At 39.8% G+C, this 144,179-nt stretch overlaps 1 protein-coding gene across 4 annotated transcripts; it reads right to left on the reverse strand.

The window, feature by feature from the left end:
- Positions 1 to 11,342: 11,342 nt before the first annotated feature.
- On the reverse strand, positions 11,343 to 93,918 carry ZFR (zinc finger RNA binding protein). Of its 4 annotated transcripts, XM_055325094.1 has the most exons (21): positions 93,793 to 93,918; positions 93,386 to 93,485; positions 75,474 to 75,497; positions 73,716 to 73,998; positions 71,139 to 71,283; positions 68,713 to 68,931; positions 60,596 to 60,843; positions 57,675 to 57,866; positions 56,692 to 56,983; positions 53,796 to 53,989; positions 51,885 to 52,004; positions 50,313 to 50,458; positions 44,119 to 44,281; positions 42,898 to 43,103; positions 41,823 to 41,973; positions 38,791 to 38,932; positions 33,894 to 33,991; positions 32,933 to 33,028; positions 18,006 to 18,117; positions 17,797 to 17,894; positions 11,343 to 12,872 (listed from the first exon to the last, which is right to left on the reverse strand). In XM_055325094.1, the coding sequence occupies exons 1-21, from the start codon at positions 93,827 to 93,829 to the stop codon at positions 12,693 to 12,695; spliced, it is 3,246 nt and encodes a 1,081-aa protein (XP_055181069.1). In that variant the 5' UTR covers positions 93,830 to 93,918; the 3' UTR covers positions 11,343 to 12,692. The 4 variants fall into 4 exon arrangements, 3 of the variants coding, with proteins under 3 accessions (XP_055181069.1, XP_055181070.1, XP_055181071.1); XM_055325095.1 differs by lacking the exon at positions 75,474 to 75,497; XM_055325096.1 differs by lacking the exons at positions 75,474 to 75,497; positions 93,386 to 93,485 and having other exon boundaries at positions 93,793 to 93,911.
- Between the last annotated feature and the right edge of the window lie 50,261 nt (positions 93,919 to 144,179).

A 144,179-nucleotide genomic window follows, 5' to 3' on the forward strand; every position in this document is an offset into this window, starting at 1 on the left:
AGGGCCAGAGGGAGAAGCAAACTCCTTGCTGAGCAGGGAGCCTGATGTGGGCTTGATCCCAGGACCCGGATATCATGACCTGAGCCAAAGGCAGATGCTTAACTGCCTGAGCCACCCAGGCTCCTCATTAGCTGTTTCCTAATTACTTTCTGGGTCTCATTTGGGGGCCACCGAATACTCTGGATCATTTCCAAAACCACTGGGAGACACAGAAGAGTCAAGAGGGGCTCTTGCAAGGTCTCTAGCATCTGGAAAGTCCAAGCCACAATTTCAACTACTCTATGCCTAGAGGCAGTGGAGGGAGCTTGTCATCAGGGCCACCACACTCTGAAAGTCCCCTATGGGATGCCAGAGTCAGGCTAGCTCTTCCCTTCTCTCGGTTTCCCTGAGTGATGGGGTAACTGTGGGGCATCCTTGCAGGGATGCTATCTGCTTCTCACTCTGCTCTTTCTCTCCCAGGCTAGCTCTCTCCCCAGCTCAGAGCCCAGCACATGGTGTGTGTGTGTGTGTGTGTGTGTGTGTGTGTGTGTGTGTAGAGGAGGCAGGAGGAAGCAGCAGGCAGAAAAACCTGTTATTTTGTTTGGCTCCTCCATTTCGGATTTCTCTTGACTCATTCCAGGATGATAGAAGTCAAGAGCTGGCATCTGACTCAAAGATGATCTCCAGGAAAGAGGAATGAAAAAAGCTTGTTGATATGTCAAAGCGTCCGGATGGACACGACTCCATGCTTTCCGTGCTGTCCGATCATGCGGAGGCTGCATATATCATATATCACAACATAAAAATAATGTATTATTCCTCTTTCAATTTTAACTGAGACCAGGGCATTATATTTAGATCTTAAAATTTCTGGTACTCTAGCGCTGGTTGGGAAAAATCAAGGGACCTGACAATCCAGGCCGTTATGGTCTAATTTGAAGGAAGACAGCATTGAGAGAACCTTCTCCTCCTTCCCAGTTTTGTTCAGGGCTGCTTCTGGTCTGAAACTGCAAGAAGGGTGGGAGAGCACCTCCTTTCCCACAGAGGAGGGTTACTGGTGCACGGAGCCTAATCATCTTAGAGGGAAGAAGGAAGCTGGTGCTGTCAGAGGGGCCAGGAGAACCTTCTTAAATGCAAACAGGCTGCGGGTGCCTCCCTGCTGGGATATTTGATCTCTGCTGAAAGTGCAGTCAAGCCAGTTTTGAGCTTGGCTGACCCATTCCCACTCACTGGGAACCTGAAAGGCTCATTGTTCAGGTGGTTGTAAAAGAACACAGAGGTCGTGAAAGGCCTCACTGTTTTATGTCTGAACTGGTTATCTGTCCCAAGGTGAAAATGTAATCAAAATTGTTTTTTAAAAATCCTTTTTGCAAAAAAAAAAAAAAAAAAAAAATCCTTTTTGCCCCCCCCCAATCCCCCTTTTTTTAAAAAATCCTTTTTGTCCAAAGGCAAAAAGAAAATGCAAGGAATAGAAACGGTTGAGCTGAAAAGAAACATCTCAGTATGTTTTACAGAGTAACTTTCCCGCTGGAGCCCTGTTAATGGTTGGCCATTTCCCTGTTTCCCTCCGGAACACTGGGGTCTATTCACCATTCATTCACCTGGTCCCTGGAACAGATTCCAGGGGCAGCCAAGTAAAGCAGCAAGCAAGGCAATCTCAGATGTTGCAAATATCTTACGTAGGTTTAAGAAATCTGAAAAGAAGTTTTGTGGCTCAGCTGAAACGGGGGTGGGGGGTCCGAAGGAGGGAGGGGAATCCATTCCTTCTCCCACCTCCTGTGAGACAACATGGACTGAAGAGAAAATACTAAGAGAAACTTTTTTTTTAATTTTTATTTATTTATGATATTCACACAGGGAGAGAGAGAGAGAGGCAGAGGGAGAAGCAGGCTCCATGCACTGGGAGCCCGACGTGGGATTCGATCCTGGGTCTCCAGGATCACGCCCTGAGCCAAAGGCAGGTGCCAAACCGCTGCGCCACCCAGGGATCCCTACTAAGAGAAACTTAATCTGAAACTACACAAGGTTAGAGAAGCAACTGATTCATTTTCCCCCCTTTTATTTCTTTTTTTTTTTTTTAAAGCAATCTCTACACCCAACATGGGGCTCGAGCTCATGATCAAGATCAAGAGCTGCATGCTCCACCAGCTGAGCCAGTCAGGCACCCCCCTTCACCCCCCTGATTTTTAAAAAGAAGTTTCTTTGCTCTACTTTCTCCGCAGTCTCCTCATGTGCCAGGGCAACACCTTCCCCATCCCCAAAGGAAAGGCTCTGTCCCCCTTGATCAGAAGAGGAGCACCCCACATAGGCCTGTGAGGATGACCTCAGAGGGAGCAGGACGTGCACCATGGGGAGAAGCAAGAGCCAGGGCTTTGCCCTGGGGTGACACTGCTGGTTCTAGCACAAGCAAGGGTGGGAGATGAGGCTGGCAGGACAGACGAGCTAGTTTATGGGCTCCTGGGTGCCAGGCTGAGGACTTTGAAATTTACCCTTAGGTATGTGGAGCTATTGAAGACTTTTTTTTTTAATTTTTATTTATTTATGATAGTCACACAGAGAGAGAGATAGAGGCAGAGACACAGACAGAGGGAGAAGCAGGCTCCATGCACCGGGAGCCCGACGTGGGATTCGATCCCAGGTCTCCAGGATCGCGCCCTGGGCCAAAGGCAGGCGCCAAACCGCTGCGCCACCCAGGGATCCCTACTGAAGACTTTTTACATCATTTTTTCTTTTTCTTTCTTTTTCTTTTTTTAAGGATTTTATTTATTCATTCACAAGAGACACACACAGAGAGGGAGGCAGAGACACAGGCAGAGGGAGAAGCAGGCTCCACGCAGGGAGCCTGATGTGGGACTCGATCCCGGGACTCCAGGATTACATACACCCTGGGCTGAAGGCGGCGCTAAACCGCTGAGCCACCCGGGCTGCCCTCCACTTTCCTAAATCTATTACCTTTTTAAAAATTTGTACTTACTTTATTACTAGTAAGGTTGAAATTTTGTTTTCAGGGACTCCTGGGTGGCTCAGCAGTTGAGCGTCTGCCTTCCGCTCAGGGCGTGATCCCGGGATCCTGAATCGAGTCCCACATCGGGAGCCTGCTTCTCCCACTGCCTATGTCTCTGCCTCTCTCTGTGTGTGTCTCTCATGAATAAATAAATAAATCTTTAAGAAAAAAAATTTTTTTTGTTTTCATATGGCTATCAGCCATTTATATTTTTTTGAGACGTGTCCACTCATGTACATTGCTCATTTACACTTTCAAACAAAGAAATTTATCTTATTATTTATTACCAAAGTATTCCATGTTCTTTTTTTTTCTTTTCTTTTTTTTTTTTTAGTTTTCCATGTTCATTGTCAAATCATCTGCATCTGTTGAAAAAGTCACTAAGGATCTTAGAACAGAGATAACCAATGCTAATAGTTATGAGTTAGAACATCGTCTGTATGTGTGGACATATGTAGATGCATGTTTTGCAAAAGCGGACCCTTAACACAGATACTGGTTTTACACAGATTATTTGTGAACATCTCAGCATGCCAGTAAACACCTAACTACGTCATTATATGTAATGATCCACAACATTTGTTCGATTCTTGATCATTTAGGTAATAAATCTTTATGCCTGTGTCCAATTCTTTCCTTAGTGGGATCAGCCCACTTATTTGTCTTTAAATTTTATTCTGGGATATAGTAGTTTTATATTTTTAGTAGTAAAATTTATATGCTGATTTTCATATATTGAACCAGTCTTGCATTCCCAAGATAAACTCCACTTAGTTGTGGAATATTATTCTTACTTTCTTTTCTTTTTTTTTTTTAAGTAGGCTCCATACCCAGCATGGACCCCAACATGGGGCTTGAACTCACAACTCTGAGATCAAGACCTGAGCTGAAAAAAAAAAAAAAAAAGACCTGAGCTGAGATCAAAGGTCAGGTGCTTAACCGATTGAGCCACCCAGGTGTCCTTATACTATATATATATATATACATATATATATATATATGTATATATATATTGCTGGGTATGATTTGATAAATGTCTTGTTAAGGGTTCTTCACTCTAACTTCATCAGGTATATTGGCTTGAACTTTCTTTTTCTTTCTTTCTTCCTTCCTTCCTTCCTTCCTTCCTTCCTTCCTTCCTTCCTTCCTTCTTTCTTTCTTTCTTTCTTTCTTTCTTTCTTTCTTTCTTTCTTTCTTTCTTTCTTTCTTCTTTCTTTTTTTTTAAATAAATTCTACATCCAATGTGGAGCTTGAATTCATGACCCTGAGATCAGGAGTCATAGCTCTACTAACTGAGCCAGCCAAAGAGCCCTGTGTTTTCTTTGAACTATTTTTATTTGATTTTGATATCTTAATGTTGGCCTCCCTCATAAGGTAAGTTGAGGTTGAGACCCAGAAAAAAATTATTATAAAGTTATTCATAAATAACTTTATGGGGTTACTACACTAGCTCCTCTGACTCCCCAATCTGCCCAGTATGTTCCAGTTACCCGGGACTCCTCTTTTCAGTCCTTGAGCCAGAAATGTGGGGTTTAGTTACCATTACCTGCTACACACTTCTATGGCTGTACTCGCATCTGTGGGCATCTGTGGCTAAGCAGGGAGTTTACCTCTCGGAGGCAGAAATACGGCAAATTGTGAAGGGAGAAGCAGACTCCCTGCTGAGCAGAGAGCCCAACATGGGACTCCATCCCAGGGCCCTAGGATCATGACCTGAGCCCAAGGCAGATACTTAACTGACTGAGCCATTCAGGTGTCCCAAATTCCCTCTTTTTCTACTTTTCTTTAACCACTGACCTTTTTTTTTTAATTTTTTATTTATTTATGATAGTCACAGAGAGAGAGAGAGAGGCAGAGACACAGGCAGAGGGAGAAGCAGGCTCCATGCACCGGGAGCCCGATGTGGGATTCGATCCCGGGTCTCCAGGATCCCGCCCCGGGCCAAAGGCAGGCGCCAAACCGCTGCGCCACCCAGGGATCCCAACCACTGACCTTTGAAAAAGATGTAGCTTTGGAAGTTCCTTAGACTGAAGAGGGGACGAGGGGCTGATGGGTAGGCCTTTGGAATACAGCAAAATTGAGATACTTAAAATCTATTTGTACACCATGTCTTAAGCATTAAAATTCAACAGAAAGAGTCTTAGCTGCAGGACACATCTATGGGATGTACATGGCATAAAGGTTGAATGCTTGGCTTTGAAGTCAACAGAACTCTCCAAGTATGTAGCTTTTTTGATGATCTGACCCAATTCAAGAGATTTTATCATTCAAATGATCTTTTATTACAGAAAGAACAAATTACTTAACCTCAAACCCTAGTTTATTCACGTGTAATACTGAACACATAGCAATGTTGTGAGGATGAAATAATGTATGTTCAGCACAGTTATGTGGAGTTGCTTGAAGGCGTTTTGAGTAGCAGTGACATAAATAGATGCGTTAGGAGATATAATCAGGGGGCTGTCAGCTGAATAGTGCAGAGACTGGAGGCAAAAAGAGAAAAAGCAAGACTGGAGTTTGGATAAAGGCAGGATTTGGAAATAATTTTGACAAAGGGAGTATCTAAAACTTGGAAGATGGACGAGATCATCAACAGCATGTATATATACAGAAGATGCTGATGACAGAACCACGGATGCTGCTTAGCAGCAGCAGTACAAAAGGAGTATTTGGAGAGGTAGGAGGAAAAAAAACCCCAAACCACCTAAAAGCAACCAAAATTTCAGTGCCATGGAAAACAAGGGAAACGTTAACACGTTATATAGCAAAACCAGCATCCCTTTTGCCAAAAATCTTATTTGTGCCTGCATTTTGGCTGCCATGAAGTAATTATCAACTTTGAGGCAATTGGCTATGTGAATTCTATTCAAACCATCTTTACTACTAGGTCCATGGGCTAACAACATAAAGGCATAACTCTAATTTTTATTGTACTTTGCTTTATTGCCCTACAGATACTGCATTTAAAAATTGATGGTTTGTGGCAACTCTGCATCAAGCAAATCTATCGGTACCATTTTTCTGACAGCACTTGCTCACTTAGTGTCTCTATATCACATTTTGGTAATTCTCAAAATATTTAAGATTTCATTTATTTTTTATTTATTCATGAGAGACACAGAGAGAGGCAGAGACACAGGCAGAGGGAGAAACAGGCTCCATGCAGGGAGCCCGATGTGGGACTCGATCCTGGGACTCCAGGATCACACCCTGGGCTGAAGGCAGATGCTCAACCGCTGAGCCACCCAGGTGTCCCTAATTCTCAAAATTTTTTATTATTAGCTATGGCAATCTGTCATCAGTGATTGTGGCTCTCTGAAAGCTCAGATGATGGTTAGCATTTTTTAGCTTTAAAAAATTTTACATTTTAGGCATCCCTGGGTGGCGCAGCGGTTTGGCACCTGCCTTTGGCCCAGGGCGCGATCCTGGAGACCCGGGATCGAATCCCACGTCGGGCTCCTGGTGCATGGAGCCTGCTTCTCCCTCTGTCTCTGTCTCTGTCTCTGTCTCTGTCTCTCTCTCTCTCTGTGACTACCATAAAAAAAAAATTACATTTTAAAATTTATTTTAAAAATCCTTTTTTTTTAGAGGTATGTACATTGTTTTTAAAAGACATAATGGTATTGCACACTTAATAGATGAACGCAACTTTTGTATACGTGGGGAAACCACTTTCTTGTGACACTGTACTATGGTGCTCTGGAACTGCAACTCCAAGTACCTCTGAGGTATGACACCTTAAACTTGGGAAAGATCTGATTATCTTATATGCTTTCATATGGAATGCCAGGACCCCCCCGCCTTTTTTTTTAAGATTCCATTTATTTATTCATGAGAGACACACAGAGAGAGGCAGAGACACAGGCAGAGGGAGAAGCAGGCTCCATGCACCGGGAGCCCAACGTGGGATTCGATCCCGGGTCTCCAGGATCACGCCCTGGGCCAAAAGCAGGTGCTAAACCGCTGCGCCACCCAGGGATCCCGGAATGCCAGGACCTTTAACCAAAATCTTAAACAGGTGTTATAATTTTGAACATGGCCAACAACTTCTTTACAAAGGGCTTTTAGTTTACTGTTGCAATTAACATTTTCAAAAAGCTATTTCGATTGCTTTTTTTTTCTATAGCTATTAATATTTGAAGATACTTATAATCCTTTCTCTCTCCCACATCATCTCTAGTCCCTCCTGCTCTATGGTTGCAATTACACAGCTTAGTTTCAAATTCACTACCTTGGTCACTCCAAGGATCACCTGAAAAATGCCCAAAGGGGCACCTAGCTGTCTTGATGGATACAGCATGTGACTCTTGATCTCAGGATTGAGTTCAAGCCCTACAATGGGCATAAAGCTTACTTAAAAAAAAAAAAAAAAGCCTAGAACTGAACACCATAGCTCTAGAGATGGTGTTACCAATGCCAAGGATATGTATCTTTCATTTTGGGTATCAGATAAAGGAGAGAGGGAACTCCCTCTGGGTTACCTTTCAATGTCGTACTGTATTATCCTCTATTTCTTTAATATAACATTGATCCAAGCCCTAGGTATGTGCTCTTTTCTCTATTTCTGAACTCGTTGTAACAGTGATTAAGATAATGGAGATAAACTTTTCATACTTTTTTTTAAAGATTTTATTTATTCATGAGAAAGAGAGAGAGAGAGAGAGAGAGAGAGAGAGAGAGAGAGAGAGAGAGAGAGGCAGAGACACAGGCAGAGGGAGAAGCAGGCTCCATGCAGGGAGCCTGACGTGGGACTCGATCCCGGGACTCCAGGATCACGGCCTGGGCCGAAGATGGTGCTAAACCTCTGAGCCACCCGGGCTGCCCGACTTTTCATACTTTGATACAACAGATTGCTTTTTAAGGAAGCATTCACATTGTTACTCAACTAATTAAATAGTCCTTTCCAAACTGAAGACCCTATTTCTCTAGTACCAGGTATTACTTGGGACTATATTAAGAGGTGAATATAGTAGTTTGTATTTAATATACCAGGTTCAGTATTTCTCAAAAATATTATTCAAGTTTTAAGTTGGTGACTGTTTTCTACTTCTACATTTTATTTTACATGTATTATTACACTAAAGATAAAGGAAGACTAAAATTAACAAGACTACAGTTAAGTAAAATTGCTTAGGGAGGGAGGGCGCCTGGGTCGCTCAGGTGACTAAACATCCAGCATCAGGGTGCCTGCTCAGTGGGGAGCCTGCTTCTCCTCCTCCCTGCTCCTTCTGTCTCTCAAAATCTTTAAAAAATAAAATTGATTAGGGAATGAGGATATTATAATTTGCTAAATACCCCATATAACTTACTGGTATGTATACTGTGTGACTGATAATACAGTTATGCAGGGTGCCTGGCTGGCTCAGCCAGTAGAGAATGAGACTCTTGATCTCAGGGTCATGAGTTCAAAGCTGCATGCTGGGTACAGAGCTTACTTTAAAAAAGAAATATATGTAAAAATAATAGTTTTTGGATTCTAGAGGACGTGATGGTCACTGCTATAAAGCATGTTTATTCAACATACCACTCACATCAGAACCACCTATATTTAAAGAAAAAAAAATCTAATTGGAATGACCTGTAGTGCTTGTTAAGATTGCAACTTCCCAAGGCACCTGGTTGGCTCAGTCAGTTGGTGTCCAACTCTTGGTTTTGGCTCAGGTTGAAATCTCAGGGTCATGGTTTCGAGTCCCATGTTGGGCTCTGCGCTTGGTGGAGTCTACTAGAGATTCTCTCTCTCCCTCCCTTCTACCTGCACACTATTAATAAATAAATAAAATCTAAAAAAACCCAGCCACACCCCCCAAAAAATTTTTCCTATGTGCACTGATATGGAACAATCTCCCAAACTTCATGATATTAAATGAAAGAAAAGCAGGTACAAAATATACACAGTACACAGCCTTTTGCAAAAGAGCAACAGGGTGTGCACTTTCATGCTATGTGGAAGGACATACAATGGATTAACACTGACTCCTGGGAAGGGGCAGTGTAAGAGGCAGAAGACATTTTATGCCATATACTTTTTTTTTTTTTAAAGATTTTATTTATTTATTCATGAGAGATACAGAGAAAGGTAGACATAGGTAGAAGTCTCCCTCCTGGGAGCCCAATGTGGGGACTCAACCCCAGAACCCTGGGATCACCCCGAGCTGAAGGCAGATACTCATCCACTGAGTCACCCAGACATCCCTACTATATACTTCTTTACACCTTTAAAATTTTAAACGTGTACGAACCACCTATTCAGATATTCTTAGGCTTATTCTGGCCCTTCTCAATCTTTGGAATTAGGTTTTAAAAATCTTAACTTTTATAATGTTGTCCAGACAACTCTCATGGAACTAATTTGAGACCGATGCTATGAACATTATCTATGGTACTATAAAACTTGCCCTTTATTTTTTTTAAAAAAGATTTTTATTTATTTATTAATGAGAGACAGAGAGAGAGAGAGAGAGAGAGAGGCAGAGACACAGGCAGAGGAAGAAGCAGGCTCTATGCAAGGCGCCCGACATGGGACTCAATCCGGGGCCTCCAGGACCACACCCTGGGCTGAAGGCGGCGCTAAACCGCTGAGCCACCCGGGCTGCCATATTTGAAAAATCTTAAAAATTAAATAGCTCTGTCAGATTCAGTATAAAAAGTAGTGGAGCCATTAACACAACTGTTTATAACTACAATTCGTAACATATATTGACAACATAACCACACAAGACAAATTGAGCTTTTTTTTAAAGCAGGAAAAAATTTAAAATTCTCTTGACTTTAAAAAACCATAATTCCTTTGCCGTACTGTTCATGCAATTCTGCATTTTTAATTTTAACTGAAGAAAATAGTGGTGAAGAAAAAGAAAATACTAATTTGGAGTGTATTATACAATTGGGAGTGGATGAGAGGAATCAATTTGCTTTATTTGGGCATTATCATTAAATTACTATACCTTAAGAACAGGGAAAGCCAGCCTGAGATGCAGATAATAACTGATAATTAGTTGCCAAAATAACTGGTTCAAGAATATATTGGTAGGACGATGCTGAATACTTAACTAGAGTTTATAGTTTTCTTTAAAAAAAAAAAAAAAAAAGATCAAATAAGGGCTCCCTAGTGGCGCAGTTGGTTAAGCATCTACTGGTTTTGGCTCAGGTTGTGATCTCCGGATTGCGGGATCAAGCCCCCCACACTCAGTGCAGAGTCCGCTAGTGATTCTCTCAGCCCTTCACCCTCTCATGAGCTCATTCTTTCTCAAATAAATCTTAAAAAAAAAAGTCAAAGCAGAAGATACTAATGAATACAAGTTATTTCACATAAAATGGTTAATGTGGGTCTAGCCACAACTATGAAAATAATTAAATCATGCAAAAAACTAGTATGGGAACAATTATTTTCATAAAAAATATAAATAGCATCAACTGTGTATCTATATGAAGACACCCAAAACAAATGTAAAATTTTTAAACCAGGCTGAAAACATGTTTAGAACATAACTGTAAGATGAAGGGAGCAGCCTGGAAAGTGAACATGAATTTTGAAACTTGACTCAATTTCAATCCTGTCACATAAGTTGATTTGTGATCTTGTTAGTTAGCCACTCTGGGCTTTAATTATTTATTCATTTATTCATTTATTTATTTATTCATTCATTCATTCATTTATTATTTATGATAGTTACAGAGAGAGAGAGAGAGAGAGATTGAGAGAGAGAGGCGCAGAGACATAGGCAGTGGGAGAAGCAGGCTCCACGCACCGGGAGCCCGACGTGGGACTCGATCCTGGGTCTCCAGGATCGCGCCCTGGGCCAAAGGCAGGCGCCAAACCGCTGCGCCACCCAGGGATCCCTCACTTATTGTTTAAATGGGAAAACATGAAATAACCTAGCATGGTATGCCATTGGTGCATGTTAGTTCTTGCCTTCTCTAAGACAACAGTGAGAGAGAAAATCAGAAAATTTTACTGGGCAAAACTAATTTTTCAAGAGAGTAAAATGAGACCTAGAAACATTAAACAAAAACCAGGGGGTGTGCGTGCGAGTGAAGAAGGCTTGGCCGTGTTACATAGCTAGTATAGGACAAGATTGGGAGAAAAGCCCGTCTCCTGTTCTAGTTCTCCAGTGGTACAGTTACCCGGTCTAGCTGTAAGGGTATAGGGAGAGATTCTAACTTCAGAAAGACACTGAGCCAACATACTACTAAATTATAAATTCTTCTGGAAATTATGTGCTCAGGCAATAACTATTTGTCAGGAATAACAAGATGTAAGTACCCAATAAATTTGAATATGGTTTTACCAAAGCATAAGTCATTTCAAAGCAAAAGTAGTTTATGAATTAATTCTAACATATAATACATTTAAGTCATGTGAATTTAAGTTTTTATTTGTGTATTTCACTGTAGTGCTGTGACAACAAAATGACATCTGTGTACCAGAGCATACATACATCAACAGTAAGATGTAACTTTTCATTACACCACTGCTAGAATATTTAGCTTTTCGTAGGACACATAAGCATGTAAGATGGCCACACCAAATAATTTTCTGTTTTTTTTTTCCTTAGATAACCTTAATTTTTTTTTATCAGTAATACTTTATCAACCTCACTGTTAAGAGAACTGTAAATTATCTGGGTGATGGGGTGTGAGGGAAGGGGGGAGGAATCATTCAACTGTGTTATACTGTAATAGTTTGCTACAGTAATCTCACACACACCAATAAGGAACTGTCATCATAATTAAGGGCTAGTTACTGTTGTTAGTTGCACAATGATAAAGTTCTTTTGAAAATATTGGTTAGCCCACTTATATATGAAAAATGCCCTTTCCACTTATGCAGAAGAAAAAAATATTCAGAAAGTTATTTTTGGCCTTGCTATGTCAAAAAGTCAACTGTACAAAGATCTACGTGTCAAACCTAAAATTATAATTTTAAAAGTCTATTAAAAACAAAAATGTCATGCATTTTTATTATCAATTATGCAGAGGCTTTAAAACTGTTGCAAGACCATATAGTATATATTAGCTTTTATACTGCTAATGCACAACTAACAGCAAACTTGATTAGATTAACAGAAATCTGTCTTAATTACACCTTTATATATCACACTAGAGACAAATGCCACAAGATCTGCAGAAACATTCAGTTCTGAGCACTTAAATGGCAGGATAACTTTTTGTGTTGTAATCCATCACATACAGAATAACAAAACAAAAGGAAAAAATTCTGCAGTTTCACGTTACAAAAAAACGTACTGCTGTAAAATATTAAGAAGGGGAGTAAAGGATATCATCTATAACACAAAGTAACAACTAGTGTCAAAGAGCAAACAAAACTCCTAAATAAAAATATCAAAATACACATAGCAACTGAAGCACAAATACTGCATTAAATACAGTAAAGATTTAATAAGACTAGTTAATAAAAGACACAAAAATAGGAGGAGCTAGGGCAACCAGTAAATAAAACCAAAATAATGGGGAAAACATGTGAAGCATTGTTTTTCCCCTAGTTGGAGCACAATTTTTTTGGGTGTCTTTCCATTCATATAATACCTAACACTGTACATTAAGATATTAATGTCACAGAAAAACTTGGTTCTTCCATGAAATTCTTTAAATTCTTGATAAATTTTTCAAAGTAGACATTATTATGAATGAAAAACAACCAACAAATGGGCACCTGTTGTTTTTAACACTGCAGATTTACAGGAACTTTTTAAAAGTTATCATAATCTTTTTTGTCTTTTTTCCCCTCAGCTTCAAATCCATCAACTCCATCGCTATCCCTTCTTCGTTTCCTGTTGTTGTGGATGTTAAAACGTTGGCTCATTTGGGGTAATGGATCCATGCCTAGAACTTTGTGTATCTGGCGGAATGCAAGGAGTCTCAATGCAAACTGCAACAAAAAGAACCAGAATTCAGAGTTAATTTTAAAAACCAAAATATTATTAACTAGGTTTATATTTCCTTATAACAATATAAAAAAGCATGGTTAGTGAAATAAACACCTCGAATAATATTAAGTTTCACAACTGAAATACTCTGTATGTTCTAATATTTATACTTTCGGGCTTTTCTGTATGTATGCTGCTTTGCTTTTTAAACAGAAGTTAAGGGGTTCCTGGGTGGCTCAGTCAGTTAAGTGTCTGACCCTACCTAGGTTTTGGCTCAGGTCACGATCTCAGGGTCATGAGACTGAATCAAAAGTTGGGCTTGGTGCTGGGAGTGGAGCCTGAAGATTCTCTCCCACTCCTTCTGCCCCTCCCTAACCCGCTCATATGCACTTGCATTCTCTCTCTCTCAAAAAAAATTAATGAAGAAGAAAAAGATGTAAGTTAAAAAATAAATCTTTAAAAAATGTAATTTTTACTACATGGTCATGTATGCGCAGGAATGTATTAGGCATCAATATTAGAAAATTTCAAGACATAATCTATCCTCAAATTTCTGGGAATATATACCCCTTAAATTAATTCAAAATATAGTCATTTAATTATATGGCAAATTTCACAATATGGTTATAATTTCCAATGTAAATGTTTAGATTATTTTTTGAGATAATATAATTAACATATCCTAGGAGTTGCCTCTTAAAGTGTACAATTCAGTGTTTTTTAGTATACTTACAAAGTTGTTCAACCATAACCATCTCTAATTTCAGAACATTTTCATATCCTCCCGACCCCAAAACCCCATGACCCAATGTTAGTTATTCCTCAACCCCTCCACCCGACAACACTAATCTACTTTTCTATTTCTTTTTATTTTATTTTATTTTAATTTTTTTTACTTTTCTATTTCTATGGGATTTGCACACTGTGGACATTTCATATAATATATGGCTTTCTGTGCTGGCTTCTTTTACTTAATGTAAGATTTTTTTTTAAAGTTTTTTTATTAATACTTTATTTTTTTATTTATTCATGAGAGACACACACAGAGAGAGAGAGAGGCAGAGACACAAGCAGGCTCCATGCAGGGAGCCCGACGCGGGACTCGATCCCGGGACTCCAGGATCACACCCTAGGCCGAAGGCAGGTGCTAAACCGCTGAGCCACCCAGGGATCCCTAATGTAAGATTTTTAAGGTTGATCCATGTTGTAGCATGTATCAGTACTTCATTCCTTCCAATGACCAAATAATATTCCACTGTGCAGATTATTCCCTATTTGTTCATTCATTCATTCATTCACCAATTGATGGGCACTTGGGATGTCTCCACTTTTTAGGAGTTATGCATAATGCTGCTACAAACATTCCTGTACAAGCTTTTTATGGACACATTTCCAGTTCTTTTGGGCATTTAGCTAAGAATCAAACTGTTATCCAAAGTGGGTGCTACTGAGACAATTTTTTAAATTTTTATCTATTTATTTGAGAGAGAGAGAGAGAGAGTGAGCACAGGTGGGGAAGAGAGGGAGAAGCAGGCTCCCCACTGAGCAGGGAGCCAGATATGGGGCTTGATCCCAGGACCCTGAGATCATGACCTGAGCCCAAGGCAGAGAGGCTTCATAGACTGAGCCACCCAGGCACCTCAATTATTGTTTTTTGAAAGCGAGCAAGCAAGAGCACATGTGGGGCATGGGGAGGTAAGGTGGGGAAGCAGGAGGGACAGAGGGCGAGGGAGAGAGCGAATCTTAAACAGCTCCATGCTCAGTGCAGAGTGCAAATGCAGGGCTCAATCTCATACCATGAGTCCATGACCTGAGCAGAAATCAAGAGTGAGATGCTTAACTGACTGAGCCACCTGGGTGCCCCAAGACTATTTTTAATACCTATTTATTTTCTTCAGTTGAGATTCAGTTGTTGGTTATAATTATCTGTGAGAATTTATTATTCTAGAACTTTCCCTGATTATATGATTCCAATTCCTTAGGACTTTGCCTCATATATTGCCTTTTGAAATCCTGAAAGTCCCCCAATCATCTATGTTAAGGACTGATATAATATACTATTTTAGTCTGTAATTCTGGATTTTTGCCAGTACTGGGTGCTTTTCTACCTCATTTAAGCTATAAGGCTGTTAACTTTCTGAAGAACTAGGAATATTTATCATAATAGAATACTAATTCTTTATTGAGAGACTTATAAAAGATAAACAGAATGTTTTCTTCTGTATTCACAGAAAATACCCAAAGATATCTGGCATACAATAATGAATATTAGTAGGTTTCTATGGCAGGGATATTACTGCTAATAATCAGCCTATTCAAATACTAGGAGCTTCTAAATACAGGAATACTCCAGTAAGTAAAATTAAGCATCTGAGATTAGAGTGAGCATCCTATAGCCTCTTGTTATGCATGTGGCTTGTATGTATTTCTGACATTAACGAGAGAATTCTGCCACATAGTTGGCAATTATTAGCAGCAAACAAAATTTGAGGATACTGGAATTATTCCCAAAGACATCTTGGAATTTTAAAATAACACTGAGGAAGATTTAAGGTTCACTTTACAATTTCTTTTGAGGGGTGAGGGTTAATACCTCTGGGAAGGGATCTGAATAAATGACCAAGGCTGTATCTCGCAGAAGCAACTTGAAAAGATCACTGAAGAGTAAGACTACAGAAACATTCAAAAATAAAGATAAGCATGGGAGAGGGGGATAGACTTAGAAACAAAAGAAGGAAGAAAATTATTAACATGGGTGCTACAGGTCACCAAGAAATAAACTGAAACCAAAATGGGTACAATTCGTAGAGCTTACTCAGATTTTACTAGTTACATATGCACTCCGTGTGTTTAGCTCTAATGCAATCTTACCATATGTGTAGCCTTGCACAGCCACATCACAATTAAGATATTAAACTGTACCATCACCACAGGATTCCCTTTATAGCCACTATCAACTATCCTTACTCCCATCCCTAACTCCTAGGAACTACTGCTGTTCTCCATCTCCGTAATTATGTTATTTCGTGAATATTACATAAATGGAATAATGCAATTAACTCCTTCACTTTCTTTTTTTAACTTCTTCACTTGTATTTCTTATTTTTTTAGAAAGACTTTATTCATGGAAGACACAGAGAGAGGCAGAGACATAGGCAGAGGGAGAAGCAGGCTCCCCGAGGGGAACCTGATTCCTTCACTTTTAATCACTTTTTTTTTTTAAAGATTTTATCTATTTATTCAGGAGAGACACAGAGAGAGGCAGAGACACAGGCAGAGGGAGAAGTAGGCTCCTTGCAGGGACACTGATGTGGGACCCATCACAGGACCCCGGGATCTCACCCTGAGCCAAAGGCAGACGCTCAAAAATCACTTTTAACAAAGACATCTGTTACTACCTCCTAAACCCAGACCACTTTCTTCACAGTCACATTAAAAAATAAAAAAGTGGGCAGCCCGGGTGGGTAAGCGGTTTAGCGCAGCCTTCAGCACAGGGTGTGATCCTGGAGACCCTGGATAGAGTCCCACGTCAGGCTTCCTGTATGGAGTCTGCTTCTCCCTCTGCCTGTGTCTCTGCCCCTCTCTCTATGAATAAATAAAATCTTTAAAAAAATATTTTTTTTTCACTTTAAACTTGACATCTCCCAAATTCCAAATTATTGCTGCCAGATGAGGTAACAAATCAAGAACTTAAATCAAAAAATTAACGTCTTAGAATGAAATTACTGTTCAGAACTAGCTGCCTTTTCTCCCCTTAGTACATTTTTGGAATAAAAAAGGAAAGCTATAGTAATTTTAGACTTTTTTTCCTTCCTTCATTAGATTCACATATTTTTTCTTTTCTATAAATCTTTTCCCAATAAAATTATTAACTGATAGTGATAATAGCTAACATTTATTAGTAAGATCCTTCCCATATATCAGATACTGTTAATACACTTATATACATTAACTCATTTAATCCTCCCAATAATCCTGCCTGACAGGATATACTACTTTTATCCCTGTTTTATGTATCAGATGGCACAGTTAGTATTCAAACCCAGGGAGTCTTCACTCTAGAGCTCACACTCCCTCACACACAAAGATTTATTTACTTGAGAGAGAAAACTTACATGTAAGCAGGCATGGGGTGGAGGGGGCGGGGGGACACACAGGATGCAGAGGGAGAGAAATCAAACACACTCCACGATGAGTGCAAGAGCCCAACATGGGGCTGGATCCCACAAACCATGAGATCATGATCTGAGCCAAAACCATTAGTTGGACACTTAACTCACTGAGCCACTTAACTCACTGAGCACTCCAAGCCCACACTTTTTTTTTTTAATTTATTTATTTATGATAGTCAGAGAGAGAGAGAGAGAGAGAGAGAGAGAGAGAGAGAGAGGCAGAGACACAGGCAGAGGGAGAAGCAGGCTCCATGCACCGGGAGCCCGATGTGGGATTCGATCCTGGGCCTCCAGGATCGCGCCCTGGGCCAAAGGCAGGCACCAAACTGCTGCGCCACCCAGGGATCCTCAAGCCCACACTTTTAATTAAATACACTAGACAGCCTTTACAGTGGCAAGAGAGGCTAAATTAACAATAATTACCATAAACCACCCAGCATTTCATTTACAACCAGAGTCTATGTAAACAGTTCCTATACTGATCATGATATACCCAGATTTAAGACACTGAAAATTCAACTGTATTTTTATACAATACACTTAAACATAAGCATTACAGTTAGAGTAATACAATTTAACTTTATATTAGTGATTTAATTTAACTTTAAATTATATCACCTCCAAGGGCTAACTTACTAAAGAAGAACAAATAAATATTACACAGCAACTTCTTCTAAAGGACAATTATAAAAAACCAAAACCTTAAGGGCAATGACCCAACAACAAAGCTTTGGGATTAGGAACACACTGCTACCTGTGCACTGGATGTGATGTCTTCACGCTGTTGGTCAGTCATTGTTGCCAAGGTATCAAATGGATCCTTCTCACAGGGATCCAGAAGTCCAGGACTACCTATAAGCAATCAACATAGGGAGAAAAACACATTAGCAATATCCATTTGAAAAGAAAGAGTTCTTATTCAACTATTAAACACACAAACATTACAAATGAAGCAAAACTTACCTTTAAGAATAATCCCTGAAGAAATGCACTCAAAAACTCTTCTTAGTGCATCTCCAGGGCTCTGAGGACTAGAAGCACTACTGATTGCTTTCTCTACTAGTAACTCCATAGCCTACAAACAAAAATATAAAAAAATGTGTTTAACAGCTTATAGACTAAAAAAAAAAAAAAAAAAAAAATCATTTTCAAATACCAGAATGACAAATTATTTAAAAGTTGTCATTAAAATTTTTATTTTACTTCTTAAAGATTATTTATTTGACAGAGAGAGAGAACACATGTGCGAGCGCACACAAGCAGGAGTGGCAAAGGGAGAGGGAGAAGAAGGTTTCCCACTGGGCAGGGAATCTGATGTGGGGCTCAATCAGGACCCTGGGATCATGACCCAAATTAAAGACAGACAGATGCTTAACTGACTGGGCCACCCAGGTGCTCTGCCATTAAACCAGAAAATAAATCACATACAATCAAAATGAAAAAATAAAACAAGTAATGAAAACAAAACTCATGAGGCTATATATGTATATATATATATATATTTTTTTTTTTTTAAATTTTTATTTATTTATGATAGTCACACACAGAGAGAGAGAGGCAGAGACATAGGCAGAGGGAGAAGCAGGCTCCATGCACCGGGAGCCTGATGTGGGACTCGATCCCGGGTCTCCAGGATCGTGCCCTGGGCCAAAGGCAGGCGCCAAACCACTGCGCCACCCAGGGATCCCTATGTATATATATTTAAAGATTTAATTTATTTATTCATCAGAGACAGAGAGAGAAGCAGAGACACAGGCAGGAGAAGGAGGCTCCATGCAGGGAGCCCCATGTGGGACTCGATCCTGGGACTCCAGGATCACGCCCTGGGCCGAAGGCAGATGCTCATGCTCACTGCTGAGCCACCCAGGCGTCCTACTTTCATTTAGATAGATAAATAGATTGATTTATAAGATAAGATTTTATTTATTTATTCATGAGAGAGACAGAGAGAGAGAGGCAGAGAGGAAGAGAGGCAGCGAGGCAGAGGCAGAGGGAGAAGCAGGTTCCATGCAGGGAGCCCGATGTGGGACTCAATCCCGGGTCTCCAGGATCACGCCCTGGGCCGAAGGCAGGCGCTAAACTGCTGAGCCACCCGGGCAGCCCTCATTTAGATTTTAAAACTTGAGTTATAATCCACATAATTACCATCACATGAGATCCATTCTTTTAGTGGTTTTTAGTATACTTACAAAGTTGTTCAACCATAATCACTATCTAATTACATAATATTCTCATCACCCCCAAAGAAATTCCATATCCACTAGCAATAATAATTCATCCTCCTTTTCCTCCAACCCCTGGCAACCACTAAACCACTTTCTATTTCTACAGATTTGCCTATTCGGGACATTTCATACAAATAAAACCATATAAAAAGTGGCTTTTGCATTTGGTTTCCTACACTTAGCATAATGTTTAGGATCACCCACGTCGTAGCTTTTACTGAAATTTTAAATATGACCATCAATATAACACTCAAAGAAACTGAATAGATTGGAACTGTAATAAAACCCTTAAAAAGATAATGAAGCTGAAAATACCTTAGTAAGAATCCATTTTTAGTTGTGTACCTATGAAGCTTATGGATATAATCTGAGGTAAAAACCATTTCCACCGATTTGCTCCAAGGCCATCACACAAATCTATTAAATAGGAATGACTCTAAAAGGTTTAGACATGTAGAGACTGCAGTTCCAAACAAATTAGGAATATATTATAAATGACATAATTTTTTTTTTAATTTTTATTTATTTATGATAGTCACAGAGAGAGAGAGAAAGGCAGAGACACAGGCAGAGGGAGAAGCAGGCTCCATGCACCGGGAGCCCGACGTGGGATTCGATCCCAGGTCTCCAGGATCGTGCCCTGGGCCAAAGGCAGGCGCCAAACCGCTGTGCCACCCAGGGATCCTAAATGACATAAATTTAAAGAGACAGTACACATTAACAACTACAAAACATGACAGCTAGGGGCAAGTGGGTGGCTCAATGGTTGATCCGCTGCCTTTGGCTCAGGCTGTGATCCTGGAGTCCTGGGATCAAGCCCTGAATCAGGTTCCCCGCAGGGGGCCTGCTTCTCTCTCAGCCTATGTCTCTGCCTCTCTCTCTCTCTCTCTCTCACGAATAAATAAATCTTAAAAAAACAAAACAACAAAAAAGCAGACAGCTAGCAGCATGATTGAAAACAAAAAATGAAAGTGAATGTATAATGATAAATGCAAATCACAATGAAAAAAATTAAGATAGTTCAGTTTACTCAGTAGAAGGATACAGGGAAATGTTCAAGACTTTTTTTTAAAAAGGGTTTTCCTTAAGAAACTTTTAGTATTTTAAGGAATCAGCTCCAGTTACTCAGACAACTCTATGAATGTATAATGAAAATTTCTCCCTTTACAGACAAACCAAGTATTATTTTAAGATGTCCAACAGACTGTGAAATCCTTAAGAATAAGATCAGGGTCATTTATTTTGAACTCTTGTGCCTAGCATAAGGGGCCAATATATAGGAAAGACTAATATGTCTAGGAAACAAAATACTTTCGAAAATAATACTGCTCACAAGGGAAATTAAGGATAATAATTACCAAATTAATGCTGTGCTTAAAATACAAAATACAGGGCAGCCCGGATGGCTTAGCGGTTTAGTGCTGCCTTCAGCCCAGGGTGTGATCCTGGAGACCTGGGATCAAGTCCCACATCAGGCTCCCTGCATGGACCCTGCTTCTCCCTCTGCCTGTGTCTCTGCCTGTGTCTCTCATGAATAAATAAAATCTTAAAAAAAAAACAAAAATTTTTTTTCAAATACAAATTTTTTAAAAAAATTTATTTATGATAGTCAGAGAGAGAGAGAGAGAGAGAGAGAGAGAGAGAGAATCCTGGGGTCCTGGAACTGAGCCCTGTGTCAGGCTCTCTGCTCCGAAGGGTCTGCTTCTCCCTCTCCCTCAGCTTGTGATAATAGATAAAAACTTAAAAAAAATAAAAAAAAATAAAAAGCACAAAAAATATTTAACACTAGGAAGTTTTTATAAAGATTTTTTAAAGATTTATTTATTTATTTATTTATTTATTTATTTATTTATTTATTCATTCATTCATTCATTCATTGAGAGCGAAAGAGTGGCAGAGACACAGGCAGAGAGAGCAGAGACACAGGCAGAGAGAGAAGCAGGCTCTATGGAGGGAGCCTGACGTGGGACTCGATCCGGGGTCTGCAGGATCACACCCCGGGCTGCAGGCGATGCTAAACCGCTGCGCCATCGGGGCTGCCCCAACACTAGGAAGTTTGATTAAATAATAGAAATAATAGTACTTATTCTCTTCATTATAGCTAATACTAAGTACTTATTATATAACACTTAGCACTGGTTTAAGTTCTCACATTAACCAATCACCTTTTGGGGTTAAACAGGACTATTCTTTTTTTTTTATTTTTTTAAAGATTTTATTTATTTATTCATGAGAGATAGAGAGAGGCAGAGACATAGGCAGAGAGAAAAGCAGGCTCCCTGTGGGGAGCCCCATACGGGACTCGATCCCGGGTACCTGGGATCACAACCTGAGCCAAAGGCAGAGACACTCAACCACTGAGCCACCCAGGTGCACATTATTCTCATTTTACAGATGAAGATGTTTATATTTATAATATTTTATGAATACCATTACAACAAGCAACTGTATACACAAAAACCATTTCTATATTCCAGTTGACATAGGTTAATATTGATACATGCATGACACACTTCCATTCCTAAATCCATGTGTAGGATGTTCTATTTTTACATTATACTTATATATAAATATTTATACATAGCACCTTATTTCATACTCAACAATTCTTGGTAAAAAGTGTCACATCTTGTGGGAAAAAGATTCAGAGGTACATGTACTTTTAAGTAGACGTTTTCTGTTGGGGGTAGCTCAGTGTTACACTATTGTTTTTAAGCTAAAGTGAGTGAAATGATATACTTCAGGTATAATTTGTGGATTCTTTTCAAGGTAAGACAATAGTTGTTAGTTCTGAATGCCAGTGTCCAATTATTTAAAAACTCTTCACTGGTACTAAAAGCAACAGACAGGGCGCCCCTGGCTGGCTCAGTCAGTAGAGCACACAACCCTTCATCTCAGCATCTTGAGTTTGAGCCCCATGTTGGGGTACAGAGATTATTACCACCAACAAAAAAAAGTGACAGATGAGAACTCCTTTACTACGAGCCACCATTAAAATCCAAAATACTTATATTCTTGAAAACAAAAAACCCCAACAAAATACACAGGAATACTGAATCACATATTTCAACAGCTATTTGAGCACGGAGTAGAATTATGGCAGTTCTCTCAGATACTTCTTTAAAAACTGTCCTTTTACATTTGACAGATCATTCTTTTTTTAAAAAGTGAGGTAAAATTCACATAACATAAAATTAAGTACTTTAAGGTGAATAATTCAGTGGCATTCACTATATTCATTATGTTGTGCAACGACCACCTCTATCTAATTCAAAATACTGCCCTAATTCCAGAGTAAAACCCCTTAACTCATTAGGTAATTTCTCCCATTCCCTCTTTCCCCAAAGCCTCTGGCAATCCACCAATTTGCATTCTGTATGTACGAATTTGTTTATTCTGGATATTTCACACAAGTGTAATCCTATAATGACCTTTTGTGCCCAGCTTTCTTTACTTAATTAAGGTTTTGGAGGTTCATCCATGTTGTGACAGATCATTCTTCTTTGTAAAATATTCCTCACCCTCATCTATACTGTTCAGAAATAAAACATAATAGGGCAGCCCCGGTGGCGCAGCGGTTTAGCGCCGCCTGCAGCCCGGGGCGTGATCCTGGAGACCCGGGATCGAGTCCCGCGTTGGGCTCCCTGCATGGTGCCTGCTTCTCCTTCTGCCTGTGTCTCTGCCTCTCTCTCTAGCTGTGTCTCTATGAATAAATAAAAAATCTTTAAAAGGAAAAAAAAGAAAACAATAAACATTAAAGAAATTAAGTATATGCCCTTTGTAAATTATAGCAGGCATACCATTCCAAAGGAGGTTTAGATACTACCTAGCAATTCTGGTGTCAGACCAATCTGACAAGAAATCTACCTGCATTTTTTTACTCAAAGGAAATAATCTGAATGCTAAATAAAACTGAAGATAATAAAGTTCATAAGAGGGGATCCCTGGGTGGCGCAGCGGTTTGGCGCCTGCCTTTGGCCCAGGGCGCGATCCTGGAGACCCAGGATCGAATCCCACATCGGGCTCCCGGTGCATGGAGTCTGCTTCTCCCTCTGCCTGTGTCTCTGCCTCTCTCTCTCTCTGTGACTATCATAAATAAATAAAAATTTAAAAATATATATAATAAAGTTCATAAGACTTTCATATTTCTTTTATGAAAATCAAGAAACATTACTTTCTGCTTAATGTGACAGTATAAAGCCAAATTTCATGGTCTCTTGTCCCAACACAGGATCAAGAAATATGTTACAACATACCTAAAGCAAAAATGTAACCGTTTCAACCAACTGGAGGAAATGGTCAGTGAAAGAACTTTTTTTTTTTTAAATTTTTATTTATTTATGATAGTCACACACAGAGAGAGAGGAGAGAGAGAGAGAGAGAGAGGAGAGAGAGAGAGAGAGAGGCAGAGACATAGGCAGAGGGAGAAGCAGGCTCCATGCACCGGGAGCCCTACGTGGGATTCGATCCTGGGTCTACAGGATCGCGCCCTGGGCCAAAGGCAGGCGCCAAACCGCTGCGCCACCCAGGGATCCCCTGAAAGAACCTTTCCAAGGAATTGAGTGACTTGAGCAACTCTCCATGCACCTCCTAACCTGGTTCTTCAGAGAGAGATGGGGGTAGAGTTGGCAGCTGAGTGAAACAAATCCAAAAATTTTTAGCAATAACCTTCCAACTAAGAGAGGTAGATAGATTAACTTATATTGAAGGCAGTCCCAGAAATTTTCCTAAATGTAAAAACCCCTTCTACACTCCCTTCCATTTTACCAGAAAAACGAAAAGAACAGAATTCACCATCCTAATAAAGACTTGTAGAAGGGAGGAAGAACGAACAAAAGAATCCTAATTATTCACATCTAATTATCTCTACACAGACATCTGGCTAACATGTAGGTAAAAGAAAAATAAGTAAGGTAAAATATGCCAAAGGAGGAAGTGGTAGGGAAAATATATTATCATGGAGGACTGTGAACTCTCAACACAACTGTCCCAAAGTGGCTTCACAAATTCAAACACTTTGTTGGCTCAGGAAAACAGAAGTTGTTCCTAAAAGTGGATGGTGAATAGGAAAAAAGGTAGCAGATTCTGCATAGGCAAAGGCTCTAGGTGGCCACTCTGGGTTTGAAAACCAAAGCCTGAAGGTATGCCAATGGAATCTACCGCACCGAGTAGCATACTACATTCAATCAAGATGTAGGGAGCACAGCCTATAGCTGCAACAAGGCTAGATACAGCAAATCCATACGTTTTTCTAATAAATAATACTCAAAGCAGAGCTCACAAAGGAAGAAAAAGGAGAGGAATTTAAAAAGGCATGGATTGGGCAGCCCGGGTGGCTCAGCGGTTTAGCGCCACCTTCAGCCCAGGGCCTGATCCTGGAGACCCAGGATTGAGTCCTGTATGGAGCCTGCTTCTCCCTCTACCTTTGTCTCTGCATCACTCCCCCCCCCCCCCCGGGTCTCTCATGAATAAATAAACTCTTAAAAAAAAAAGAGAGATGAAAAATCTAGAATTCTCTATGGACTTTGAGTGATAATGATATGTGATCTAGGTTCTGCTTGTAACAAATGTACCTCTCTAGTGAGGAATGTTGATGGGAGGGTGTGCATGTGAGAGAGCAGAAGATCCAAAAATTTCTCTAAAAAATAATGTCTATTAAAAAAATAAATTAAAAAATCTGTTCTGGGGATGCCTGGGTGGCTCAGGAGTTGAGCATCTGCCTTCAGCTCAGGGAGTGATCCTGAAGTCCCAGGCTCAAGTCCCACTTTGAGCTCTTTGCATGGAGCCTGATTCTCCCTCTGCTTGTGTCTCTCATGAATAAATAAATAAAATCTTTAAAAATAAATAAAAAATAAAATGAAAAAAACTGTTCTGGAAGGATTTTTTTTTTTTTTTAGATTTTTATTTATTTATTCATGAGAGAGACAAAGAGAGAGAAGCAGAGACACAGGCAGAGGGAGAAGCAGGCTCCATGGAGGGAGCTCGATGTGGGACTCGATCAATCTCGGGTCTCCAGGATCACACCCCGGGGCCCAAGGTGGTGTTAAACTGCTGAGCCACCCGGGCTGCCCTGGAAGGATCTTAATTTAAGCTAATAAAGATACAATCAAACTGCTAATATTCTGAGATATAAGAGAACTTGAAAAAAAAACAAAACAAACAAAAATTAAAAACTCAGAGCGGAGATGAAAAGGAAGATTACAGAGCTAATAAAGCCCAACGAAATGTAAAATAACACACGAAATGTAAAATAACATTAGTAGAGAATAAATGAATTATAAATAGCAAAGACAACTAGGACATAACTGAAAACCAAATTACTGCCAAAGAGACACACAGGGGACATGAGAGAAAGGGAACAGGATTTAAAACAATTGCAGGGGTGCCAGGGTGGTACAGTCAGTTAAGTGGCCAACTCTTGGTTTTGATCTTTAGGGTCTGAGATAAAGCCCGGTGTTGGGCTCCACACTCGGTGGGGTGGGGAGACTGCTTAAAAGTCTCTCTCCCTCTCCCCTTTCTCCTACCCTGTACCTTCTTTCTCTCTAAAATCAATGAATAAATCTTAAAAATATATCAATAAATCAATAAAATTACAAAGATAAAAAAATTTGCAGGACAAAGGGAATCCAACATAAGGATAACTGGTGTCCCTAAAATAGAGAATCCTATTAATCAGACATAATGGAAGACTGTTTTTTCCCCTAACTGAAAGAAAAATCAGATCTGCAGGACAAAAGGACACAGATTTCAATAAAATGCTGCTAATGAACGACAGATTCCAAGACATATTTTGGTTAAAGTTAATGATATGCAAAAATAAAGACTTCTTTCAATGGCTTGTTAAAAAAAAAAGGCAGGGACATAAAACTAGGCTGAACTTATACTTACCAGCACAAAATACTGGAAGATAGTGGAGTGAAACTAAACATGGAGAGGGGAAAAAACTGTGATCTAACAATGTATTTCTTATGAAAGCAATGACAGTTGGCAGAGCTTCTCAAACATGACAGAAATTCAAAAAATTTAAGCACTGATAAAAACTATTCAACGATAAAAAACAATCAGGAAATGAAAAGGAAAAGCCCCAGTGGTTGGCTCTGAACCATTTAAATATAGAACATTAAACAATCTTAGAGAATATGAATATAGAAGGTAAATATAGTTATTTTTACACTTTTAAGGTTTAAAAAGCATAAATGGCCATGTTTTCTAAGAGGAATCAGCATATATTAAGATAAGCTAGTCAAGAAGCAGGTTTAAATATATTAAAAGAGGGACGCCTGGGTGGCTCAGTGGTTGAGCATCTGCCTTGGCCCAGGGCGTGATCCTGAGTCATGGGATGGAGTCCCACATCAGGTTCCCTGCATGGAGCCTGCTTCTCCCTCTGCCTATGTCTCTGCCTCTCTCTCTCTCTCTCTGTCTCTTTAAAAAATCTTTAAAAAAAATCTTAAAAAAATTTTAAAAATATATATTAAAAGAAATAAATGGCACAAAGGAAAGAGTTAAACAACAAGAAATCCAAAGGATGGGGAAAAGGAAGAAGTAATTGTTTTCTCAGCTTTTATGGGTGAGACGTTGATAGATATTATCTAAAACTAAAACTGTTAATTGATGAATGAGATATGAAACTATAAAGGCAACAATTAATTGTCACAAGGAAAAAATATTCACACATAAAATGAACAAGAAAAGGAAAGAATAAGAATTAAGGTTAAGCACAGAAGAAAACAAAGGAAACACGAATATACTCATATAAGACAACTGCTCATGAAAAGCTAGAGTTTCAATATTAATCAATGGACAAAGCTTATTAACTCATGACAGAAAAATGAGGGACCCTTTATAATAGTAAAGCATTCAAATTCACAATGATGACCTGACTGTATTAAGTGTTTTATGTCCAAAATTATCACTGCAACAAAACAAGAACAAATTATAGGAAACAGAACAGAAATGGAAACAACAGAATTAGCAGATTTTAATGCATTTTCTTTAATCCATGGGTCAATGAAGTAAACAAAAAATATGCGAGGAAAAAATATCGAAGATATGAACAAAATGATTAAGCTGAACTAAGAGGTGTATGTTGTGTGTTATACCTTGAGAACACCTCTTTAAGGTGCCCACAGGAAAAAATAAAATGCCCAAAGATTATAAAAACTATACAGATCAGACTACAAAGAGAAACTTTAATTGTATTATAAACAGAATACATTTATCAGATTACAGTGTGTTAAAAACTAGAAATTATTTACAAAAACAAGAGCAACTCTGCTTTGATTCACAAAGAATTTAAAAATTCCCTCAAGGGGGCCTGGGTGGCTCAGTCAGTTAAGCTTCTGACTCTGGATCTTGGCTCAGGTCATGTTCTCAAGGTCATGGGATCTAGCCCTGCCTTGAGCTCTGTGCTCAGCAGGGAGGTCTGTTTGAGATTCTCTCTCCCTCCACATCCAGCTCTGAGCACGTGTGCTCTCTTTCTTTCTCTCTCTAAAATTAATTAATTAATTTAACCCCCTCCCTGCCCCAAACCAAAAAACAAGACTGTACTTGTCTTGATGAGCACTAAGTGAGGTATGGAATTGTTATATCACTACATTGGAATTAAAATAAAGAACGAAAAAAAAAAAAAAGAACGAATGAAACAAGTATCCAACTCAAAAATTTTGTGAAAGAATAAACTTCAAGGAAAACAGAAAATTAGAGAAGAAATTAGAATTAAATAGGAAAATGGTAGATCTGGCAGATAAATCCAAGGAGTTGATTCTTTGGGGAAAGGAAAAAATAATATGAAAAGGAAACCAAACCCACTGCCTAAGATAATACTAGGAGCATTTTAAAATGTCAAAATACTGACATTCTGGTGTGTTTTAAACAATAAATAAAAAAAAAAAAAAACCAAAACAAAAAACCCAAAACCAAAACCAAAAAACCAGTGTTAAACTATGTACATGATTTCAAAGATCAGCCACCAGCTTCATTTTCCCTCCTCAACTTACTTATCATTACCCCACCACAGTTCTATGCTCCTCTAATTCCTTCATCTTTCCCTCTCTTTTCCACTCAATTAATAAAGCTTTGCACCCTCAAAGGGGTGTCTGAAGTTCATGGTCTCCCTCTGATAAAGAAGAAAAATGAAGTTGTAGGGCAAGGGCTCTGTAGCAATGAACCTCCAGATTCGAAGAATGGCTTAGAAAGAATGGCATGAGAATTCATTCTCTTAAGTATTGTCTTGGACTTAGTACAATAGAAACAGCCTCAAGGGCATGTAGGTGTAGAGAACTAAAGCTGAAGGAAGCAGAAAGTAGAATGATGATATACAATGCATATATTTTTATACATTAAAAAAATCTGAAGTTATATAATGCTTAATACATTTTTATATTAAAATATATTAAAATTTTAGTGAATTCTGACCACATATAAATAATGAAACACCTATTTGTCATTTTTCTCCTATATGGCAACTCCTGTTGGCTAGTATAATCCATCAAAATAAGAATTAAAAACAAACAAAAATAATAATAAAGATGCTGCAAGTAGTAAAAAAAAACCCTGAGAGGACACCTCGATGGCTCAGCTGGTTAAGCGTTGGTTCAGGTCATCTCAGGGTCATGGGATCAAGCCTCGTCCTGGGAATAGGGGAAAGTCTGCTTCAGATTCTCCCTATTCCTCTACCCCCCCCCCCCTAGCTCATGTGCTCTCTATAAATAAATCTTAACCACCTACCCAAAATAAAACAAGCAAAATTCAAAACAACCTAAAACTCTGAGAGCAAAATTCTATCATATAAAATTCTGAAAATTGGTCAATTTTCTTAGGATAATAGAAGCTGCCGAAATTAAAGAGAAATAAAAATTAGACTACTTAATCACAACAGAAAAATATGAGAAAATGCTACTCCTTTTATTAATAAAGATTGGGAAATAATGTCATCAAATGACAGTAGTACTCTGATCCTACTAAAAGTATTTCAGAATTTAGATAAAGAACAAAAGTTTTCACACTGTTTTTAGAGAGCTAGTGAATTATTGATCTAAATATCTGAAATAGAGGACAAAAATAAACTACAATATTTTATGCCACCAAGAAAATTCCTAAATAGACCATCAGTAAACAGAACTTAGTGTTCATTAGTATTATTCTCATATGTATGAGAATCACCTTTGGAATGCAAAGGTAGCTTAAGATGAGGAAATCTATTTGTATAAATAAACAATATCAAACAGATTGAAAGAAAAAACTATATATTCAGGTCAATAAATCTTGAAAGATTACCTGATAAAGTTCAATTTCCATTCCTGATTCATATTTTTTTAGCCTTAAAAAAATTTTTTTTTAAAGATTTTCTTTGAAAGAGAGCATAAACAAGTGCAAGCCGGAGGAGTGGCAGAGTGAGAGGGAGAAGCAGGCTCCCTCCTGAGCTGGGAGTCTGATGTGGAACTTGATTCCAGGACCCTGGGATCATGACCTGAGAAGGCAGCAAATGCCTAACCAACTGAGCCACCGAAGCATCATCCCCCCAATTTCTTTTTTAATGTAAGCTCTACACCCATTTGAGGCTTGAACTCAATACCCTGAGATCAAGAGTTGCATGCTCTACTGACTGAGCCAGCCAGGTACCTCTCTATTCCTTTTTTATTTTTATTTTTTAAGATTTTACTTATTCATGAGAGACAGAGAGAGATGAAGACAAAGGCAGAGGGAGAAATAGTCTCCCCGCAGGGAGCCTGATGTGGGACTCGATCCCTGGACTTCAGGATCACAACCTGAGCCAAAGGCAGATGCTTAACCACTGAGCCACCCAGGCCTATTAAAAATACTTCTAGGAAAAAAAAAATACTTCTAGGAAAGGACGCCTGGGTAGCTTAGTGGTTATGCGTTGGTCTTTGGCTCAGGGCGTGATCCCAGAGTTCCGGAACCGAATCCCACATTGGGCTTCCTGTGAGGCACCTGCTTCTCCCTCTCCCTATGTCTCTCATGAATAATAAATAAAATCTAAAAAAAAAAAAAAAAAAAAAAAAAGAATATAGCATGCATGTAAAGTATTATTTCTTTTATCTCCTATTTATTCTAGAAGCATCAGTTAAATTAGAAAAAAGAAAGAAGGCAAGTATAATTTATAGGTATGATTCTAAGTTTAGAAAGCCCAAGAGAATCATATGAAAAACATTATTACAAATAAAGGAATGCAGTCAGGTAGTAGACTGCAAAATTAATACCCAAAATTAATAGTTTTTATATATGCAAACAATAACCAGAAAATAGATGTGAAGGGGGAAAAAGGCTCTAGAAGATAAAATATCTAGGTACAAACAACCAAAACCAAAACTTAACATGCACAGAATATATTCATACCTAGGCAGGTACATTATATTAACTTCAGTTAGCAGGACATCCTGCTCTCTGCTAAGAAGAGTCAATATTACAAAAGTGATAATAATTCCCCAAATGAATCTATTAATTCAGTGTAGTACTATTTAAGATTTTTTTTTTTAATTTTTATTTATTTACGATAGTCACAGAGAGAGAAAGAGAGAGAGGCAGAGACACAGGCAGAGGGAGAAGCAGGCTCCATGCACCGGGAGCCCGACGTGGGATTCGATCCCGGGTCTCCAGGATCGCGCCCTAGGCCAAAGGCAGGCGCCAAACCGCTGCGCCACCCAGGGATCCCTTCAGTGTAGTACTATTTAAAAGCCAAAATGACCAACCAAAAAAAAAAAAAAAAAAAAAAAAACCCAAAATATTCTTTGTGCAAGATGGTGCTTAAAGAGAGGCAAAGAATAGAGCGGGATGAATGTGATGACTAGGACAATCAGAAATTTAAAACTGAAGCTTTGTGGGCAGCCCCGGTGGCGCAGCGGTTTAGTGCCACCTGTAGCCCAGGACATGATCCTGAAGACCCGGGATCGAGTCCCACGTCAGGCTCCCTGCATGGTGCCTGCTTCTCCCTTAGCCTATGTCTCTGCCTCTCTTTTTGTGTCTCTCATGAATAAATAAAATCTTTTAAAAAAGATTATACAAGTAATGTATAGATATTTTGTCCTTGTAAAAACTAAACATTACAGATCTCTAATCATAATCCTTTCTCCTACTCCTCAGAGACAAATGCTATTATAAGTTGGAATATAGCCTTCTCAAAGCTTTTGTGATGCAGAGAAAAATTTATATATATGCACTTGTGGAAAATATAATTTGATGGGGGGGAAAAAGCTTTAGAAGAAACCTGAAATACAAGGGAATTTTTTTTAATTTTTTAAAGATTTCATTTATTTATTCATGAAAGACACAGAGAGAAAGAGGCAGAGATACAGGCAGAGAGAGAAGCAGGCTCCATGAAGGGAGGCTGATGCGGCACTTGATCCTGGGACTCTAGGATCACACCCTGAGCCAAAGGCAGATGCTTAACCACTGAGCCACCCAGGCATCCCTCATTTATATTTTTATTTTTTTTTAAAGATTTTATTTACTTACTTATTCATGAGAGACAGAGAGAGAGAGAAAGGGGGGAGGCGGGGCAGAGACACAGGCAGAAGGAGAAGCGGGTTCCATGCAGGAGGCCTGATGCAGGACTCAATCCCCAGACTCCAGGATTACGCCCTGGGCCGAAGGCAGGCACTGAACTGCTGAGCCACCCAGGGATTCCGTATTTTTTCTTTTTTTAGATTGTATTTATTTATTCATAAGAGAGAGAGAGAGAGAGAGAGGCAGAGACATAGGCAGAGGGAGAAGCAGGCTCCATGCAGGGAGCCCGATGTGGGACTTGATCCCAGGACTCCAGGATCATGCTCAGAGCCTGAGGCAGATGCTCAACCACTGAGCCACCCAGGTGTCCCCTCCCCTATATTTTTAAATAAACTCCTGCTCTATCTGAATTCTTGCTATTCAGGAAACAAAAGTGCTCAAACATGAAAGAGATACTAGCACATATATGCAAATAAGAACATATATGGTGTATATGAATGCACTTTTATTCTGGAAGTAATCACAACAAACTCTTAAAGATAATTTGCAATTAAATAATGAGAAGGCTTTCACTTTTTGGTGCCTTTCTGCATTATTTGAAATTCCTAACTTTGCACATTTTTTCTTCTTCATATTTTATTTCACAATCTATCTTTCTGAATTCTTGAAATTTTAAACTTTTACACATTATTTTTCTAAAATAAATATTTATTTATTTGAGAGGGACAAAGCGCGTGCATGGGGAAAGAGAGAGAAGGACAAGCAGACTCCCTACTCAGTGGGAAGCCCAATGAGGGACTCCTTACCAGGATCCTGAGATCATGACCTGAGCCCAAGTTAGATGCTTAACTGACTGAGCCACCCAGGCACCCCTACACATTATTTTAAAAAATTGTCAAAAGAACCCTGGATAGGGAGATTAATAGCTTATTTTTAGTCTTTGTACTTTTACATAAGTAAAAGCCAACTAATGACTGCTGTTATTTTAGAAAATAAAGACAAAAAGAAACATCAGGTGCAATTCTTTAAATAGTACAATCTCAGAAAATTAGACACACTATGACCCCCACTAAATGAGGAAAGAAACCGTATTTAGAAAATGAAAATAAAACTGATAATTCAATGTAAGAGGAGATTATAAAAACTGTGCAAGTATTTCCTAAATGTTTATTTTTCACACCATAAAAATTACATACTACTTACCCAGCTTGGAAAATCAGACCATGTTGGAACTCGCTGACAGAGGTCCCGGAGAATACGTATGATAATCACACAGGACTGCAGACCATTAGCTCTAGCCTTGAGAGCAACACAAAAACCCAGGTGAATTAACCTTAGAAATACTGAAAATATCCCTTGATGAAGAAAAGTTAAAATACCACTGTTCAATGGAAGCTCAGATAAAAATAAAACAAAAATAACCACACTTAAAATTAGATTCAATGAGCTGCCATTTACAGCAGTATTTTATGCCAGGGTTAGTATTTAAAAGCTGGTATTTTAGGTCAAAGTAAACAGATTATACAAGAATAATATTTCTTGATCCCCTGTGAACCTTGACCTATGTTCATTTAAAACAGTAAACTTAAAAAAAAATCTGCCTACATTAGAAATAAAAGAAAAAGTAAAGAGCTAAAAAGTTTGTCTAGGGACTGAAAGGTTAAGGAAATCTGTTTGGTTTCCCTTCTGTGCCTTTGCATAACTGCAAAGTCACTAAACCAAACAGCTGCTTCCTCACCTTTCACTCCCTACACTTATTAACTTAGAGAAAGAGGGGAAAAAATCTTAAAACTATACACAAAGCTTTAAACACATATTCCATTATTTAAAGCAAAAGTTAATCTGCAGCCTTATGGAATATAATATATATACACAAACATGTGATGTTCCTGAACAAGTAAACTTTAAAATAGCCACTAAAAATAAAAATAAAAAAACCCAAACTACAAAACAGCCCCCCAAACCTAAGGTTATTGTCAAATTAATAGTAACTGCAATATGCAGATCTTCATAGCCAGCTTTCTATATTAACATATTTTCTGAGATTTAATTTAAAATAGTATTGCTTGGGCAATCTTTTGAAATGTTTAAACACAGTTAAACATGTTGTACTGAACTACTCTCTCATAAGGCTACAAGAAAAAAGTAAAATGATGTTCCGAACCTGGAACCACTTAGCGTGGCGTAGAGCAGCCAGAGCGTCAAGGCATTTTTGCCTGTCCAAGACGTCCGGTGGGTCTTTCACCATACCCGAGGTTACATCTAAAATGGATTGAATTGGCAAAATGCAGTGAGGAATGGGTGTTTGACCAGGTGAGCAAGACACTTCCTTAAAGTAGCATCAGTGTCACATGAGCCATTTGCAAGCTTACCAGCACTTTAATGTACCCAGTATTTTCAGCAAATTTATATACTCCAATGTGAAAATCAAAAGGAGAATTTAGACTCTTAAAATATAATAAATAATTTCTGCAAATAAACCCTACCCACCAAAATAAAATCAAAAGGAAGGATTACTGGACACAGCGCACCAGCACAACAGCACAAAGACAAGACAAGAGGGAACACAAAAATCCACCTTATTAAATAAGAGTTCATGATAAACTACTGAGTTTGTTCAGTATTCTAAATGGTCATAGGTTATTCTGGGGCTCACATAGCAAAGAACTAATAATAAGTATGGAATGATTGATACAGTAAGAAATCATGGAAAAAAAAAGAAAAAGAAGAGCCCCAAATAGGCATTTCTAAGGGTCAATGCTTTCTCTTCTACAAGGAAATTTTAGCTCTAAGGAAGTATGAAATACTCTTTTAAAACGTTCCCAGATAATACTCCAAAGGATAATTGGAGAGAAACTGGGTATAGTGGAAAAGGGAAATAAGAACCAACATGGTTAAACTGGGTAAGTATAGAAAAAAGAGATGCAGTAAGCAGAATGCTCTGATGATAAAATTATAATAATACATATGCCCTAAAGTTATATGACTGATTTAAAATCAGATTACTGTATTAAAACATAAAGGAACTATCTTTTTTTTTAAATATTTTATTTATTTATGAGATAGAGAGAGAGGCAGAAACACAGGCAGAGGGAGAAGCAGGCTCCATGCAGGGAGCCTGACACGGGACTCCAGGATTACGCCCTGGGCCAAAGGCAGATGCTCAACCGCTGAGCCACCCAGGCGTCCCTAAAGGAGCTATCTTTAAACGAGAAAATCTGAACCTAAACTAGGACAAGAAGTTAACTTTACATTCATGACAGATAGACGGCCAGCTATATATTCATGTAAATGTATCTATAAAGCATGTATAAAAGTAACAGCATACTTGCTAATCAAACTATTTGAAACAGCAACTAAGCCAATCTAATTCATAGCTCCTAAAGACTGAATAGTACAAACAATTTTTAAATACAGCATAATTACATACCAGGTGAGTAATCTACTGAATTTACCAGTCTTCTGGCTAAAGTGCACCAAAATTATGGGGTATTTAGGATATAATTTAATAAATCATTGAGGGTACCAAATGAATAATGCAGACAAAATAAAAAGGGAGTTAAAGACAATTTTATTTTAGAGTTATTGCCACTTTCGGCAAGATATTTAATTGAATATATTTTGCATGAGCATTCAGTTATCTTAAAAGACACCTGACCTTATTTTAAGTAGATAAAACATAAGCATATTCTAAAAATGATAAATCTATCCACTGGGCTTTCTATTCTTAGTTCTTGCTCCTCAAATAATCAGATGATGCAGACTTTTCAGAAGACATGTTAGAAGGGTAATTTACAGATAATCAAAGAACATTATAAATTAACACGGAAACAAGAATCTGGGTACTAAAAAAACTATCAAGGCAAAATATTAGTGATTTTTAAAAAATAGTGAACAATCTCAAAACCTGCAAGACCTACTATTAAAAGTCAGAACCATACTGAACATAAGAGATGGGGCTATTCTGATCATGATAAGAAAAAGGAATATAGGAAAGCACAGCTACTAAGGAAGTACAAAAGAAGGAAATAAAATGAAATAAAAAAAACACTCCTCAAAGTGGGATTACAGAACTGCTGAAGGACCCTTTTTCTATGTCCCTTATTTACATTATTTGCTAAAGCTACGATGCAAATAGGTGACAATGTGCAATCTCTTTCTAAAAGTTTCTGAATTTCTAATGTTATTTTCACAATGTTATAATTTCCTTCAATACATAAGAAAAAAAATTTTTGCACATAAGCATTTATAACTTTGACAATTTTAATTAATGATATAATTTCAAAGATGCCAAGACACCTATTGCAATTTAAAAACAAATTAAGAGCTAGAAGTATAGTTTATGTTGAATTTAGAGTGTGGATTTTTGCACCCATTTTATACTTCAAGTGGATTAACCCCTTAGGTATATTGTACTAAAAACAAAACAAAACAAAAATCACACTCGTTGCCTAATACCCAGTTAACAAAACAAAAATCAGTTAATTTATTTAAAAAAAAAAGCATATTCTTACCCTACATAAATCTAATTCATAAATTTTAAGGGGTTAATCACCAGTTAGAAGACATGCTGTGTCCACACTATTTTATGATTAAAAGTTAATGGGGATATATTAATTTAAATTAACATGGTTATGTAAAATATATAATCCACCCACAACCATTTAAAAACTAGTGTGAACACTGCTCAATTCTAGAATAGACAAAGACAAAACAAACAAAACAGCCACACAAAGGACAATAAATGCCAGACTCTGCATCCAAAATCCCTCCTTAATCAAATGGCAGGTGTGACACTGAGCTTTTGAAAACCTTGGTCAAAAATCCTTCCGATGTCTTGGCAGCAACCCCTGACAGGAATCAATCCCCTCTGCTAGAAGGCTTTGGACCGGGCCTGATAAGCTACAGGTGGAAAAAAACACACACATACCTTACTTGCTGCAGAAAAGACTCTGTAGCAAGGGTTAGAGCATTTCGAACATTTCAAGCTTCAAGTCAATTAACTGTTAACTTAGCATTTAACTGTCAAACACAGTACCATAAAGTAAATCTGTCATGCGTTTAACAGTTATTTGGGGAATTTCATAATTTCTTTTAAATAATTGAAAAATAAATTTTGGTATTAAACAGGACCATTAAAAAGGCTACCACAGCGCAAGTCGCAAGTCTAAAGATTTATAATTGCTCTTCCGGCAAAGCCTTCCTTACCCCCTGTACTAACTCCCCAAAGCAAGCTATAGGCTTTAAGTGGTTTTAAGACACAGAGCATTGGGAGCTGCAGTGAGAGAGAATACATACCGTTATTCTGCAGCAAGAAAGAAGCAATCTTCATAATGAAGCTAAAGACATAGTTTACTGCAGTTATCTGCAGCAAGGAACACTCTATCAATGTTTTACACTTTTTGCACATCCAACTTTTCAGCTCAGTGTCTTGAAGTAAAATCTTCCAATTTTGGACTGATCATTTCACTCACCAGAGTATTTTATGAAATCCAGAACAGTAATTCTAACTCAAGTCTGGGTCAGACAAAAATATAATTTTGTTTCCTTTAGAGGGGATAGGTTATCAAAGACTCTACTACAAATGCAAAATGAACTTTAGACTTTTGCAATGTAATAACTCAATATTGCACAAATTTAACTAAGGTTATAAATGTGCCCTGAAATAGTTAAAATGGTTATATGAGTATAATTTCATCCTAAGTATAACAACTTTTATTTATATCATATTAGAAGATTTATTTTTCAAATCATAAGAGTCATATGTTGCATATGAATTGACCAGATTGACTCAGGAACTGTTTTTTCCTCAGTATCCACAGCCAGACCTTGAGTGGAAATTCATGTTCATATCCTTTATACAAAACCCATTTATTTTTAAGATGCAAAGCTTATACAACATACAAGTCCTGGTATGGTATATATATGATGTATGCAAGATTAGACACGTCTCCCAAGGACCACATTTTAAATAAAGTGTTATCTTGCTGGGTTGTGGAAGGCCCAGTGCCTTAAAAAAATTGCTTTGCTGTAAGAAAACAAATTTAAAGGGAAAGTAACTAAGAGCCTACTGATACTATTTTAGACAAAATAATTTTAATATTCAATATACAGTATTTTGTTCTCTATCTGTATCACAAAGAAATATTAGTGTAGACTAAATAAGTCCAAACTCAACAAGTTAAAGATGTACAAAAACAACATGAAAGGAAACAAAGTAAATTTTATCTGACCCATAAAACAACAGAACCAACGTAAGGCAGACACTGACCATGCTTTTTGGCTTAAAAGCTTTTGAAGCTTTGAAAATGTTACAGAACAGTCCCTAAAGCAACATTGCTGGCACCAGCAGGATTTCATATTCTACAATTGTAAAGTAAGTTTAAAAGTCCTGAACTGTACTATAACTTACTAACTACATCTACACCATTTATTTTTCAATATCTCTAGCATAATAATATTGGGATCAAATGCCCAAATCTACACGCATTAGGATGCTCTGCATTCATGAAAACTCTCCAAACCAAAGAGCAACCTCAGAGAACTAGAAATATTTACCACAGGACAAGCCAAATCCATGATTACACATATAACAATGTCTCTTAAAATATAAGTATTACGAGTATTTAACCAATTTTATTTCTGAAACTCTCTTGTCTTTTTTTTAAGACAAGGCAAGAACAAGAACTTCTTAATAGAAGTTAAATTTGTGGCCCCTTACTACCAACATTTCTTTAATTTTTTTCATGTGTCCACTATGTCAGCAAGAATAATTTTGAACTTTTTTTCCAGAAATCTGAGGTTAGCAAGAAAAGAAAAAAATCAAGAAAGTCAATAATACTGTGCGTATTTTATATAAAAGTACATTATTAAAAAAGAGCATTTACTTTCTGGGAAATGATCTTAAGCAAAACTGGTTGCTGCGTAAGTCAAATCTATCAAATTCATATGTAATGCCAGCATGTTGCCTTCTAGGGCTTAATGCCATCTTAAAGAGTAGGTAAATGAAAAAAAAAAAAAAAAGGTAATAGAAAAAATAGAATGTTTAATGGCTTTCCAACCTCCTTCCCTCATGTTCTCTTCTCGAATAATTGGAGATGTCAGGGTGATAGTGACTTGCATTTTGGGTTCCACACATGAATTTAAAATTATTGCCGCTTCAGACACAGCACATTTTATGTCATACTTCTCAGGACTTATGACCTGTATAATGGAAGAGTACAAAAAAATTAGTTGGACCTTTCACAGTACCAGATAAAGCAGTTTTATTATGGCTCTTTCATTTTCTCACTACCTCAAGCACTGTATTTATTTTTAAAAGTTTTTTTTTTTTTTGGAAGTAATCTTTATATTCAGCATGGGGCTCAAACTTAAAATCCCAAGATCAAGATTTGCATGCTCTACCAACTGAACCAGCCAGGTGCCCCTACCTCAACCATTTTATGTGGAGTAAATATACTACTCCTCTAAGAAGTCTTGCAATAATGCAAAAATCATTAATCTCTTACTTTCCTTTTAGAATTCTTTGCTGAGCTAACTATTTACCATTATTTGTATCAGAGGAGTTATTTCTATATATCCCTCTTAGATTAAAAATTCTTGGATAGAAGAAAACACTGCTGTATTTGTTACTATACCTACCAAACAGCATCTAGGTAGTAAAGTATCCATACATTTGCAGAATTTGAATGAAACCAATAAATACTTGAATTCAATCATTCCCACTGTACATTGTGAAATCAACAGATCTACACTTTATAATCAGAGAGCAGAAAGCCTTGATTAACATCCAGAAAAACCAGGATTCACTACAATTTGTTGGTATTATAAACCCTAATTTCCATGAACGAGTGAAGACTACAGAAATTACATTGAGTGTTTACAGTATAGCATCTAAGTTCAAATTTCAGCTGTTATTTACTAGTGCCATGAAGACAAATTATTTAACTCCTCTTATCCTGTTTTTGTAAAATGGGACAGAAATTATTGCCTAAAAAAGAACTGTTGGAAGACTCAATGAATTAATTATATAAGCCCCTTAAAACAGTGCCTGATTAGGGTGCGTGGGTGGCTCAGTCAGTCCTTGGCTCAGGGTCCTAAGGATTGAGCCCCACATTGGTGGTGGTGGTGGTGGTGGTGGTGGTGGTGGTGGGGTCTGAGGTCAGCAGGGAGTCTTCTTGAGGTTCTCTCTTTCCTTCTCCCTCTGCTCCTCCCCCAGCTCATGGCTCTCTAATAAGTAAATACAATCTTAAGAAACAAACAAAAAAACCAGTCCTGGTACATACTATTAAATAAATGAATTAATTCTTCTTCTTTTTTTAACCCACTTATAGAGTTATAAGTATATTTGGAAAGAGTATTTTACTTTTAGCCTGTTTGATTATTTCCTTAGGATGTATTTCCTGCCTTGTAGTTTTACTAAGCATCACAATTAAGATCGAGGTATTTCTAGCAAACTATATAATTCTCTCAAGGTCCTCAAACATTTTCCTCTCCCCCTATCTCACACCCCATTGCCCTAGCTGCCTCAAAAGAGGGATAAGAAACAGATACAACAATGCCAATTCTGCTGGCTCTTAGAACTTAAAAGACTTATCCACAATAAGAAACTTCGTATCTGGAACAATGGTAATATAAGGTAAACAACAGTATTAGAGGTGTCAGAGCTTAAGTTCAATACTGTGCTTCACCACCCTTTGTTACCAGTTGCTCTGCTGTGGTCAAGTACTATTTATTCTGACTCATTGCTGTAAAATACATATCACATTACCAATGAAATGTCAATCTTTGGATTTAGAATACCTAATTAAACTGCAAGGTTTTATTTTATTTTTAAGATTTTTAATTTATTTATTCATGAGAGACACAGAGACAGAGACAGAGAGGCAGAGACACAGGCAGATGGAGAAGCAGGCTCCATGCAGGTAGCCTGATATGGTACTTGATCCCGGGACTCCAGGACCATGCCCTGGGCCGAAGGCAGGCACTAAACCGCTGAGCCACCCGGGGATCCCAAACTGTAAGGTTTTAAAAAAATTATTCAAGGAATATTTACTTTTTGAAGATTTATATTTTTTTTGGGAGGGGGAGAGAGAGAGCGCACATACAAGTAAGTGCAGGGGGGCAGGTGCAAAAGAGAGGGAGAGACACTTTTTAAAAAAAATAAATTTATTTTTTATTGGTGTTCAATTTGCCAACATATAGAATAACACCCAGTGCCATCCCATCAAGTGCCCCCCTCAGTGCCCGTCACCCAGTCACCCCCACCCCCCGCCCACCTCCCCTTCTACCACCCCTAGTTCATTGAGGGAGAGAGACTTAAGCAGACTCTGTGCTAAGGGCCAAGCCCAAAGTGGGGCTCAATCTCATGATGCGAACCAAAACCAAGAGCCAGACACTTAACTGACTGTGCCACCCGGGCACTCCACAGAATATGCACTCTAAAGCCAAATCTGAGATTCTGACAAACTCACATATAAAATTTTTTAGAATTCAAACTTAAGACAAAAAAAAGTTTGCTTTTGTATGACCAAAATGGGATATTCTACTAATTGTTCATTGCTATGATTTGCTAGATGGAAATAGGAGAATTCCTATCATAAACATAGAACAAAAACAAAACATCACAATAAAACTAGGGTAATTCAAAATGGAAAGACTATTTCTTACTGTATTTTATTAAAAACATGTATTCTAATGGGCAAGAGGTTCACAGATTTTAAAATTTTAAGTTTGCTATACAGGGCCTTTATTTTTAAGAACAAAAAAAAGAAAGACCATTTTCTGTCCTCAGTACCTTCTTTCTTATGCGTCAAATCTTGGGGGAAAAAAACAGGATGAGACATGTGCTACAATTTTACATTTTAAAATAAATTAGCAAGATGGCTTCATGTCAAATACAAGCACTATAAAACCTAAAAAGACAAAGTAGAAAATAGTTCTACCAATTTGCACAACGAAACAAAAAACTCAATATGGAAAGTCAAGCCAAAAATTTAAAGGCTGGCTTAGGTTTAGGCTGAAGCACAGTTAGTCCTGCCAAAAACTTCTGAACCAGACAAGGGGTAAAAATGAACATTTCCATAATACTTACAGCAAGCTGTTTGGGTAGGTTTTCTGCAATACGGCTTAATAATGTCTTTGAAGGTTTCTCAGAGCACAGCAAAACAAGGTTGACATTTCTATCTCCTCGGAGAAGTAATCCTTTTGCCAATACTCCCACTCGCAAAACTCCTTTTAAAGCTCTGCAGTAAAATCAAATTATATTATGACATTTCTCTCCTCAACCAGAGCTATGATAATCCCTAAATATACAATAATAAATTAAATAATTTTTATACTATTAAAAGTTTCACTAACTACAGTTTAAAAATACTTAATATTTTTAAGAAGTATCCTTCATTTAGATAAGAAATACGGATAAATAAATCAAGAGCTAAGTTCTCACAGGGACAGTTTCAAAGAACATTAACATTTCTGTGTTTCATTTTACAAATCAGAGTAAGAGTCATGGCGGTGGTTCTTTTTTTTCTTTTTCCTAACTCATGACCCTGAGATTGAGACCTGAGGTGAGATCAAAAGTTGGATGCTTAACTGAGCTACCCACATGCCCCAAAAGTTATTTTTAATATAAAAATATTTCCAAATGATAAAAGGAAAATGAGAATTTATAGATCACAATGCACAACTTGTTATGAAAGATGTTTTTAGGGGTGCCTGCCTGAGTGGCTCAATTGGTTAAGTGTCCAACTCTTGATCTCAGGGTCATGAGTTCAAGCCCCATGTTGGGGTCCCCCCCCAAAAAAAAGGTGCTTCAAAGCTTAAGTTTCTTCATGCCTATGGTTAATGCATTAAGGAAACAAGTTGCTAAACCAAAAACTGAACAAAGGACAGATGCAACAAAAACTGAAGAGCAGCTGAATGCAATTATAAAAGCTGCTTTGAAAAAATCAAAATAAAAGGAGTAAAATCAAGATTGGCGATTGTAAGGAACAGTGTATTTCTCATTTTAGCAAAAAACACCTAAATACATTAAATATCTACTCAAACAAGATAAGACAAGACGTACACTCACACCAGTTTTTAGTCCTTGTACCTTTTTATTTCAAGTGTAAGAAGTCCATGGAAGGAAAAAAAAATATGCAAAGTAAGTAACTCTGAAAACACACCTGTCTTTACCTCCCTCTTTCTTATCATCTCCTTCTTTGCTCTTGCTCTTCTCATGTTCAGACAAACTGTCTGAAACAAGTTTTAAAGCGCGTTCAGTGATAGAAACAATTTTCTGAACTGCCTGTAATTCCTCTTCAGTTGGATAAATGGTTGCATGTTTTGTCATTACATAACGGTCATCAGAAGAGTCAGGACGACGTAAGGGCTAGAGAAAAAAAGTTACTTCATTTAAAAACAATGTTTCCTGAGCAAAAGTAAACTATTATTTTTCAGCTATACATATGCTTGTCATAGCTTTTTGATAAGAAAGTCAACTATGCAAAATGTCCATTTAAAACTATGTTCCTCTTTTCTATTTCAGTAAAAATAAAACTGCAAACTTTGAAGTTATATACTATCAAGAGTCAGATGATTATACATGCATGCATATCTCTGTATATACACATGCTTTGCCCAACACCATTATCTAAGGTTATGATATACTTTTTTACTCAACTTTAAAGACCAGTGATTGTGAAACTTTTTTTGGCTTTGATAAAAATAAAACAGGGCTTACAAATGCTTGTTCTGTGTAAAGACAAATGAGAAAGAGTAAGTTAAAGAGAAGGAATTTGCTGATTTCTGCTAAATGTTCTCTGGAAAACAGAAAAAAAAAATCCTCTTATTGTTTTATAGTCTGAACTTCTATGAAATGTTCCTCATCACCCGGTGTCTCTTCTTTTACCTAGCTTCTATGGAACACATACTCTCAAGATACATCTTTTCTATAGTTTTCCTAGTATATATTCTGCACTCAATTCAGAAGCAGTAGCAGGTTTTAGATGGTCAGGATTTGAAGCAAAAAGATTCTCATCAACTGTAATGGGGAGATAATTCTGAAGGCAAAGCAGTTGACTTCAAAATTGGTGGTTCTTGCTAATCTCAAGAAGAAAAAAGGAAAGAAAATCTCTAATGTTAAAGAACACTCGACAAAACAAGCTCTGTTCCTGTTTTGGCTTATACTGAAAGTAAGAAAGGTTCAAGAAACTCTGTGAAGTCCTTACATATAAAGATAGGAGTTGGGAAATTAAAATAAAAGGAGGGAAAATTCTGAATCAGATAAAAAAATTACACTGAGAATGAGATTAAATCTAAGAATTAGCTCCCCCCAAACTATTATCTTCTAATGCTGAACCAATTTTACACTTTCACCCCCTTATATAAACTACATGGACACTCACTGCAGGCCCCTGTGGCTGAGGAGGCATGCCTGGTCGGACTCCTAGAAGGCCTAATGGGCCTGGAGGACCATGAGGATATCCTCCATCAGGCATTCGGCGGCGATCATCCCAATGGTGTTGTTCTTCCTCCATTCTTCTCCAGTACATGTCCTCTTCATAACGCCTGAAAATGGAGAATGATATTACAAGCCTTTAAGAAAAATACAACCCAAGAACTTATGTCAATAATGATAAAAATGTAATTAAAAAAAAAACTGCCCCAGGGATCCCTGGGTGGCTCAGCGGTTTAGCGCCTGCCTTTGGCCCTGGGATCAGATCCCACGTCGGGTTCCCTGCATGGAGCCTGCTTCTCCCTCTGCCCGTGTCTCTGCCTCTCTCTCTCTTTCTCTGTGTGATTATCATGAATAAATAAAATCTTTAAAAAAAAAAAAAACTGCCCCAAATCAGCTTAGCTAACATGTTTCTTTTCCCCTGCTGTATTTAAAATCCTTTATTTGCTTTCATCTGTAAGTAAATGGAAGCAAACACGAGTGAAAAGAGGTGAGAAAACTAAGAGAAAAGCAACATAAAACTTCAGAGCCTAATGCCAAAGTCAAAGGAACGACAATCAGAAACCTCAGAGTTCCTTCCTTCTAATCTTGCCCTCTTTAAGAGAAAGACTGTAAACTTAAATGCCTAGAGTGGCCAGACCAGTAATGTGTGTTGAATGAAAGGCCTGAAACACACATTCAGGAATTTTCTGTCTCCGAAGAAATGGGCTCTCTCCTATTTTCTCCTTAGAGAGAATCTCTTAAGCCTTCATTCATTCATTTTGATTTTATTTATTTATTCTGAGAGATATACAGGGAGAGGCAGAGACAGGCAGAGGGAGAAACAGGTTCCTCGCTGGGAGCCCAATGCAGGACTCGATTCCTGGACCTTGGGATTACACCCTGAGGCAAAGGCAGATGCTCCAACTGCTGAGCCACCCAAGCATCCCTAAAGCCTACTTTTAAAGACCTCATTTATGATACAAGCATACATAAAGACATTTGTCTACTATGAAGAAAAACAACAGTGTAAGACAATGATAAATGGCAACTCATATTCTGTCTCATTTTGGGGGACACATTAAAGGTGGAAAGGACTATGGTCAAGGAGGAAGTACATGTTCATTAAATAACTAATTACTGCCATAAGGGAATACAGGTTTGCAATCCCAAGATCATCAGGATTAGAAATACCACATAGGGGTGCATGGGTGGCTTAGTTAGTTAAGCGTCTGCCTTTGGCTCAGGGCATGATCCCAGGAACTGGGATTTAGCCTGCATCAGGTTCCCTGTTTGGTGGGGAATCTGCTCCACACCCCCCCGCCCGCTCCTCTTGTGCTGTCTCAAATAAATAAAATCTTTAAAAACACAAAAATAAAAATAAGCGCCATGTATATCAAATGAAACACCCACAGGCTGAACATGGACTGTGCGTAGCTATTGTATGACCTCTGCTTAAAAGTCATTTTCAGAATCTAATTTTGAACTAGCTCACTCACTCTCACTTCTGTCTTCACTTTTAGCTTCAAACTAGGATACTGATAACTTGTCCCAAGGGAAATCCTGTCTCTAAAGCAAATTGATAGCATTAAGGTTTTATAGACAAATTTGTTTAATATACAACAGAAGGATGCTCCCCCTTCCCACCCCACTCCCCCCCCCAAAAAAAAAGAGAGAGAGAAGTATGCTTCTCAAGTAGCTTTTTGCAGAAACTACCAATTTCCTCAGGTTGGGAATAAGCAGTGTTTTTTAGGTCATTCTATACTACTCAGAAGTAGTATAAAAACATACTTCTCTGTTATTTAGGCCTTGAGAGAAAAAATGAATAAAAACAGGTTGAAGGTTCTGAAAAACCACATTCATTCCAGTTTTGAATGGTTTACTGTTATTACTGAACACAAACATTTAAGTTACATAAAGGCACAGATTTTTATCCATTGCTTACCAATTCATACTCAGTGCCTAACACAGTATGTACAATTTTCTAGCATACCATTAGATGCTTTTTTTTAAAAAAATTATTTATTTATGATAGAGAGAGAGAGAGAGAGAGAGAGAGAGAGGGAGAGAGAGAGAGGGGCAGAGACACAGGCAGAGGGAGAAGCAGGCTCCATGCACTGGGAGCCCGATGTGGGATTTGATCCCGGGTCTCCAGGATCGCGCCCTGGGCCAAAGGCAGGCGCCAAACAGCTGTGCCACCCAGGGATCCCCCATTAGATGCTTAATATTTGATATATCAGCAAAAGAGGAAAAGCTCCATAATTTAAGTACAGAGAATTTAAAATGGATTACAAAGGCAGATTATCATAAAAATGAGACTGATATATATAAACATATTAAAAAATAAAATATCTGAAGATAACACATTAATAATAGGTTTATAACCACAATACAGTGTCTGTACAAATCAACTGGTAAGTAAAAAAATAAAAAATGAATAGGCAATTTACCAAGAAATGTAAGTGGTCAAACATGAAATAAAGTTCAACTTGTGAAATAAACAAGAGGTTGACAAGGAGGTGGGGGGAAAAGGAACCCTCGTACACTGCTGATGGAAATGTAAATTGGTGCAACCACTATAGAAAACAAAAATACCTTATGATCCAATAATCCCACTACTATGTACCTACACAAAGAAAATAAAAACTAATTTGAAAAGATATGTGCACTCCTATGTTTACTGCAGCATTTACAATAGCCAAGATATGGAAGCAACCAAAGTGTTCACTGATACACAAATAGATAAGGAATATGTGAACAGGAAAACACAGACATATATAGGTATATTATGCAGCCATAAAAAAGGATAAGATAGTGCCCATTTGGAACAACATGGATGGACATAGAAGGTATTATGCTAAGTGAAATAAGTCAGACTAAGGAAGACAAACATATGATTTCATTCACATGTGGAATCTAAAAAAAAACCCAAGTGAATAAACAAAAAGGCAACATTAGATCTATAAATAGAATTGATGTTTGCCACAGGGGAAGGTTGTGAAGGGATGGGCAAAATGGGTGAAGAGGAAGAGGAAATACAGGCTTCTAATTATGAAATGAGTAAATCACAGGAATAAAAGGCACAGAATAACAAATACAGAATAACTCAGTGATATTGTTAACAATGTCGTCTGAGAACAGATGGTAGCTACACTTGTGGTAAGCATAGCATGAAGTATAAACTTACTGAATCACTATGTTGTACACCTAAAACTAATGTAGTATTGTATGTCAACTATGCTCAAAATTTTTTTTGAAAATTTGCCAGTAATATAATTACAATTCAAACTGAACAGAAACAAGTATGAAAAGATTTCCCCCTCTTCCCCCAAATTTCTATTTGAAAACAAAAAAACTAAAAAAGGATTTCATATTTCACTCTCTCGTTGGCAGAAGCTTTAATGTTATAACAGTAATTTTCAAAGTGTGGTCTAAGAACTTCAGATGGTCCCTGATGGCAGGTCAGAGGATCCGTGTCTTGGTAACATAAGACAAAATTTACCTTTTCCATTCTCATTCTCTTTTGAATTTTACAATGAAGTTATCCAGAGGCAAAATGTGCTATCACAACAAACTGAACACAGAAGCACATGAGAATCATGCTTTCTCTTAAGCAAGACATTAAATTGCAAAAATGTAAAAGCTGTCATTTTCATTATTCTGGTGAAGAATTAGTTATTTTATGGTTTTCACCATTTTATATTTATAAAATACATTTAATGTAATGTAATTAGTTGATATGTTTATATTTTAACAAATATAGTTAAAATGTCATTTTAAACTTCAGTTTTAATTTTTAATATGGTGAAATCATGACAGCTAAAACCTACATAAGCAAAAGCTCTTTGGAGTCTTCAATAATTACTGAGTAAAAAGACATTTCAAAAAGTCTGAAAACCACTGAAATTACAGTATTCAGTACAGTTCTCTTTCAAACAAGTACTTCCATTTCTGGAAATATTATTATTAGCAACTAATTATGATGTATGTAATAATACAGCCTCAAGGATGGTTAGTGTAATAATGTTAGAGAAACTCTGGAAAGAACCTAAATATCTAACAAGATGGGACAAGTTAAAAAGAAAATTACATGGCTACATAAGAGAACACTATACTGTCATGAAAAATAATCTTACCTTTATTTTTAAGTTGACATAAATGAAAAGAGTTATAAAATGTGTACATTACGCTTGTTCTTATTTTTTGAAATTGTATTTTAAAACTTGTACACAAATACTCTTAGCAGTATTCATGATAGCCCAAAAGTGGAAACACCACCAATGTCTATCCACTGATAAATGGACAATGTTACACATTCATACAATGGAATATTATCCAGCCATGAAATGAAAAAAGTACTGATACATGCTGTAACACGCATGAAGCTTGAAAACACTGTAAGTGAAAGTAGGCAGACAAAAACCCCCACACAGTATGATTCCATTTATTTTTATTTTTTTTGTATGACTCCATTTAAATGAAATCTCCAGAATAAGTCTACAGACAGAAAGTATATTGTGGTTGCCTATGGGTAGAGGTAGGGGTTGCAAGGAAAATAGAGAGGGACTGCTAATGGTTCAAAAATTGATTGTGGTGATGGCTGTACAACTCCATGAACAATACTTAAAACCACTAAACTGTGCCATTTAATTTTTTCAAGTAAGCTCTATAACCCAAATATGGGGTTTGATCTCATAACCCTGAAATCAAGCGTCACATGCTCTACTGTCTGAGCAGGCTGGGTTCCCCCGAACTGTATCATTTAAGGATATGTTGGGGTACCTGGGTGGCTCAGCCAGTTAAGTGCCTGACTCTTGATTTCAGCTCAGGTCATGATCTCGGGGTTGTGAGACTAAGCCTTGAGTGAGGCTCTACACTGGGCATGGAGCCTACTTAAGATTCTCTCTCCTTTCCCTCTGTACCCCCTTACTGGCTTGCTCTCTCTCAAAAAAAATGTCAGTTGTATCAATAAAACTGAACATTTATGTATCTTTAGAAGATGTTTTTTCCTGTCCTATAGCTTCTTTTTTTTTTTTTTTTTTAAAGATTTTATTTATTTATTCATGAGAGAGACAGAGAGAGGAAGAGGCATAGACACAGGCAGAGGGAGAAGCAGACTCCATGCAGGGAGCCTGATGTGGGACTCGATCCCGGGTCTCCAGGATCACACCCTGGGCTGAAAGTGGCATTAAACCACTGAGCCACCCGGGCTGCCCCCTGCCCTATAGCTTCTAAAGCTTCCATAAGCTTCTTTTAAAAATAAGATACTTTGGCATGCCTGTGTAGCTCTAAGTTGGTTAAGCAACTGTCTTCCCAGGGTTCTGGGATCAAGCTGCATGTTGGGCTCCTTGCTCAGCGGGGAGCCTGCTTCTTCCTCTCTTCTCTGCTTGTGCTATTTCGGTCGCTATCTTTGTCTCTCTTTCAAATAAAATCTTAAAAAAATAAAATTAAATTAAAAAAACCACATATTAGTATCTGTCTACGAAATCTTACACTCAGGATATATTTTTTAAAGATTTTATTTATTTATTCCTTAGAGACACACACAGAGAGAGGCAGAAACATAGGCAGAGGGAGAAGCAGGCTCCCTGCAGGGAGCCGATTGTGGGACTCGATCCCAGGGCTAAAATCACACCCTGAGCCAAAGGAAGCAGCTCAACCGCTGAGCCATTCAGGCATCCCAGGATATTTTTATCATATAACCAAATGTTCTATTTTCTTTTAAACTGGGGCATTTAATTTATAATATTATTCTGGGGCACCTGGCTAGCTCAGTCAGTAAAGCATGTGACTCCTGATCTTGGGATCGTTGAGTTCAAGCCCCACACTAAGTGTAGTCGAGTTTGCTTTAAAAAAACAAAAATCTATATATAAATAAACTATTTCTTGATATATCTAATATATATATATATGTGTATATATATATATGATACCACTTACCACATAATTCCTAATACCAAGGCCGCGGTCAAATACTAGAATAGCCAATAACTTAATTTTAATGCATGTCTTTCCTAGACCTAGGATCTTCCTGAAAAGCGAAAATTAAAAGTAGATTAAATAAATCTGGATTGCTCTGAATGGAAGTCACATACTCAGAATAGCTAAGCTTTTTAGAAAGGCTGAACCACTTTCTATCATGCTACTAAAAGTTAAAGATACTACCTCATTTCCATTCTCCAGCGTTCTTCTTCTTCTCGTCTTCGCCAATACTCTTCTTTCTGCATCTGCTTCCTCATTTTCTCTTCTTGAATCTTTCTGGCTCGAATACTGGGCTTTACTTCTACTTGCAAATCTGGATTTACTTTTTTCTGTTAATACAGACACTTAAAAAGTCAGCAGGCCCTCCAACAATTCTACATATATTATTAAATCACACAATCCTCCAGTCTTTCATCTTCCAGTTGCAAATTTATTGTAAGAGTAAAATCAGTAAAATGAAATTTGTACAAGAGGGAAGATTCAGAATACATTAATAACCTTATTTATTTTCCCTTCCCACTCCCCAAATTGTCCAAGTTTATGATAACATATTTCATATAAAAAAGTACATAACTTAGTGTTAACCAACAGAAGAATTCCTTAGGGGACTAATGGATATTTAACCTTCCTTTACTTCTTTGTAAGTAATGATTCTAAATGTCTGAGTGTAGGGTTAAAAAAAAAAACCAAAACCACACATTATTTTAATTTTCACCACCTCTGTATTTAGAAGGGAAAACATGAATCCAGTACATTAGCCTAATAAAAAACTTTATTTGAGATTTTATTTATTATTTCATTTATTAATTTATTATTTATTTAATTTATTTTTAAGATTTTATTTATTTATTCACGATAGTCACACACACAGAGAGAGAGAGAGAGAGAGAGAGAGAAAAAGAGAGAGGCAGAGACACAGGCAGAGGGAGAAGCAGGCTCCATGCAGGGAGCCCGACATGGGATTTGATCCCGGGTCTCCAGGATCACGCCCTGGGCCAAAGGCAGGTGCTAAACCACTGCGCCACCCAGGGATCCCAGATTTTATTTATTTATTCATGAGAGGCACGGGGGCGGGGGCAGGCACAGGCAGAGGGAGAAGCTGGCCCCATGCAGGGAGCCCAACATGGGACTTGATCCGAGGACCCCAGGACCATGCCTTGGGCCGAAGGCAGGCACTAAACCACTGAGCCACCCAGGGATCCCCTAAAAAACTTTAAATAAATGTTCTGCTTTTAATTTAACATTTGAAGTGTTTTCAATGAAGAATTCCTCATCTTAAAATTTATTTTAGCTGGAATTCTACCAAGACAGAGCAGGTAAATAAATGGAGACCTAATACTTCTTTCAAAATAGCTTATGTGAAGCAATTATCTATAATTACATGATTACCTGCAAGCAACGTTATAGTAACTAAAAATGATAAAATATGGTTATACTGTTAACTAATCAATAAAAACCAAACATCTGAATCCAAGGGAGACAGGACATGCTAATGTTAGAATGGAGTTCATGAACTGAGTTATGTTTAGATGTTTTGTTTTCTATGGACAATGTTCCAAGCTCTGTTAAAAGAAAAAGACAGCTGACATTTTTTTAAGAGGGGGAGGGGTAGAAGGAAAGAGATTCTTAGGCAGGCTCCACGCCTGATGTGATGTGGGGCTTGATCTCACAACCCTGAGATCATGACCTAAGCCAAAATCAAGAGTTCATCACTTAACTGACTAGCCCCCCCCCCACAGTTAAAATTTTACTCACTTTATATTGAAGTCTGTGTCTTCGCCCTTTCAAGTGCATCTCCTTAGCATTGGGATCATTAAAACTGCATTCGCATAATTTACAATGGAATCGAATTACCTTCCCCTCATCATTTCGTACCTTGACATAGGAAAAAAAAATGTAAGAATCATAACAGGAATAGTATAGTTGAAGACTTCATTCACAAACCCTCACAAATTCTGTGATGAATAAATGTACACAGGAGTTTCAAGTTGGGGGGAAAATAGACAATATCTATTTTCTATTTTTTTAAAAATTTTTTCGATGTCTATTTTTTTTTTAATTTATTTATTCATAGAGATGCAGAGAGAGAGAGAGAGAGAGAGAGAGAGAGAGAGGCAGAGACACAGGCAGAGGGAGAAGCAGGCTCCATGCAGAGAGCCTGACGTGGGACTCGATCCAGGGTCTCCAGATCACGCCCTGGGTTGCAGGCGGCGCTAAACCGCTGCGCCACCGGGGCTGCCCTCGATGTCTATTTTTTAAAAGGATAATCTTCAAAAACAGGCTAAATGTTAAAATTCTTAATTGCAGCATGCAATATGTGTATTTGCATGTATTTGCTTTTGATATTAATTTTAATTTCAAAACTTTTAACTATGTAGACATATAGGCTTAAATGCAATTAGATAATAGTTCCCTAATAAATTCTCTAATAAAGAGTGAATGCCTGCTAGTAGCTAGGTAACTGCTCTTAGAGACAGAAATAAAGACGATTAAAGACATTATTTTGGTATACAAGTTTCTACAAAGTTCAAGATTTTAAACATGTAACTTTATGGAAAATCAATGTCAAGTTTTTCTAAATGTACAGTCAGGAAAAGTACAGGTTAATAAAATGTCTATAATAGATACTAGGTTCAAATTATTTGTGACAGCTTTAAAGACTGGCTCCGAATGCAATTCTCTGAAGTTTATGATTACTTAATTAACCAATATCATTAAAGATTAAAGTGTCCTGGCCATGTACATTTCTACAGATAATCAAACTTTACTCTCTTAAGATCTATAATTTTTAAATTGCAAATTACTTATAAACTACACAATCTAGTTAGTTTTCTATCTGATAAAGACAACGTAATATGTAATTTTTCTTGATGGGAGAAAATGAAATATTTACCAAAAATCTACTATATGCTAGGCACTGTCCTAGGTACTTTATAATCTAATCTTCGCAACTTCAGAAATATCCAAGTTTTACAGATGTGGACACTTTTTTTAAAAATTATTTATCTGAGGTGGGGAGGAGCAGAGGGAGTGAATCTTCAGGTGGATTCCCTGATGAATGTGGAACCCACTGTAAGATCACGATCTGAGCCAAAACCAACTGATTGAGCCATACAAGTGCCCCAAGGACATGCTTTGTAAAAGCCTTTAACAAAGATACCTATGATATTCCTTTATAAGTAATCTTTTTTTTTAACATTTATTTATTTATTCATGAGACACACACACAGAGAGAGAGAGAGAGAGAGAGAGGCAGTGACACAGGCAGAGGGAGAAGCAGGCTCCATGCAGGGAGCCCGACGTGGGACTTGATCCAGGGTCCCCAGGATCACGCCCTGGGCCAAAGGTGGCGCTAAACCACTAAACCACCGGGGCTGCCCCCTTTATAAGTAATCTAAATCTAATTTCATGCACAAAGCATTGCTACAACAAAATGACAGAGTTGGGGGGGGGGGTGGCAAGTGAGGGAGGTGGTGGTACAGAAGAGAGAGAGTTTTAAGCAGCCTCCACACCCAGCACAGGGCTCAATCTCACAACCGTGAGTTCATGACCTGAGATGAAATCAAGAGTGGAACATTTAACCGACTGAGCATGAGCACCCAGGCGCCCCCAAAGTGACATATTTCCTTCCTATATCTCATAGTGACGGTATTCTCAAATCAATACCTCCTCCACATAATCATGGCCTACTGGCTGCACGTCACTCTGCAAAGCAGCAAGAGATGCAGGTGTGACTGGTTCTGACACGGTGTCTGGCTTTACTTCTGGAATCTGTACAGAGGTGACAGGAGTGCTTTTAACACATTCAGTTCCTTTTAAGTCTTCTGTTTTATTTCCTGTTGACTGCAGCTTATTCCCACCTAGAAGAGCATAAAAGAATTACAGTAATTTTAATTTTCTTTTTGTAAATATATTATCTCATGCAAAAGATATTTCCGATAAAGTTCTTATTTTTTCACCATTAATTAGTCCAACTCCTGCTTGACATCCATCTGAATTTTGAAGAACACATCAACCATTTGGCCTTTTTATCCGTTAATGAAATACATATCTAGATTTTTCCATTTTCCAATACCTAATGATCCTTTCCATCCCCACCATGACTCTTGTAACAGCAAATACCTAAAAATGAACATCAAATACCTAAAAAGGTAGGGTCTAAGCCTAATTCATGTTTGTATGCCTCCCTCCCTCCCAAGGTACTGGGTAGTGTCCTAAGTCCTGGTACTGTAAGAATAAGACAATGTAGCTGCCTTTGAGATGCTAACAATTTAAGAGAAGATACAAATAATTATAATACAGTGTGGTAAGTGCTATATATAGTAAGAAGGAACACAGTGTGGTGGGAATGTTAAAAAAAAAAGGAGCCACCACTTTCTAACATGATCCAGTTAGCAAAGGCTTCACTAAGGTTGTGTCACTTGAACTGGGCTTCCAAAAAAACAGTAACAAGTATGAACCTGGCCCAGCAGAAAGATGAGCATCATGTCTAAATAGAGTATTATACACAACAACATGAAGTTTAAAAGACTATAGTAAATTCAAGGAAGACATCAGCATCAAGTACTACATAGGCAGACGTCATTGCACATGGGGCAGGGGTCAGACTATGAAGGCCTTGGATAGCATAATGAAGGAATATAGTTTTTTTTACAAGCAAGGAGAAGACCACTGTAATTTTTAAGCAGGAGACTAACAATTTGGCATGTATTTTAACAAAATGACTTTGATAAGCATTGGAGAAACTGGACGTGGTCAGAGACGAAACTCTAAGGAAGATACTTTGAAGGCCTAAAATCAAGACAGTAGCTATTTAGAAAAATAATTTTTTTGGGGGTAGAAATAGTGTAGTGACAGAAACAAGAGAACGATGTATACAACTGAAGGAGGAAATTAACAAGCAGAAAGAATAACAGTGAAGTTTTCCATGTGAAAAAAGCTGCAATTTGACAAGATTACTGCATGACACTCTTGTGATAGAATGAGACAAGGGTCGACCATAGAGAACCATAGAGAAAATGACCAGGTAATTCCTACAACATAGCTCTAAAAGGTGGGAGTTTTAAGACTGTACAAAAGATTTTATTTTTTTTTTAATTTTTTTTTTTAATTTATGATAGTCACAGAGAGAGAGAGAGAGAGAGAGAGAGAGAGAGAGAGAGAGGCAGAGACACAGGTAGAGGGAGAAGCAGGCTCCATGCACCGGGAGCCCGACGTGGGACTCGATCCCGGGTCTCCAGGATCGCGCCCTGGGCCAAAGGCAGGCGCCAAACCGCTGCACCACCCAGGGATCCCTGTACAAAAGATTTTAAAGTGGGGCAGCCCAGGTGGCTCAGCGGTTGGCCCCGCCTTCGGCCCAGGGCCTGATCCTAGAGACCCGGGATTGAGTCCCATGTCTGGCTCCCTGCATGGAGCCTGCACCCCCCCCCCATGAATAAATAAATAAAATCTTAAAAAAAAAATTTTTAAAGTTACTGCACACTGGAATGAATGAGACTACTTGTGAACACTGGGTGAGAAAAGTGAGAGGAGAACCAGAATCAGAATCTCATGAGCACCACTATTTAACGAACATGAAGCAAAAAGAATCAATATGACACCTGCGAAAGGGATTGGTAGACATATAAAAGAGACTTTAAGCTTTAAGCAGTCAACTATGTCAGATGTTAGAGAGGTCAACAGGGTCAACAGGGTGAGACTGAAAACTGGTCACTGGATTTGGCAATTAAGTCTTTGGCTACTCCTGAAAGCAGTTTCAGAACCGTAGAGTGGAAACACTGTAACAGGCAGAGGACTGGATAAGAAATATAAAAGTAGAGAAAGCAGGAATTAAACTGCAGCTTGAGAGGATTATAGTAATAAGAAAATGACTGGTTTTTAACTTTTTGTTCTTTTAATTATTTTTAAAGATTTTGTTTAAGAGAGAGTGAGCAAGAGAGGGAAGGCATAGGGGGAAAGGCATACTGAGAGGGAGAAGCAGATTCCCTGCTGAGCAGGGAGCCCAATATGAGGCTCAATCCCAGGATCTCAGGATCATGACCCCAGCTGAAGGCAGACACTTAACCAACTGAGCCACCCAGGTGCCCCTGTTTTTTTTAAGATTTTATTTATTTATTCATGAAAGACACACACACAGAGAGAGAGGCAGAGAGATACAGGCAGAGGGCTCCCCACAGGGAGCCTGATGCAGGACTTGATCCTTGATCCCAGGATCATGACCTGAGCCAAAGGCAGGCACTCAACCACGGAGCCACCCAGGCGTCCCTCTATCTATCTATCTATCTATCTATCTATCTATCTATCTATCTATTCCTATTTATTTTTTTTAGACTATAGAAGACACATGTAAACCTGTAGGACCAAAAGGAAGAAGGAAGAAACCATCAGAAGACAAAGGACTGATTAAAAATTCAAGAGAAAAAAAAAAAAAGGTATGTGACCAAATAAGGTACCAGAGAAGAGAGACGGGTACAAGAGCATAAAACAGAGGGGTAAGTCCTGGAATGGAGGAGAAACATCACTTTGACAGAGTTAGGAGGAACACAGAATCTTAAGTACTTGCCAACAAAGTTTATTTTGGGTGTAGATGTTTTCTTGGCAGCCATATTTGTAGGCACTGCTGATACTTTAGTGTTGGATGTGCTATTAAGAGACGAGTTTCCTGTAGTTGTAAGACCTTTCACTGAAGAAGTTGCAATTGATGAAGTATTCACAGTACAATTGCTTGCTGCAATGCTTGAGGGAGAGGCAGTCGGTTTTGAAGCAGACACAGCTGTTGAAGAAGTAGCTTGGCTAACAACATTTGGTTCTGTTGAAGGAATGGGTTTACCAAGTTTTGTGTGTAATTTAACCACCTACAAAATAAAAGCACATTTGTTAAGAAACTCAAAAAGTATAGATTTTTTACTTTGTCTGAAAGAGTATATTTTTAGAAAACAAGGAAATGGATATTTATTTTTTCATCATTTTAAATAAAAACCTTGAAGTATATATACATTCTCTGCTTTAAACAACATACACTAAACAAAATCAGCCCTTTTTTGATAACTCTGGGAATACTCTTAGTTGTTCCAAGCTGGCAATAAAAGACTTTATAAAATAAAAATCTGAATTATGTGTTTCTTTGTTGTGTTTTCATTTGCATACATAAAACTCATTGCTTTCAAAACTATCTCTGTGAAGTAGATTTTGACACATATTCCATTTACCACAGGGTGAGGAAACCAAGGCAGAAAAAGATGAAATCAACTTGGCTACATAAAGACCTAACCAGGACTTAAGCATGACAAGAAGAAAATTAATAATCATACAACAAATTTCTAATTGGCAGAATAAATGATCTCATTTAAAGAAAAAAGTTCTCCAGTCTTTCCTTCTTTAAACAATGACTATTTGATGCTACCTTTATGTATATTAGCAATATAAACAAGGCTTATAATCCACTCAAAGTTTTTAAGTTTTAAAGTCACCTATATTTAAACCCTCCATTGAAAAAGTAAAAGAAAACAGAGTAAGACATAAGGGTATGTGGGAAAGAACACCTACTTTCTGATGCTTAGCACCACGAATGTGGGCAGCATATGCATCTGCTCCTGTACAAGACACATCGCAGAGCTCACAACGTAGCTGATTTTGAGTCCCACGAGTAGAATTGTTGCTGCTGCTGGTATTTTGTGAAGCTTTCAATGCGGCTTCTTTTTTTTTATGTTTTTGTCCTTCTAAATGTTCTTTATAAGTCTGTTTCAAACAAAAAGGATAAATTTTGCTTTGCTTATTTTCAATCTGTATCATTTGAAATTATTCAATTCTCAAATCTCTAATACTCACTTAAAAATGAGCACTGAACGACTGAAAAAGCAACTGAACAAGAGGATGTAGGATTCCCTATAAATGTGATATACCTGTTGTTCTCTGTACTTTATCAAGAATACATTTACCTAACACGCTGATTTACAAAGAACCTTCATATATAGCCATATTATCAATATAAGCTAACCACTTCCAGTTTTAAGAATTTGAATCTTTTATTACTTATGTATGATGGTTATGTATAATGATGGACAGAGTGATCACTGCACAAATTATTTAATTGTAGAATTAAGATGAGGGAGGCAATGTATCTATATCATGAAAAAAAAGTGGCAACAAGATATTTTATAGGAGCAGGTATATTTATTTATATAACTTTTCTAACTCAGAATGCATTTTCATATAGAACCCATACCATCCTGAATAAAGCTTATTTAAAATATGCAATAGCCAAAATTATATATATTTTCCAGGAAAAACAGTATTATTGTAATATGAGCCAACAAAATAATGAAATTATATATTAAAAATTGTCTGGAATCAGATAATTAAAGAAGGCAGATTTATTAAAATGAGGAGGTTAATAAGGATTGCTATTTCTTTTTTCTTGAGTGGGGCCAAATAGTTCCGCTTTCATGTTTTATTTTTATGATTGTTTTTAAGACAGACGTATCATTAGCATAAAATTGTACATTCATCACAGAATTTCAGAGCTTGATGGAACTTTACAGAGATTACCTAAAACAATGATTTTCTAATTTTTAAAAATGAGAATGCTCTCTCCAAGTGAAATCTTATGCAGAAGCAGGGAAAGTTGCTCTGTTTTTGAAACAAAAGAGGGAGACCTAAGACCCAGTCATCTGATTCTCATGATCTGCAGTGGCCTAAAGTGGCTCCATGGAGCGGTGTGAGCCTCAATTATTTAGGGCAAGTCCTTAATAAGTGAGGAAACAAAAACCCAAAGAAGTGAGTATCTTCAACTTGTCCAAAGCCATACAGTAATACGACTGGAACCATGGCCCCTAAGTCTGAACCTTACTGTCCCTCCTCATGTCCACAACTACCTAGATTCTAACGCACAATGTCAATGATGCTTTTCTCTAAGCTCATTAGCCCCTTAAGACACTGCCCTTTCACTTGCAGAAGTATCGCTGGCCTGTTCTTTTGTAAAAATCTAGACACTCCAAATCAACAGTGAGCCTCATTCTAAATGCTACTTTTCACCTATGCTCCTAGAGCCATGTTCTAGCTATATGGGTACCAGATATTCAACACATCTCTTAGGTCTTCATTTGCCACTAATAGCATCATCCGCTCTCAATAGCTATCACAGAGTAGGATGTACTCCCTTCCATGTTTAATTCTGTGTCCCTGCCACCATTCCCTACCTGCTCCCTCTACCCTGGCCACATAATCACAATGAAACTGTTTCCTATCACACTCAAAATAGGGGAGAAAGAAGGTTTTATTTAACTAGTTCCCATATTAAATAGTCCACAGTTATTCTCTAATTTGTATAACTCAGGGAATGCTGTTAACTGAAAATAATCTAAAACAAGCAGTATTAAAAAGTAGATAAAAGTAATCTGGTAAATTAAAAAGAATGTACATAGGTGGGGCAAAGACAATATAACTGAAAGAAACTACTTCAAAGACTGTTCCTTTCCAATAACATGCCTTTGCCAAACTGGTCAATTCTTCTATAAGACATTTTTAAGGAAATTAACAAATAACATTGGGATAAGGGTTAAATACATTAGACTTTATACAACACTCATGCCTAAATTACGTATTTTACGTGTAGCAACCAGGAAAAAAACCGGGGGGGGGGGGGGATAGAGATTTTACATGTTTCATTAGTTGATATTTTTGAAAAAGACACTTCCCACATCTTTCTTGTCCCAAAGTTTCTATTATCTCATAGAGGAGATTATACAGAAATAAGTAATATTCTATAAAGTATGTACAAAAAAATCAGTCTTATTAGAAATGCTATCCTGCAAACTTGATTGTTAAAAGGGCTTATTTTAAGGATTTTTAATATTCCAGAAAGATAATTTTCTTCTGCTATTTATATGCTCTAAAAAATAATACATTTGACAAACTTCTCTCATCTTTAATTCAAGTATGTAAAACTAAATTCTCTATGGTCATCCTTTTTCAGCTGTAAAATTCTATTCATATACTCAAAATGGACCTCGCAGAAGAGCCTTGAAGGAAATCAAGAGTCAACTATGTTAAGTTGAAGAATTTTGTATAAAGGCTTTATAAAGCAAGCTGTAGATGCTAAAAGAGAAATAAAAATTCAATCTTATCCCCAACTCCAATTAATTTGAATATTAAACTTTTAAGTTAAATTTAAGTTTTATTTAAAGAGCAAAGTTATCTTTCATGAAAAAAGGGTATAATTTGCCCATTTTTCATTTTCATTCATAATCATTTTCAAAGTTTTTTCTTAATAGAATTCCTGTATCTCAACACAAATACTTCTTAAAAAAGAAAAGACTGTTTACTGAAATATGTGTTAGCTAAAAGCTAACAGGAAAGAAAATGTAAACCTTCTCCATGAGTGTAAGAATTAGAATATCAACCATACTTAACTACCAAAAATAACCACTGAAGACTCGTGGTAAAACTAAAACATACAACATAAGTACCTGTGGTCCAGCACAGCTGATCTTACAAACATCACAATAGTGAATCTGGGGCGGTTTGGGAGGCTGTTTTGGTTTCAGTTGTTTATTTTGGAATGGTGCTTTTTTAGTAAAGGTGGTCCCTGTCCAGGCAGCTGTTGCAGCAGCAGCTGCTGCTGCCGCTGCCGCCTGCTTCTGTTGCTGCTGCTGCTGTTGGTAGTAGGAGGATGCAGCTGAATACACTGCTGCTTCATAACCTGAATAAGATGTACCTTACAAATAAAATCAAACAAAGATTATGTTACATAATTACAAAAGGCCAAGTTAAATGCTATAAATTTAAATTCAGTAAATTCTGTGAATAAATGCAGATTTACACGTGCATATTTACAAATAACGAATATCTTACAAAACCTGGAAAAATCTTATTTACTTTCCTTAAAAAAAAAAAAAGGTTTTATTTATTCATGAGAGACAGAGAGGCACAGACATAGACAGAGGGAGAAGCAGGCTCCTCACAGGGAGCCCGATGTGGGACTCAATCCCGGGACTTGCGAGCACACCCTGAGCCAAAGGCAGAAGGCAGACACTCAACCACTGAGCCACCCAGGAGTCCTCACTTTCTTTTTATGTAAGTCAATCAACAAGTTTTTAACTCAGCACCTGCCAGATGTTATAAAGGCATAAAACAGTATAAGATTTGCTCCCTAACTTTGTGAAACTTATAGTTCAGTTGGTAGGATACCACAGAGATATAAATTTACGTAGTTACAGAATCTGTTAATATTTTCCCCAAAAGAATTCTTCTGCATACAATTTGGGAAGGGCTGAATTTGAGAAAGAGTCTGAACTAGGATACAAGACAAGAAGAAAAGAAATTCATGAAAGTAAAATTTTTATCTGCTTGGTGGCTAAGAGGATAGAATATACAAAAGAAAAGAAAAACACGCCAGGATTTTGAATCCCAGTGACTGACTGATGGGTTGTGCAACTGATTAAAAGCAAGTGGCTGACAGAAGCTGGTTTGGAGAAGCAAGGTGAAGAAACCTTAGCAGAAATCTGTGATACGGAGCTTGAGTTCAGATGAATATATAGGACAACAGATAAAACATATAGGAATTAAGGACCAAATACATTAGTTTTCATCCTCCAAAAGAAAAAGAGCACTGTGTTTTCTGGTTTAATGTATGGATTCTATCCATTTCCACTGCTCAAAGTCTTTAATGAATAAGCAAACCTAGTTAGTTACTGACAGACGTAACATATACATGTTGTGTACATTCATTCAGTGACTTATAGACTAAAATCTATATAAGTTTTAAAAGTGACAAAGCTGCTGATCTTACTTATAAGCCTATCTCAAAATTGGAAAGCTACCCCTTTTCTAAACTAAGATCTCTAGAAATTTGGTGGACTCCCTATTTATCACATTCTAGTAAGACTTCTTTTTATTCTCAAGTGGAATTGAGTGGGCAAAGAGTCACGTAAGGCTTAAGAGAAATATTCCTAGTTGCCGCATGGCACAGAAAAATTACTTAAGGAAAAATGAGCTTTTTGGTCTCTCAAACGCAGACTGCTATGTTGAAAAGACTTTATGACCCACTAGCTCGGAGGCATCTACACAGACAGATAAGAAAACATGAATTGGAAAGGTGAGGATTTAAGATGCGTGGTTAAGTCAGAATCACAGGTATCTGAAACTAGAAATATCTAGAATGGTAGAGAGTATGGTAAGAGAAGAAAACATCTAAAAGTAAAAGTAGGGGGATCCCTGGGTGGCTCAGCGGTTTGGCACCTGCCTTAGGCCCAGGACGTGATCCTGCAAACCCGGGATTGAGTGCCATGTCGGACTCCCTGCATGGAGCCTGCTTCTCCCTCTGCCTGTGTCTCTGCCCCTATCTCTCCCTCTCTCTGTGTATCTCAAGAATAAATAAATAAAATCTTTAAAAAAATAAAAATAAAAAAAGTAGGAAGAAGTAGGTAAGCTGCTTCTTATGCTTACTAAGAAGCAGATAATCAGATTAAAAAAATTAGAAAACAACTGATTGGTCTAAGGAAAAACTCTATAGATCAATATACCCCTCTGGTCAGTCTTACCAATGTCCTATGTTACTTAAAAATGTTACAGAAGAATAATTAAATTCACACTCAGTTATAGGCAGAAATATGTACAGTTTAAACTCCACTCTTAAAACAGCATAAATTGTCTAGTTAAAACTAACAAAGCTATTCTTGAATTATAACTGGCTAGGACCATGATTTTTATGACATTTTAAAAATTTTATTATTTTTTTTTAAAAGATTTTCTTTATTCATGAGAGACAGGGAGAGAGAGGGGGAGGGGGCAGAGACACAGGCAGAGGGAGAAGCAGGCTCCATGCAGGGAGCCTGACATGAGACTCGATCCCAGGTCTCGAGGATCACGCCCTGGACTGAAGGCAGCGCTAAACCGATAAGCCACCAGGGCTGCCCTTATGACATTTTTTAAACAGACATTTTCCAAATGACTAGCTGTTGTGTACAGAAACTGCAAAAATGCCACTTGAATGTAACCTCATGAATTAATATAAGAAAACAAAAAGTAGCATTAAGGGCAATAACATCCTACAATGCTGGATGACCAGGACTTTCAGGATCTTTGTTTTTGTTTTAATTTATTTATTTTTAAAGACTTTATTCATTTATTCATGAGAGACACAGAGAGAGGCAGAGACATAGGCAGAGGGAGAAGGAGACTTCCCCGTGGGGAGCCCAATGCAGGACTTGATCCCAGGACCTGAGCTGGAGGCAGATGCTCATCCGCTGAGCCACCTAGGCATCCCTGTTTGTTTTTTTTTTTTTTTTAAATTGAGGATTGACAGTATGACAGTGAAGTCTCACATCAATAAGGCTTTATTATTCCTATTTGACAGATGAGAAAATAGGCTAAGAGACTGTGAGGTGCTTTAAACACTGAGTTATTTAAAATCACAAAAATCACCAGGCTAAGTGTAATATTTACAAAATAATCTCCATTTGCACACATGTATTTAAAACTAATAAAAGCTTAAGTATAGTTTACTACCTAATCTCCTATAAGTACTAGCAACAAATGTATATTTCTTGTAAAAGCATTATGGGAAAACAAATATAAGGCTGCATCTCTAAGTAAAAGCTCAATTTTTGAGGGCTAAAACAGTTTCACTTAAAAAGTACTTTTATTAGGGGTGCCTGGGTAACTTGATCGGTTAAGTATCCAATTCCTGATTTATGCTCAGGTCACAATCTTGAGTTTTGAGATAAAGCCCTGTGTTGGGCTACAAGCTGGGTGTGGAGCCTGCTGGGATTCTCTCTCACCCTCTCCCTCCTCCTCTAGGAAAAAAAAAATACTTTGGGACACCTCGGTGGCTCAGTGGTTGAGCATCTACCTTTGGCTCAGGGCCTGATCCTAGATTCCCAGGAACAAGTCCCACATCAGGCTCCTTCCATGGAGCCTGTTTCTCCTTCCTCTGTCTGTGTCTCTCATGAATAAATAAAATCTTTATTAAAAAAAATATGAAAGAAAAAAACACTTTTATTAAAAATGCTGATCAGTTAATAAGTTACACATTAACTTGAAATATAATTTTTAAATGGACAATATCAGAAACAAAACATACCATTTCTTTTTTTTTTTAATTTTTATTTTTATTTATGATAGTCACAGAGAGAGAGAGAGAGGCAGAGACATAGGCAGAGGGAGAAGCAGGCTCCATGCACCGGGAGCCCGACGTGGGATTTGATCCCGGGTCTCCAGGATCACGCCCTGGGCCAAAGGCAGGCGCTAAACCGCTGTGCCACCCAGGAATCCCAAAACATACCATTTCAATAGTAAATTTAGCATGTTACAAGCCACCATTTAGCAGGTACCAATACTCTAGAACTCATTTTAATAAGATGAAAAAAAGAGCAGACATAGAACTGCACATATAGAACTCCTAAACCCTAACAATGATCTTTCTGGGATGGCAATCTCACACTGTGTATAGCACTTTTTTTTTTTTTAAAGTGCATACCCTTTGATGTAACAGGAATTGCTAGAAATTTATCATACAGCAACAACTGGCAAATACAGGACTCTTTCCATAGAAAGATTATTTTATCCAATGTTATTTCTAGTTTTTCCATAATATGAAACCTAGCATCCCAAGACAAACTTTAAAATCTACATCCAGGAAGAGTACATCCATATAACAAAATATTATGGAGCCATTAAAAACTATTTCTAAGAATAAATTCTGATTTCTAAATACCTTATTAGAAACCACAGCTCCTTTGTGAAATGGTTGATTGTGAGACTTGGGCATGAAACGCTTGAAGTGTATCAGTAATAGATCTTACTGTGCCAAAAAGAAAAAAGTGCTCAGAGAATAATGATGCCAAGTCCAGAAGACTCGGGAGCTAGTCTGAAAAGGAGGATCTCATTGGCCAAATCTGGGAAAATATGCACCTCAAAAAGAAAAATGAGTAATGGTTTTTATACTACGCTGAATGACAACAACAAAAATGAGTCCATAGTAATACTAGAAAAGAAGGGAGGAGGGGAGCTCTTCCTTAGAGAAGAGTGCTAAGAATCAATGTAGAAAGATTTTTACATACATCACTGTACAACTTGATTCAGTTCAGAGATTTTCAAAGATCTAACACCACAGAGTGAAAAGTTGTTGGGTAATAGGCCCATAGATTACTTGGTTAATTACAAAGGGGGAAAAAAGGTATCCTTAAAATGAAGAGATCTGGTAGTTACCACTTTAAGCAGTGAGTATACTTGGCATCATCAATTAGGAATTTATAGCATTACTTTTGTGCTCTTGAGGTTATGAAATGCAGAAGTTCACTCAGGTAGTTTTATTGACTAAAAAGCTGCCAAAATCTAAGCATAAAGAAAGCAGATAAATCCACTTGTGGGATAGTCTACAGGACAAACTGGTCTGATCTCTTAAAAAATGTCAAGGTCATGAGAGTCAAGATAAAAATAGAGTATTCTACATTAAAGGAAAGTGAAACTAACAAAGATATGACAACCAAGTACAATACATGATCCTTGATTAGACCCTGAATTTAAAACATAGCACAAAGACACCAAACACACAGAAAGCTCAGCCATCAAAAACACTTGTGGACAACTAAACAAATTTGATAATAACCATGTTCAATTTCTTTTTATGATTTGCATGTGGTAATGTAAAAGAATGTCCTTATTAGGAAATACTGGCTGAAGAATTCCAGGAAAAGCATCAGGTCATCTGTAACTTATAATGCTGACCCATTTGAAAATAGGTTTTAAGAGATAAAGCAAATATGGTAAAATACTAATTAACTGGTAAATCTAGGTAAATGGTATACAGACATTTATACTTTTTTTTCAAATTTTTTGCAGAATTAAAATTTTCTAAAATAAAAGGCTGGGAAAATTATAAATCAAAAGAATCGTGTATCATGCACTCAGTGACATAAGAACATTGACAATGAGAAAAAAGCAATTAATAGTATGCATTAGACAAATTCATTTTTATAAAAAACATATATATACTGCATATGTATATTCCCATGAAGAAAACTAAAGACATGCACCAAAATGTTAACGGTAATTAGTATCTAGGGGTACATATCTAGGGATTTAATTTTTTTAATCTATAGTTTTATAATTTTTATTTAAAAAAAATTTTATAGTTTATAATTTTATTTTATTTATTTTTATTTATTTATGATAGTCATGGAGAGAGATAGAGAGAGAGAGAGAGAGAGAGAGAGAGAGAGAGGCAGAGACACAGGCAGAGGGAGAGGGAGAGGGAGAAGCAGGCTCCATGCCGGGAGCCCGATGCGGGAGTCGATCCCGGGACTCCAGGATCGCACCCTGGGCCAAAGGCAGACGCGAAACCGCTGAGCCACCCAGGGATCTCCCTAGCTTATAATTTTACATTTATTTATTTATTTATTGATTTGATCCCGGGTCTCCAGGATCGCGCCCTGGGCCAAAGGCAGGCGCCAAACCGCTGCGCCACCCAGGGATCCCCTATAATTTTAAATGATGTATTGCTCATGTAATATAGCAGTAAATAAAAATAATTAACTTCATTCTATGTAAGATATATTCAAGTAATTGAGACAATGGAAGAGAGCTAGAAAAGAGAAAGAGGAGAACTTGTATAACAGAAGCAACAATAGGAAAGGAAAATTTGGGATCCCTGGGTGGTGCAGCGGTTTGGCGCCTGCCTTTGGTCCAGGGCGCGATCCTGGAGACCCGGGATCAAATCCCACATCAGGCTCCCGGTGCATGGAGCCTGCTTCTCCCTCTGCCTGTGTCTCTGCCTCTCTCTCTCTCTCTCTCCACTGTGTGCCTATCATAAATAAATAAAATTAAAAAAAAAAAAAAGGAAAGGAAAATTCGTACTCCTTACTTTGTTGAATGTACATTGAAAAAAAAGTGTGTCCAGTCAGATTTCACTGAAATAATTCCATTTACAGTTATAACTGATTAATCAGAGATAAAGAGGGGCAGAAAAAGTTGTATGGGTGCAAATCTGAATGACAGATCTAAGGATAACAACTTCTCCTCACTCCCAATTCATTTCTGCATGGTTGTCACAGTTAACTTAAAATCTGTTCCCACTGCTCCTTTTCTGAAGATTTCCTTTTTGGCACCCTTTTGGCCCACAAGATAAAGACAGACACCATAACAGAGCATTACGTGGCTTTTCACACTGACATTTCCAGCTGTATCTCCTGATATTTACCCCATATATCCTGTATTCTAGCCACAACAAACTGTTCCTAAATATTCCATGTCTGCCTAATTCACCACTGTATCCCCAGCATCCGGCATAAGCCTTTAGCAAAGGATAAGAAATAAAAAAAATCTCTGAAAAAACAGGGCGCTTGGGTGGCTCAGTCCATTAAACATCTGACCCTTGATGTTGGCTCAGGTTGCAATCTTGGGATCACGGGAACGAGCCCTACATTGGGCAGGGTGTGAGGCCTGCTTGAGATTCTCTCTTCCCCTCTGTCCCTCCTCCCATACTTATGCAGTGCCCACTCTCTCTTTCTAAACAAATTTTGAAAAACAACAACTAATCAATTTTAATTCAGTAGTTTGGCTCTTAACACCAAGCTACAACGAAGAATCAAGAAGAACTAAAATTGCCCATATTGCCTTAAATCCTTCATAGAAAGAGAGGAGGACAAGGTATTGAGAAATAAGACGGAGACCAAGGAAACCAACTACAAGGTTACTGTCTATAAAAAAAGCAAGATGTGATTTTAATCACTGAAATAATGCAAAGTACCTCAGCTAGAAATTAGCAAAAGCAGTAGACATAGTAAGAAGGTTTTAGCGATTATACCGTTCTTAATATAATGATTATTTAAGGAAATAGATAATTTCCTTAAGATAATAAACATGTCATTTTTTTTAAAAGATTTTATTTGTTTATTCATGAGAGACAGAGACACAGGCAGAGGGAGAAGCAGGCTCCATGCAGGGAGCCTGACGTGGGACTTGATCCCGGGTGTCCAGGATCACTCCTGGGGCTGAAGGCAGCGCTAAACCGCTGAGCCACTGGGGCTGCCCAACATGTGATTTTTTTTTAAAGGAAAATAAAGCTACTCTGTCCTTCCAAAAGACATGTGTTATATAACAATCTTATAGATATTTACAAAGGCTGCCCAATATTTTCATCATTACTTATTCCTGATAATAAATATAAAAGAAGTAGTTCCCTGTCGGCTGAAATAAACAATACAAAACAATTTGTCAATGGTAGTCCCTGAACATTAACCTTAAGTTTTCAAATTCATTTGGAAAAGTCAGGAAAAAAATGACCCTGTAAATACTAGGTGTTATTTTTCTCTAATTGCAATGCTAGGCCCAGAACTGATACTGCTTTCAAACTCTCAAAGAGCATTTTACATTGTTACTATCTCCTGGTTTAAACAAAACAACATACAACACGCCAAGCCAAAACACAACTTGAGTATGGTCCATTTGTCACATTTTATACATGTATCAACATCTATCAATGAATTCAATTCTTGCTATTAGAGTGACACCATTCCACAGAACATCAAGATAGTTTCTAAGAAGTTTCTAACTTATTTACTCATTTAAACACAGTTTGTCTTACCAGAATAAGTAACTGCCGTGGTACTGTAAGTAGCACTCTGGGTATAGGATGGCACCACAGTAGCTGCAGCTGCTACTGGCTGTACGGTGGAAGATACGGGATAAATGGAGAAAGTAGTGGTAGCTGGACTTGGTGTGGCTGGTTTTATGGCTGTCACTTGTCGAGTTTGCTGGGCTTGTGTATACTGAGTTGCACCTTGGCTATAACCCGCTTTGGGGGCTAAAATAGGAAAGAGTTATCAGAAAATTAGAAAGGTGAACTTCAATAGTTGTACCAATATCCTTGAGAATTAGAAAAAGTAAGTGTAAACATCAACTGTAAATTTAATGCTAGCAATTTCTTGGTAAAAGGGTTGAAGTTCTTATTACCAACTGAATAAAATCTACAACATCTACATAACATCTAAAATATAACATCTACATAAATTCTTTTACTGTCCCTTCCCAGATGCTTTATGTATTTCCCAAATAGGATTTTGTCCAAATTTACAACTAACTGAAATAGCAGTAGTACCTACAACAGGTGTAATAAAGTCTTTAGAACAGTGTGTGTGTGTGTGGTGTGTGTGTGTGTGTGTTTGGGCTAGTCAGTCTAACTTGAGGGTTATACTTAACATTGTGAACAGAATAAAGAGCCTCAAATATGATTTTAAATCACAGTAAAATTTCACTGTTTATACTGAACTTGTTCACATGCCATTCATCACATTTTTTATAATATATCTATAATGAACTTTAGTCTTAATACCAACTCATAAGGTGCCGCAGACTTAATCCTTCAGTTTAAATGACTACATGTTTCTGCTAAACTTTCTGCTGCCCTTGACTATATTCAAAATAAATGAATGCTTTAAGAATCTTATGAACCTTATTATCAAGCCCTAAATTAACTAATCACTTATTAATGATCACTAAAGCATAAAAATATAATTCCTGATAAAGGCCCAAATATCAGGGGGTTTAGTTTACTTTAGTTAAGGCATCTTAAATAAATAGCACTTAAGAATTGATAAAACTGTTACCTACATGTAGTATAAAACTTGATCCACATAACACACAGATGAGGACATTTTACAAAAGGAAACTAATGTCCAAGACCTAAATGACTTGCAAGTCAGATAGTCCATGTCAGAGCTAAGACTAAAAGTTCTTCTGACTCTGAAACACAATCTACCTTTGATAATTAATCAGGAAGTTCACTACAGCTCAGTGTACCGACAAATCATTAGAGAAGAAACTATAAGAAAAGTCGGTCATTATAATTCAAAATATTTTTATATCACTTTTAAGGGACTCACAGAAATCTTAGAATTAAAAGTACCCTAGAGAGATCTGGGTCAACTACCTCATTAACAAATAAGAGAATATTGATGAAAAGAGGTAAAAATCACTCACCAACATTAGTGGTAAAGCCAGTACCAGAAGTCAGTCCTACTCCTTCCTAATCCAAGACTCACCCACACTCTCATGATCCTTCAAAAATAACTAAAAAAGGAACTGTCTACTTTTCTGAACTCAACTTTAAATTTTCAACTGAATCTCTATCAAGAATTTCATCTCTTGGGCAGCCCTGGTGGCACAGCGGTTTAGCGCCGCCTGCAGCCCAGGGCGTGATCGTGGAGACCCTGGATCGGGTCCCACGTCAGGCTCTCTGTATGATGCCTGCTTCTCCCTCTGCCTGTGTCTCTGCCTCTCTCTCTCTCTCTCTGTCTCTATGAATAAATAAATAAAATATTAAAAAAAAAAAAAAAGAATTTCATCTCTTAAAGACTACTTGGGGTGCCTGCGTGGCTCAACATCTGACTCCTGACTGAGATTCTCTCCCTCTGCCCCTCCCCTTGCTCCCACATTCTCTCTCTCTCCAAAATAAATACATCTTTAAAAAAGAAAAAGAGAAAAGGAAGACTACAAATATGTAGGCTTCTTTGAAAACAAAGTATTTCCTGTATTTAAGCCATTATATTTACTGTAATATCAGAGGCTAGAAACAGGACCAACTGTCATTACAGATCAGAGAAAGAGGAATTAAAAATATGGGCCCACAAAAGGTCTCCACTGGTTACACAAAGGCAGTCAGCAGTATGTTCTGGGCACTTCTGGGGAAGATAAGGATGTGGCCAGAAGTTATCACAACTCTTTTTGTACAACTTATTTCATAGCAGCAAGAGAACTATAAGTCAGAGACCAGAAATAAAATACATTTCTGGGAGAAAAGGACATGATTATGATTTGTCCCTATAGCCCTCTCCCTCTTTGGCACTCAAAAGCATGTAGCAGAAGAAGAGAAGCACACAGCTAGAACCTGCTTCTTTACATAACATAATACAATGAGCTTAGGTGGACTCAAAAGGGTACACCTTCATTAAACACACCAAACAATATATTTCAATAGTTTTCAATGAAACCGTGTATGCTAATAAAACCCACCTGTCTGATAGTAGGTTTCAGCAACAGAAGGCTGAGGCTGGGCAGCAGCTGCTACAGCAGCAGCAGTTGCTGTGGGTTGTTGGTAGTACTGCTTACTATCATATGCTACAGCAGGAGCAGTGGATCTTACATAGGAGTATGAGTCCTAAAGAAAGGGAATAAAAGAAAATCTTACTATATAAGTGAAGTGGCAGGAAAAAACTCTAACTCTACTATATAAAAGTGTAATAAAGGAAAATGAAAAACTAACTTATAGACCTAGGTATAAAAGTCAGACTCAAAACAAAGGGCACTCAACTCTGAACTTTGAAAATAAGGTCAAAACCATTTCAAGCAGCATGTTTAACTTTCACATCAGAAAAAAAATGTATCACTAAAACACTTTAAAATAATGTGTATCTTTAAAATTCTATTAAGAAAGGGACACCTGGGTGGCTCTGTCAGTTAAGCAGCAGAATCTTGATTTAGGCTCAGGTCATGATCTCAGGGTCCTGGGATCAAGCCCTGTGGGGCCCTCTGTGCTCAGTGGGGAGTCGGCTTGAGGATTCATTCTCCTCTCCCCCCCTCTCTCTCTCACTCAGATCTTTTTTTTTTTAAGATTTATTTATTTATTCATGAGAAACACACACACACACACACAGAGAGAGAGAGAGAGAGAGAGAGAGAGAGAGAGAGAGAGAGAGGGCAGAGACACAGGCAGAGAGAGAAGCAGGCTCCATGTAAGGAGCCCGATGTGGGACTCGATCCCTGGTCTCCAGGATCACACCCTGGGCTGCAGGGGGCACTTAAAACCGCTGCGCACCGGGGCTGCCCTCTCTCACTCAAATCTTAAAAAAAAAAAATTTCTATTAAGAAATTCATAGCAGTTTTGCTTTAAAAATGGATTTCATAGTAAAGACTACCTGTAAGTCTGAAGCTTTTTAACTACTCCAGCTTTCTTTTCATTCTTCTTTATTTACCACTATTATTTTTATTAACTTACTTTTTAAAAGTTGGCTCCATCCCCAGCACAGAGCCCAAAGAAGACCTGAGCTGAGATCAAAAGTTGGATGCTTAACTGACTGAGCCACCCAGGCACCCCTATTTACTACTATCATTAACATAATGAATAGGAGCTTCTGGGTGGAAGAGAGGAAAGGAGAATACAGGTTCCAGGGAGAAGGAACACTGTATATAAATCTCCAAGGCAGTGAAGCTCAAGATGAGCTGGGTGAATTCTGACACTGTACAAAGTAAGGAGGGATGAGGAGGTATGCCGGTGGAAAGGCTGAAGAAGTAGGCAGAGCCCAGAAAATGATGGGCTTCATTCACCCTATTAAAAACAATGTAATTTATTGCATTCTGTTTCTGGACATAATGAAAACAATCCTAAAAGGAATTCTGAGTTTAGTAACTTGCCTAATATATAAAGATTTACTTATTTTAGAGAGACAGCTCAAGGGGAAGAGAAGAAGGAGAAAAGAATCTCAAGCAAGACTCCCCACTGAGCATGGAGCATGGAGCCTAATGTGGGGCTCAATCCCACAACCCCAAGGATCACAACCTGAGCTGAAATCAAGAGTCAGACACTTAACCAACTGAGCCACCCAGGCACCCCATAACTTGCCAGTTATTAATAGAAAATACTAATATTATAATTCACATGTCGATTCATTACTTAACAAAATCAATTAATATATTTTAGAAGGAATATAGAAAAACTAGGCAAAGTTCGGAAGATCCTAAAGCAAACAAACAGAAAGTGGGTTATTAAAGGATTAGAACCAGGGGTGCCTGGGTAGCTCAGTTAGTTAAGTGTCTGACTCTTGATTTCGGCTCAGATCATGATCTCAGGGTCATGAGATTGAGCCCTGCATCAGGTTCCTCCCTCAGTGGGGAGTATGCTTGACATTCTCTCCCTCTCCTCCAGCTCCTGCACATTCTCTCAGATAAATAAATAAATCTTAAAAAAAAAAAAAAAAGGATTAGAACCAAATTTAAGTAGTAATTCAGTACCACAATAATCATAGTACTATAAAAGGGAATTGAATTAGATCTTCATATCCCCAGTAAGACTGAACCAAAAGCAACTACAGGAATAAGAGCAGCAGCAATTTGTAAAACAAATTTACATACTAAAAAAGAATACTTTAAGGGGAAGAATGTACAGGCAACAGAACTTCTGCCCTTGTTAAGTTCCAAGAAAACACTATGAATTTGGCCCATATAGTTTAAGCTCTTGGTTCTCAAAACAGGAGACAGAATAATGCCATAGTACAAACAAGAAGCATCTTCCCTATGTCTTCATTTTTATGAAAACCTTGGCTAAAGATTCAACCAGTAACATAAAATATTTTTAATTAAAGTAAACATAGATATAAAAAGGACCCAGGAGAATTATTAATAAAAAACTCACTACAAGGGTACTTAATGCTTGGACTGTGCCCCTAAATTACCTTAGAATACACATTCATTTCTATCATCAGAGGTATATTTTTGAAGATCCAAGTCTGATAAGCACTGGCTTGGATATTACATCATACACTAGGGCTGCTGAGGCCTATGTGTTAAGACTACTGAAACTAGGAGTTTTCTTACCTGGTAGTTCTGTGTAGTAGCTGGGGGTGGTGGTGGTGGTGCTTCTTGTTGTCTCTGGGTATAACCATAGTCAGTTGCTGTATGTGCAGTGGGGTAGCCTCCATAAGCAGCAGCTGTTGCAGCAGCTGCAACAGCTACTGGAGCAGGCCTGGCAACTGCAACTGTGGCGGCTGCTGGTGCATAGGCAGCAGTAACTGTGTGAGCAGCTACTGGAGCCTGATGGACAGTGTAGCTAGCAACTGTAGTTGGATGAGAGTAGGCTACACCGGAAGCTGGCTGCTGGCTATATTGTGAAGTAGAAGAATAAACATAATACAATTTAATTTTAAAATCTAAGAATTTAATAAAATAAAAAGCACATTTTCAAGAAATTTAATCACAGACTACAAAACACCAAGTATCTGAACTCAGTAAGCCTAGTCAATACCATATTTATTACTGTTGTATGATTTTTAATCTTTAATCTTAATACATTAAACAGTCACACATACTATGCTTAATTAAGATTATGGACCACATCACAAAGCAGGGATGACAAACTGGGATAAAAAGCAGTATTAGGAAGAAAACTTGATGAAACTAGGAACTTAAAAAACTATTTGCTCGTAAGGTTCTTTATATCTCCTACAGTTTAAAAAAATCTCTACAAAGAAATAATTCTAAAAATACTGAGCTCTAACTCCAATTATAGAAAACATTTAAAGTAAAAACTATTACCCAGTTGACTTAAATACTTCTGATACTCTAGGGCAGTAGTTCTCAACTGGGGAAGATTTTGCCCTCCAGGAACATTTGGCCATGTCTAGAGATATTTTTAATGGTCAAACTGCAGAGGAGGTGTTAGTGATATGTGCTACTGGCATCTAGTGGGTAGAAGCCAGTGATGCTGTTACATATCCTACAGTGCACAGGACAGCTACCCACAACAAAGAATTATCCAAAGAATGTCAATGGTGCTGAGGTTGAGAAATCTTGCTCTAGGGCACAAAACCTACAATGAACTATCTATTATTTTAGGTAATTACCCAAGCAAGTTACAGGCAGCATTTCATTATACACATTTTTTTCTTAAAAATGTAGTACATGTTGCAAAAGGAGACCTAAGTGAGATGCTTTGCAATCATTAACCATTTACAACTCAAAGAGCCAAAAACATTTTCCAAAACTGTAAATCAAACTTCCAGCTAAAGTTCTCAGAGTAATGTTTAACTTTTTAAATTTTAACTGTAAAATTGAGAGTCTATGTCACGTAAAACCAAGGCTTACAGATGTTAAGCACATTCAAGTGTATTTGTTCTAGGTTCCCTAAAACATTCACAATTACACTTGCTAAAGCTTTATTACTAAGGCAGAAATGCCTTCTAAAAAAAGGAGAGCCCCAACTGTTACTTAGCTGACAGGTTTTAGATGACCTTAAGTCTTAATATGAGCCAACAGTTAAGAATAGCTAAGAAAAAAATACCTGACATAAGCTGAAGCTGCTCTAGTAGTGTCTGATTCATGGGTTATAGTACAGGATATTCTTCATTGCTGTGCACAACACCATACAAATATGGCATAAAATTAAAATTTGGGGCCATCACATTTTAACTCTATTAGGGAAAACACTGATAATTATAATGTATTCAAAGGGAATCAATATGAAGCTTATAAGTATGAGTAGTATCTCACATAAGAAGTGGAGGACCTGGGAACATTCAGTCTAGAAGAGGTGATTGGGGAAGATATGAGAGCTGCCTTCTAATAGAAGAGACTTACTCCATGCTGCTCCAGAGAACAGAACTAGAACCAATGGATGGAAGGGTGGCAGATTTCAGCCCAATATGAAAAAGAAAAAAAAACAAAAACTTAGAACAAAGTCCAAAGAAACTCTTATAATTTATATTTGGATGAGGTTTTCCACATTTTGATATTAAAAGTAGCTAATATTTTCTATAAATATGACAATTAAAAGATAGGGAAAGGGAAATTTAAATCGTAATAGTGGAAAAATTGGTTTGGGATTGACATATTCTATGGATAATTCCATATCCTTAAGAAAAAAATGCTAATAACATATTGTATTTCTTCAAAACTCCTAGGACTGAAAGAATTATATTTAAAATATAAATACACCAGTTCTGTGAAACTTGTATTTAACATTTACTGATAAAATTTCACACATTCAGACTACACTGCATAAAAGGAGTTTGGTTATATAAAAATTTAGATAATCTTGGATTCCTATACAGTTTCCATTCATCCCATTGTTCTTTATTATTTGTTCACACATCTTGGTCTCCAAAACTTGTCCTACAGGACAAAAAGCAGAGTAGAAACAAGATAGGGAACAGAATAGGAAATGTCAAGTCAACTAGGCAAGCAATTTGACTTATACTGCCTCTGATCCTTAAAAGCCCATGTGACTAAAAAGGGATGACAATATGCTCTGGTTTAATTATTAACAGTACACTCTCACACCTATGTGTCTCAGTTTGAACGATGAATCTTATTATTATCTCCCTTTCCAGGAACCATATTAACACGATGCCAGTACCCTTAGCCATTACCATATGCCTAGGGCTGCCTAACCTAACTCTGCTCCGTATAGCCAGATTACAGCTGGAACCATATCCTCTACCAAAAGCATCATGAAGAATAATGATCTAGGGGCGCCTGGGTGGCTCAGCTGGTCTATGCATCTGCCTTTGGCTTAGGTTCTGATTTGGGGTCCTGGGATCCAGTATGCTTCTCTCTCTCCCTCTGCACCCCCCACCCCCAATCCTGCTCTCTCCCCCAAATAATGGATGGAATCTTAAACAAAAGAATAATTATTTAGTTCCAATTCCATGGGGTTAAGGGGTAGGGCAGTGGTCTGCTGTTCAGAATATAGATTCTCTGGCCTGTTATCTTAAACGCATCTGGGAAATTCTCTTTCAATTTGAAATATCCTTAGAAAAATTACTGCCTTTTATGTGATGTATATGACCAGCCTGGACTACACCAATTCAATAAATATCTAGTGGCTAAATCTAAAAAGTTAAGTAAACTTTAAAAAATACAGGTCACATCAAGTTCAAATTAATTTAAGCAAAAGGAGCCTTGGGTTGAAATTTTTTAAACCATGGTTTTTGCCTAGTTTGTAGTGTTAGAATGAAAGGTATTAAATTATATCCCTACATAAAATTTAAAACTTAAAGGTCATTAATGATTTTTAAAATAAGACAGGGTAAGTAAATAAAAGCCCAAATCTTGTGCCATAAAAACATATTTGTGAAATATTAAAGTCTTTCATTTTCATCCAGTAGAAAACAAGCTTCTATTTAGATAATATCTTTTGTGAATAAGTTAAATCTAATAAACTTCAGTTTTAAGCCAGGAAAAATGAAATAATAAATCACAAAACATAAAAATATGAATGAGCAAGGTTAAGAAATACTTCAAGAATCATACATAAAATGGAAGGGCATTTCTCTTGGAAGGAGAAAAAGGAAAAGAAAGTATTTATGGAGTTATTAATATTAAAAAGTAGTAACACTTTTATATTTTTGGACTTAATCTGGAGGCTAATGGCCAGCTCTTTCCTTGCTTACCAGAAAGTGAAATAAGCCAGAATCCTTACCAAAATAGACACCTGACCCAAATCACCAGACAGTCGAAGAAAGCCTACTATAAACTGCAAAAGAAACAGGAATGATCCTGTAGGAAATGGATTATCAAAGCAACAAATAAGAATTTTCACAAACTCTAATTTGTATCCATAAAATAAGAACTTAACACTAGTTAGAAAATAAAGCTAAGGGATATAGACAAGATCAGGATATGGAGACTATAAGAGAAAATAAATCTAGGAAGTCCAATATCCAACTAGAAAGAATTCTGGAAAAAAAAAAAAAAGAAAGAAAAGAAAAGAAAAGAAAGAAAAGAAAGAAAAGAAAAGAAAGAAAGAAAGAAAGAAAGAAAGAAAGAAAGAAAGAAAGAAAGACAAATAAAAGAAATAAAAAATATTTCCCACTCTGGAAGGGAGGCACATATTTTCAAATTTATAGGGCCTATAGAGCACAAACAGATGAGAACACAGGACACAGCATTTCATTAACATCTCAAGGTTAAAAAAAAATATATCCTTCAAGTCTCCTGAGAAGAAAAATAAGTCACCTGCATACAAACTAAACAAAACTCAGACTTTTACTAATAACACGAATGGCTAGGAAACAGTAGACTAATATCTTAAAAATTCAAGAGAAAATGAATATTAATAGAGTTCTGTATCTAGCTAAACCATTAAGACAGAATAAAGGTTTTTTTTTTCTTTTGACATTCAAGAACCGAAGAGTTTACCTTCTATATCCCTTTTCTTTGGAAGTGATATGAAGATGTACTTTAACAAAAAAATAAACCAAGAACAAAATCATGGGATCCTATAAATAGTGGATCCAAACCCAGGAGGGAGATGAGCCCAGGTCAGCAGCTGTGCAGCAGGCCAAAAGAGGCAATGAGCTTGGATTAGAAGTAGTAAAAAAAGGACAGAAGCCTCCAGGAGAGCCATGTCCAGGAAAATAAAGGATTGGACAATAGACAGTAGACCAGGAACCTGGAAATATATTAAGATACAATCAAGGCACCAAAAAGATTTTGGGGCAAAAAGAGAACGAAAGACTTTAGCAAATATGACATTGCTGAAGAAAGGCATGATCCTGGTAAAAGACACCACAGTCGAGCAATTAGTAGGGCGTAAAAAAAAAGCAAACATCTACTTGAACTTGAACCAAGGAAGATTCTTTTATTGAGTGGCACAAGGTTATAAAAATGACATACATTAGGAATGATAATCACAAACCACCACCACCACTTGGCTCCACAGTACTATTACAGTCACAATAATAAAAGTTTCTGCTTTAAAGTTTTAGTATCAACCTAAATTACAGAAGATAAACTATGATTACAGAATATAATGTAAATGTTAATCACAAGTACAACTATAGCTAATTTGGGTGATGAAGTGGGGAAAGAGGGAAGGTAAAGCACCAGAGTTTGAAGATTCTTTTCCTAAAATATACTGAGAAACTGACTACCTATACTGGAAATGGAGTGTGTAAAAGTAAGAGAAATAGCCATATCACTGAATTTGAAGGAGAAATGAGAAGCATGAGAGGGTATGTACTAAATATTAACTATGATTGTAGGAAATCAAAATATAATGCATAAAAAGTCAATAAATTAAGACACAGAAAAGCATTATTTAACGATACAGAGTTAGAAATAAAACCAGAATGTATTAAAGGTGGGGGTCTCTACAATGTGGAATTGGGGAGAAGGGATTAGGAAAACAAGGGAATGCTGTTTTCATTAAAAGACCTTCTATGAGTGCCTGAATGGTTAAGTGTCTGACTCTTCTTGGTTTTGGCTCAGTTCATGATCTCATAAGGGTGGTGAGACTGAGACCCACATCAGGCTTCACACTCAGTGCAGAGTTGGCTTGAGATACTCTTCCTTTCCTCCCCAACTTTGCTTGCACACGCACACTTGCTTGCTAAAATAAATAAAATCTAAAAAAAAAAAAAGGCTATTCTATACTATTTTTAATTACATTATGTAATTAGTATCTCCCTTACCCTGGGGGGGAGGAGCATAAAAGTATTGGAACAAAATTTTCAAACTGGCAAGCTGAATGACCAATCACAAATTTAAAATAGTCCTTTCTAATTAATACAAGTCAATTCTAATTTCTACATTATTGGTCTCTAGCCTAACTTCTACTCAACTCTAAGCCCATTTTTAATGCTTTCAAATTCCCTTAATACGACCTGGGCTTTACATTACACCAACGTTATAGTCACTACTGGGCATTAAAACAATTACATGGGGATGCCTGGGTGGCTCAGCAGTTAAGCATCTACCTTCAGCCCAAGGCATGATCCTGGAGTCCCGGGATTGAGTTCCACATCGGGCTCCCTGCATGGAGCCTGCTTCTCTCTCTCTGTCTCTTCCTTTCTCTCATGAATAAATAAATAACATCTTAAAAAAGAAAACAAAAAAACCCCAACAACTATGTGTACCAATGGCTTGTCCACATAAGTGGCATCTGATAACAAGGGAAAAAACATTTGTGTTTTTCAAAATGTTTTTTTTTGTGTATGTGTGTGATTTTCAAAATGTGATCCAACTGCTAGGCTCCAGGAGGCTATCCCTTTTTCAATTACAGATTGCCTTCATATAATTTAATCCCAACAATTTATTGCAACAGACTGAATGCAGAAGCAGATCAAGAACCACTTTGAGGTATTATATTAAAAAGATTTACAAAAATCTTTGTAAAGATGTAAAACAATGCTTCTTGTCTCATTACTTTTGGAAGATAGGAATATAGTTATTTTTTAGAGTTACAAAAAGAAATTTAGGCTTAACATATAGTAATCTTATTTTTAAATGATTTAATACATATTTTTAAAAATTTGAAGACAGTAAATATTAATATAACCCACATAAACAAAAGCTCTGGGGGGGGGGTCTTCAGTGGTCCCCAAACCATAAGCTTCAAGAACTACCATTTTATGATATAGAGCATTACTTCTGAGTCTATAATATTCATCATTCATTTTCCTGCTCTTTAAATTGTACCTTTAAACAAAAAATTTCCTTCTATTCTGTAACAGGGTAACAGTTCTCAGGAAAAATGAGTAGTGCACATGGCTAGAGCCCCAGATCTGCTGCCTACAACTGTAATACACTTATCCAGGGCTCCAAATCTCCCCCTTTATCTAGTGTGCTGGTCAACACATATTTTTCTGTGTTAGCAGACATGAAAGACATTGGGAAGCAATGGCCTAGAACTCTGAAACTCCCACAAGAAACACAGAAGGTGAATTAGAAAAAAGTCCATTTCCCTCTTTAAGGAAAAACTGTAAAAGAAACTTTCCTAGCTTAGCCTTAGCTAGGAGTAAAGGGGAAAGATGTTTCCCCTAATAATTCTTTTTCTTTTCTTTTTTTTTTTTTTTTGAGCAAGAGAGCACATGTGCAGGCATGGGTGGGGGAGATGGAGAGAAAATCCTAAGTGGGCTCTACACCTAGCGTGGAGCCCAACAGGGGGTTCCATCTCATGACCCTGAGAGAGGACTTGATCCAAAATCAAGAATCGGATGCTTAACCTACTGAGCCACCCAGGTGCCCCGCACAATTCTTTATAACAAAAGTCAGCCTACCCTTAGGTTTGGGCTCTAGAATTCACCTTATCTGACTAGGAAAATTCCAAGTTAAGAAGTTAGTTTAATATATCTCTGAGCTGATAATGCTTTCAGATGCCGCAAACCACATTTTCCTTAAAATGCTACAATGTTCTAAGAAACAAGATGATCCCAATAAAAACATCACAACAAATCCCATAAGGAAACAAGTAACTAGAAGCCAGAGTTTGCAGGAAAAAAAAATTTGAAAAGAATGTATTAGAATTATTGGACCAAAAATATAAAATAAGTACACTTAAAAAAGTAAATAGGGGCAGGGCGCCTGGATGGCTCAGAACATTAAACGTCTGACTCTTGATCTCAGCTCAGGTCTTTTTTTTTTTTTTTAAAGGATTGATTGGGGGGGAGGGGAGAAAAGTAGGAAGGAAAGGAGGGATGAAGGGCAGAGGAAAAGGATCTCAAGCAGGACTCCTCAGCACGGAACCCATGTCGGGCTCAATCTCAGAACCCTGAGATAATGACCTGAGCTGAAACTAGGGAGTCAGATGCTTAACTGAGTCACTCAGGTAGGTGCTCCTTAGCTCAGGTCTTGATCTCAGGGTTTTGAGTTTAACCTCGCATCGGGCTCTAAGCTGGGCGTGGAACCTACTTAAAAACAAAACAAAACAAAACAACAGGTAAAGGACTATCAAAACTGAGACAGACGACTAAGAGGTTGATCAAAAACAACCAGATGAAGTCTTAAAAGATCACAACTTCCAGAAATGAAATACCATATATAAAAATAATCAGAAACTTATAAAGGCCATTACATAACTGATTAGACATGGCTGACAAAAAATTAGTGAACTAGAAGGATCTCCACAATTAGAATGTACACAGAGATGAAAAATATTAGAGGTTAAAAGATTAGGAAGGGAGAATAAAAAGTGGTAAGTTACATCTAAGTAGAATTACAAATGGAGAAATACAAACATCTAAAACAATGTCTGAGATTTCCCCAAATTAATGAAAGACAGCAACTCTGAGAGCCCCAAAGACAAAGAGATGCACTGAAGGAAAAAAAAAAGTCTCTATACTAAGTGTGACTTCTCAAGAATCAGGACGGTAAGATTAAAAACAAAAACCAGAACTGTTACCAGTAGACCCATATTAAAAGACATTTTTAAAGATTTCCTTTAGAAGGATGGAAATGACTCAGGATGAATAAATGTTATATTTAAAAAGTGGTGAATAGGGCAGCCGGGTGGCTCACTGGTTTAGCACCGCCTTCAGCGCAGGGTGTGATCCTGGAGACCCGGGATTGAGTCCCACATCGGGCTCCCTGCATGGAGCCTGCTTCTCCCTCTGCCTGTGTCTCTGCCTGCCTTTCTCTCTGCGTCTCTCACGAATAAATAAAAATCTTTAGTAAAAAAAAGTAGATAAAATGAAAAGTGGTAAATATGAAGGTAAATTTAAGTAATTGCTGACGGGATACCTGGGTGGCTCTATGACTGAATGTCTGTCTTTGGCTCAGCGTGTGATCCCAGAGTTCTAGGATTGAGTCCCGCATCAGACTCCCCATGGAGAGCCTGCTTCTCCCTCTGCCTATGTCTCTGGCTCTCTCTCTCGGTCTCTCATGAATAAATAAATAAATCTTTAAAAAGAAAATAAGTAGGGGATCCCTGGGTGGCGCAGCGGTTTGGCGCCTGCCTTTGGCCCAGGGCGCGATCCTGGAGACCCCGGATCGAATCCCACGTCGGGCTCCCAGCACATGGAGCCTGCTTCTCCCTCTGCCTGTGTCTCTGCCTCTCTCTCTCTCTCTCTGTGTGACTATCATAAATAAATAAAAATTAAAATAAATAAATAAATAAATAAATAAATAAATAAATAAAAAGAAAATAAGTAATCGCTGACTATATATAAAATAACGGTGTTATTTAACCAACAATGACTGGTTGTGGGGTTAAGAAAATTCTAAATATTGTAATAATAGCACAAAAATCAGAATTAAGATTGATCAAGGTTAAAGTATTTTAAGTGTTTGTATTATTTAGGAAGGAAAAAATAATGGATTAACTTTAGACTGATATACTCATGCTAAGTTTCTAGAGGAACTACTATAAAACAAACAGAATGTTTAACTTCGGACCTATAGAAGGAATGAGAAAAAGTCACCATCAAGAAAATGTAGATGACTTCTGTCACCCACATTACTGAATGTTTCTTCTCTCCTACTGAATATTCTGTGTGTGTGCATCATTTCCAATTTTGGATAAAATGGCAAAGTAATTTATAGACAAGAGACTTTCCTTTTTCACGGCATACAAAATACAATGTGATCTTTTCATTAGTCCAACTGAATGTTCAACATTGTTAGACTTTTCTGTTTTCCAGGTCAAATTATGGAATTTTATGTATCTACCAAATTACTGACAGATTTTTATCTTTTTTAAAAAATATTTTGTTTATTTATTTGAGAGCAGGAGAGCAAGAGTGGGGTGAGGGGTAGAGGGAGTAGCAGACTCCCCAAGGAGCAGGGAGCCCAACTCAGGGCTCAATCTTGGGACCCTGGGATCATGACCTGACCCCAAGGCAGATGCTTAAACGACTGAGCCACCCAGGCGATCTCTGAAATATTTTTCTTTAAATTACATTTAATATTTTATTATGCTGAAAACAATGCAAAATTAAACTTCCTAATAGAATCACCCCCAAAGACAAACCATCTTTATTCTGTACGCTTGCTATTATATGCCATGCTCCCATTACCTTTACAATGCTATCAAAACAGTAACTATCATAGAATTTTAGAAGAAACTTAACTTTCTTCTAAAAACTGAACAGGGATCCCTGGGTGCCCAGTGGTTGAGCATCTGCCTTTGGCTCAGGGCATGGTCCTGGAGTTCTGGGATAGAGTCCCATATCAGGCTCCCTGCATGGAGCCTGCTTCTCCCTCTGCCTGGGTCTTCTCTCTCTCTCTCTCTCTAGCTCTCTCCGTCTATCATGAATGAATAAATAAATCTTTAAAAAAATAAAAATAAAAATAAATAAATTTGGAATGATCAATCTTTTCCTTTCTATACCATCGATTTCTTCCCAAATTATCTTTGAATACATACATGCCATCAGCATCTGTTCACTAACGAATTGTATGAAGTAAATTTTGGTGCACAAACATCGCAAAAGATGAAAGAATGCTGCTACGTACACTTTTAGCAAATTGAGATGTTTGAGATCTTGTCACAGAATATTACATAATAAAGTCATTCCTATTGGCTGGATAAAAATACCATATTTACTTTATCATTAGAAAAACTTTATCTTTCACTCACTGATTCCTGAGTTAAAAAAAAAATTCACACAGGATACTGTATCTGAAGATTTTTAGTCTGAGATTTTGCTTTTATAATCAATTTCACAGGCAGGCTAGTGGTTCAGTGGTTTATCGCCGCCTTCAGCCCAGGGCGTGATCCTGGAGACCTGGGATTAAGTCTCAAATCAGGCTCCCTGCATGGAGCCTGCTTCTCCCTCTGCCTGTGTCTCTGCCTCTCTCTCTGTGTCTCTCATGAATAAATAAATAAAATCTTAAAAAACAATATAATCAGTTTCACTACATTAGTCTAGAGTGATGCTGTTTTTTGCGTTCATGTTACTTACTAATTGTCAAACATCTTCCTGTGTTTTCTTTTTTGCCAACACGGACAGAGTATGAACAACTTGGGATCAAGTGTGTTGCAGGAAAAAGCTAAAAGCTAACTATAAAGGCAGTGTGTGCCTCTTCTTTCTTTCATACTATCTTTGCAAAGATGCAAAAATTTGGGCAATGCAATGTCTTCCAATTATTTCACTATTGTATCATCCTGATTCCAACATTCCTCCATTTTTCTATCATATTAGTCTTTTTCAGGGTAGTTGGCAATAAGTTACAAGAGGACGTAATTCCTAAGATAATGAAATAGCAAAATGTTTCAAGACTGGGAAAAATAAAACCCATTTTCCAATTATCATATGGTAAATCTTAGACTTATAAAAAGGATCCAATGGATCCATACAGTAACTGGAGAAAAAATGAATTTTATTAACACTTTTGAAAATAAGGTTTTCTTTGGAAGACCTCTAAGAAAGAGGTTATGAAATGTCAATCCTTTTAACTATTTTGTAAATAAAACTGCTCAAAAAAGAAATTCACAAACTACAGGGTACAATAAAAGCTAATAGATACCATAAGGTAATTAAACCAAAGTGCCCCATAACTTTCTAAACTCAAGAAAAATTTTTCCAGCTAAAGATATGATACCCACACTAAAGATGAAAAACAAAACAAAACTAAAAATAGCCTCCAGGCACTTAAGGTCAGTTTTTATTGTCAAATGTTTTACAAACTTTCCGGGAATATTTTCAGAAGTTTTTTGATTTTATAAATGTGAATAAGGAATTATAAATGTGTAAAATAAGGTTCTGAATTTCTTAAAGTTAGGATAACCAGATATTCTGAAAGTAATGGATAGCCAATGAAGATTTTAAGCACAAGAGTGCTGAGCTGAATTCACATTTTATGAAGAGCAGTCTGTTTATAGTAAAAAATGGTTTGGGATGGGTAGGACTTGGGAGAGTGAGAGAAGCTATAAAGTCATCTTCATAAATCATAGCATTCTTTGCGCTCATCTATATGGTTATTGTTTAAAAGGCTATTGTATTGTTTTTCCTATCAAAAGTATTAGAGTTCTTCAAATTTCTTTTCGAAAACATTCCCATTTAAAGCTACCATATCAATGTAATGTATTTTATAGTATTTTCCCAGAAATAAAAAAAGAATATATATATATATTTTAAAAGATTTTATTTATTCATGAGACACACACACACAGAGGCAGAGACACAGGCAGAGGGAGAAGCAGGGAGCCTGACGTGGGACTCGATCCCAGGACTCCAGGATCACACTCTAGGCTGAAGGCAGGCGCCAAAGCACTGAGCCACCCATGGATCCCCAAGAATTAATATTTTATTTTCATTTAATTGATCTTCAAAAACAGTACTTCCCAATATGTTAAACCCCTTTGATCTCTAGGGCCCTCAAGAATTTATTTGAATACTAAATTAGATCACAAAAAATTTTTTTTGAGCCCCCAGTACCAAGGTATGTGGGCAGAAAAGCAGGTTTCTAGCAAGGATCTATCTATGACACAGGGAGTGAAGTTAACCCTATCTACCCCACAGTGAGGCTGGAGAAGTGAGGAGAAGGCCTTTCCCTATAGGGATGCTGTGCATGCCCTACTGGAGACCACAAAACTTATTTTAAGCAAAATTTCATGCTAGTCTTTCTGTAGTTCCTAATAATTAGATTTTTCGTTTTCCTAGAATGGCCACCCATTAAAATTACGTCAATAATTTGGTTAACTATCGAGTCCTTAATCTAGCCTCTCCAAAGCCCTAACATTGATTACTACCTTGCTGTGGTTTTTATGACATTACATCTCACAGCTCTCCACCTACCCTGTATTTCTTACCTGACCCTACCTGAAACACAGATGTTCCCCAAGTTTGCAACCATGGCTCTATTTTTTTTTCTTTCATTCATTCAAAGATGTTTACTAAATGACGTATGCCAGACACTATACTTTTTTCTGGTTTCGTCCATACTCAACAGCTATAATTGGTGGGGGGGGATCACTACCATATGAATTGATACCTAGATTTATACTACCAATGCTGATTCCCCCCTCCTTTTTTAAAGATTGTATTTATTTATTCATGAGAGACACAAGGAGAGAGAGGCAGGGAGAAAGCAGGCTCCACACAAGGAGCCCTATGAGGGACTCAATCCCGGGACTCCAGGACCACGTCCTGGGCCGAAGGGAGGTGCCAAACCACTAAGCCACCTAGGGATCCCTATGCAGTTCTTTTTATATATATTACATTTCAACATAAGAAAATTAAAAACCTTAATCCTTTGAAGGTACAGTATTATCTTCAGATTAAAGATGAAGAAACTTAAGTATCCAGAGACTGTTTGCCTACTGACACATAGCAAGTAGTATAGGGAACCAGGATTTGGCTCAGATAGTCTGATTTCAAAGCCCATCCACTCTCAATCATGTCAAGGATCATAAATTTCTGTCCTGGCTCAGCACATTCATTTCCTTTGCCTAAAATGATCTTCTCTCAGGGTGCCTGGGTGGTTCAGTTAAGTGTCTGCCTTTGGCTCAGGTCATGATCCCAGGGTTCTGGGATCAAGCCCCATCAATGGGCTCCCTACTCAGTGGGAAGCCTGCTTCTCTCCCGCTCTCCCCTGCTTGTGCTCTCTCATCCTCTCTCTCAAATAAAATCTTAAAAAAAAAGGCTTAAAAAAAAAAAACACTCAATTTTCAGAAAGAAAGACCATGAAGTATACCTCAAACTCCATAGTCAGAATCCTCCAATTCCCCATTTCATTATTTCATTAAAACTCAGGTATGATCATTATCATGGCATGGTTGGTTATTTTTGGGTCTCTCCTCACGCTTATCCCACAGAAATGCAAACTCCTAAGTGCAGGGACTGCACATATCGTAGATGTTCATTAAATATTTTGTGTTACTCCCTAAAAAGGTATTTTAACATACATATATACGAGAAGACTACAGATTATTTAATAGAAGACTATTAAAACAAAAAAGCCCAATGTAATCTTTCACAAATTTGTCCTCTACAAGCATGAATTAAAGAGCTGCACTGCACACAGCTTTCATACAACACTAAGAAATGCTATACTTTGAACAGTTACCCTAATTCTGATATAGGAGTGCCAAGGACAATTTATGACAGAGCACAGGTGTATTCCACACCTTTAATCATTTTTTTAAAGATTTTATTTATTTATTCATGAGAGACAGAGAGAGAGAGAGAGAGAGAGAGAGAGAGAGAGAGAGAGAGGCAGGCAGAGACACAGGCAGAGGGAGAAGCAGGCTCCATGCAGGGAGCCCAACGTGGGACTCGACCCGGGAACTCCAGGATCATGCCCTGGGAGGAAGGCAGGCGGTAAACCGCTGAGCCACCCAGGCGTCCCTTTAATCATGTATCTAATTCTAGCATACTTTGTCAATTATTACACTTACAAGATGAAGGTATGTCTTTTGTTTAACCTGACGGAGTTCCTCTAAAAAATAATTTGGCTGGTTTTACAAATAGGTCTATTTAAACGGCTATTATAATCCAACTGTTCATAAGCATAATTCTATCTCTGGGAATCTCTATTTTAATCCAGTGATCTATTTGTCTATCCCTGTACCAATTACCACCACATTCTCCTATTGAATAAAGTTTGGGTATGTGATAACACAAGACCTTCCCTGTCATATGTTATGACTACTTTTGGACAAAAACTACCTTCATTACCAACATTAGAATCTCTTTGTTACCCCCCAAAATCTTGTGATTTTTACTGGAATTACATTAAATATATAGATTACTTCAGAGAAAACTGGTAACTTGACGGTATTTTTTTCATTCCACGAACCCAGCTCATCTTCTTACTTATGTCGTCTTTCATGGCCTTTGTATCCTAATGTATTTTTTCCTTAAGTGTTCTGCATATCTCATTAGTTTATTCTACTATTAAGTGGAAGGCTTTGTAGCTGTATAAAAAAAGATTTAATTTGAAATTTTTATTAACCCAATATTGCTGAAACAGTAATGTTACCAATTTCTGCCTGATCTTAGATCCAGAAAATTTGCTGAATGCTTATTATTTCTTGTATTTTTGTCTGTAGCTTGCAAATAAAATACTCCTGTTGCTTGCAAATAAATTTCCTTCCTTCCCCATTAAACTGACATGGAAATTGAGAGCCATCAATTGATATTCAAGTACCTACTTTTAAAACATTTTACTTTAAAAAAAATAAATAAAACATTCTACTTTGAGGTTACGAAGCTCGCTATAAAAGTGTATGGAAGACATCAACTAAGAAGTTCCTTTAGAATCCTTAGAGTATTACTCAAATACCTATACTTTATAGAAAACTGACATTGGTAAAATGCCTACTGAAAATGAGGCACTAGGGCAAAAAGTTTATATAATCTTCACCTGAAGGAAAGTTAACTGAAGGGACAGTCTCAGAAACATGAAGTGATCTGGCCCAGTGACTGATGGGATAGAGCCAGAATTAAAATCCGAAGCCCCACAAGCTCCAAATTCATGTTCTTCTCATTAGAGTATACTGTAAAGCCATTTATGAAGCACAAACATACACCGTAAATACTCTATACAGGAGTATTTTGGCTCATACTACTTTTAAGGCTATTAATAACATAGACAGGAAATATCAATATAACAGCTGCAATTCTTTTAGAAAATTTTCATTATCTTAAACTCATTCATGCAATATGAATTCTAAGATCTCTGATTCAACAATGAAAGAGCTGATATAATTAGCAGTTGCAGAATTTTTTTCCACAGAGCCAGTAAATTTCCATCACCATGATTGTTTTCAAAAACCTGTTCACCTGGTTTTTCACCTTCTCAGTTAGTGATTACTCCTTTTCTACCTTACTAGTATTACTCTTCTTTCAAGACATTCTTAACACTACACTCAAAATAAAGTAAAAAAGGAAGAGAAGGGAAAAAAAGAAAAACTCACCAGCTAATCAGCCTACCCAAGTTACCTTAGTGATGTGAAGAAATAATTATCCTTTAGGAATGGAGGTACTAAAGATACCTTAAGAATCATGGGATGAGATGCCTTCTTTTCAACTAGCCTTAAAGTACTAGATGCTTAAAGTACTGTCCAGAAAATAGTCAAGATCCACTTAAACATGTAGCATTTAACAATACTTTAAGGCTAAGACTCTAACAATACGGGGTAATTATTTTGCATCTTTATACAATCTCTACCCTAAAGCCTTCGAATTCAATAAATACTAGATATAAAAAAAGATTTTTAAAAAGTTGCCAAATGGTTTTTTTTCAAGTGGCTAACTTTATTGAAGTTATTCAATGACACACTAAGAGTTATATAGAGGACAAAGAAAATTAGTTTAATTAAGCATAAACTAAAGATTTAGGTTACCTAGGTAACATACAAGTAGCTTGATTAGATAGAAAGATGACAAGGAATTGCTATGTCCAAGGCTTTTCTAAGGAACACTTAAAGGGAAACTGCTTAAAACTCTCAAATGTTATTAATAGTGGAATATGTTGGGGTTACTTTACATTTGTATATGTATATATATACATACATATATATATATATTTATTTATTTGTGTATGCCACAAATCCCTCTCTAAAAGTTAAGATAAATGCCTAGGAGAACTTCTGTATCACCGCCAATGAAAGAGTTAAAAAAAAAAATGATTTTGAGCTTCTGAAACTATCAGAAAGCTTTTTTTCTGGATTATCTTTGAGGATTACCTTTCCCCACATTCTTTGCTACCCTAAGTCCTCCTAACTGTTGAAATACTTTTCCCCAAGATTACAAAATTAGATTTATCTGAAAGTCTATCTTCTCAAACAAAAAAGGTAACTCTACAAAAGTAGGTTACCTACCCAACCAAGTCCCCTTTCTGCCACGAAGCCATCCTATTTTTTCATCATACTTGAGATCTGCTTTGTCCTGTGCCCTACAATTTAATTCTACCAGAAACACATACAAATTAATACTTTAAATATTTTGATTTATTTCTAAGGAGAAAATGCACATGAAAAGTCAGAAAATGAAAAGATTGCATTTGCAAGAATGGCAAATGGGCATAATAGATTTATTTACTTAAAAAGTACAAAAAGAAAAATATTCAGTAGCTGATGAAACATGCAGCACAAAGACTAAATAAATGCTAATCACAAAAATATTTAATGTGCATTATACAAATGGAAAAACTTGGGTTTTCTAGAAGTTAGCAGTTAGAAGTAGAATTTATAGCCTTACATATAGCTATGACCAAGAAAACTAAGAACCAGAAAGCAATGTGGACTTAGGTTACTTTCAGTAATCTGTATTCAATGACACATGTAGCAACCACTCACATCATCCACGTGTAAATGCTTAAAATTTCTCCAAGTTTGCATCCTTTAAAACAAACAACAACAATAAAACTTGCAAACTGAGCCTTGGCTTCTGTCTAAAAGTTACATTATAGCGATTTCTAGACAGCAAGAAAAATAAGCATTATCACTGCATTTTTTGCATACTCTTTTAATTAATGCTACTTATCTTCCTTGAGCCAAACTATTAGCATTATTGGGCCTGATTTTTTTCCATTGAAACCAAACAACTTTCCATGTACTATACCCACGGACAGAGCATATTAACAATTAGTTTTGCTGACATACGTATACATAAATTAGTCAAAAGATTAGTCCCTCCCTCAGAGGTATACAAAGCAAGCAATTTAGTAATTTGGATGGTTGTTACAGTTTACAGAAACTTGATGAGATTCAAAGCCAAAGAAAAAATTAAACACAGAAATTCTGTACTAGTTTTCTATGCTAGGATAAAATACATGCAACTGTTTTATCAAAATAATGATTAAGTATCTTTAAAAGTTGGCATTTCCTGCCCCATATCTATCTTTAGGTTTGGACTAGAAAAAATACTTCAAGACTGCAGAACCCACTAGATTTTCAGTAAATACTCCCAAAATCTATCACTCTGCCCATAGTAACAACAAAAAATACTGTGTGAGACAAGTCACATTTTTTAATGGTTAAATACAGCTTTGTCTAGAACACACAGTACTTGGTAGCACAGGATTTATGGCACAGATGCTGATTAGCTATCTTGTTTCCCAGAAAAAGAAAATGGCTTGATTTTTTTTTCTCTCCCCACAAACATTAGCTCTAAAAGGTTTTATTAAAGTAACTGACACTATTTGTTTATCACCACTTATAAGCAAAGAATTTGTTAATGTCTGAAAAGCCCCAAGATTTTGCCCCAATTATTTGTCATCTCAGTCCTTTTCCTGGAGTAGGTCTCAAGATAAAACAGATTTGTAAAAAATGCCACATGCGTTCAAAATAATTATAAAAATTTAATACCAATTTTGTAAACATAACACATTTATACAGTTTAACAGCTCTTAAAATCAATATGGTCTTAAGCATTGTATCATACTGGCAGCAATTTTTTTTTTTTAATGATACATAAAGTGACAAATGGCATCTTAGAAGTCCACGAAATATGGCAACTTTCTTAGAATTACAAGCTTTTACCCAAGAAGGTAGCCCAATATCTCATTCTACCGATGAGGGTGATGAAAGCCCAAATAAGTATGCCACAACATCATACAATCAAGAGCAAAAAAGACACGGAAGCCGGGTCTTCTGATGCCCAGTGATGCCCTCCCTCCCTTTCCATTACACAACCTAACACTTGAAGCTAATGAAATGAAAAAATTACCTGGGTTTAACCAAATAGCTAACACACAGATATCTAATATGATCTCTCTGTAAAAAGCTTGGTACTCAGGGACCCTGTAGATTTATGGCCTGAATCTGAAGGTCTCAGACTGACTCAAAAAGGACAACGATCACAAAAAACAAAACAAAAACAAAACACTTAGCATCTTTTTTCTCTTTTGATAAGATGCATAATGAGCTTCAGAAATTAGAGCTCCCCTGAAGGTAGAGATTTCATAGGATGCATCACGGTTAAGTCAGTATAATCTCACTTGCACACACCTCCGCACCCCCCACCCCCGGAAAACCACACGAGAAAGACCCGCCAAGGGGAATTATTACCGCACTCCCCCCTCCATCCCCCCCCCGCCCCCAGCCTAAACTCAATAGTCAGAACAAGGCCTGGATTCATTTATCTGCACTAGAAACTTCGCACATCTTTTCCGGTCCACCAACTACAAATTCACAGGTGGTTGGTATGTTTACACCTCTCCCTGGAGGAAAAACTAAAGGAAGCCCATGGACGTAGCGACCCCCGCGGTTTGTCTGCAGGCTCCGAGTGGAGGGACGGGAGGCGGCGGCGGCGAAGGCACCCGAGAAAAACGACACGTTCTCTGGGCTCTGGGGGCCGCAGCAGCGGGCGAGGACCGGCGGTAGGGGCCGGCGGGCAGCGCGCCTCGGCGCTCCCCTTCGCCCACCCGCTCCGCTCCGCCAGCGGGAGGGGATCGGGGGTGGGGGCCGGCCCGGCGGGGCGGAGACCGGGGGGCTGGGGGGGGGGGATCCGAGCCGCGGCCTCCGTCCCTCCCTCGCCGGCCGGGCGGGGGTGGCGGCCGGGTGCGAGGCCGCGCGGGAGGCCATTTTAGCTGCGGGGCCGCCGAAAGCCGCGGCGGCCTCCACGTCCCACACCTCGGGCCTCGCCGGCTCCCGCGCCCAGCGGGGGCCGCTCCCCGCCGCGGGGCCGGGCGGGCCGGGCCAGGCCGGGCCGGGCCGCGCCGCGCGGGGCGGGCGAGGCCGCGCGGGGCCGGGCCTGCGTGGGGCCGGGGGCTCGGGGCCGCCGGGCGGGGGCGGGGGCGGGGGCCGGCGCGGGGGCGTCGTGCGGCCGGGATCCGGGCGGAAGGGCGAGCAGGGGGAGAGGGAGAGGGCGGGGAGCCGTTACCTATACTGGGCCGCAGCCGCCGCCGCCGCCGCCCCGCTGTGGGTGAATCCAAAGTAGTTGCCGGTCGCCATTTTGGCATCTTCCCCCAGCCGGCTGGGCACTGCGGCGGGCACGGAGAGTCGGGTCCCATGGCGGGAGGAGAGGCGCGGTGGGGCACAGACGCCGAGCGAGGGAAAGGGAGAGAGAGAGGCGCCGTGAGAAGCCGCCCTCGCCGGGCCGGGCCGGGCCGGGCCGGGCCCGCGGCCGCGCCGCCTCCCCCTCCCGCCGCGCACTCCCTCACTCACTCGCACGCCCCGGTGGCGGCCGCCGCCTCCTCCCCGGAGCCAGCCCCAACCCCCGCGCCTCCCCGCGGCCCCGGGGCGGGGAAGGGGCCGGGCGGGGACCTCGGCGGGACACATTATACTCACCATAGGTGAAAGAAACTACAGGGCATATGGGAATCATGGGCTCGGGCTGCTGCTGCTGAACTCTGAACTCTCACCCACTGCCTCCCTCCTCTGCCCCGCTCCTCCTCAGCGGAGAACAGACCGCCGCCTCCCGCCTCCCGCCGCACTGCGCACGCGCCCCCCCGCGCTCGGCACCCTGGGAGATGTAGTCCCGGCCGCCTTCGCGGCTCGGGCGGGCGCGTGCCGGGCCTTGGCCGGGGCGGGGCGGGGCGGGTCCCGGGGACCGGCGGGCGAAGGCCGGCTTGCGCTCCTCCAAGGTGGGGGCGTCAGGGACGCCGCAGGCGGGGCGACAGAGGAGCGCGCGAGGAGCGCCTCGCCCTGCGGTGTGGGGCGGGGGAATCCGGGAGAACGACCAGGAGTGACGCGTGTCAGCCTCCCCTTCTTACTTGTCACTCTTTCACTTTTGCGTGTGCAAATGAATGTCCTCTACCTCGCAGTCCTCGCTTGGTCGCTTCTCGTTAGAGTTTGAGCTGGACTAATGTGGATGCTTCCTCCTTGGCCTCCTCCCTTCTCGTTCCTAGCCTCAAGGTTGGGGAGGGAAAGACGGGGGAGGAGAGAAAAACAATGCTAGGGGATCCCTGGGTGGCTCAGCGGTTTGGTGCCTGCCTTTGGCCCAGGGCCTGATCCTGGAGTCCCGGGATCGAGTCCCGCGTCGGGCGCCCGGCATGGAGCCTGCTTCTCCCTCTGCCCGTGTCTCTGCCTCTCTCTGTGTATCTCATAGATAAATAAATAAATAATCTTAAAAAAAAAATGCTAGCTAGTCTGTTGGGCGGGAGGCTCACCCCCCAAACACCGTCTCCCCCACCTGCACCCACTCCTTTGAGCCCCCAACAGAGTATCAGGCTAGGTCCTGGAGATGTATCAGTGAAGAAAATGAAGTCCCCTTCAGGGAATTTACCTTCTGGGGAGGAAGGAAGAGGATGTCAGACAGGTATTGACCAAATGGTAGAGCTGATGGTGATTGCAGCTTTAAGAATGAAGCCCGGCAAAGACAGAGAGGGGAGGGAGGTGTTAATTTTATATAGGGTGGGTGTAGAGCAATCACCTGAGCAGAGCCTTGAAGGGAGAGAGGAAGGGAGAGAGGAAGAGCCCGGTAGATACCTGGAGGAAGGACAGCAAATGGAAGGTCCCAAAGCCGGAGTGCTCAGGCGCTGCAAGGAAGTTAGGGTGGCTGGAGTTGAGTGATAAGGAGACGGAGATCTGCAGAAAGGTCCCTGGTAAGAAAGCCAGATCTTTCATAGTAAGGACAGGAGAATACTTTCCCCCGTGAAAGCATTTCTTTCTTCCCTTTTTAAAAATTGTTTTAAAAGATTTTATTTATTTACTTATGAGAGACCCAGAGAGAGAGAGAGAGAGAGGCAGAGACACAGGCAGAGGGAGAAGCAGGCTCCATGCAGGGAGCCCGATGGGTAATTCCATCTGGGGACCCTGGGATCACAACAGAGCCACCCAGGTGCCACTCTTCCCTCTTTCTTTCTCATTGTTTTCTCTTTACTATCCCAGTTCATTTCCAACCATTCTCTTTTCTCTTACAGTCCTTCTTCTGATTGACTGTTTCCTTCCACCTTCCCTCCTCCCATCAATGCTTAAGTGCTCCATTTCATCTCTTCCTCATCTTCCTCATGCCCATGCCCCAGACCCTCTGCTACTGGCCTCTCCTCAATGTTTATTTATTTATTAAAAAAAAAAAAAACAGATCATTTTTTTAAGGTTTATTTAAGTAATCCCTACATCCAATGTGGGGCTTGAACTCAACACCAAGATCAAGAGTCACATGCTCCTCCAACCAAGCCAGCCACGTGCCCCTCCTCAATGTTTAATATGAGCATTAAAAAGAAACTCAAGGGGTGAATCAGAGCTCACTCATGAAGTTTAGGGCTTTATCCCACCTTCTTATGCCACAGTAGAAACAATACCTCAATTCTCATTTGCGCCAACCTGGCTCCCCCACACCTCCTACAAAGGTAAGAGTTCTAAGAACCTGTCTGATTTATCTTCTTACTCATTTGAAAAAGAGAAAATGTAGAACATTGGGAGGAAAAATCAATGTCATTGTTTTTGACAATACTGACGTTTCTCTAGGCAAAAGTTATTTGCAGTCCAAGTGTGTTGCTAGGAAAAAATATCTCCTAAGTAGGGTATTAGAACTGCATTTTAAAGGTAATTTGTCTTGAACTTCATGGAGCACTAAAGCTTTTAAGGCATCGACTGTAACTGTTTTGATAAACTTGTACTATTAGTTACTAGGCTACTTGAATAAAACTGGAGGACAAAAAACAGGTGTTAATCACCTGCCTAGAAAGATTATTTTTAGGCCAATTTTACGGTTGGCTGCTTGGCAGGCCTTTAGAGGATGGAAGAGGCCTGCTGGCACACCCCAGTGAGCAAGCAGGTAACTAGAAAGAGGAAGGTGTGCCTCTTCTCTTTGGTAACTCTTCCTAGAGTTCAGGGTAGGTGTGGTAGTAGTGAAAATTACTTACAACAGTGTACTCTTTAAGGAGGGAATCTGTAGGTAGGGCTCAACTTGCCATTGGCATGGGTTTATTTAAGGAAGGAGTTTGGGGATGGACTTGGAAACCAGAAGCCTTGGGTCCTTTTCCTGGGCATTTGGTAGTGGAATTACCTGAACACGTTATTTAATGTTTCTCAACCTGTATGACAGGAATAATAATAACATTTCCCTCCCAGGACTGTGGTGAGGGTTAAATGAGGCAGCATTTTTATAAAACAATGCCAAGCATAGTATATTTATGTAAAAAGAATTAGGCAGGATGATTGTGAATCTTTTCAAAATCTACCTTCTAGTAAGTGACTGTGCAACTCACTCACCCAAAACCAAAAAGTAGGTGGCTCTGGCCTAGAAAGCTTTCTGTCCCAGATGTATCCAGTCCAGCCAACATGGCAATATGCAATCCTCTAGACCAAAAACAGAAGGTGGGAGACCAATTACAACATCTGTCATCCTTCATGTCCAGAAATGGTTGGCATTGAAACAGAAAAAAATTACTCTTAGCAGTTCTTCTCCACACTTCAGCTAGAGTGAGGGGTTTATTTATTTATTTATTTATTTATTTATTTGTTTGTTTGTTTATTTATTTATTTATTAATTTATTTATTATTTATTCATTCATGAGACACACGCGCGCGCGCGCGCGCGCACACACAGGCCCTGATTGACTGTTTCCTTCATAAGCAGGAGACATAAGCAGAGGGAGAGCAGGCTCCATGCAGGGAACCTGACGTGGGACTCCCCAGGACTCCAGGATCACTCCCTGGGCCGAATGCAGGGGCTAAACCACTGAGCCACCCAGGGATCCCCTAGAGTGAGGGGTTTAAAATGTAAATCTGATCAAACCCTTCTGTGCTTCCCCTCAGTCTTAAGATAAAGCAAAACTTTTACAGGGCTTCCAGAGTCCTGTGTAGTCAGGCCTACCAGCCTTTTCTAGTGTCTTCCTTCTCCTCTTTATTCCGGTTACCCTGGCCTCCTATTTACCATGCTCCCCCCGCCCCCCCCCATAGGAGGGCTTTGTGTGTTCTCCCCAGCCAGAATGTTCTTTCTTCTCTTCAACTAGTTAATCCTCCTGCTTCAAGATCTCCACTCAGGGATCCCTGGGTGGCACAGCGATTTAGCGCCTGCCCTTGGCCCAGGGCGCGATCCTGGAGACTCGGGATCGAATCCCACATCGGGCTCCCGGTGCGTGGAGCCTGCTTCTCCCTCTGCCTGTGTCTCTGCCTCTCTCTCTGTGTGTGTGTGACTATCATAAATAAAAAAAAAAAAAAAAAAAAAAAACTCCACTCAGTCAATTCCTCCTCAGGCTTTCCTGACTCCCTGATCCATCAGACCCTTATTATGCTCTCAGAGCACCAGGCATCCCTCCTGAAGTTGCCTTTGTGACAGCTGCAATCTCCTGCTTACTGCATGGTTGTTTGATTAACATTATTTCTCCCATCAAACTACAGCTTAATGAAGGCAGGGTGCCAATATTGGGTGCCTGGTGATAGGCACCCAGTAAGTACTTATTGAATAAATGAACCAGGCAGGGCACAGCTTCATCTTTGATGATTCACAAGGCAGTTTCAGGAACCTGTAATGCCTCAGGGTCATCATCATCAATGCCTTAGCATCTGAGGGCAATGAGAAAACGTTAATTGGCAGACCCATTAACCATAAGGTGGAACTAGCCTGAGAGGGCCTGTCCCTAGACTCACTCCAACATATCTAGTCACCTTTAGTCACATGTTTGAGTGGAGACCTAGTATCCTGAAAGGCCTCGTTAGAATACAAACCTGTCAGCCAGGGAGGATACCCTAGGAGCTACTCTATACACCAAGAGAGTAAGGCTTGGGGGGATGAGGGCTTGGTCTCTGAAGCTGTACCCATATGGCTTCAAATCTCTGTAACCTCAGCCACAACCTGTCTGTGCTTCATTTTCTCCTCAGTAAATAGAGATGATACAGTGGTGTCTACAGCAAGGGATTGTTGGTAGGGCTTTAACAGCTTCCTAAAGACTTTAGATCAATGTTGGGTTCATTGCAAGTACTGTGAGTGTTGGCCGGTTATCCTAACCGTGACCCATTCTTGTCACCGCCAGAGAATAAGCCAAAGGGTAGGATGGGGTTTTTTTTGGTAGGGGAAGGGGAAGGTCCAGTCCACGGTGGCATAGAATGGACAGGACCAGGTTAGGGAAGAGGGCACAGAGGATCATAGGGAGGCATGCAAGAGGAGGCAAGGGACAAACTGCTGCTGTGTTGTTTCCCTGAGAACCCAGGGAGGGAGCAAGAAGGCCAGGAAACTCTCTTGGAACCTGTGATGGTCTCCCAGGATAATTACAGGCATTGCATTTGGGGCTAATAAAGAAAGGACAGGAAATGAGGCCCAAACTCTGGGCCTGACTTGGACAACCTGAGATTACAGGCATTCTGGGGCCTTACCAACTCAGGCAGGTGGTGCTGGGAGGAGACAGCACGTGGAGAACAACAGAGTCAGGCTAGGGAGCTGACCCACTGTCAGACTGGCTCTTAAGGGCCAATTGGGATAGAACAATGTTCATAATTCAAATGGAAAGTTCTGATATTAATCAAGAAAACCTTAACTGAAGGATGCACTCCAGCTGGTGGGCGTGACAGTGAAAGACCAGGAAGCCTTCCCCTCTAAATTCTTCCATCCCCACCTGTCCTCTCCCTCCTTCCTCCTTCTCTCCCTTCCCCTCTACTCTCTCCTCCCTTCCCTTGGAGGAGTAGCCTTGTGGTCTGGGAGATGTGCTGTAGTAAGAATATTCTTCCGAATCCAATTGCAGTTCTTGAGTTTTTGGCCAAAGGATGGGAATGGTGGATAAATGGATGGAGGCATGAAGGACTTTGAAAGAATTAAGGAAAACTGAGAACCATGGTCCCAGGTCAGACACTAGGGTCATCCACAGAGATAAAATGCATCATCCTTGATCAACACAGTGACACCTACTGGTGCAAATGGGGGGTTAGAGCAAAGATTAGGTATTTCATCTCAATAAGAGAGTTTATAATATAGTGTTTTCTTATAGGGTTAGGTTTTGTGGATTCAAATCCTACACCACATACTAGTTGTGTAGACCAAGGACAAGTTATATAACCTCTCTGAGAGATCCCTGGGTGGCGCAGCGGTTTAGTGCCTGCCTTTGGCCCAGGGCGTGATCCTGGAGACCCGGGATCGAGTCCCATGTCAGGCTCCTGGTGCATGGAGCCTGCTTCTCCCTCTGCCTATGTCTCTGCCTCTCCCTCTCTCTGTGTGACTATCATAAACAAATAAAAATTTAAAAAAATTCTATTAAAAAAATAAAATAAAATAAAAAATAACCTCTCTGAGACCCAGTTCCTTCAGGAACTAATAACACTAGTTCATATGGTTGTTGTGGACATTAAATGAATTAATACATATTAAGTTCTTAGAACATTGCTTGACACATAGCAAGTGCTCAATACAATCCTTTTCATTACCGTAAAGACTAAATAGATATTACCAATGTCTTTAGGAATAAGGATCTCTTGGCACAGATAGTCTCTTATCTCTGTCACCCTGTTATACTAATTTTTTTCTATTTAATTTTTAAATTGAAATATAATTCACCTGCCGTAAGACTCACCCTTTCAAAGCATTCAATTCAGGGTTTTTTTAGTATATTCATAAAATTGTGGACCTCTCACTACTAATTTCAGAACATTTTCCTGACTCCATTACCAAATCCTGAACCTATTAGTAGTCATTCCCCATGCCCTATTCCTCCAAGTCTCTGGTAACAGCACTAACCTATTTTTTGTCTTTTTTATTTTTTAAAGTCTAGTTTTTTTAAATTTTTATTTATTTTATGATAGTCACAGAGAGAGAGAGAAAGAGAGAGAGAGGCAGAGACACAGGCAGAGGGAGAAGCAGCCTCCATGCACCAGGAGCCTGACGTGGGACTCGATCCCGGGTCTCCAGGATCACGCCCTGGGCCAAAGGCAGGCGCTAAACCGCTGTGCCACCCAGGGATCCCTTATTTTTTGTCTTTATGGATTTGTCTATACTGGACATTTAATATATATTTTTAAATATTTTATTTATTTTTTCATGAGAGACACAGAGAGAGAGAGGAAGAGACACAGGCAGAGAAAGAAGCAGGCTCTATGCAGGAAGCCCGATGTGAAACTCGATCCTGGGACTCCAGGATCATGTCCTGGGCTGAAGGCAGCCACTTAACCGCTGAGCCACCCAGGCGTCCCATGGACATTTAATGTAAATGGAATCATATGACTTAAAGCTTTTTGCATCTGGCTCCTTTCACTTAATTTAATGTTTTCATGTTTTCTTTATGTTACAGCATATATTGGTACTTCATCCCTTTTTTATGACTGAATAATATTCCATAGTTTGGATATACCTCATCTCATTTATCATTCATAAGTTGATGGACATTTGGGTTGTTCCTACTACTTGTCTATTAAGAATAATGCTACTATTAACATTTGTGATGATAAACTTTATGTGTCAACTTGACTGAGATAAGGATAACTGGTAAAACATTATTTCTGGGTGTGTCTGTGAGGGTGTCTTTGGAGGAGATTAGCATTTGAATCAGTAGACTGGATAAAGATGCCCTCACTTATAGGAGTGGGCATCACCCAATCTGTCAAGGCCCTGAATAGAACAAAAGGGCAGAGGCCTGGAGAATTTGCTCTTTCTGCCTGAGCTGAGACATTCGTCCTCCCTTGCCCTCAGACTTGGAGCTCCTGGTTCTTGGGCCTTTCAGCTCCAACAGGGGCTTACATTTTGGTTCTGATTCTCAGGCCTTCAGACTTGGACTAAATTTTGTTACCAGCTTTCCTGGTTGTCTAGCTTGCAGATAGGTGACCGAGAGACTTCTTGGCCTCTATAACGATGTGAGCCAATTCTTATAATAAATATCCTCTTATATATATTACTGTACATCCTATTGGTTCTGTTATTCTGGAGAACCCTGACTAATACAAAATTTTGCATAGACATGCTTTCAGTTCTCTTGAGTGCAATTTCTGGTGCACACTTAAAAAAACTCCAACTTTCTAAATACTTCTAACTCTTTCTCTGCACAGCCACTGCCCTAGTTTGTCTCTTGCCAAGGCCACTTCAAAAGCCTACTAGTTGATCTTTCTAAGGATCTAATCTTCTCAATCCCATTTTCTACATAATTATCAAAGGATCTAAGATGAGAAAAATAATAATAGTAAGAACAACTATTTACATTATAATAATTCATTCTCTTAAAAAACCTGAGGTAGGGGGATCCCTGGGTGGCGCAGCGGTTTGGCGCCTGCCTTTGGCCCAGGGCGCGATCCTGGAGACCTGGGATCGAGTCCCGCGTCGGGCTCCCGGTGCATGGAGCCTGCTTCTCCCTCTGCCTGTGTCTCTGCCTCTCTCTCTCTCTCTTTCTCTCTCTCTCTGTATGACTATCATAAAAACAAACAAACAAACAAACAAACAAACAAAACCCTGAGGTAGAGACTATTATACTTATTCCAATTAGAGATGATAAAACTGAGTTCACAAAGCTAGTAAGTGGCAGAGGCAGGATTTACATCTAATATCACCCTGACTCCAAAATGCCTAACCTCTAAGATGTACCACCTTCTTGAAACACCTCTGGCCAACATGTCACCACCCTACTGAAGACCTTACAAAGACTACCACTTACCTAAAGTAAAAACATGACCTATTATTTATTGTACATGGCTATATCTCATTCATAAATTCCTGGAACATTTATATTATCAACTCACTATTTTATTCTGAAGCATCCCATACTTTGCATTTCCTCACATATACCAGACTTGTCATTTCTTGCTTGATGTCTTTCTTTCTCCCAGGAAAGAATGTAGTAAATTCCACAGAGTCAGGAACCATGTCTGTTTTATCCACTGTTAAATTCCCAATGCCTAGGACAATGGCAAGAACATAGTAGGCCCTTGATAACTATTTGTGGGATGAATGAAGTAGTTCTGTGTTTTCATCTCTTGAGGACAATGGTTTATGATATGTATCTTTGTTATCTCCCTCCACCCTCCTCCGACTACCACCTGCCACAGTACTAAGCACATAAGACATGCCAACCTGTTTTAGTCCTCCCAGCTCCCTTGATACTTGGCACAGGTTATCCGCTGCCAAGTCTCAACACCAGTGTTGTAAGGGTTTCTTTGTGTGTCAGTAACACATTCTGAGGAATCGGAAGAACATGCAGAACTCAAAGCAGCCATAAAGAATAGCTATTTAGGGGCTTGGAGAAGAGTCTAAGCCATACTGTGATCTCATTTAGAGATTGACATGAAATTAGCGAGTGATTTTGGAAGGGCATATCAATGACAGAAACTAAATTGTTAATGTTTAACTTATTTTTAAATTTTTTTAAATTTATTCATTCATGAGAGACACAGAGATAGAGGCAGAGACATAGGCAGAGAGAGACGCAGGCTCCTCACAGGGAGCCCGATGCGGGATGCGATCCCCGACCCTGGGATCATGCCCTGGGCCAAAGGCAGACGTTCAACCACTGAGCCACCCAGGCGTCCCATAGTTGTTGAACTTAAATGACCATACATGGCCAGTGACTACCATATTGGATAGTACAATACTAGGATCAGATGACCTGGTTCAAATCCTGGTTCTACTATATGACTGACCAATTTGCTTAACCTCCTTGTACCTGCTCTCTTCACCTATAAAATAGGGAAAATAATAATAGTACTGATATCATAAATGTGGTGTGAGAATTAAATGACTACATATACACATCAAACTAGCATGGCTAGTTTGATGGGGTGGCTAAAGAAAGAGGCTGACTGACATACCAAAAAATGGGTCATCTAGTCCACCTGATTAATAGAGCTCCTCCTCTGCTGGAAACACCCTGTCATGGGCATTTGCACAGTATAGTAGTTTCCTATCACTGCCATAACAAATACTACAAACTTCTTGACCTGTAACTGCACACATCATCTTACAATTCTGTAGATAACCCAATCCATTTTTCCATTGTAAACATAAGGAAATAGGTCTAGGGAGGTAAGTGACTTGCCCAAGATAACAGAACTCCTTAGCCACAGGGGCACATCCAGACACATCTGACTTCTACTCAAAAGCCAGTTTCATTTCAACATAGAGATTTATTACTTATGATTAGTATGGATAATAGCAACCCCAACTTTGTAACATAAACTTACATTAAGTACCCTTATTCTCCTTTACACAGAAATACCAGGAAGAGGGCAGTCCGGGTGGCTCAGTGGTTTAGCACTGCCTTCAGCCCAGGGCGTGATCCTGGAGACCCGGGATGGAGTCCCATGTTGGGCTCCCTGCATGGAGCCTGCTTCTCCCTCTCCCTCTCCCTCTCCCTCTCCCTCTCCCTCTCCCTCTCCCTCTCCCTCTCCCTCTCCCTCTGCCTGTGTCTCTGCCTCTCTCTCTCTCTCTCTCTCTCTCTCTCTCTCTCTCTCTTTCTGTGTCTCTCATGAATAAGTAAAATCTTAAAAAAAAAAAAAAGTAGTACCAGGAAGAGTAGAGGCTGGGTCTTTCGGGACTGTGTTCCTCACCTTCCCTCTGCGTTTATGCTTCGTAATCAGGCTACTTCTAGAGGACTTGTCTTCTTTGGGGAAGAGGCCTGGAGGGCCAGAATTTCTAAGAGGTGAAACAGACTTTATTTCCCCTTTTGTGGTGGTTTAAAATAAGTTTTGCCTGTATAATGAATTAATTTTTAAATTAAAAACCTAGTTCTAAGTACATCTGATTTGCACACATCTTGGAAATACAGTCATTTGTACCCTGGCTCCCCCACTCCCACTTACCTTGAATCTGCTTTCTAGCTGTCACATTGCCCCCTCATCTCCCCTTCCTCTGCCCACTCCACACTCCACCTGTGTGGTCAGCACCCCTGTCCCCTTGCTGGTGAAACCCAGCTAGGCTGGAGGCCAGGAGCATCTGAGAGACCCCTTCTCTGCCTTGAAGGCCTTGGAGTTGTTATCCTCCTGCAGAGACTCAGTCAGAGCCCCAGAGCCCCTGGGCTTGGCTGTGACTCCACAGAGGCCTCTCTCCTGCCCTTACCAGCAAGGACCTGAAGTAGCAGTCAGCCTCCAGTACTTTCAGAAAGGACTCCAAGCAGAGGTAGCCACACCCCCACCTTCCTGGTTTCTCCTAGCCACATCTCAGAGCCCAACAGGCAAGGTTCTGTGTAAGTGGGGTAGGAACTGTACATTTAAATGTCTAAACATGTGAGTGTGGAGCAAGTGGAGCTGTCTTAACTGCAGTGGGAGTGCCAATTGTTTCAACCACTTGGGGAAATTGTCAGACAGTATCTGTTCAAGCTCAACAAGTGCAGACTTACTGCCTAGCCATACTTCTCCTGGATATACCTACAGAAATGTGCATTTACATGTTTACTAAAAGATCTGTTCAAGAATATTCATGGCAACAGCTATTTATATCATTGAAAGTTGGATGCTCTCCAAGTATTCATCAACAGTCTAATGGGTAAAATAAATTCTATTCATATAAGAGAACATTATTCGCAAAGAGAATGAATGAATGATCAATACATGCAGCAGCATAGATGGTACTCACAAAGATATGATTGAGAAAAAACAGACATAAATAAGTACAGGCTATATGTTATTTTCATGAAATTTTTCTTCCCTTCCCCCCAGTTTTATTGAGATATGATTGACATATTATGTAAGTTGACGATATACAATGGGATGATTTGACACACATATATATTGTGAAATGGTGACCATAATAAAATTAGTTAACACATCCATTACCTCACATGATTATAATTTTTTACATGAAGTTCTGACTAAAAACAGGCAAAATTAATCTCTAGTGTTGTAAATCAGGATAGGATTTGAACCGAGGCATCTTATTCCAAATCTAGGTCTCTTAGTCATTATGGCATTTTGCCCCCAAGGAAGAACACCTTTTTGCCAAGAACCTGTACTATAGGCATAGAGACATGATGCGGTCTTGTATTGGCAAAATGGCCTCCAGAATTCAGCTTGCCTGCAGACAAGTCTCGTGGCCTCCAGTATTAGTGAGATTATATTCAGCTTCAAATAATTGAAAGCTGACTAGTAAATATGAACAATAAGGACATTTATTGCTTACTTAGCATGAAGTCCTAGGACAGGTTAAATGGCTCAGCATCACTAAGCACTCTTGGCTTCACCATTACCAGGGTATTAGCTATTCTTCCTCTCGTATGTTATCTCCTGGTCACAAAATGGCTGCTGATGCTCCAACTACACAAGAGGAAGGGGCAAAGGAAAAAGGATTTTTTTAATGGCCAACATTCTTTTCCATCTCATTGGCCATAACTGATTGTTGTGCCCACCCCTAAGCCCATTATTGAAAAAGGGGAATAGTAGTTCAATGATTGTCTTACACAAATCATTATTCACCCCCTGGGGTTCTGTTGCCGAGGTTCCCACCCATTACAAAATAAGGGTTCTGTTAGGAAAGAGAGGGAATGGCTGCTGTATTAGTCTGTTAGGGCTCTAGCCAACTAGAGGCTGTAGAGTCCAATGTCAGGGTCCATCAGGGGTCAGTTTCTGTTAAATATTCTCTTCCTCTTTGGAAACAGGTGTGCTGTGCTCTCATGTGCTCTACCTTTCTCGGAATTTATGTTAGGAGTGGGGGAGAGAGAGAGAGCAAGTCCTCTGATATCTCTTCTTATAAAGGCCCTAATTCCATCATGAGAGCCCCACCCTCATGACCTCAATTAACCCTAACTGCTCCCAAAGGCCTCATCTTCAAATATTATCACAGTGGGCATAAGGACTTCAACATATGAACGGGGGGGGGAGGGGGACACAAACATTCTGTTCATAACAGCTGCCAAGTAGGCAATAAATAGCATCTGCCATTCCTTCTCTGTGGGATGATTAGGTGGTCCCAGCTGATACCAACCTGGGGAATACGTTGGTTGCAGGCAACATCAAAGATGCAATCATGGTACTCTCAGCAATAGTGAAATCATGTTTCTCTAGACACTCAGGCCTAATGCATTCTCTTACATTCTCCTTCACGGACCTCCAGAGCTTGGGACGCCTAGTGAATGGGCTCTATCCACAATGTCCTTGATGATCTTAGTCATCACAGGGCAGGCTGAGTGTGGGTGGGTATTGCTTCTGTCATAAGATCTGGTTTATCCCAAAGAGCCTAGAACCTGTGATAATGTACAGTAGCCTATTGGCAATTTCCTGAGGTCTCTGTCCATGTACTCTTTGTCTGCCTATGCCCTCTGTCTCCGCCACAACTTCATGGTTATCCACGTTGCTCAATTTTGAGGCAAGGCCTGGGGATGGGTATGTCTAGTCTCCTGGATAGAGGAAGTCAATATAACAGATTAATATTTCACCAACAGTAATCTACATACTTCCTCACTTGATATCTTCAGATGCCTTCCTTTCTACCACCTTCACCCCAGAAAGCTGGACCTGAGTCATTCACTTCTCTGTGGGTATGAAAATTAGGGATCTTTGATTACAGGCAATAGAAACCAACTCTGGCTGATGAAATCCATAGGGGACTTTTGAAGAGATTATAGAAAGCTCACCTGCTTAGCAAGAAGGCCAGAGGATCAGGCTGGGAATTGGATAGGAACAAAGTCATCTCTGGAACGTAAAGAAGCAGGAGCTGCAGAAATAGTCTGGATGAACACTGTCTAATGAATGAAAGCTAACCATTTTCAATTCCATTCTCTGCAGAACATTTGAACTAAAGGCAGGATCAATTTCAGATGGATTGCACATTTAAATGTGAAAGGAAAAGTCAATAAAGCCTTCAGAGGAAAACAGAGGAGAGCCCTTTTCGGCCAGAGACAGCAGGGCAGGGTATCACATACAAGCCAGGCTTGTCTAGGGGAGGACTCCTAATCTAGACCAGGCATGGGAGGTGGAGGCAGTGCCCCGGGTTTGGAGGGGCTGTGCTTGTGGCTTACGGGTTTGAGAAGCTTAAGCACAGCAGATACTAGGCCTGTGGCAGCCTGTTTCCAGGTCCCTTCCGTGGTGGCTTGGGTATTCCCAATACCCCTCCATTCTTAGGATCAGCTCAGCCTGCTGGAAAAAGGCCTCAAGGCCCACAGCTGAGCAGGGACAGATATCATGCATGTCCTCTCCCAGCAAAGGTGCTCAATTAGCTGGAGGCGAAAGATAGGAAACCAGCTTAGCAAGTGCAGAAATCCATCATTCCCAGGGAAGCTCTCTGAGACAGTGAGGCACACAGCTCTGAGATCAAAGAGATTGAAATTCAGGCCCACAGGTTACTTCAGCAGAGGAATAGAGCAGTGGGAGCAGAGACCACATGTTTTGCCTATGTCTTAATGAAAAACAACTATGGCTCTTGTGCCAGACCTGTTCTAAGCACTTCACATGCACCATCTTTTCAATCCTCCTGATAACTGTCGTGTAGGTTGCTATTCCTCTCCTCATTTTACAGATGAGGAAACTGAGGCTCAGAAAGTTCAAGGCACTTGCCTCAGATCACACTTCGTGTCAACTTGACTGGGCCATGGGGTGCCCAGACGTTTGGTCGAATCTTATTCTGAGCAGACTGTGAGGGTGTTTTTGGATGAAGTTAACATTTGAATCAGTAGACTGAGTAAAACAGTCCATAGACTGAGGGAAAAGGCAGAGCTGGGATTTAAATGTTAGCAACATGGCTCCAGAGATCCTTCACCACTGTACCCTGTATTGCCTCTCCTGTAAGCCAGGCAGATAAACATAGACCCCAAAGCAGACTATTTGAGTAAGGACTGGCAACCAGAATGCATCAGCGGTCAAGGAGACACAGACACAGATGCATTCCAAGGTTGAGAACTAGAGAGCCAGAGGGGGTGGAGAGCAGGAGGGAGTGTCATAGAGCCAGGGTGTGAGAGTGTGGCCATGCTGAGGCACGATTCCGTGCAGCCCTCATTCACCTTGTACTTCTCCTTGGAGGGCTCCCAAATGTGCTTCTTGATTTTTTAAAAAAGATTTTATGTATTTGAGAGAGAGGGATACAGAATGCGAGCAGGGGGAGTGGGGAGGGGCAGAGGAGAGAGAGAGAGAAAATCTCAAGTAGACTCCATGCTGTGCCCAGAGCCTGGTGTGGGGCTTGATCTCACAACCCTGAGGTCATCACCTGAGTTGGAATCGAGAGTCAAATTAACTGACTTAACTATCCAGGCACCCCTTCCTTCCTTCTTTCTTTCTTTCTTTCTTTCTTTCTTTCTTTCTTTCTTTCTTTCTTTCTTCCTTCCTTCCTTCCTTCCTTCCTTCCTTCCTTCCTTCCTTCCTTTCTTTCTTTCTTTCTTTCTTCTTTCTTTCTTTCCTCTTTCTTGATTTTATTTTTTAAGTAATCTCTACACTCAACGTGAGGCTCAAACTGACACCCCAAGATCAAGAATTCAGTGTTCTACTGACTGAACCAGCCAGGTGCCCCTGCCCTCCAAATGTGTTTCTTAACATCTCTGTGAGACTTCTAATGCTAAGTTGATAATGAGAATCTTGGGTTCCCTCATAATTCCACGGTGGAACTTGCCCAGCAAATCCTACTGCTTTGAGAATTTTTGCATACATCGGACTTCTTCAATACCTTCATATATATATATATATATATATATATATATATATCATAAATGGATAATATGTGGTATACATGTTTATTGCAAGGAATTGGCTCATGCAGTTATGGAGAGTGAGAAGTCTCAAGATGTGCAGTTGGCAAGTAGGAGGGCCAGGAGAGTTTATATGTAATTTCAGACCAAGCCCAAAGGCCTGGGAACAAGGAGAGTGATGTTGTAAGTTTCAGTAAAAAAAAAAAAAAAAAAAAAAAAGGGATCCCTGGGTGGCACAGTGGTTTAGCGCCGGTCTTTGGCCCAGGGCGCGATCCTGGAGACCCGGAATCGAATCCCACGTCAGGCTCCCAGTGCATGGAGCCTGCTTCTCCCTCTGCCTGTGTCTCTGCCTCTCTCTCTCTCTCTGTGACTGTCATAAATAAATTAAAAAAAAAAAAAAACACAGGCTCAAGAGTCAATGTTCTAGTTTGAGTCCAAAGGCTGGAAAAAGACCAATGTCCCAGCTCAAGCTGTTGGGCAAGAAGAGCTCCTTTTTACTTGAAGGAGGGTCAGTTTATTTTGTTCTATTGTTGATTTGATGAAGGCCATCTATGTGAAGGAGGGCAATCTGCTTCAACCAGTCTCCTGATTTGAATGTGAATCTCATCCAAAACCACACAGCAGACCCAGAATAAGGTTTGACCAAGTGTCTGGGCACTCCAAGGTCCAGTCAAGTTGATCCATAAAATTAACCATCAAGGGGTGCCTGGATGGCTCAGTTGGTTGAACCTCTGACTCTTGGTTTTGGCTCAGGTCATGATCTCAAGGGTTGTGGGATCAAGCGGTGCATAGGGCTCCACACTCAGCAGGGAGTCTGCTTAAGGATTCTCTCCCTCTGCCACTCCCCCCCCACTGTCTCCTCCAAATGAACAAATAACTAAATCTTTAAAAAAAATTTTAACCATCATTGGGATGCCAGGGTGGCTCAACGGTTGAGCGTCTGCCTTTGGCTCAGGGTGTGATCCCTGGGTCCTGGGATCGAGTCCTGTATCAGGTTCCCCAAGGGGAGCCTGCTTCTCCCTCTGCCTATGTCTCTGCCTCTCTCTGTGTGTCTCTCATGCATAAATAAATAAAATCTTAGGAAAAAAATTTAACCATAACACTGTCCTTCATTTTTTAATTGGAATTAAATGCTCCAAGTCCCAAACTGTTATCCTGGTTACTTTTAAAGGGTGTGATTGCAGGAGGGGAAGAAGAACTTTAGTGTTTAAAAAGAGGATTAAGAGCAGCCTGAGTGGCTCAAGGGTTTAGCGCTGCCTTCAACCCAGGGTGAGATCCTGGAGACCCGGGATTGAGTCCCGTGTTGGGCTCCCTGCATGGAGCCTGCTTCTCCCTCTGCCTGTGTCTCTGCCTCTCTCTCTCTCTCTCTCTGTGTGTCTCTCATGAATAAATAAGTCTTTTAAAAAAATAAAAATAAACAGAGTATTAAAAATAAATAGTGGAACTTTGAGTAAATGGTGCTTTTGGGGGGTACTTTTCTATATTTTTTGGTGTATTTCCAAATTAAAAAATGTTACATTAAAAATAATGATCCAACTGCCAGTTATAGAAAATGCAGAGGACAAAGGAATATGTTTAATAAACCATGTGATACAATAAGCAAAATCCTTGACTATTGGAAGTTATTCAGGATAAACAACCTAGTTTCTTCAATAGATAAATTGCAAGTGTTATAAAAAGAAGTAGAAGGAAAATCTATGATTAAATGAGATTTTAAAAACATAAGAACCATTTGCAAGATGTGGACATTATTTGGAATCTCAGTTTTTAAAAACCCCAAAAAATTTAAACAAAAATTCATAGCATTTATGAGACAATTGGAAATTTAAACAGTGACAGGACATTTGACACTAGTAAGTCTTTTTTTAAAAAAGTGTGATGATTGTATTGTGGCTATGTTTTAAAAACTTATCTTTTAAAGAAACATACTCACATTTTTTTAAAAGATTTTATTTATTTATTTATGAGAGACCCAGAAAGAGAGGCAGAGACACAGGCAGAGGGAGGAGAAGCAGGCTCCATGCAAGGAGCCCGATGTGGGATTTGATCCTGGGTCTCTGGGATCACGCCCGGAGCCAAAGGCAGACACGCTCAACCACTGAGCCACCGAGGCATCCCAGCATACTCAAAATTTTAAGGATAAAAGAATATTATGTCTGAGATTTGCTTCAAAATAATTTGGACTCTACATGTTGGCAAATTTAACACCAATAAAAAATAAAAATAAAAATAAATAATTTGGACAGGGGCAGCCCGGGTGGCTCAGCGGTTTAGCGCTCCTTCAGCCCAGAGCCTGATCCTGGAGACCCGGGATCGAGTCCCACATCGGGCTCCCTCCACGGAGCCTGCTTCTCCCTCTGCCTGTGTCTCTGCCTCTTTCTGTGTGTCTCATGAATAAATAAATAAAATCTTTAAAAACAAAACAAAACAAAAAACCCTAAGAGGGAGGAGGAAAACTTAAAAAAAAAATTTGGACAAGGTTGTGGATAGGGCAGGGTTGTCACAGGTTGATAGTTTAGGGGATTAAGTGATACACAGAGGGATCATACTATTTGATCTACTTTTGTGTAAGTTGGATATTCTTCATAGATAGATTTAGGGATGCCTGGGTGGCTCAGTGGTTGAGCGTCTGCCTTCCGCTCAGGCATGATCCTGGAGTCCCAGGATCGAGTCCCGCATTGGGCTCCCTGCACAGAGCCTGCTTCTCTCTCTGCCTATGTCTCTGCCTCTCTCTGTGTCTCTCATGAATAAATAAATAAAATCTAAAAAAAAAAAATTAAAGAAATTTATATGTCCAGCACAATTTAAATGTCGGTAATTATTTCTGCCCCTGCAACTGCAAAAGACTTATTTAAAAACTTACAGGTTCACTCAAAAGTTGAAAGTTTCAGATGCTAAGAAAATTTCATCTCCGTTTTCCTCCTCCTACACAACATAATTGTCATTCCGGCTGCAGAACCAAACTCATGTGAAACCACATACAACACAAAGTAAATTGTCAGCTCACTTCTGGTTTCTGGCTGCAACTCAGCTTGGAGTTGGCTGTGTTCCTTCAGGTTCCCAGGCGAAGCCTTTTTGAGACTCTTCCTGCTACAGAGAGGGCACCAGACGCCAGGGCTTATGCAAAACCCAGAGGGGTCACCAAAATGATTAAGACAGGGGCCCTGCTCTCAAGAAGGTGAATCCACCGTTCCACCCAAATGGAGAACCATCCCCATTTCCCAGAGCATCTTCAAGAGTGTGAGATTCCAGATACATTGGACTCTCCTCAGCTCCTTTCTCTCACTACACCTCCTAGAGTTCATCCTGTTTCACAGCTTTATACTCATCTAAAAGGTGATAATTCCTAGGTTCACATCTCCAGCCCTGCCTTCTCTCCTGATTGCCACTCAGATGTTCACCTGTTTTCAAGACATTCCCATCTCAATGACGAAGAGGATTCTAGAACTACTAAGTAACAGAGTTCCTGTTGCTGACTCAAGGTGCACTCCCACCCCTCTCTGCCCCTACCAGGAAGTCATTTTGATGCTTCTCTTTTCTTCATTTTCCATATCCAGCTCTTTACTAAATTCTCTGGACTCTACCTTCAAACTATTCCCCAAATCTGTCTCCTGCTCACCACTTTACCACTGCCATTTTGGTCCAAATCACTAGTATCTCTCATTTGGGTTACTGTAGTAACCTTCCAACTAGTTTTGCTGCTTCTTGACTTATCACTGGTATCAATGAAGAGTAGGCTTTAAAGATACTAATCAGATTGCAAGTCACCCTCCTACTTCCCTCTGAAGTCTCTCTAGTGGCTTCCTTTCCTACTTAAAATGAAATTCAAATTCCTTGCTCGGCTGACAGGCGATCTGAACCCTGCCCACCCACTGTTTCCCACTCCCTTTGGCTCATTCTCCCGTAGCCACTGGACTTTATGTTGCTCTTTGAATGTTTGCTCCAGCCTCAGGTCCTAATATCTGCTCTTCCTATTCTAGTTTATTCTTCCTTAAAACTTCTAATGGCTTGTTCCGTCCCTTGGTTCAAGTGCCAACTTAGATGTTAGGTTCTAAAAATTCCTTCTCAAGAAAAAAAAAAATGCCTTCTCTCTGCCCTATACCAAAGAGCCTTACCTCTGCTTCGCATTTACCCTCCTATTTACCTTATTTTTTTTGTGTAGCACTTATCACCACTTAAAATGATATATTTATGTTTATTTTTTTATTTTCCATTTCCTTCCCTTCCTCTTCCTAGGAATATAGACTTCATGAAGTCAAGGAAGGGATTGTGTGTTTCGCTGTTGTATCTCTAGGGCCTTAACTCAGTGATTGAATAAATATTTGTTGAGTGAATTGAATGAGTGAATCTTCCAGGACTAGCCTGATATGGATTTATCTTTTCTAGAGAATGGGAAAATGAAAATGCCAGTTTGTTATCCTACTTAGAATCTCAAAGATGCAGGCATGAGCTATGAGGTTCATGTGAATTTCCCCACAGGCTACCAGGGATTCTTTCCTCAAAAGAGCCTGGTGCCTGGTACATTGGGACTGACATGTGACCCCTAGAGCTGTACCCACATTCAACTAGAGATCACTAACTTTACCTTAACCTTCCTGGTGGTGTTCTAGAAGCAAAGCAACTCACTAACAGGAACACTCATACTTGGCCCATGAGCCCTGTTTAGGTTGCTGAGGAGAGAGGGTTTGAATGCAGCCTTGATAAGAGTCTCAAATGATCTTTAGGCTCAGCTATCTTGTAACTATCTCCTGGGGAGAAAACTCTTGGGCTAAAATGAAAACATTACTTTAGCTTCAGAGCTGTGGAGAGCAGTACAGGGTGGCTCTGTTTTGTGGCTTATATAGTGTAACCCAGGTTGGAAGAAAGGGTTTCACTTCAGCAGGAACTGAGAGGAGTTGTTCCTCACCTGTGACTCCAGAGACATGAGAGGTTTTCTAGGGGATGGTGGGGGCACCAGCCATAGGGGGGAGGGTGAAGACTTGTGTAGCCAGTCACGGCATGTGTCTGGTGAGTAGTGACTATTGGAATGATAGGCAAGGTACATGGTAAACACTGGGGATGTGACCAACGGGAGCTGGATTAAATTATGTTTAGAGCCCTTTGATTTTTTTTTTAAATTTTATTTATTTATTTATTTATTTTTTTGTTGAGAGAGAGAGAGAGAGAAAGCATGAGCAGAGGGGAAAGGCAGAGGGAGAGGGAAAAGCAGACTCTGCTGAGCAGGGAGCCCAACACAGAGCTCGATCCCAGGACCCTGAGATCATGACCTGAGCTGAAGGCAGGCGCTTAACCAACTGAGCCACCCAGGGACCCCTATGGCCCTTGATTTTTTAAAATTAATAAATTAATTAATTGCCCTTTGATTTTTAAAAGATTTATTTATTTTAAAGAGAGAAAGAGAGTGTGCAAGTAGGGGAGGGGCAGAGAGAGAGAGAATCTTTTTTTTTTTTAATTTTTTTTTTTATTTATTTACGATAGTCACAGAGAGAGAGAGGCAGAGACACAGGCAGAGGGAGAAGCAGGCTCCATGCACCGGGAGCCCGACATGGGATTCGATCCCGGGTCTCCAGGATCGCGCCCTGGGCCAAAGGCAGGCGCCAAACCACTGCGCCACCCAGGGATCCCGAGAGAGAGAATCTTAAGCAGACTCCCCACTGAGTGGGGAGCCCGATGCAGGGCTTGATCCCCCAACCCTGAGGGCCAAAATCAGAAGTTGGATGCTCAACTGACCAAGCCAGCCAGGTGCCCCTATGGCCCTTTGATTTTTAAAAGAGGTAATTATATATTTTAGAACAATTTCTATTTTTAAAAAGTGGGAGCTGGATCAGTTAGGTTTTAGCAATGGTTTTGTGTAAAACAAACTGAAATTTCAGAGGCTTCTATCAATATCAACACCACATTTTTGTTTCTCACTCTAGGTTACTGGAGTGGTTCTGCTTCAGACTATGAGTCTGGTTCAGGTCAACTCCCCATGTCTCTCACGCTGGGACCAGCAGCTTCTCATGGTAGATGGCTGGGGTCCAAGAAACCAAGCCAGATCTTGCAAGCACGTTTAAAGCCTCTGCTTAGGTGACGTTCACTAATATTCCATTGACAAACCAACCACAGGGTCAAGCTCGACATCAATGGGGCATGAAAAGGTACTGCCCTGGGAGACCCTACAAAGCCACACCGCAAAGGCTGTGGATGTTTCTTTTTTTGCTGAGAAGTGAAGGAGCAGTAACCCAATATCCTACGGGGCCCATCAAGGCTGTTTAGAGGCACAAGTGAGTTACCATGGAAACATCTTGAGTGAGAAGAGTAAAATCTCAACGATTGGGGCATGCAGCCAAGATTGTTCCTTTGTTCCTGTGACTTTGATATATATTCCTTGATTTTTACCCTCCAGGCTAAAATTTGAGCCTTCTTGATTTTTACCTCCAGGCAAAAATATGAGCCTGTGGAAGTTTGGATTACAGGGCCATGAATTTCTGTCTCTGGCAGGAAGTAGCAAAGCTGGAAGCTTGAGCACATAGAGTTTGCAATTTGTAATCTCAAGGGCTGTATGCTTAGGTGGTGAAATGCAGCAACCAGGCCTGGCATGGAAAAATAAAGCTCTTGGGTCTTTTTTCAGGTTTGCCTAAAATTACAGGTAAGATCTTCCTTGCTCTACAGTTATGAGCTTGGTTCAACCATGACTTCTTTTCACATCTAAGAACTATAGCAACACTCAGTGTATTGACATCGTGAGAGAATCAAGGTCTCATGCAACTGATGTTTCCATGTAATGGAAACTTGTCTCTTCAAGTGCCAAAATGGTGTTTATTTTAACCATTAAAGTAGAAATTGTCTTAAAATTTGTAATTTGTTAACTGTCTTAAAAATTGAAGGGGCCTAAACATAATTCATTCTTTTCTTAAAGACTCAAGATATTTGGGGTGCTTGGGTGGCTCAGTGGGTTAAGCGCCTGACTCTTGATTTTGGCTTAGGTCATGATCTCAGGATCCTGAGATTGAGCCCCATGTCAGGCTCCCCACTCAGCAGGGAGTCTGCTTTTCTTCTCCCTGGGCCCTTTCCCCTACTCTCTCTCTCTCTCTCTTTTTTTAAGATTTTATTTATTTATTTATTCATGAGAGAGAGAGAGAGAGAGAGAGAGAGAGAGAGGCAGAGACACAGGCAGAGGGAGAAGCAGGCTCCATGCAGGGAGTCCAACATGGGACTCGATCCCGGGATCCAGGTTCACGCCCTGGGCTGAAGGCAGGTGCTTAACCACTGAGCCACCCAGGGATCCCCCTTTCCCCTACTCTTACACTTTCTGTCTCACACACAAAAAAGTAAATTATGGGGGTACCTGGCTGGCTCAGTTGGAGGAACATGTGAGTCCTGATTTTGGGGTTGGGGTTGTGAGTTCAAGCCCCCATTGGGTGTAGACATTACTTCAAATAAATAAAATTTAAAAAAAGTAAATTATAACAACCTGATAAAAATAAAATTTCTGTACTACCAAAGATACATACTCAACTTACAAAGCATGCAAAAGACTAGAAAGAATAACTATCACAAATATAAAAGGCAAAACATTAGCATTCCAAATGTAGAAAGAATGACTACAAATTAATAAGGAAAAGATAACCTAGGGATACCTGGATGGCACAATTGGTTAAGTGTCTGCCTTTGGCTCGGGTTATGATCTCAGGGCCCTAGGATTGAGCCCCATGTACATTGGGTTCCCTGCTCAGCAGTGAGTCTGCTTCTCCCTCTCCCTCTACCCCTCCTCCCCACTCATACTCTGTCTCTCTCAGAAATTAATAAACAAAATCTTTTTTTTTAAAGGAAAAGATAATAGAAGTATGGGCAAAGGAAATGAACAGACAATTCTGTGAAAAAGAAATACAAATGGCCAAAAACATAAAAAGATGTTCAGTTTCCCCAGTGATAGAATAATATATAGTAAGCCATAACAAAGATATCCTTTTTACCTATCACATTGGCAAAAATTTTAAAAATCACTTCTAGAAAAAATGAGTGGGAAATATCAGAAAGGGAGACAGAACATGAAAGACTCCTAACTCTGGGAAACGAACTAGGGGTGGTGGAAGGGTAGGTGGGCGGGGGGTGGGGGTGACTGGGTGATGGGCACTGAGGGGGGCATTTGACGGGATGAGCACTGGGTGTTATTCTATATGTTGGCAAATTGAACACCAATAAAAAATAAATTTATAATAAAAAAAATCACTTCTAAAAAAAATCACTTCTAACCAACATTGATGAAGATGTGGGGAAACAGTTATCTGCACACATCCTTAAATGCAAATCATGACTAGCCCTTTTGGAAAGCAAATTATCAGTATTTATTAAAATTTTAAATGTTTATACATTCAACCTAGATATTCACTTCCAGATGGCTTGCCTAAGGAAACATGCATGTGTGCACTGTGAAACATATAGGATTTTCCCTGACACATGTTCATGAAACCATCTAAATATCCATCAATGGGGGAAGTGTTAAATAAACTGGTAAGCCCATCCTATATGTTGGGGAACATCCATTTCTTTTCTGGTTTCCTATTTCCAATGAGAGGAAATTAACTTAGAATGACATCTCTGTCCCCTTATTCACACCTCTCTATGGGAAGAGGGTACATCTGTGGTTAGTGAATTTGGAAGAAAGAAGTAGATATGCTTAGCCAAGTTCTTTCCTTTTTCTCTTTTTTGATGACCATCAGGAACACTGCATTTTGACCTGTTTTCCACTGCATGACACAGTAGTAAATAAATGAGGAGCCTATTTCCACCCCATCTACCTAATTATAGGCTGAGCTATTTGTAGCCAAAGATTTGAATCCATGTTCTATCCAATGTTTAGCAGTAAAAAAGCAGACTCTGTGGGCTACTATCTATTTTTCAGTTGCTTCTGTTTGGGGATGGGAATAAAGAACTGCAAATAGTAGCTTCCTAAAAACCCGACAACTCAGAACCTTGAGCAGGAGACAAAGACTAGCCCTAAGAAAAGAAAAAAACACCCAGAGAGATCATGCTCCTGACACACCCAGGGCTGCTGGCATTATACTTTGTTACTGTTGTAGGAAGGACAGAGCCAGGGTTTCTTTTGCCCTTGACTATTTGAAATATGGTTTGAACTGTGACTACTTTTTATATCAGCTTTTAGAGTCAAGCAGGAAACTAACCTCTTAGATTCATTTGGCTTGTCTACAGGTTAGAGTCATAGCCACCATGCTGACCAATTATATAACCTCTGACCATGACTTCAGAATTTAGAGGCTCAAAAAATACAGCTCCATCATGAGAATGGATGCGTGCGTGCATATGTATTTAATAAACTTAAAAAAATTAAAGTATAACATATATGCAAAAAAGTGCTCAAATCCCTTCAATGAATGATTACAAAGTGAGCACTACTGATATCCACCACTCAGATCAAAAAACAGAAAATTATCTTATTAGTAAGCAACTATGCCAACCTCTTGGGATGAAACAACTCATTAGAATTGCTGTAAAGGCAAAGGCTAAGAAAGTGATTAAAAGACCTATATTTAGGAGTCAGAGTCAAGGAAGAACTAACTGGATGATGGGCATTAGGAAGGCACGTGATGTGATGAGCACTGCAGGTTATACGCAACTGATACATTATTGAACACAACATCTGAGACTAATGATGTACTATATATTGGCTAACAGAATTTTAAATAAAGGAACTGGGGCACCTGGGTGGCTCAGTGGTTGAGCATCTGCCTTTGGCTCAGAGCCTGATCCCAGGGTCCTGGGATTGAGTTCTGCGTCAGGCTCCCTGGAGGGAGCCTGCTTCTCCCTCTGCCTATGTCTCTGCCTCTTCAAAATCTTTAAAAAAAAAGAACTATTTTTTTTCTAACTGGGTTTGAAAAATCTGCTTTAAGGGGCCCCTGGGTGGCTCTGTGGTTTAAGTGTCTGACTCTTGACCTCAGCTCAGGTCTTGAGTTCTAGCTCTGTGTTGGGCTCCATGCTGGGCATAGAGCCTACTTTTAAAAAAATCTACTTTAGGATAGAACAGTGGAAGAATGCAAGCAAAATAAAGAGAGAGATTCCCTTCAGAAGAGATTGAGATCTGAGAGCCTTGACATCAATATGTGGTCCCCAGGGTAGCAGCATGAACATCACGAGGAACTTGATAGAAATGCAAATACTCTGGCCCTTCCCCAGGCCTATTTCATGAAAGTTCCCCAGGTAGGGCTCAGTAGCAAAACTTCCAGGAGATTCTGATGCCTGCTAGAAGATTGAGAACCATCTCAGAGCATAGACTAGGTGGAATTGAAAGAGAAAATGATGAATTTTGTCATGAGCTATCATATCTCTTGCATCTGTTCTCCTAAGGGCCAGTTCATCTTTCCCCACAATCATTAACTCTCCCCTGGAGGCCTACATCCCTGCCCCTTTCTCTTTAAGATAGCATTTAATCTTGAGTTCTAAAGCCGCTTCTGGGAGTTCCTCGTTTTTTTTTCCTGGGTATTTCCCATATACACATAAGGTATACATGTTAATAAACTTCTGTTTGTCTTTCTCTTGTTATTCAGTCTTTTATTACAGAGGTCTCAGCTAAGAACTTAGAAAGGGTAGAGGGAATTTTTTTCAATACCTACCCCCCAGAATGGAATTGTCTGAGTCAGGAAAATGAATTTGTTTGCTGTTGTCATTTGTTTGTTTGTTTGAAAACAAATGCTTTCAGGAAACCCAGAACTCACTGATATAATGTCTCTCTTTCTCAGAGACCCCACAAGATGAGTTGCAGATAATTATGTTAGAAAAGAATTATCTGGGCCAGAAAGCAAAAGGCTGGTGGGGATGAAGGCACTCAGGCTTAGGGAGCAATATCAGCCATGCAGGAGTTAGAGAGTCAATGGACAAAAATAGCTGGCTAAACTGCTTAGAATCTTCCTGAAGGAGGATGGGGATATGGAACCCCAGGTTCCATATTACTACATTTCTTATCCCATTACTACAGAAAAAACCTGGCAGAAGAAAAGTAATTCAAGACCTGAAATTCAAATACAGGACCTCAAAAATATGAAAAGCTAAAGAAAGCCTAGCATTTGAGGAAGAACAGATGGCAGATGTGTGGGCCCTCTGCAGGCCTCCAGAAGAATCTACTCCAGGTGACTCCAGCTGAAACAAAAGTGAGGACTCAGGAAATTAGGCCCTGGAATCCCAAGGAGTGCTGGTGCTGAACAATGGCAACAACTTTCCTGGACCACCTCTGCTGAATCTCAGCTGTGCATAGACCTGAATATTACAGTAAGAGGAGCACAGGACCAAAATGTTTGTTCAGGAGAGAGTGTGAAGGCTTTGTCACAGAGTACTGAGAGGCCAGGAACACAGGGGAGATATGAACGAAGAGGTTTGGAATCAGCTGGGTGGCTAAGAAAAGAACCTCAGGTAAAACCTGGGACCTTTGCAAGAAGACAAGAATGTCTCAAATGCTATCCCCCAAAGAAGGAGACATTTTTCTTCTATGTCTATTAAATGTATGGTTCTTTAATTCACCTCTTGTCTTTTTTTTAATATAGTTTGTTTTCAGGCTATGGTCTCCAGATAGCTGACATGGATGATTTGCTTTCTGGGAGGGCTGGAAACAAAGGTTTCTCCAGCTAGTCTCCTTTTCTTAGATTCCATGGCCTTGGTCTTTGGTAATCATAAGTTTCTAGATCAAGCTTTGTATACTTAAGAGCTATCATGAGGGTTTGGGAGTTGTTTGAGTTCCCAAGATACGATAGCTTTGTGGCGGTGCCAAGACAGTTTTGTGAATCCTGTTTACTCTTTGGACTCATTAAAAGGGAGGTACATTAGAGTCTTACCATTGAATGGATTCAATGTATGAGGGCTTAAAAGAACTATTCCCATTCCAGTGGACATCAATGGGAAGGTATTTTGCTGAAGCAAACTTCACTCTACTGGGCATTAGTGTGAGAAACTTCAGGCAGAAACTGAGCACAATAAGAAGTCAATCAGAGAGGAAAAGTTTTGGATTTTAACCTCTTCAAACCTTAACTTACAAGGTTAAGGGAATTCCATCTTTGGACTTTAATTTTTCTATGAGATAGCCATAGTAGGAGGGAGAATGTATTCAAATCTCTATGTTACAGATATTATGCTTGTGGTCATTGTGGCAAAATATACAGAACATAAAAGAAAATTTACTATTTTAACTATTTGTAAGGACAGGGCATCCAAAAGAAGTCACTTATCATCAATCCCTTCCCCTGGAGTTTCAACAACCAGGGAGGACAGACTCTTATCACAGGAGAGCAGATTAGAAGTTGACATCACCCCCAGACAAACTATGTTATGAATGATCCTATTTACTATCTATTCTTCTAAAGAAAAGCCCATTCATCTTTCCTAAAAATCATTTACTCTCCCCTAAGAGGCCTGCATCTTCCCTCCTCTTTCCCTAGTAAGATGGTATTTAATCTTGAATTCTAATGCCACCTTGGAGAGTTATTCATTTTTCCTTAATTATTTCCTGTATACATATGAAGTATACTTTTTAAAAAACTTGTTTGGTTTTCTTGTGCTAAACTGTCATTTATTACAGGAGTCTCAGCAAAGAACTCAGAAGAGTAGACGGAAAATTATTTTTCCTCTTCTACAACATAATGTCTTCAAGTGTCAGTCATGTGGTAGCATGTGTAAGAATTTATTTGCTTTTGAAAGCTGAATAATACTCTATTGTATGTTTATGCATGTGTTCTGCTCATCCATTAGCGGACATTAGGGTTGTTTCTACCCTTTGGCTCTTATAAATCGTGCTGCTGTGAATTTGGGTGTACAAATCTGCTTTCAGTTCTTTTGGACATATACCCGGAAGTGAAATTGCTAGAATATCTGATAATTTTATTTTTAATAGGAGCCCCACACTGTTTTCCACAGTGGCCACACTATTTTATATTCCCATCAGCAATGTGAAAGAGTTCCATGTTTTTCCACATACTCACCAATATTTATTTTCTGGCTTTTTGATAATAGCTATCTTAATGTTATAATGGTAACTCATTGTGGCTTTTGATCTGTAGTTCCCTAATGATTAGTAATGTTGAACATCTTTTCATTTGTTGATTGCCCTTTTATATATCTTTGGAGAAATATCTATTCAAGTCTGTATATTATTTCATTTACTATAATGCCTTCAAAGTCCATCCATGTTGTCACAGATGGCAGGATTTCCTTCTTTCTCATGACAAAATAACATTTTATATATATAATTATAAATATATAATGTATGTGTATATTTGTATCTGTATCTGTATATGTGTGTGTGTAGATAGGTGATAGATTGTTCGATCCGCATTCATCCGTTGACAGATACTTTAGTTGTTTCCACATCTGGCTATTATGAATAATTCTGCAATGAACTTAAGAGAACAGCTATCTCTTAAATATTCTGTTTTCATTTCCTTTGCATATATACCAAAAGTGGCATTGCTGGATCAAATGATAGTTCTATTTTTTAAATATTTTATTTATTTATTTGACAGAGAGATAGCACAAGCAGGGGGAGTGGCAGGCAGAGAGAGAGGGAGAAGCAGGTTCCCCGCTGAGCAAGGAGCCCAAAGTGGGGCTTGATTCCAGGACCCTGGGACCATGACCTGAGCCAAAGGCAGATGCTTAACTGTCTGAGTCACCCAAGCACCCCTTGTAGTTTTATTTTTAATTTTTGAGGAACTTTCACACTATTTTCCATGGTGGCTGTACCCATTTACATTCCCACCAAAGGTGCACAAGGAATCCTTTTTCTCCATGTCCTTTTCAACACTTGTTATTTCTTGTCTTTTTGATAATAGCTATTCTGACTGGTATGAGGTGATATCTCATTTCAATTTGCATTTTCCTAATGATTATGAGGCTGAGGGTCTTTTCATGTATCTGTTGGCCATTTGCATGTCTTTAGAAAAATGTCTATTCAGTTTCTCTGCCCATTTTTTAAATTGGATTTGTTGTTGTTATAGAGTTGTATGAGTTCTTTATATATTTGGGTATTACTTTCTTATTAATATATAAGTTGCAAATATTTTCTCCCATCAGGTAAGAGTTGCCTTGGTTTCATTTGCTGAGCAGAAGATTTTTAGTTTGACATAGTTCCACTTGTTTATTTTTGCTTTTGTTGCCTTTGATTTCTGTGTCAAATCCAAAATATCTCTGCCAAGAAGGACATCAAAGATCTTACTGCATGCTGTTTTCTTCTAGGTCTTACATTCAAGTCTTTAATCCATTTTGAGCAGCTTTCTGTGTACGATGTGAGATAGTGGTCCAGTTTCATTCTTTCTTATTTGGCAGTCCAATTTTCCCAACACCATTTACTGAAGAGACTGTCCTTTCTCCAGTGTATATTATTGGCTCCTTTGTTGTAAATTAATTGACCATATATATGTGGGGTTTTTTTCCTGAGCTTTTTATTCTGTTCAGTTGATCTATGTGTCTGTTTTTGTGCCATTATCATACTGTTTTGATTACTATGGCTTTTTAATACTATAGGTTTGTAATATAGTTTGAAAACAGGAAGTGTGATGTCTCCAGCTCTGTTCTTCTTAAGATTGTTTTGGCTGTTTGGGGTCTTTTGTGATTGCATACAAACTTTAGATTGTTGTATTTCTGTGAAAAATGCCACTGGTTTTCATAGGGATCACATTGAATCTGAAGATCACTTTGGTACTATGGGCATTTTTTTTTTTAAATGGACTTTGCGAAGCCTTGCAATTACATGCTTGAGCTAGAACGCCAGGCTCCCCAGGGCTCAAAGATTTTATTTATTTATTCATGAGAGACACATAGAGAGAGAGGCAGAGACACAGGCAGAGGGAGAAGCAGGCTCCATGCAGGGAGCCCGACATGGGATTCGATCCTGGGTCTCCGGGATCAGGCCCTGGGCCGAAAGCAGAGCTAAACCGCGGAGTCACCTGGGTTGCCCAGTATGGGCATTTTCATAGTATTAATTATTTCAATCCATGAACATGGAATATCGATTTATTCATGTCTTCTTCAGTTTCTTTAATCAATATCTTATAGTTTTCAGTGTACAGGGTTATCACGTTTTTGGTTAAATTTTTCTGAGGTATTTTATTCTTTTTGCTACAACTGTAAATGGGATTGTTTTCTTAATTTCTCTTTCTGATAGTTCATTATTAGTATATAGAAATGCAACATATTTTTATATATGGATTTTATATCCTGCTACTTTACTGAATTTGCTTATTAGTTCAAACAGTTTTATGGTGGCGTCTTTAGCCTTTAAGACTATTATATATGACATATATAATATCATGTGATCTGAAAATAGTGGCAATTGTACTTCTTTGTCTCCCATTTGGATGCCTTTTATTTCTTTTGCTTGCCTAATTACTCTGCCTAGGACTTTAAATACTATGTTGAACAGAAGTGGTGAAAGCACATGTATCCTCATCTTGTTCTTGATCTTCCAGAAAAATTTTCAGTCTTTCTCTGTTCAGTATGATGTTAGCTGTAAGTTTCTAATATATGACCTTAATTGTGTTAGATATTACACTTTTGAAAAGATACCTTTTTTGCTGTATAACCTTTGGTGAGTTATGGACAATATGATTGGGCATGTTTATGATGGGAAACAAAACATGGAGCACGTTTTCGTTTAGATAACATCAAGGTCTAGGAGTAGGTTTAATAAATGCACTCTCTTAACCCATATTAGAGTCTTCTGAGGTTAAAATGCAAACTTAACAATGTAAAATGCAAATGTTCACAAGATAGATCTATAAAGGAATAATTATTGCTATTGAGGGAATGGATTCATGAAGGCAGAAGCCAGGAAAATTCTGATAAATGTTTGTTCTCTTCTCCAGGGAGGAAGGGGGCATCAACCATGCCTCTGCATTTTGGTCTAAAAGAGTTACAGGAACAAAAAGCTGGAAAATGATCAGGGCAGACTCCGTTTCCCTGGCCTCAGTTAGATTCTAGATTATATTCCTGTCCTCCTTCCTTTGCCTCATCCACTCACTCATTCCTATGAGAAGAGACTGGTTTGTCTGATTGATGAGTTGGGTAGAAGGAGCTGGGCACCTTAGCTCAGCCCTTTTGCTCCCATTTTCCAAAGTGTCTGCCTGGAGGGCGTTCTAGCCTGTGCCTTGCTCTGTGGTCAGCTCTGAAGCCTGAGGACATGTGGATATCTAAGGATGCCTGTGACCCCACAGGTAAGCCCATGGTCATTCAGGGGTGAAATGCACCCCTACCCCTAAGGGTAGATGTACCTTTAAGCCATGTTTTCTAATCAGCATATTAACAACATAGACATTTTGATTTCTGTAAGTTTTTGTTTAGTTTTATTTTGTTTTTTAAATATTTTATTTATTTATTCATGAGACACACACACACACACACACACAGAGAGAATGAGAGAGGCAGAAACATAGGAGGAGGGAGAAGCAGGGAGCCCGACATGGGACTCGATCCCGGGACTCCAGGATCACACCCTGGGCCGAAGGCAGGTGCTAAACCACTGAGCTACCCAGGGATCCCCAAGTTTTTTATTTAAATCTGTCTTTCTCCATTGATCACAGACTGAGGAGAATTATTTTGGCTTTCTAAACTCTCAATACTACGCAATAGTATGTAGCAGTTAAAAAGAACTAAATGGCTCCATATATATACAAATGGAAAAGATGTATTGATAAAAGAAGTCTTTTAAAAAGATTTTTAATTTTTATCTTTATTTAATTTTTTAAAATATTTTTATTTATTTATTCATGAGAGACACAGGCAGAGGGAGAAGCAGGCTCCATGCAGGGAGCCTGATGTGGGACTCGATCCCCGGACCTGGGCTCATACCCTAAGCTGAAGGCAGACGCTTGACTGCTGAGCCACCCAGGCATCCCACCCCTAAAGATTTTTTATTTCTAAGTAATCTCTAGACCCAATGCAGGGCTCAAACTCATAACCCTGAGATCAAGAGTTGTACCCTCCACTGACTGAGCCAGCCAAGTGTCCCAATAAAAGAGTCTTATTTCAATAAAAAAAACTAAGCTGCAAAAGAAGATAGGTCCAATATGACCCTATTTGTTATTTTGGAAAAACTCTACTGGCTCACAAATCTCTGTATTTCTCCATGTACATTTATATATGTAAATATATATATAGAAAGTTCTGTAAGGATATACTCCAAACTAATAACAATGGCTTGTATGTGGTCTACTTGATTTTTTTTTACAGTGGAATATATCTGTGTAATTAATAGTTAAAAAAAATCTTGCATTTGAGTAGAATGTCTGGCTAAAGGCCAGCTTGTTTTGTAGGTTCAAAGGCCTTTTTTCTATTACTTTCTGGTTAAGAGTTGTAAGATTTTCCCTAATTAGGGTGTTGGGGATCGAGTGGGTCTGTAAGCCAGATGGAGTCCACAGGCCAGAGTGAATGCAAGCTCTTTCCTGAAGAGCAGATTCTGGGGTCCATAAAGAGGGGTTCAGACACTACAAAGAAGGGGGAAGCTGAAGGGGCAGGCCTGGAATTGAAGTGGGTGCTGGTGGAGCCAAAGACCCATACTGAATTTGGGACTTGATTTTTATTGGGTGCTTTCTGTGACCTACACTTGTAGGTTGGCCCAGTTCCATGCATGGAGTTGGGCTAGGCAAGAAGCGCACGTTGAAGGGCTGCTAAATGTCTGTGTAAAGTCTCCAAGTATCCAAATATTTCAGGTGGGTGCAATAAATTGTGTGGCTATTTTGGGAGCTGATATCATTACCTACAAAACAGTCCTGATGTATCTTTGAAAAGGACTCTGAACCTGCAGATCTGTCCTTGCAAAGCTCTGCGTGGGTGTTGAGTGGTGAGACGCCAGAATACTAAAACTGATTTTCTAGGGCACCTGGGTGGTTCAGTGGTTGAGCATCGGCCTTTGGCTCAGGTCGTGATCCTGGAATCGAGTCCTGCATCTGGCTCCCCACAGGGAGCCTGCTACGCCCTAAGCTCTATGTCTCTGCCTCTCTCTGTGTGTCTCTCATGAGTTAAAAAATAAAATCTTAAAAGAATAATAAAAACAAAACTGATTTTCGGCTAACGTAAATTGTAGTTTACCTTTTAACCACCAGGGGGCGAACGCATTTCGGTCAGAGACCTGGTTTAGGGTTGGGCTGGAGCCAAGGGGGATAATTACCTCCAGGTGTAGGGGACTCCGCAGCCTCTTCCTGGAGGCCATAGAAATTAACCCTTCAATTGTCCCAATGGATTATGTCTTTTTGACTATTGGTTCTGCCCTATGGTTATTGGCTCTAAACCAGGTTTAGGAAGACACTGTGTTAACAATTTCACTTAACTCTTGCTTATCCCAGCATTTGTTTGAGAAATCTTTCAGCTGGTTGCTTCTCCTGTCTTATATATTTGACAAAGGGGCCTAAACACATAAGACAAAATGACAAAAATTGACATAGATTGAATGGAAATATGACAAAAATATGACAAAAATTGAATGGAGAAGGATACGACCCGTGGTCTTCGTTTTTGTCATCAAAGACTAAATCACAAAAAAAGACCCATTCCCGTGTGAACAGAAAGAAAAGAGAAAAACAGCATAGAATTCCAAGAAACAGCATTCCATCTTTTGTTTACTTGTCTCTTTGTTTAGTTTTAAGGTTGTGAGCAGATGGTCTGGCTACATCAATAACACATGAAGTCAGAACTTACTAGAACTGAGTTAGCTGGAGATTCTGGAGGGCAGGCTGTGCTAATAGCACAACCCATCTCCCTGGGGCACTATTTTTCTAAGTATAGCCTGCCTAGTGCATTTGAACCACCTGGGGGGAAGGAGGTTCATAAAAATGCAGCTTTCTGGGCTGCATCCCAACCGACTGAATCAGAATCTGGATCTCGGAATCCGCCTTTTAAATGAGTTGCCTGGTTGGTTTCTTATGAATGAATATGCATTACTTTTGAGATATGAGGTAAGCTTCCTGGGGTGAAGTAAGAGGGGAGATGTGGCAGCAGGGATAGTCCTGTGTCAGGTTTCAAAGACCTTACCCTGAGGTAAGGGTCACAAGTCTCAGGAAGTTGCCCTGTGGAAAGCATAAATGGCGGAAAGCTGGGCCTGAGGATGGACAAGAAAGGCTGTGAGGCTATAGGAGATAGACTGATGTGTCACTGGGAGGAGACATCTGAAAGGAGACTGGGGATTATTGGATATGACAGGAAGTCCCTCTAAAGCATCCCTGAAGACTCCTTGTTGGACACCACTCAGAAGCCCCCAGCCATCCCAAGCACAATATCCAACCATACCGGTATCATCTGCAGAGCACCTGAGAAAAGTTCCTCTTGCCCCCACGTATCCCCCTTCAGAAAGTCTCCTCACTTAATCACACTTCCTGGAATTTCACCAAGTATAGCTTCATTTGTGTGGGACTGTGTTCTGTTTTCAAATCTTCTTTTCAAGTGCAAATCCTCTTGGGGGAAATGAAGCTTCTATTCACACGCTGGAGGGAATTTTCTTATTGCTTCTTGTTGCATAGTTGTGATCTCTCACACTGAGAAGAAAAAGAAACATTTTTGTTGAGTTGAGAGGAAGAGGGAATTTTAGAGCTGGGGAAATTTGAAGGAAGGAAGGAAGAATGGGAACAGAATGTTGATTCCAGGGACATTCTAAGCAGGGAAAACCTCTAGAGCTGCTTCTGGTCTTGCAGGGCTTTAAGTCCTAAGCATAATTCTGGCTGGAAGAAATAAGAAATCGAGAGTACTGGTAGCAGGAATGAAATCTTAGTCTGCGAGCTCCGGAATGGAAGACCTAGAACTTTCAGCATGTTTTTATTTTATTTATTTATTTATTTTTTTAATTTTTATTTATGATACTCACACAGAGAGAGAGAGAGAGAGAGAGAGAGAGAGAGAGAGAGGCAGAGACACAGCAGAGGGAGAAGCAGGCTCCATGCACCGGGAGCTCGACGTGGGATTCGATCCCGGGTCTCCAGGATCGCGCCCTGGGCCAAAGGCAGGCGCTAAACCGCTGCGCCACCCAGGGATCCCCAGCATGTTTTTATATCACCCTCATTTCTACTTTGCCTTCCTGTACCTGTCTATTGACTAGGTTGTGTTAAGACACCCGCCTCCAAATCTCAGTGGCTTACCTCAGTGGAGGCTTATTTCTTGTTTATGTCGCCTGTCTGGGCCAGCAGAGGGGCTCTACTTGTTCTTCTCACTTAGGGATCCAGGCTGCAGGACTCGCCTCCACGAGCGCTCCCACCGTTACATCCTAGGTGCCTAGCACATAGTAGGCAGTCACAGAACAGATATTAATTGAATGGACGAGTCTGTGAGTAAACAAATAAATAAGATGGAAATTTCTCACGTGGGTCTCAGGCATTCGATTCAGCCGTAAGTGTGTTTGATACCCTGCACATCCTTAAATCAATGCTTATAGAACTGGGAAGAAGTTTAATTTACAAGTCTTCCCAAGAAAAGAAACAGCTGAGGAAACATTTGATGCATGGAACCATTCAGGAGAAGGGAGACAAGCCTAATTCCATTTGTATTTCTTTAAATTATTTAACTATTAAACAAAGTAATATAGATAGGCACATGTTTTTTTTTTTTTTAATTAAATTCTACAGTGGGGATCCCTGGGTGGCGCAGGGGTTTGGCGCCTGCCTTTGGCCCAGGGCGCGATCCTGGAGACCCGGGATCGAGTCCCACGTCGGGCTCCCGGTGCATGGAGCCTGCTTCTCCCTCTGCCTGTGTCTCTGCCTCTCTCTCTCTCTGTGTGTGACTATCATAAATAAATAAATAAATAAATAAATAAATAAATAAATAAATGGAAAAAAAATAAATTCTACAGTGTTATATACCTACTCTTGTGCACCAGGGATGGACTCTGCTACCCCGAGGCAGCCTCTCAGGTTCAGTTTTTAGGTAATTACTTCTGTGTGTCCATTGTCCTCACACTGCTGTTTCTTGGTTTATCAGCTTTAGACACTATCTCTTGATTTCCTGTTTTAGGCTGCTCACACTCCTCTCCCGGTAGAAATAGACTGTCATTTTTAGTTCTTCTAGTGGTTACTGTTTTAACATTAAGTAATGGACATGCATGTCTCTTTCTTGTTCCAATGATTTTAGGCAATATCTTTGTGATTTTATTAAAAGTCAAAAAAGCTTGCCTTTCCCTTGAACTCCTCCTCTCTCCGCGCTCTCCTTCCCAAGTCCTGACATCTGTCATTTTGTTTTCACGTTATCCAGGCTGGTAAGGTTTACATTCCATTTTTTTAAAGTGTATTTTCATTTGTTTATTAATGAGACACACACACATAGAGAGAGAGAGGCAGAGACACAGGCAGAGGGAGAGGCAGGCTCCACGCAGGGAGCCCGACGTGGGACTCGATCCCGGGTCTGCAGGATCACACCCTGGGCTGAAGGCGGCGCTAAACCGCTGAGCCACCCGGGCTGCCCGACTTTTCATACTTTGTAACCATAACTTGTTGCTCCAGACTTTGTCCAGTTTGATTCTAAAAGGTCAAAGTCTCTGGGGGAGGAGAGAGATTTGGCAGGTCCCCTGAGACAAAGCCTGACCTGAAAGGGCCGCCTAGATGGGCTAAGGGACTTTATTCGAGGCCTCCAGAAGTGAGTGGGAGCTGAGTTGTCACCTGTCATTACCCGTGCTCAGGGGCTAGGGCAGCTGTGCTTTGAGAACTTCCCAACAGTAGCCAGCACCTCACCCAGTGTCACCGCAAATGGCGACTCCCTAAACCTTTGCTCAGCCCCTGTTTGTCTTACCATATATATGTGGCTAACCCCCAAAACATAATATCCTGAGACATCAATAAATTCCCCCAAAAGGAGCCCTAAAATTCACCAGAGGCAATCCTCTACACTGGTCCTGAGATCTGAGGGCCTGCAGAGGTACCCAGCTTAAGACTCTGCATCCAGCACCCCAGGGCTGGAGCAGTGGTTACACTTCACGGCTCCTGTAGACCTTTCGTAGACACCTTGGTTTCCTCCTCACTTCTCCATCTGCCTCTGTCATACCCACAGAACTTTGGGAGGCAATTTCCATGGCATTTCTACACATTTTATGGCGGCTTTTTTCCAGATAAACTTCAAGATTTTTTGCATAGCAAACATCCTTGGTAGCTAGAGATAATGTGTCCCTCTGGGTCAGAAGAGGTTCCTGACTAATATAGTGAAGATACCGTCTTCCTCAGGGACATGGGGGTGAGGGAAAGGTTTGCTAGCAGTTCCCTTATAAGACTGGGAGTTTCCTCAGGTACAATATGGACCTCCGTGTGGGCAGTGCTCACCCCAGCAGGCTCCGCATCACCCTACTAGACTTGGAGGGAAGCTTCGTCCTGGGAGTTAGACCTTCCCTCTGTACTTAAGGCAGTGGTTTCCTCGATTCTCTGCCTTTAAAATCCCTCCTCTGCTTCTCTTCTGTTCTCTTCCTTTACTGTCATTTGAATGAGGTGTCAGGTGTGGCCAGAGATAGATTATTAATGTGTGTGATCTGATTACCTAGTTGGACCAGAAACTCCATTTGCAATTCAATATAAACTGAAGAAATAATACAGAGAGATCTTTTTGAGATTTTCAGGAGGCTCATATCACACAACATTCAATAGTAAATTGCAAGGCATATTGCATGATAAAAAGGGATATTTTTGCTGATTCCCAAATCTTTCTTTTTTGCATGACTCCACAGATTTTCACCACAGGGATCAGCAGAACCTCCCCCCCCCCCCCAGCAGAATCTTTTAAAGATCAGAGGCTGGGTGGAATTTTTTAGCAGCATGAAGAAGGGGAGACAGGGGAGACATGATGCCCTCCACTGCAAATCGTAGAGGTTGCCTCTGTGGATTGTTTTCCAGAACACTGTTCACACATTCCTGTTTACAGCCTACGGTTACCAGACTCCTGTGCAGCTAGGGCTCCTCAAAACACTCATCCAGTGAGACTTCGAGGCAGGAATGAGACCCTGGCTGAGGGCTAGGAGACTGTGTTTCCTGGAACCATAGTGGACGTTTTGATTCTTCTGGAGCAATGGTGGTGGGTTTCTGTTGTTTAATATCAGATGTCATTGGCATGGTTACTGCTAACTTATACAGCATCTTGTATTAACTAGAGAAAGATACCTAATGCAGCCTAAAGCACTTTAATTCCAACTGTAAAAAAAATTGTCATTAAGGGGCGCCTGGGTGGCTCAGTCAGTTAAGTGTCTGCCTTCTGCTCAGGTCGTGACCCCAGGGTCCTGGAATGGAGCCCCACTCCCCCTTAACAGGTTCCCTGCTCAGCATGGAGTCTGCTTCTCCCTCCCTCTGCCCCCCTTCCCCTCGCTCCTTCTCTCTCTCTCTCCTGCATGGACTCTGTCTCAAGTAAATAAATAAAATCTTTTAAAAAATTGTCATTAGGACACTGATGTCTTAGAATAAGACACCATCTGCTGGAATTGTAATAAGTAATATAAGATGCCTACCATGTGAATAGGACACCTTGGGATTATAAAGAGAATCCTAATCCGAGATGCCAAGTGGCCTGCAGTGGCAATAGTGAGGTCATTGTTAGTTTGCTAGGATCCTTCCCTAATCCAAGGCCAGTTCCCTTCATAGTCTTCTCAGAAATGCATAAGGAGGGGCGCCTGGGTGGCTCAGCTGTTGAGCCTCTGCCTTTGGCTCAGGTCTTGATCTCAGAGCCCTGGGATGGAGTCCCACCTCAGCTCCCTGCATGGAGCCTGCTTCTCCCTCTGCCTGTGTCTCTGCCTCTCTCTGTGTGTCTTTCATGAATAGATAAATAAAATCTTTAGAAACAAATGCATAAGGCCACTTGATACCTTTAATTAATCCCTTTCTGCATAAACTAACTACAGGGGTTCTTGTCAGCCACTCCCAACTCTGATGGATACAGACAGAAAACACAGAGAATGTAGCAGCAGTGAGGAGGAGAGGGGGAAAACCAAATGAGTTTTTTTTTTTTTAAGATTTTATTTATTTATTCATGAGAGACACAGAGAGTAGAGAGAGACAGACACAGGCAGAGGGAGAAGCAGGCTCCATGCAGGGAGCCCAATGCAGGACTCGATCCCCGGTCCCCAAGATCACGTCCTGGGCTGAAGGCGGCGCTAAACCACTGAGCCACCCGGGCTGCCCGCAAATGAGTCTTTAAGGTCTGTAGGAAGGAAAAAAGTTCTCAGGAAGAGAGATGTGATCTTCCACTTAGCTGCTAGGAAGACAGAGTGAGTTCCTTGAAAAGACTCACAATCTGGTTATAGGTTCGAGAGAGGAGAAAAAATATATTTATGTGAAGAATGAATGCACTAGATATTTTTAAATCAGCAAAATATCCCTTTATATGCTGTGTTACAATTTGCAATGTACTAGTTGAGTGATTTTGACATAAATAAACGTGCGATTCCTTTGGTTTTACCTCCGTGTTGGAAAGGAAGTAGCTGTCTTGTCCATGCCAGAAATTGATGCTGATGGAGCCCAGACACCACGTCTGGAAGGATGTCCATTGGAAGGTTCACGCGGCTGACAGTGGGGCGTGCTGGAAGCCTGGGGGTGGCCTGTGTCCTCCTGTTTCATCAGCTTCCCTCCTGGTTTTCCTCACTGGTGTGGAAAACTGAGATTTTCACAGTTTTGAGCCAGATTGCCTCCTCTTCCCTTGCTACCCACCTTTTAGTTATCTTATTTCTGGTGAAAGCTAGGTGGGGGAAGGGCCAGGTCCTTGATTTTGTCATCAGTATAGAGACTGTATCTCCACTTACAGCTGCATCTTCTGCTTGCAGGCAGAAAACATACGGGCCCATAAGAGATAGCATAGAGACCTCCTGCCCTCATTTTCTACCACCTTGGATTTATTTCTTTCTTCCTTTTTAAATATTTATTTATGTATTTGAGAGCATGCACACCCACGAGTGGGGGAGGGGCAGAGAGCCTCCTCAAGCAGACTCCCCACTGAGCCTGGAGCTGCTGCAGGGCTTCATTCCGCGACCCATGAGATGGTGACCTGAGCCAAAACCAAGAGAGGCTCAACCAACTAGCCACCCAGGCACCCTACCCCCTCAGATTTCTTATCCCCTCTCCCTCTCCATGGAGGCGCTTCCTTCCCTTACCCCTTTTGCCCTCTTCCTCAGTTTGAATTCAATCTTCCAGCCTCATCTGGTTCTTTCTCAATAGATCCAGGGCTTGGGGCCTGGAGGATGCTGGACCAGAGGGCAAGAGAGGCCTCTGGGAGGAACTGCCCTTGAGGAGTGGCAGAGGGAGGTACCAAACCGTTGACACTTTCCAGTCTAACAGATCTTTGGGTTATGATGTTAAGAGGCATGGCTGCCTCCTCCTGTTACTCCAATCCATTTTGTGTGCAACCCTGGAGGAGGAACGGTAAGGGAGGCGGGAAATCCCTTTCCTGCCACATATAAAATATTGCAGATGTTAGCTGATGATTACAAAGACAGTAAGGCAGGCCAAGAAACTGGTGGGGGGAGGGGAGTTTGCCGAACTGACTGCTCAGGGCAGATGCTCTGGAGGATTAAATTACTGAGAGTGAGGTTGTCGATGCCATTCCTCGGCCCTGCTCCTGCTCAGTACGGCTGGCAGCTATTTCAAGCCTGTGGGCAAGAGAGAGTAGGCACTATTTGTCTTGAGGAGGCACTTTATTTTATTCCTGGTTCTGGAAAATGATACCCACCCCTGCATGTATGTGGGTGCCTTTTTTATGATGTGTTACTCAGAGATTCAGAGTAAGGAACAGTGGTAGACTGGACATTTTCTTTCTCTTTCTTTCTTTCTTTCTTTCTTTCTTTCTTTCTTTCTTTCTTTCTTTCGATTTCACTTATCTAGAGAGAGAGTGTGTGTGAGTGGGGGGCAGAGGGAGAGAGAGAATCCCAAGCAGGCTCTATGCTCAGCACAGAGTCCCACATGGGGCTCGATCCCAGGACCCTGAGATCATGACCCGAGCTGAAATCAAGAGTTGGATGCTTGGGCAGCCACGGTGGCTCAGTGGTTTAGCGCTGCCTACAGCCTGGGGTGTGATCCTGGAGACCTGGGATCGAGTCCCGCGTTGGGCTCCCTGCATGGAGCCTGCTTCTCCCTCTGCCTGTGTCTCTGCCTCTCTCTCTCTCTTCTCTCTGTGTATTCTCATGAATATATAAATAAAAATAAAATCTAAAAAAAAAAAAAAAAAGAGTCGGATGCTTAATTGACTGAGCACCCAGGCGTCCCATGGATTTAGCTTCTTCTGCAGCCATTTCCCCCTCCTCTGGGAACAGCCCTATGGTTTTATGCAGGGAACACCTTTTTTCACTCTCAGTTTACTGAATCAGTGAGACTGAACCCCATCTGACCCACCCCTATTCCAAGCTGGCGCTTATGTCAGCCTAAGCCATCTGTCACAGTGAATGTATGGGGGTGTCCATGTGACTTAAGTTGAGATGATGAGAGTCAGTCCCAGAACTTTGCTGTCACTTTGTGAAAGTGGAGCTAGCCCTCTGCTGTGGGTGCTAAGTGGATGGAATAGAAGTCTGCAGTGGCTCCTGGCTTTCTTGGTGAAAGCCTGATGGAGGATGTAGGCCAGTACAAGACATCCAGTTGTGTGATGACGAGAGAAGGTTCCTGAGAACGTTGTCTGAGGGTCTGCATCCAGCTGCAGCTGAAGCTGATACTGCCCCAGGACTTTTCATTACTCGTGCCTCTAAGTCTTCCTTCCCTCTGTCCTTTATTTGCACCATTTTGCATTTGGATTCCTGTCACTTGCAACAGGAAGGGTCCACGTGGCTCCAGAAAGCTCAGCAGGTCCCTCCACGGTTGCTCTACTGGGCAGAACAAAATGAGTCCCGCTGAGCCTTTGCCTCTGACACTGCTCTTGCAGTGGATGGAGCTTGGAGGCTTCTTTCCAGGTCATGTTTAACTCGGAGCACACAGCTGCCTCTGAGAAAGATTGCCAGCCAGGAGTCGGCAGCCAGAACTCAGCTAAACAACCAACGCACTCAGTTCTTTGCTATTGTATGCCAGAGCTCGCCAAGGACGCCCAAGAACAAAAATGAAACATAATAAAGGTCTGTCATGAGTTCGGAAAGTCCGAGTTCCACTTGCACCCATGTGAAAAAAAAATTGTTCTCAGACCCCCTGGAAGAGATAGCTCTTGGCTCACTGACATGAGCTGATGTGAAAATGTTCCTTGAGTGGAAGGCAGCAGCTGTGAAGGGTATGGGCAATTGGAAAGGAGAGGCCACTTTAATATTTGTTTGTCTAGCAAACATTGATTGGGGGCCTTCTATTGTGCTAATGACAGAAACACTAATAAAAGACAAGGTTCATGCTTTCAAGAAGCTCGCAGGTAGGTCAGGGAGTCGGGCCAGGAAATTGATGGATACATGCAATTAGTGATACTTCCTATGGAGATAATAGAAACTAATAGAAAGGTGATGCCCCTCCAGTGGTGCCCATCGCTTCTTCCTTCATTCATAGAATCCTGATTTTATTTTTTTATTTATTTTTTATTTTTAATTTTTTTTAAATTAATTTTTATTGGTGTTCAATTTACCAACATACAGAATAACACCCAGTGCTCATCCCGTCAAGTGTCCCCCTCAGTGCCCGTCACCCATTCACCCCCACCCCCCGCCCTCCTCCCCCTCCACCACCCCTAGTTCATTTCCCAGAGTTAGAAGTCTTTATGTTCTGTCTCCCTTTCTGATATTTCTCACACATTTCTTCTCCCTTCCCTTATATTCCCTTTCACTATTATTCATATTCCCCAAATGAATTGATGGAATCTTGTCTCACTTTTAGATCTTTCATCTATTTTGAGTTTATCTTTGTGTATGGTGCAAGAGAGTGGTCCAGTTTCATTCTTCTGCATGTGGATGACCAATTTTCCCAGCACCATTTATTGAAGAGACTGTCTTTCTTCCAGTGGATCGTCTTTCCTCCTTTATCGAATATTAGTTGACCATAAAGTTCAGGGTCCACTTCTGGGTTCTCTATTCTGTTCCATTGATCTATGTGTCTGTTTTTGTGCCAGTACCACACTGTCTTGATGACCACAGCTTTGTAGTACAACCTGAAATCTGGCATTGTGATGCCCCCAGATATGGTTTTCTTTTTTAAAATTCCCCTGGCTGTTCAGGGTCTTTTCTGATTCCACACAAATCTTAAAATAACTTGTTCTAAGTCTCTGAAGAAAGTCCATGGTATTTTGATAGGGATTGCATTATACGTGTAAATTGCCCTGGGTAACATTGACATTTTCACAATATTAATTCTGCCAATCCATGAGCATGGAATATTTTTCCATCTCTTTGTGTCTTCCTCAATTTCTTTCAGAAGTGTTCTATAGTTTTTAGGGTATATTTTGAGAACCATTTGAATGGTAAATGGTTCTCCAACCTTTTATTTTCAGGTTGTAGGTGTCCTTCTGTCTAAAATGAGTCTCTTGTAGACAGCAAATAGATGGGTCCTGCTTTTTTATCCAGTCTGAAACCCGGCGCCTTTTGATGGGGTCATTAAGCCCGTTCACGTTCAGAGTTACTATTGACAGATATGTGTTTAGTGTATTCATGATATCTATTTAGTCCTTGTTTTTGTGGATTGTTCCACTGAACTTCTTCTTAAAGGGGAATTTTAAGAGTCCCCCTTAAAATTTCTTGCAGAGCTGGTTTGGAGGTCACATATTCTTTCAGTTCCTGCCTGTCTTGGAAACTCTTGATCTCTCCTTCCATTTTGAATGAGAGCCTTGCTGGATAAAGTATTCTTGGTTGCATGTTCTTCTCATTTAGGACCCTGAATATATCCTGCCAGCCCTTTCTGGCCTGCCACGTCTCTGTGGAGAGGTCTGCCAATTCAGAAGCACTATTATACAGCTACTGGTGGCTCTAGAAAAAAGCATTAAGGACTCATGAGACTTCAGGACTACAGAATTTAGATCCAATCAGGCAGAAATTAAAAATCAATTGAATGAGATGCAATCCAAACTAGAAGTCCTAACGACGTGGGTTAACGAGGTGGAAGAACGAGTGAGTGACATAGAAGACAAGTTAATGGCAAAGAGGGAAACTGAGGAAAAAAGAGACAAACAATTAAGGGACCATGAAGACAGATTAAGGGAATTAAATGACACCCTAAGGAAGAAAAACCTACGTTTAATTGGGGTTCCCGAGGGCGCCGAAAGGGACAGAGGGCCAGAATATGTATTTGAACAAATCCTAGCTGAAAACTTTCCCAATCTGGGAAGGGAAACGCATTCAGATCCAGGAAATAGAGAGATCCCCCCCTAAAATCAATAAAAACCGTTCAACACCTCGACATCTAATAGTGAAGCTTGCAAATTCCAAAGATAAAGAGAAGATCCTTAAAGCAGCAAGAGACAAGAAGTCCCTGACTTTCATGGGGAGGAATATTAGGGTAACAGAATCCTGATTTTATTCGAGGAGGCAAGATGCTCAGGTGGGTGGGCCCCACTCGAGGCTCCGGATGAACCATGATAGGTGCAACCATTTTGGGATGCATCAGAATCACCCTGGGAGGGGCTTTTAAAATCCGGAATCCCAAACCTCACCCTGAGTTTCTGATTCACTAGGTCTAGGTGAGGCCCAAGAATTTGTATTTCCAGCAAATTCCAGGTGATGCCGCTGCTGCTGGCCTGAGTAGGGGTCATCTAAATCAAACGTGGTGGTCTAGTTCAGCGGGTCTGGCGTTTGGGTTTGGGATGGGGAGGGATACATGACCAAGTTCTGGCCAATGAAGTTTCGGGATTTTTCTGACTTTAGTGGCTGCGGTTCATGGTCACACCGCTCAGAAGAATGAAGAGGTAGGAGCAGACAAAGAGTGGTGGGCAGCAAAGCAAAGTCTATTGAGCAGTAGTATAAAGCTCCTGGAGAGAGAGGGAGCCCGAGAGGGTTGCTCTCAGAGTTTCCATGTTTAGGGGTTTTTATGAGCTCTTTTGCACTGAGGGTGTACAGAGTTGTGACAATCAGGGCTTTGGCCATGTGTCTGTCTACCTATGAGGTAAACATCTATGTGCTGATGGGCTTTTTTGCTGACATCTGGGGGCTTATGTCTTCACTGCCCCTTGCCTGTGACAGTGACAGATGCTTTGTAGGTTATTGTCTTATTTTAGGACAATTTGCAGAAGTCGTTTCTATAAAGGCTGCAAAGGAGAATGCTGGTGTGGTTCCGTCTAAGCTGTGAAACAAGATGTCAGTGCTGTTTTCTCTTAGCTGTCCTGACTCCGTAATTTCTAGTTGGGGACCCTGGCCCTGACTACCTAACTGTCCAATTAACTTGTAACAAAGTGAAAGGGAAAGCCTATGGAGAATTTCCAGGAAGAATGTTTACTTCCCAAGAAAAAGTGAGTTGAAAGGAGGCCTTCCCTTTCATCCAGCTTTGGGTGGAGTCACATATGTGAGGAGACACAATTGACTTGTTCTGACTCTTGGATGCAGCCGGGAGACTTGCAAAAATCCTGACATTGGTGAGGAACTAAGCAAACTCCAGAACCCCGCACCTTCAGACTCTGCTGTGTGAAATAATTAAATGTTATTCCCGCTTTCATTTAGAGCAGGAAATATTCCAGCTGATTCTGAGGGCCACTGATCTGAGATTGAGTGGGATGGAGTATAGGAAAGGCTTCCAAGAGGAGGTGACTCACTCTTGTTTCCTGGCTCTTCAGGGAGAACGGTTCCCACTTGTGCTTTGGCAAAATGACAAATGATGACACCTTATAGACTCATTATATTACAGAGTCACTTTTGAACTGGCTAAAGGAGGAAGTTAAATTTATCAATACCAAGGGTTTATTTCACATATAAAAAACTGTGTAGGAACAGAGAGTGAAGAAAGCATTCAGTCTACCTGTGGTAGAGTCGAGGAACAATTTGTGTAGGAGGTGACATTTGGTCCAGGCCACTTATAGCTGATGCCAGGTGGAGGAAAAGCATAGGGCTAGAGCCTAGTTGTAGTATGTACCCATATGTTTGTAAGGCATAAGTGATCTTAAGAACACGTCATCCAGGGGAAATGGCATAGACAATAGTCCAAAGACCCAACAGAGCTTGGTGTCTCTGGGTAAAAGCACACAATGACATGATGACCTAGCGGCAGGATGGGTTGGACTGTGCCATGATATGAAAAAGTTGGAGAGCATTGGATTAGATAAAATTAGGAAGCAAATTCAAGAACATCAGTTAAGTCAACCAAAAAAAAAAAAAAAAAAAAAAAAGGACTATCCCAATCCTCAAAAGCTTCTGAAACCCAATCCCTTCTCTTATGGAGGCAGTCTTTGCCTTGGAGAGGGAATCGTTTCTCATTGTTTCATGCTCTGCTTGTCATTTTACAATGTCGGTAACCAAAATCTTAATACAACATGGCCTGGGGTGGAGTGGAGCAGGAAATGATAGAAAATGATCATTTAGATTATTTTGGGTTAAACGATGAGATTGTTCACAGTTGGGGGTTTCCAGTCCCAGGGCTCCATTCACTCACCCCACCCAACCACCACAAGGATGAGGGGACCAGTAGCTCCACACATCTGTAACCCATTGCTTTTTTACTTATGAAAGTCCTGATGACGTATCTGAGAATGAATTTGAGGATCCTTAAACAAAGATGATGGGATATGATTTTAGTTTGGGCTGAATTTAGGGGAAAGAGTGCAGTTATATGCTAGTGCAGACGGAAGAGTCTGGCTTTTCTCTTTTTCAACAATGGAAAATAGCTTTTGAAATGATGTATAATAATGTTCATTAAAACAAATCAGAAACTTGTAAATCAGATTCCACCTTTGGTCCCAGGAAAGATGCACCTTAGACCCACTGCCTGGGGAGGGCAGCTACTTCCTTTTGATCTTTCAGTGACAGCTTTCTTTGAGATACGATGCACCTATAAAATTCACCTTTTTAAAGTGTACAGTTCAATGGTTTCAGTATATTCACAAGATTATGGAACTATCCTCTCCATCCAAGAGGACTGCCTGAGGAAACAGTAGGACCCAATGGAAACAGTCGGGGAACAGTCGGCGGGGAGGGGGGGAGGTCAAGTGTTGAGAGGTCACATCCCCATCTTCCAGAGTGGTGTGGGGTGTTGGAGGGAGCAGAGAGTAGGCTAGTGTAGAAGGGCAGTCAGAGGACTTCCTGAGCAGCTCCCCAGAGCTAATTGGGACAGAAGCATCATCTTGATCATTTAATTTGTTCAGAGAAACTGCCCAGCTGGAGTGGTCAGAAGTCACAGAGAGAGGGAGGGGCTGGCAGAAGGAAAAGAAAAGGAAGCATCAGGACACCCTTCCTCTAGCTGAGGGAAGAAATAAGCTTCAAGTTCACTCCAAGCTAACAGTTCTGATGATTACACTTGACAAGACATTAATTTCTTTTTTTTTAAGATTTAAAATGTTTATTTATTTGAGAGAGAGTGAGGGCACATAAGTACAGAGGGAGAGAAAGAAGTGGACTCCCCATGGAGCAGAGAGCAGGACTTGGGGCTTGATCCCAGGATTCTGGGATCAGGACTTGAGCTGAAGGCAGACACTTAACCGACTAAGCCACCCAGGTGCTCCAAGATATTAATTTCTAAAATTCAATTTTTGTTGTGGCTGAAAGCAATGAGAAAATATTTTTCTTTTCTTAGAGTAAGTGGTAAACTGTGGGGGTTGTCCCAGGTTTAATTCTGGACAATTCTTAGCAAGAATTAACCCCACAGGGCATGAAGTTCTTGTTCAACATAGAAGTTACCCTTATTAATAAATGACTTCAGGAAGTGATAAGTGGTATGAGGAATAAAAATTGTTCAGGTGAGGGACCCCTTGGTGACTCAGCGGTTGGCCACCTGCCTTCCACCCAGGGCGTGATCCTGGAGTGCTGGGATCAAGTCCCGCATCGGGCTCCCCGCATGGAGCCTGCTTCTCCCTCTGCCTGTGTCTATGCCTCTCTCTGTGTGTCTTTCATGAATGAATAGATAAAATCTTAAAAAAAAAGTGTTCAGGTGAGAGATGAAGATAAGGGGTTTGGCTCAGGGGTTTAGCACCTGCCTTTGGCCCAGGGCATGATCCTGGAGTCCTGGGATCGAGTCCCACATCGGGCTCCCAGCATGGAGCCTGCTTCTCCCTCTGCCTGTGTCTCTGCATCTCTCTCTCTCTCTCTCTCTGTGTTTCTCATGAATAAATAAATAAAATCTAAAAAAAAAAAAAAAAGAAATAAGGTATTTGGGACAAATGGAGAAAATTGCTTTAAAAATGGACATGATTTGGGGTGCTGGGGTGGCGCAGTCCATTAAATTGTCCAACTCTTGACTTTGGCTCAGGTCATGACCTCAGAGTGGTGGGATCAAGCCCTGCCTTGGGCTCTGCACTCTGTAGACAGTCAGCTTGAGATTCTCCCCTTCTCTGCCCCTCCCCCAACATGCATATGCATGTGTGCTCTCTCTCTCTCTCTCTGATAGATAACTAAATCTTTTTAAAAAGGGACATGATTTAGTAGAAGATTAGATATGAGAAGTGACGAAGAAGGATGAGTCAAAAAGAAAAAAAGAAAAAAGAAGAAGGATGAGTCAAAGATGGCTCTAAGTTTTCTAGTTTAGGGGATTAGGTGGATGATGGTCCCAAAACCAGAAAAGAGGAACACAAAGGAAGGGGCAGAACTGGATGGGGGAGAGGAAGACAGAGTTTTGTTTTGGACTGAGTTCGAGGTGCACGTACGTGTCCCAGGAAGGTCAGAGTCCAGGAAAGAGTTAGAAATACACCCTGGAGCTCAAGAGACAATTCAGATGGTATGGATTTTGGAGTTTTCGGGACATGGAATGCAGGGGATACAAGGCTAGATAAAACCCTGCAGAGAAAAAGAGCTCAGGGTGAGAGAAGACTTGAGAAGGAGCCAACATTTAATGGTTAGCAGAAGGTACCAAAGCGACTGCAAAGGAGCGGTGGAAAGAGCTAAAAGAAAGAGAGGGGCCCTGGCTGGCGCAGTCAGGAGAGCTTGTGACTCTTGATCTTGAGATTGTGGGTTCGAGCCTCACAGTGGGTGAGAGATTACTTAAAAATAAAACCTTTAAGAAAAAGGGAAAGAGAACATGGTAACCACACTCCTAACATAGGGAGTGAGGGAGGATGTTGGAGCCACACAATCACTCCTTTCAATAGGACAAACAAATTAAATCTTGGTGATGGCTGATCTCACAGTAATACTACACTATTCTTCACGGCACATCAGCTAACATTCTTGGCCCAATGATAAGATGTGGCATTTGAGCAGCAGATAAACTTGCAGAATCTCGCCTGCTCTTTTGCCTGGTGACTCCTTAAAATCAGTGACTTGACCCTGAAAGATAATTGGATAGAGTTGGGTTTTGGACCAAGGTCCAGAATGAAGTCAACTGTTGACTTCTGGATCATTGATCAGATCCACACGCCTTAACATGGGATAAAAGGCCCTTCGTGCTCTGACTACTGATTCCTTTTCAACCTTATCTTTCACAGTTCCCTTCTGTTTACCTTACCCTCCACGCAATCCATTTACTCCAATGTGCCAAGGGCTCCCTCACCCCTCATGCCTCTCCCTACGTTGCTTTCTCAGCTTGGAATACCAGTCTCCAGCCTAAAACCCCCGTCAGCTTCCCCTTGGTCTTGGAATAAAATTCAAATATGATGATATATGACCATATCTTTGCCTCTTGATAAAGAAAAACCAACTCCATGAGGAAGTTTCATGCTACCTAAACTGCCAATTAGAAGAAAAATTGAAATCTTGGGAAAGGCACAGCTCTGTAAGTTTTTAGTGGACAGTGTGTGCCACCTGATAGGTAATGCTTTCGTCATCTTTCACTGAAGCCAGCCTTTTTTTTTTTTTTTTACTTATTTATTTATTCATAGAGACACACACAGAGAGAAGAGGCAGAGACAGAGGCAGAGGGAGAAGCAGGCTCCATGCAGGGAGCCCAACATGGGACTTGATCCCGGGTCTCCAGGATCACACCCTGGGCTGCAGGCGGCGCTAAACCGCTGAGCCACCAGGGCTGCCCTGAAGCCAGCCTTTTGAATTTGCTAATTTATAATCCTATTTCCCCTCCTCTGTGGAATGGCATGGTATCCTTCTCCCCGAAGACCTCAGTTTCGTGAACTTTCCCCTTCTTTCCCTGAATGGCACAAAATCTCTCCTCCCCTAAGTGTCACAGGACAATTCTCAGCCAGGTTCTTAAGTGTACCTATATTAAAAGAAGACCTGTCACATGCTCTCGGTGGTTTTCTTTCCCCAAATCTGTAGCTTCAGTCTAATCTTGGGAAAAC

This window comes from Nyctereutes procyonoides, unplaced genomic scaffold (genome assembly GCF_905146905.1).
Source record: "Nyctereutes procyonoides isolate TBG_1078 unplaced genomic scaffold, NYPRO_anot_genome, whole genome shotgun sequence".
Taxonomy (NCBI): domain Eukaryota; kingdom Metazoa; phylum Chordata; class Mammalia; order Carnivora; family Canidae; genus Nyctereutes; species Nyctereutes procyonoides.

Coding starts and splice junctions, on each gene's coding strand:
- ZFR (XM_055325094.1), bottom strand. CDS start 93,829: ATGATTCCCATATGCCCTGTAGTTTCTTTCACCTATG. Junction 60,844..68,712: donor CACGGCAGTTACTTATTCTG/GTAAGACAAACT, acceptor TTTATTTGTAAG/GTACATCTTATTCAGGTTAT. Junction 41,974..42,897: donor AAAGAGGGAGGTAAAGACAG/GTGTGTTTTCAG, acceptor ATTTTACTGCAG/AGCTTTAAAAGGAGTTTTGC.